General features: G+C 40.4%; 2 protein-coding genes across 3 annotated transcripts; one reads left to right on the forward strand and one right to left on the reverse strand.

Annotated features, from left to right (window-relative positions):
- Positions 1-51,359: 51,359 nt before the first annotated feature.
- On the reverse strand, positions 51,360-95,040 carry NPR3 (natriuretic peptide receptor 3). 2 transcript variants are annotated; one of them, XR_004420728.1, is made up of 9 exons: positions 94,335-95,040; positions 89,704-89,826; positions 85,612-85,778; positions 69,290-69,425; positions 67,120-67,214; positions 63,337-63,472; positions 61,788-61,875; positions 55,553-58,389; positions 51,360-55,497 (listed from the first exon to the last, which is right to left on the reverse strand). XR_004420728.1 is itself a non-coding variant. In XM_033085455.1 (8 exons), the coding sequence occupies exons 1-8, from the start codon at positions 95,038-95,040 to the stop codon at positions 58,278-58,280; spliced, it is 1,563 nt and encodes a 520-aa protein (XP_032941346.1). In that variant the 3' UTR covers positions 51,360-58,277. The 2 variants fall into 2 exon arrangements, 1 of the variants encoding a protein (XP_032941346.1); XM_033085455.1 differs by having other exon boundaries at positions 51,360-58,389.
- A 12,599-nt stretch (positions 95,041-107,639) lies between these two features.
- TARS1 (threonyl-tRNA synthetase 1) lies at positions 107,640-121,407 on the forward strand. The gene is made up of 19 exons (XM_033085456.1): positions 107,640-107,693; positions 107,929-108,009; positions 108,847-109,037; positions 110,062-110,185; positions 111,280-111,401; positions 111,627-111,744; positions 112,585-112,649; positions 112,730-112,808; positions 113,360-113,506; positions 114,359-114,457; positions 115,156-115,322; positions 115,801-115,963; positions 116,052-116,189; positions 116,855-116,932; positions 118,655-118,755; positions 118,866-118,970; positions 119,618-119,690; positions 120,428-120,542; positions 121,174-121,407. Exons 1-19 carry the CDS (start codon positions 107,673-107,675, stop codon positions 121,320-121,322), a joined length of 2,136 nt encoding a protein of 711 aa, XP_032941347.1. The 5' UTR covers positions 107,640-107,672; the 3' UTR covers positions 121,323-121,407.
- The last annotated feature ends 489 nt before the right edge of the window (positions 121,408-121,896 follow it).

Here is a 121,896-nt window from a genome sequence, read left to right on the forward strand (position 1 = left end):
GCTGATGTTCCTCTTGGTCAGCATGACTTCACAGAGGAAAAAGTTTCCCATCTCTGTTCATCTTACCTTCACAAAGAGGGTTCGATATGAATGTATCAACTTAAATATGGTTGATACACATGATATGGAAAGACTAAGACAGATTTATTTTTTAATCTGTTAGTGGCCTGTTTTCATTTTGAGGTATAATCATCTTTCATAAGAGCTGTTTGTCTGTTCCTGAGCTGGATTATGCACAAATATCTGCCTCCTCCTTTACCAATGTGGCCCATATGCAAATGCCAGTGGTTAGCTAGTGTATGAGTCACACTTTAAATTACAAAAATTACCAATTGTCTTAGAGGTTTTCTTCTGCTTTGTGGATGCCAACATGTGGTCTATCCTACTCCCTGATTTCAGTAGCATTGCGTGAGGAGGGACAGATTCTGCATTACAAATGTGGCCAGCCCAGTATTCTGTGACCAAGTTCAATTGTTGTGGGGCAATTGAAGGAATCACAGTAAAATTCAGCTCTGGAGTTGATAAAAAATTTCGTATGATTTTCCAATGTATGTTAAAGAAGAACCTATCATAATTCTGTAAAACAGCCACTCATCTTGTAAGAAAGCTTTTTTTTTTGTCTGCAAGGTATCCAATAATTGTTCCTAGATTTTTATATTTGTGCACAAAGAACTGGTATGTATAAACAACTGCCATATGTTTTCAATTAACATTACTTTGATTTTAGATTAAAATGATAAAATAAGGAATAATGCAAAGTTTCCATGAAAGACCACATTATCTGTATTTATTTGTCTTTAGTATAAACTCTGCAAGAAAGTAGGTGCCCCTGCCTTTTCCTTGCTTAAAAAAGAAAAATAATAGAAACAATCCAAAAGCTTAAATATTTGTTTTAACTTTGCAACTTAAGTAAGAAGTAATTTCAGGCTATGGCTATTCACCTTCCTATACTCATTTATTCTATCTCACTCAAAATCTAGAATGCAAATCTTAAAAACAGTAAAGAAATTCATTTTCTGGAAGTTGTGATAGTTATTTCTTTCAGTTGTTTAAAGGTAAAGAGTCATGTTAGATATGTAAATAGTAATGTTTATACCTTTGTCAGAATGCTAGCAAGAATTTATATCCTTAATTCTGCCTGAATAGGAATGATTGCAATTAGAATGTTTTCACTTTCTGTCTTTGCCAGATGTGGATGCCATAGGAAGAAAATTATATGAGACTAATGGTATATGCCCTGAGCACACCACTTTACAGGACACAGTTTAGAACTCTGTTTACAGGAAGCAAAACTCTTCTTGTCTGAGAGAAAAAACAGCTACAGGAGCCAATTAAGGGATCAAACTGCTTTCTTAAAATATACAAGACTCTTCACAAAGTGCACCAAAACATGATTATCAGAAAGATATGAAGAGTTGTTACTTCAAATAAACCACCTAAAGCTTCTCATCCTGTTGTAACTTTCTTCCAAATTGAAGATGATGATCCACTGGGGTATAATCTTCATTATTTATGAGCAGCAAGATGTGATTAATAGCCACAGTTGTATCCATTTAGGTAGAAAGCTTCTTTGTTTGAATCAATAGGAAACACAAAATAAGTACATGTTTTCTTCAAGAGTTTCTGTACAATTGCACATCTATTGCAGACATTGCGCTGCTACCCTAGCTTGCATTTTATAAAGAATTCCAGTACTCTCACCTACAGAAAAAAATAATAGCTTTGAATTTTAACAGCCAATTTTGGCAATGCAAATATCATACAGCCTTTGCTAATGAGAACATCTTGCAATATCCCAGGATAATTATCTGATCTAGGAAGAAGTTCTGCTTAGTTCTTTTAATCTTTCTTTATTCACTATGCTGTGGTGGATGAAGGACCTCAGCCATGCTTTTAGATGAAGATAGTATCTTTTTAAAGAGCAACTTTTATGAGTAGAAAAAGTATTTAATGCTTTGGGCATATAATTAAGTTTTGACTGACTTCAAGAGTTTTTATGTCCATTAAGGATTTGATCCAATGCCCAGTGAAGTTGAAGGACACTGTTTAAAACCAAATTCATGATTGAGAACTGGATCAAGCTTGATGCGATCTAAATTAAATTCAGTATTTTTGAAAAAAATATTGTACTTACTTGCTGAATTCCTATCAGGAGACCATCTGAATTTGTCTTTGTAATTTGTTTTACCCAGGGATACTTCCATTTATCACTGGGTTTTTAAACTTCCAGAAAACATAGCGATTTTATCCAGTAACAGTGTAAGTTATTTGCTTTCTTTGGTTATTTTTATATGACTGTCCTAACTTTAAGCTCTTTCATAGTTTAAAATTCATAGCTAAAGTTACAAAGCTTCTTTTATCCACTTACTCAATGACCCTGATATTGGACACCCTATTAAAAGCAATAAAACTAATACTGCAGACCTTGAGACTCCATCTTCACTATGCTCTTGCCTGTATTTTCAGTAGTTATGAGCCAATACTTCTCCCAAAACCACTTTAAAAATTACAGCTTATCATATTTAGTTGTACACACTAAACTTGATAGGACTGAATCCTCCCTAAAATAAGCAGGAGGAGTATGCATTATAATTTTTTATGCACACCTAAAAAACTTCTGGATGAACCAGAATGGATTTTTTTCATGTTTGTTGTGAAGGTCTTGTCCATATATGATTCTGCATTATGCAAGGTGAAGCTCTGTCTACTTAATTTCTTTTTTTTAAAAGAATTTGAAAAAACTTTCATATCCCTTTGTACTTCAAGTCTCTTTCCAGATACTAGGAACTTAGGAAATAGGCATTTTGATAGTAATAAGAGCTTAGTTACCTATCTTGCACATAAATGTCTGTGTTTAGATCTAAATACCAACAGGTTACAGTAAATAACTCTTTCTATATGCAAATCCAATCCTATACAGGAAAAGCAATTTCTGTAGGTGTATTCCAAGCAGGAAAAGCAGTGGGATTTCTATTATGGAAGTGATCATATCAGACTATCTCAGCTAACACAGCTTCATCAAAGTTTAAGACAGTATGAGTAACATAGGTAAGAATGTAGAGAATTAGATTGTATTGTTATGAAGGCAGTGTCAGAATGTGATTTAAGGCAGGTTTTCTACAGAGAATTAAGCGCTACTGTGGCCTCCAACCTCCCCTGATAAATAATTAAGCCTAAAAGAAAATGTGTTTTCCTGCATGGCAAGTACTAACTATGGTACTGTTAGTCATGCAGTGCTGTTTATTCTCCCATGAAAGTGGCAAACTGCTGGTCCACCTTCTGTTCTGTGTCTGCTGCTTGACATAATTCAGGCTTGCAAATTTACAGTAATTTCACGAACACAAGCCGCACTGAGTATAAGCCGCATCTCTGGGTGTTGGCAAACATTTCGTTCTTTGTCCATAAATAAGCCGCACCCAATTATAAGCCATTCTGTCGTTCGCAGTAAGGACCCGCGTGCAACAAAGTTGTCAAATAGTAACAGAATAGCGGCATGGCAGGGTCTACTGGCTCAGCTAAGGCTGTGCAGGCTCGGCCCGCTCGGGGCTGCTGACGGGGCCAGGGGGCCCAGCTCGGCGGGTCCGCTCGGGCCTGGCCACCACCTCTGGGCACGCTTGCCCCGGCCCGACGCTGCTCCATGGCGGCAGGCAGGTACGGAGCACCCCTGCTCCCGCCGCAGCGGCGGAGGACGGGGGCGGAGCCTGCCTGCTCCTGCCATGGCAGGTGGGGGTAGGAGCCCCCTGCTTACCCTACGGGCCACAGGGATGGCAGCACAGAGCCCCCGCCTCCTCCCCGAGCCGTGGGGATGTCAGCACAGAGCCCCCCGCCTTCCCCTGCCTGAAGGAGGGAACTCCCCTGCCTCCCTCCCTCCCCCCATGCTGCCGGCGCTGAGCTGGCCCCACCCACCGCGCAACACAGTAACCAATTTGTAAAATCGCGAAATCCTGGGTTTTACTGGCAGGTGCTCCGCTCGGCACCCTGGCTGGCACTTCTGGGGCTGGAAATGTCAGAAAATTATTCACATATTAGCTGCTCCTGGGTATAAGCCGCATTTCTGGTGTGGGAGCAAAATTTTAGTCAAAATGGTGCGGCTTGTATTCGTGAAATTACTGTAAGTCCAATTGGTATCCTTTGAAAATAAAATTACATCATCTACAACATGAAACTTCTGAATAATTTTGCTGTCATACCTCAGACCAAACATAGCTGGAGATAAAGAGAAAATAATATTCAGACACTGTTAGAAAATGTGCATCAAAAGTACAGGGAGCTTTGAAAACTATGGCAAAAATTGACTTGGATATGATATATTTTGTCAGAAATGCCTTTGGATATACATTTTATACCTTCCAGGTGTTCAGTCACACTGGACAAAGGTATGTTTAATATAGAGTTACTGTCTTTTCAGTTATATATGAATTAATATATGAGGGGTTTTTGTTCTTCAATAGATTTGAATCACAAATTAACTAATTAAAAATTATTTTTTAAAATAAAGGAAAATAGAAAGAATTAAGCTATATGATCCCTGGGTCAGCTAGGAAATCAGTAAATTTTCTTTTCTATAAACAAAAGGGTAGAGTTGGTCCATCTGTTTATTAGGGTAAGTACTCTGAGCAAACAATAATTACATGCAGAAGAGGGGGCAATATTTTTCGATTTAGACAAATATAATCCCACAGAGTACAGCTGAGCTCATTCCATAAGGACAATTATGTGTCCAGTAGCAAGTTGGAGTTGTCACATTGCACAGATTTACTGACTCTCAGCAGTTTTAAAGCATGAGGGATACTGGTTTTGATTTGTATAAGACATTATCAGTTCTATAAACACTTCCTAAAGGATTGCTATGTGTAGCAGCATAGTCTCATTTTTCAGTTTTTGTTCTAGATTGCTGTGAATTTGAAGGAATGTCAAGATGGAGAATTTCACCTCATGAGACTGAGACACTTCCAGAGCCATGAAGTTAGAATTGGAGTCAAGCCTGTTCAACCCAAGCATTTTAAAAAATCCATTTGATAATTGGCAGTGGACATTATGAGAGCTGGCAGAAAGGCAGAGGCAGATTTAGGAAGAGTAGTATCTGTGCATAACTTTTGGCGATGAGCCCACATCCAGAGCCAGGCACTGGGGATGCTCCAGTGGGGACAATTATGTGGAAGAGCTGAGAAGCCATGCTAAGGAAAGCATGGCATGGATATCCATGAAAAACACCAGAGCATCCATTTCTGATATCTCAGGCAGGATATCTGTCCAAACATAGCCTTCTGCTGAGCAAGGTACACATCATCCAGTTATCCAGGTTTCCTGGGGAGATGATGGACAGAAAAGGGCAGTTTACTGCCAAAGCCGCCTGCAGAAAGGTGTCCGTGCAAGCTGGACAACCAGCTCTCCTGAGAGCAAGTTTCTGTGTGTTGGATAAGAAGGGAATATAGACAGCCAGCTCAGATCACAGAGCTTTCGCTGGAGACTCCTAAAGCTGGATGTGTTGAAACTTTATTTAGCATCTGATAGAGCTGGGCTGGTGTTTCAAAGGGGCTGCAAATGATGTTCAGGGTATGTTGTGGTCATTGTGTGGGAAGCAGTGGCAGTGCCCAGTATCTGTCCCTGTATACCATGGAACAAGTGCAGAACAGTCCAGACATTGAGGGAATGAGAAAAATTAAATGGCTTTTCTGAAGGAATAATTGCATTTCATTTTTCTCAGATGTCTAGAAATGTCTTAAATTTTCTAGAAAGAGAAACTCTCACTGGTCAATGTGAGCACTCAGTGTTTCTGTTTCCTCTGGCATGCTGGGCAGTCTATGACCTGGTAATGTAATCCCCCTGAGTTTAGAAAGCTGCACACTTTCACTCCATACCATTCACCTTTTCTATTAGTTGCTGAAGGTTGAAAGGGATGAATGATTGCATGCATACTGTTCCTACAGTAATCATCTTAACACTCGTGTGCATAGCACATTGTTATTTTCTTCTCATTTAGCCTTCTAATTCAGAAGATGATGCCTGTTGTTGCAGCATAAATGACTGTAAACTTACACTATTTTCTGAAACCCACTGACAGCCTGTGCTGCACCTAAGGAGTTTGCATCCTTCTACCTGGATGTTTTTGCTCTATCTAGATACACAGTGATCCTACAGAATGAGTACAGCATTTTCTTTTATCTGTGCCCTCTCTACCATGAGAAACTTTCACATCTTTTTGAAAGATTAAACTAACCATTTCATACAGTCCTCATTGCCCTTCCAGTGGGAAGATCTGTCACGTCCACACTCTGCAGTTACTGATAACAGTAACTGTCAGGTTGAACTAGAAAAAGTAGTAAATATTCGCGTTTGTTTGTTTTGGCTGTGTTAACCACTGAAATATCTCTCTAATCCTTAAAGAGTTTTCCCTGACCACAGAAACTCCTTGCTTCTGATACACTGAACAACGTACATCAACTCCCACTGCTCAGTGTAGAGTTACATTTGGAATCTATTGTTGTTTCAACAGTTTTCCTGTCAGATATACATACACTAGAAATTTTCTATAGGGTGTGTGGATAAATAGGCTGGAAATTTTGTTTATAAAGTTTTTTAAGGACTATGCATGAGGTGTTTGGGTTAACATTACTCTTTCTTTTGATCACAGGTCACCCCTGAATAAATCAAAATCTCTACAAATGTATTAGATATTCACAGAATATCTAATTCACAGGGAGGATGAACAGCTTGTCTGTTCTTGTAACAGAGTATTGATTGTTCTTTGTAATTCACAAATTAATGATAAATTAGAGGTGACAAAATATATGTTCAATATTAGAGTGTCCTCTAAAAAGGTCTACAATACCAGAACAGCTTTCTTGGAAAAGCTTGAGAAAAAAAATGTTATTTTTAAATAGAGAAAGCAATTATCACTTCTTTCACAAATCCGTGATATTACAGCTATACTTCTACAGACTACAGAGATACCCAAATTACATTAAAATTAAGCAATCCAGACTGTGCAGTCTATATTTCACAGTATAAAATTCCACAGACTTGGTGCTTTAGAGCTGTCAGTTCTCATTAGATAATTAAAAGCCTCCTCGCAAGGATTAGTTTTTTCTAATACTGTCACACTGCAGCAATTTGATCCCACTGAACACATACTGACTGTTGGAGAAAAGTTGTAGGAACCTTGATCCTTCTTCCTGGTTCCCACTGCAGTGTTCACACCTCCCCAGCTGCACCCAGCATCACAGCTTCCCATACACCTTTTGTACGGATGGCAAATATTTTCCTAATTTCTTTAATTGAAAAATGTAATGTGGAGGTGTCCTTTAATATACAGGCAAAGAAGTTGTTCACAAAATCTTAATGGACATTTCTCCAAATACTGTTATTTGTACCCATCTATGAAGAAAAACCTGTGTTGGACAAAGGGAAAGAGGAGATGATTTACAAATTAATGCAGTATCTCTCATTAGACTACCTTGAGTAGGTGGAAAAAAAGCAGCTTAGTTCATGGGCACAGCAATCATTCTTGAGGGTTTTGGGGAGAAAGATTGTATTTATAATAATTTTAACACTTATTTCTGTGACTCAGGATTCTACTTTCCATTTGTTTTGTATCTAGTCTACAAATCTTGTGTTTGTGAAGACATAAGCACCATGAAACACTTCGACACTCTTGGCTTCCTTCATCTGAAGCAGCAGCATTATCTAAAATAAACGGGCTGCCTGGCCAAGGAAGGAGACACAGCAAGTGCTTCTGCCAGCATTTTTGCCAGGGACTCCAAGGCCAGAGCAAGAGGGGAAGTGAGGCAGGGCCTGCTGTGGATGCTGCTGGAACAGCCAGTGTCCAGCAAGATACTGCTGCGTAAATTTGACAAACATAAAGGAGAGACAAAGGGGTGAGGGCAAAACTATGTTTGTGCCAGTAGAGATTAAAAAAACAAACTGCTTGGCACAACTTGTGTTGAGGCTGCGGGTTATAACTTGTGTGCTGAAGAAGCATGTGCATTCCCACATGCTTTTTGTACTCCTTTGAGATACAGGGTGACTGCATTTAGAAATAAGTACACAATGTACCTTGGATGTTGTCCTTTCCACAAGACAAATGTTTGTGTTCCCCTCTGAAGACCCAGTTTTAGTTCATAGTCACAGATTCTTCCATAATATTGAACTCTTGATTAATATGTTTACTAGATGGTTGTCCTTAAATCTGAATTAGGAAATTCAGTCATCCCCTGGCATAGCCTTCATTCTTACCAAATTTCTGTTTTCAGAGCCTCCAAATAGTGCATTACTATGACCACTTCTCTTCCAGCACTCTTGGGAGAAAGAACAGCAGTAATGACCCACTATAGAAAGAGGGAAACTGAGGCACAGAGTATTGGTTAGATTGCCCAGCACTGTGTCTTTTCACTTCATCCTCATGCAACTCTTCCCTTCCTGTTATTGAGGAATAATAACTTCCCTCCCTCTTCTCCCTAGAAAAGGCAAAACTCTGCTGTCTTTTCTATGAAACTCCATAACAGAGTCCTACCTAAAGGTTACTCTGTCTTCCAGTTGGTTTGCCCTGTATGAGCAGCAAAAACAGGTTCTGGAGCTCTTACACTTCAGTCAGCCTGGAAAATTGAAATGGACCGGTTGTTCTCTATCCTTAGGTTCCTAGAATCACAGAGTTCTTATGTTTTCCTTGTGTTTTCTTCCATTAATACTACTCAATCCCACACAAACACACAAGTTAGTACCTTCTGGGCTTTTCTTTGGTATTTTATGAATGCCTTTCTCCATAAGAATAAATTTTTACTGATTTTTTTCAAACAAGGTAAGTTCAGGAACCTTAGTTATAACCCTGACATTTAAAGCCAGTCTCAACAATAGAAAGTGCATTATGTAAAATAGCTTCCTAGATTTCTTGCAGAAACATCAGTTCAGGTCAGTGCTTTTCAGCAGTTGCTACTGCAGCAAAAACAACAATAACCACCAGCAGCCAAGGTAAAAGTAGTCTCACCTCGTTGTGGCCCTTTGGGAACTTGTTTCCTTGCTCTTCTTGCTGCTGGCCCCATCATTCTCCTCAGGCAGCACTGAGGTTCCATTTAATGCACAGAATCACTGGGCCAGTAAATATCTGCTGGTTTTTCTGGTGCAAAAACATAAATTAAAAAATATTTGTCAGGCCTGTGTAGAGTGATTCCAAATGCTTCTCCTCTATGGTGATCCAAGTGAAACAGATATCTAATTTGTTTCTCCTCCCATGCTTCTGTTCATATGTGAAGCTGGAGCTAAGACACAGAGACACATATTTAGGTCCTTGTATGCACACCGTGATCTTGTAAGAGAGAATTCTCTTTGGTGCTGAATGTTTAGTTTTCCACACTTGCTTTTAAATTCTTTTAGCAGACTGATTTTCAAGAGTGCAAAGAGCAGATTTTTGGGCCAAACAGAATGGACACAGCAAATATTTTAATAACCATCTGTGTGCTTTTTAGCATTTGGGGTCCATCAGCTAATATATATGAGTCCTTTTACTGAGTTGTTGTATTCATTGTACTTACTAATGACAATATTACGGGTTTAAGAAGAGAAAATTTCAAAGTAAAAGCACTAAGATTAGCCATCATCCATCAAAAAGGTAGCTAAATATTTGCTGAATATGGATATTTGAAATGCAAAACTAAAATTAATACAGCATCAGGTTGCAGTGTAATAACCATACAAGAATACTAAAGCCAGAATTTATCAAAAAGAAAAATTATAAACCATGCAACAACACAAGAAAATAAAAAAGGTAAGTACAGTAAATAGTGTAGAAACTACAGCTCTCCTTTATTTTCTTTAGATGTTTCTGTCCTGTCCTACTCCACTGGCAAATCTGTGCTTGGCTTTCTTCTACACAGTATTTTCAAGCCTGCCTTGATGCAGGATAGTCCCTTACAAACTATCACAGAAAATGTGCAAGAGTATTACATCCGTTCTTAAGTCCTCCTCCTTCTCCCTTCCCTGTAGCCTTAAGAACTACAGAAATTAACAGAATGCTGGTAACTGAGTAAACACTGATAAAACAAACCACTACTGCTTCAAGTGGATGGTAGGGGAGTCAGAAATACCTCGCTGAGCAGCTCATCAGTGAGTGGATGCGTGGGTTTGACTGCAGTTCCTCTCCTATTATTTGTTACAGCTTTTCACATCCTATCTTAATAAAGTTTGCACGTTCTCTTATGGGGCAGGGAACATACCTGCCCCTCTGCTGGTAATGGTATGTTGGTTCTGTGCCCTGTTTCATCCCTCCCTTTCTAAGGGGAACTAAAGGCATGAAGATATTTCCTGTACCCAGCTCCATGCCAGTCCTAGCTTGACTTTAAATTGGTAGTAGTTTGTTATTGGCAAACAAATATCAAAACTAAAGGCTAACCTCAAGCAAGTGAAGCATCTGCATTCCACTGGCACACGTGCACACCTTGGTTCTGGAATATTGCAAATCAGATCTGCCTTGGGTTACTGGAGGACAAGGTACACTGATGTCTAGATAAATTAGCTCAGCTGAGCCATGCTCCCTGCAGCTACAGTGCTGCTGCTATCTCTGCAAACAAGTAGAAACTTAGCTAAAGGCCAGAAAGGGTTATCCAGTCAGATCTCCCAGAAAGTTAAAACCATAGAATTAAAGAGTAATTTTGGTTCTAAGGCTGGAAGAAACCTCAGGAGGTCATCTTGTGCAACTCTCTTTTCAAAGTGGGTCCAGTTTAGATAAAGTTGCACGGGGCCTCAAGAATTTATTCCCATATCAGTGGAAATTAATTGACTTTTAAAAAATTCTGGGAATTGAGAATCCACTATGAATCCCCAACTCTTTCTGTAACCAGTTGCCAACAATGATGTTTTTGGTGTTGGTTTTAGTTTGGTTTGTTTTTTTCCCCAAAGACTCATTTTCAGCCTATATTTGACTAGCTTTAGCATCCTCTCTTTTAACTCTGATTTCTTGTTTTGATACTACCTGGCAGAGGCTGTCATCACATAACCATTTGAAACAGACTGAGCTTCATTAATTGTTACTGTATTATGTTTTTCATGTTCCAATTGCTTTTGAAATCCTGCTCTGAGATTTCTCTAATTTATCAACACACAGATTTTAAAAGCAACTGTCCAGATTACAAGATCAACTGTCCAGCCTTGGGCAAGAGAGCCGGACAGAATTTTTGTAGTTGCAGCACCAAATACAGAATGATGGCAGTTCATATCCAAGTTAGTTATCTGCCATGAACCCAAATTTACTCTTCTCCAGGTAGGCCATCCACATGCTGCAAGAACATTTCTAGGTATAAGACTGCCCATTTAGATATATTGATCCAGTGATTCCATGGATTTGTTTGTGACTTCCTTGTGAAATTATTCAGTTATACTAAGGAGTTCATTCATTACATTACTTGCATATTTTTTGTGGCATCTGCAAAACTGGTCAGGAGAGATTTCATTTTTTTCTCAGACCATATATAAAATGTGGTAATTATCTCAGCACCAGAAAAGGGCTTTTGGATTATCACTAAACAGCAGATCATTGATGATTTGCAATTTGCATCTCTATTTCAAGAACAAATATTTGCTGTTATTTTATTTAGTGTATTTATTATTTGTATTTTAATTTTCATCTTTCCTTAATCAAAATGCCAGCAGGTACTAGACGAAATGTTTTAAAACCCCAGAACTGTATTGCATTCATATTAATTTGGAAATAATTTTTGAATGTCAGAATTGGGGCTACATATGTGACAGAACTGTCTCTCCACAAATACCAGTGTGAACTTTCCTTTGAAAACCTGGTTAGAACAGAATTTTGCCCCTGAGAATTTTTCAGTTGCTCAGGATAGAAGTCTTTACAATGATATGTACAATCATTCTCCAGTTATGGCTTTCCACATGGACTGCTTTCTTGCACAAATATTAAAAGCTGCACGTTTGAAATATGCTGAGGGATTTCACTGCTTTTAAAGAAGGAGAGAAGATAATTTATAATTTTTCTTCTCTCTCTCCTTTTTTTATTTTTTGGTTTTTTTTTTGGTGTGTGTGTGTGTTTGCTTGCTGTTTTCCTTAAAAGTTTATCTTAAGTGAAGGAAGGGAAATATTTACAATTGCAATGGAACAATGGCCTGGAACTAAGGAAGGGAAAGTTTAGGTTAGGCTGGAGTAAGAAATTCTTAACCCAAATAGCCTTAGACTCCAAAATAAGTGTTTTGAGACAGGATCATGGAAGATTTCCATTAACAGCGCAGGTGAGACACTCTGGAGAAATATTTTATAAAGAACACAGTCTGGTAAAAGTTGAATACTAGACTATCATCACCTTTTAATATAATCTTTCTTTCTTTGTAATTCTTTATAGTTTTACTAGTGACACAAAGGGGATTTAAATTTGAAGCAAATTTAAAAATCCATACTTAAGAGACATATCCACCAGCACAGATCCTATTAAGAATGACAACTCAGTGAAAAAATCCAGATGCAGTTTTTTATTCATTCTGTTTACAATTAGAGGGGAACATTCAGGTGCTGGATTATTGAAAATCTCACCTGTGCAGTAAAGCCCCTCCAGAGCACCCTGAGGATACATTGACCTTCAGAACTGCCAGCACACCAAAGATTAAACTGAAGTGTGGGGGAAGATTAAGGTGAGACTTTCTGTATCTGAGATTTTTTGAAAGAGACAAGAGGCAGTACCAGACAAGTCAGGAGTTCTCACTTTACTCTTTCTAATTCTCTGCACGAAACCTCTAAGTGAGAAAATGTTTAATTCACTTCGGTACTTAATTATATTTGCCTATCCAAAGAAGTAAGGAAAGTTTATTTAACAAAGTAATCAAGTTTCCTTTTAAACCAGAATTTAAATATGCTCTGTTGCATGAAACTCAATTTTCCTAGTTGTAACATATAAAACAAGCCAGGCGCTGGATAGCACTTGTTCTAAAGCAAATTCATTTTATGTGGTGAAAATGCTGCAGATTTATGCTAGCAGAAAAGTGTTCAATCTGTTCTGCTTAATGATATCTGAAATTATCAATTTCAATATTATGAGTATTCATTTCCTCTTTCCTGTCACATTCATATTTAACAATTGTAGTTCTCTGCCAGAGAAACATCAGTCTGAGCTGAAAGGAAACAACTGTACATTAGACAACTTGAGGTATTAAGTTACTTTCTGATTTTAGAAGACAAAGAGAAATTATCATGTCCTGCTACATGAAGAATCCACTACTAGCAGTGCCAGAAGTACTTACTCCTTGATGCTGCACTGCCTTCTTTGACTGTGACATATGTCCAGGATTGAAGTAAAACTTGTCCCCCTAGTGTACTGTTGTTGTAAAATATTTAGCTCTCTAACCTGCTGGAGTTTGTCTAAAGGTTTATTGTGACCTCTTCAGTATTTTCAGTGTGTTTTTACTGCACTGAGCACAACTCATGGTGAAGGATATTTCTCTTGAATAGTTTTCTTATGACTCTAGGATTCTGGGATGGAATAGATTCCACCTGGTAACGTAATTCTTATACAATGCAAGATAAGAACTAGATAATATTTCACTTCTGTTTATCAAAGCTTATAAGAACTATCTCAGCATTTATTAATGCTATTAACATCTGTGTTTTTGTTATAAAATTTACTTTTAAATCTGTGTATATACAACAATTTTCATTGTATATTTATGAATAGCATTGCCATTGCTTTGGAATACTCTGTTAAAAGAAAGGTCAGAAAGCAAAAGTATTGAAATTATTCATTAATCAATATTTTCTCTGGGAGATGGCTCTAAAACAACTTATAGTCAATATTTATCTGGTATTATTATAGTATTGGAGAGATATAGTTTAAATTATATTTACAGTAAATTATTATGTTGTTCCCAGAGCATCAAAGACAGTTTAGTTGTTTTATGCAAATGCATTAAACACAATGCTGAAAAATATTCTTGACTACTCACTGATGAGCTTCACTAAGCCCCAAAGGGAGGCTGTGAGGAACATGCAAATTAATACCAAATCCGATGCAAATTTGGATTTACAATAGGGTATTTAGCAAAAGAAGTTTGACTAGAATGGCCACATGCAGCATTAGTATTGCAGAAAATATTTAGCATTTATTTGGAATGTAGCCTGTGAGTCTATGTCTGGGAGTTGTTTGTGATGGGGACTATGGAGAAATCTATACTGAGAAACAGATCCATATGAATCTAAAGGGAAAATAGAAGGGTTTTGTTGCCTTTCTGGCTGAGGTTCGCCTAGGAAGGGAGTGGTAAGGGGAAATTGGAGTGTGCAGTGTAAGGCAGCATCGTGGTGCTGCGGCCAGTTCCTCATCCCTTCTGGCAGTCACCTCAGACCACCCTGCTGCACCCACGACTGCTAGTATGCACCTCAGCCATGGGAGTCTTTTCCTGGAAAGTAGGAAGGAAAAGGTTTAAGCCTAGGCCATCAGGTTAAGGGCTGCCAACAGGTCTCTCATACCCCCAAGCAGTCCATCCACTGAGCTTAGGTACAACTGGGTTGGGGAGTCATCACCTTCATGTATATATTTGAAAAAATAAGCTTTTTTGGATAGATATTGGATGAGATCAGTCTTGACAGAATAACCCTTAGAACACCTCAGGCTGGTTCTCCAGTAAGGAGGTTGAAGAACACCTCACTGGTAAATCACAGCAGGTTGAATTCATAAGTTAAACAGGAACTTTTCACAACTGCCATTCACAAGAGGACAAAGATACTTCCAGAAACTTCTTCTGAAAGTCTGAACTTCCTACAGACTTTGCAATCTTCCACATGCTGTAGTAAATTAGAATTCTGTGGTTTGTCATTTAGGCACCTAATGCCGTCACTTAAAGTCCTCTTCAAACGAAATAAATCTTACATATTATAAATTCAGCACAATACTGAAGTACCCCTTGCATGCTGTTGCAGTGAAGAATCTCCACTGCTTTTCACACACTGAGTTGCAATCAATGTATATCCTCATTTGTATTAGGATCAGGTGATGGAATTTAAGAACAGTTTAAAATAAAGAATATGGTGGATCAGAGTGTGTCTTGCCTAGAAAGGACATCTGCAGGGACAACTTTGAAAATAGGTAATTTGCAGCCCTTCACTTATTATCTGTTAATCATAGTTTCATAGCACTATTTATCAAGCACATCTTATGACAAATATTAAAAATATCTAAAAAAACCTGGCCACTTTCAGGATGCTCTCCATGTATTTAGAGCACTGGCATGGGCAAAAATCTACACATGCAGCACTTGATGTTATGGTATATAAAAGATATTTTCTCTGGATCACAGTTATAGAAAGTTTATTAAATAAAGAGCTAGAAAAATTGAATGCTATTTATTTTTGTGTTCTCAAGATTAATTTTTTTCAGATTAAAGGACAATTTATTCCCTGTGATTTATTTATAGATATAGGATATTAGTTCAGTTGTTTTAGAGCATGGTGCTAATAAATACCAGGGTTGTGAATTTTATCTGCATGTGGACCATCCACTTAAGAATTGGACTCAGTGATCCTTTTGGGGCCCTTCCAACTCAGAATATCTTGTTATATCCTGTGAAAATGTCATGGCCTCCCTGGAAGATGGAAAAGATTTGGATTTTGATCTCACAGCAACTCATTCTACCTGCTTGTCTCAGATTATAAACAAGAATTCCAACCACCTCAAAGCCTTATCACATATGCTTGTGCCATGTACCATTTCTACAAGCAGCATTTTTTTTTAAGCCACCTGACATTCCTGTCTTCACACACCGAAAATGGCACAGGAAGGGTTTGGCACAGTCACTCTCAGGATGGAAGGTTCCTGCTCATTTTGCCTTCTAAGTTCTCCCTAAGGAGCACAGCTCAGTTCACTGTGTGTGCATGGACTCTGAACTCCATCTTGGATGTGTTTCAGATGAACTCCCATGAAATCTCAAGCAATCTTCCTGGCAAAAGATTTTCCAGTGAAGAATCATATAGGGGAGAACATTTTCAAAACTGAGGATTCAACAAACAAAGCTGTCAGGCTTGCCCTCAAGGCTGAGCCTTAATTTTTCAGCCTAGTGATAGGGATTGTTTGATTTAAAAGAAACTCTGCATGCCAACTCCTCAGAGAAGAATAACTGAAATTTCCTTGCTTCGTATGTTACCCAACAATCCTTTGCATCAAATTGTGCTACACTGTCTGCTCTGATACTGTACCAAAACCTTGGCTATTATAAATCATTTGTATCAAATTAATCTATTTTTGTCATCTGAGGTTCTGACTCTTCTGACTTATGCTCTCCTCCTATTTAAGGTTAAGAAAATATCTCTCCAAGCTCTACAGCCCTAATTTATGCCTTTTGAAAACAAAGCTGATAAACTCCCCCTGTTAGACCAACAAGGCAATGGATGGAAAAGAAATACAAGCATTTTTAAAGAATTATTAAATGCAAGCCAGGTTAGCTGGTTTATGGGCTTTTCTCTTAACCAGTTTCATGAGTACCTGAATAAAAACTTATTTATACTTCTTAAAGGCAAGCAGGACGTATCTAAAGAAACATTCAACCCGAGTATGGTATAGATCATATCAGGAGAGAGAGAGAGAGCAACAAACTCTTTAGAGAATTCTTGTTCTCAGCTGGTCTTTGTGGCTAAACTGAAATGAATGTGATGCAGAAGTGTAATACAAAGAGTAACTGTGTGAAAATAGAGAAGCATGTGTGACAGATTGCACATAACCCTGTAAAAAACACACAGATTGAATTTGATTTTTAATCACTTCCCTGTGAACCTGCTGAGCCCACTAGGGTTGCCTGGGGATAAGTGAAATACAAACCTGATCCATTTGGTTTGCTCCAGCCTCTGGCAGTCTAAATGTAATTTCAACCAAATCAGAACAGCAGCAGTTTATCCTTAGCCGGCACAGATGCAAGAGATGACTCAAGAAGAAATGAACCGGTAACACATTTTGGAGCAAGAGGATATCTCTGGCTGTTTTGGAATTTCAAAACAAAAAGGAATGTAATTTGCTCCCCGTTTTGTAGCAGCTGAGGGCTGTTTTCCATGTGAAAACAGTAGCTGTAAAAGGGACATCTTGCTGCATTACTCATTTCCCTTCTTTGCTACAGCAACCACTGATATGGCTCTTAAAATTGGAAATTCATGTTCCAGTTTCTTGAGATCTACTGTCCTGTTGGAGCCAAAGAGCAGCCTTGATGCCTATTCACTGGTTATGGAATTCCTTAACTGGGAAACAGGTTCTGCTCTGAAGGAGCAACTGGGACAAACACTGGTTTGTACCCTTGCACATGCTGGGCCTCTGCTCTCTGTGGCCCCAAGAAGAAACACAAGGGATAAGGGATCAAGAGGAAGAATCAAAAAGGGCCTGGATGGGGCCCGAGGAATTCTTTCAGCTAGATCTACCACTCCCACACTTCATTTGCTTCTAATCAGCAATTACACTTTCACATGCTCATTAGAAATTAGGCAATCTGGAATCTATGATGGTTTTAGACCAAAAAGATTGCTGTGGATATGTCAAGAAAAACTGCTGAAATACTGCCAGCTCATATGCCCTATGCTGAATTTACTGGGCAGGCATGTGCAGGAAAAGAAACTTGTTACTGCTTATCAAGAAGGTGAGAGCACTGCTACTGCAGGCATGAAGGTGAGAGGATAGAGAACAGGGTAAGAATTGGAGTGCAGCTGCTGAGCTTTAAGAACAGAAGTGGTTGCCTGAAAGTAACTCAATGGATGAGTTGATCTATTGTTTAAAGTGACAGAAAGTACTGTTCAGGATTCAGAAATATTTCTTCCTGCTTTCTAAGACACAATAATTGCTTTAGTTCTCAGTTTGGAAGAAATGGCTAATTCTTTGGAAGAAGGATACGATGTATGTCATATCTGATTTCTAGTTCAATCCAGTGGAAATAAATCAATTCCAAAATATCAGTACTGGTTCTCCTTCCACACATTTTATTAATAAAATAACTCCAAAATAGACACTCCTTGGAAGATGGGATTTTTTTTTTAGAAAAATAATTTAATGTTAATGGAAATATCTAAGTTTCACCAGAACTTGAAACATCTTTTATAAAGAGTGTAGAAATATCCTTATGACATTTTTCAGAATTTTTCTCTCACTTGGCTCTTTCTCAGACCTCTTATTTTAATTAGCAGGCATTTGACTAGAAATCAAAATAGAAGGGCAGTGCCTAACATGACTACGATTTTTGTTATCACAGATTGTAATGAAAAATTGAATATTACAGAGATGAACAAAGGGTTGAGGCTCAGAAAGAGAAGCTGAAAGATTTTTAGAAGGTGGTAATCAACAAATTTGGTGCTTTCTATTTGCTATTGAATCTAGAAAAGGAAAAGCAAATTTCTTCTCTAAGTTTGTTATGACATCCATGTAGGTTTTGGTTCATTCCTCTGACTTTTGGAGTAATCATAAGATGCCTAAGTTCCCAGCTCATTTGCTCCAGATTCTGTCTGTATTTAACAGACAGACAGATGACTGGAAATTTTCAAAGGTAATTTTGGCTTAAAGGTGGCTGACTTATTTACAGTGCCTTTGCCTCCATTGATCAGAAAATAGAATGAGGAAAAAGGTATCTTTAGTATTGAGCCAGTCAAATAATCACTTACTTATGTTAAGTGGAATCAATCCAGGCCTACAGAGTTTTGTTTTACCACTGAACCTATCTCCCCAACACTTCTTTTCTGTATACAACTCCTGTTTGAGACTAAACTTGGTAAAGATATATGTTTTAGTAGTGCCAGGCTTAAGTTTCACTGCCAATTTATTCAAGCATAGCTTTTCATTTCCTCAGTATTCCTTCAGGTAGAGACACTTAAACTGAAAAAGCACATTTTCAACAGGATGCTTAAAAATTGTACACATTTTATAAGCAAATACATGTAAATAATATTTCCTCAGGTAACTAAATTTCAATGATAATTGAAATTTAAATCTGTCCAAGGTACATATGTAAATCTGAGTTCCCCTTATAAGCCATATTACTTATTCAATCAAATATTTATTACAAAAAAAAAGATGTAAAAGAAATTTTGAAGTAGATTATGTTCATTAATAACCTTTTTTTCTGAACGCATGCCTAATTAATGTAACACATTAAATAATTCTTCCGGTTTGGTCCAGGACAAGAAAGCAGGTTAATGTGTGGAACATAAAAAATAGATCATGATTCTTCTGTTCTGCTCCCTAGTGTCTCATAAAATTTTTGTCATCTGAAGCAAATTACAGTAATTTCACGAATACAAGCCGCACGGACTATAAGCCGCATCTCTGGGTGTTGGCAAACATTTTGTTCTTTGTCCATAAATAAGCCACACCTGATTATAAGCCACTCTGTCGTTCGCAGAGAGGACCCGCGTGCAACAAAGTTGTCAAATAGTAACAGAATCGCGGCATGGCAGGGTTTACTGGCTCGGCTCAAGCTGTGCAGGTTCGGCCCACTTGGGGCTGCTGACGGGGCCAGGCTCGGTGGGGCCGCTCGGCGGGGCCGCTCGGGGCCGGCCGCTGCTGCCACTGGGCTTACTCACCCCGGCCCGGCATGCCCTGTGGTGACAGGCAGGGAAGGAGCATCCCCGCTCCCGCCACAGCGGCAGCAGGCGGGGACGGAGCCCCCCGCTTACCCCACGGGCCGCGAGGATGGCAGCACGGAGCCCCCGCCTCCTCCCCGAGCCGTGGTGGTCAGCACAGAGTCCCCCGCCTCTCCCCGGCCTGAAGGAGGGAGCTCCCCTGCCTCCCTCCTTGCCCCTGCGCTGCCAGTGACACATTAACCAATTTGTAACAATCGCGAAATCCTGGGTTTTACTGGCAGGTGCTCGGTTTGGCACCCTGGCTGGCGCTTCCAGGGTTGTAAATGTCAGAAAATTATTCACATATTGGCTGCTCCTGAGTGTAAGCCGCATTTCCGGTGTGGGAGCAAAATGTTAGTCAAAATGGTGCAGCTTGTATTCGTGAAATTACTGTACTTCAAAATGCATTTGACTTGTAAAGGTGAACTCTATAAATTAAGCTTTTACAATTTTCATAAAAAGAGGCCAAGAAAGAGATGCCATTGCATGTTGGTCAGTGGAGATCTTGAGCTTTACTATATTCCTTCAAACAAACCACCCCATTCCGGTTTCTTTGGACCTAAGCTTTGTCTTAGGTCCCCACCTGTTCTCTCCCCAGTATTTCCACAACTCTATCTTAATACTTCAGCGGATTTCAATGTAAAATTTTTCTTCTTCTTGGGCTATGCCTTCTGCACTGAGCACTAAGTGCTCATGGTTTTGCAGCTCTGGGTGCCTTTGAACAGAACTATAGCCACCAAGCAGCTCTCTAAACAGAAGAGGATTATTCTCTAAATAGAAAGCTGAAATATGGTATCAAGCAAAGTTATTTTTTACCCTAGAACCTTTCTAACCCTTGGAGGGGAGTAGGGCCTGCCTAGTTTAGACAAGTTTTGTAACTGACTGATAATTTGGCCTGACCCATCCCTGATAATTTGGCCTCCCACATCTGAATTTGAGGTGGGGAGAAAGACAAAGACAGAAGTACACATTTAAGTGTTTACCAGGTTCGAATAAAGGCACATTTTGATGCTTTGACTGAAACTACAGTCTTTCACCTTGGCCCAATAGATGGAAACCAAACTCTTTCCACCCATTGGTTCTCCCCTACATAAATATTCGAAATATTTCCTTTTCCAGGAGTCCTTTAATCCAAATTTACAGATCTTGACTTCTATTAATTGAAAATAGGGGGACATCTGGATGCAAAATCATAGAAAGCTAGTAGTTTTAGTATCATTCTCACTCTTAATTATTAGCTGATATTTGGCTCTCTCCTCCCTGTCTGCATGATTCCCACACACCTGAGTAACTGACACATTCCACAATGCCAGGAAAATACAGAAACTTGATATCCATCATAGCCTCAGATTCCTGTTTATCCTTACTCTACACTAGGTCCTTAACAAATAAAAAGGAAAACATCCTGTCTCGAAGAGTTTTGCAACATAAAAACATCAGGAAGGGTTCAAGAGCAGATGGCAGAGGATGCAGAGTACAAAGAAGGAAATCAGAATTCTGGTGCACGCTACAGACGGCAACATTCAGGGTCAGACTGGACAGGGTTCTCAGTAATCTGATCCAGCTAAAGATGTCACTGCTTGTTGCAGGAGGGTTGGACTAGATTACCCTGTAGGTCGCTTCCAACCCAAGCTGCTCTGTGATTCTGTGCCCTTGTGAACCTGTTTGCATGAACACAGACTGGGGCACTACAGCGACACAAGCAAAGAGAAGCAGGGTAAAAAGGTGAAAGCAAACAGCTTTGCTCTGAGCTCAGCTGAGTAAAGCACATTCCTGGGGATTGCACAGCAGGACTCATGAAAGGCTTTTTAAAGTTCCATGCATTTTTCAGCTGGATTTTTTCCTAGCGGTGTGACGCACTTCGAGAAGCACCTGTTGATAGGAGCATATTTTTTTCTTATTGCAAGTATACGAAACAGAAGATTTCTTTGTTACAGAGGGTCTCTGTTGAGAAAACAAATCAGAGTCAAGGGATGGAGTCCAAACCAAAGGTTCCCATCCCTTTGCTCACCATCTGTGCAGTCAAAGATAGCAAAGGCTTCCTTGCCATTGAATAATGCAAACTTGGGGACTTCCTTGACGTCATTGTGAAGGGTGGGTGGTCTGTATGAGACAGCTGGCAGCATGCCAGTGATCAAACACTTTAGAAGATCTTCAGTGGTAAAGTATCAAAAGTAGTAGAAGAAACTGTGCAAGTTTTTAAGCAAACATGTATGGTCCTTACTTTTTAAAAGAATATTTTATTCAGATTTACTATTTTTCTAATAAATTAATTCCCACAGGCTAATCTGTAAAGCTGTGCAGAAAATGTTTTAAACACCAAACAGGTATCCAGGGAATAAGATCTAGAATATCATATAGATAAGTATAAAAAAAGATCTGTTTCTGGGTTTCCTTGAGCTATGAAAACTGCTAAAACAACTATGGAAATGTTGGAAGAATTGCAGCTGTCTTCCTGTTCCAATTCCAGGCACAAATTCTGTGAGGAAGAATGATATTTTATAAATCATTTCCTGCCCCTTTGCAGAAACAATGCAAGTACTTGGAAGTTCAATATTTCCTAAAGCCTGAAGTGACCTCTGAGAATGAGTTTAGAAAAATGACTTCTTTTTTTCTAAGCTAGTAAGCACCAAGATGACACTGAATGCAAAATCAACATCTTTTCAGGGTTATCATGGTTTTATCTGGCATCAGATTCAGCATTTCTAGAAATCAGGGTAAAGGTTTTCCGTAATGTTGGAGTTAAAAGAGATTCTTCCATTAAGTTCACTCACTGACAGAGTCTCCTTTCTTTACTTTCATGCTAGACTGTCCTAAATCAATCCTCATTCACACCAATGGTTTCAAGAAATATATTTATCCTCTCTCTTCCTTCAATTGCTTTTAGATTTTGTGTGATAAAAAACAGGGAGATTAGACAAAAATGGACACAAAGCAAAAGCAAAAATGTTAAGGAGGAAAAGAGAATGAGTTTCCCGTGATCCAGCCCTCTCCTTCACAAAAGGATCCCACCAATTAATGAAATACTGCTTGCAGGGATCTATCATCTTTGGTGTTAACTTGAACCGAGTAATGACTCTAGATCTACAGCCTTTCCCTGTGGAGGAAGATCAAGACTGTAGGCCAGGTTATTCTTACAGGTGATTCTCCACAGCCTGATAATGTGCTCAGAAACACCATGAGGCACCAGCTGTTCCTTGAAGCAGTTTATGATGAAATGGTTCAGGGGCTTTATTGGTAGTGACTAAGGAATTCAGTGATAAAGGAGAATCAATTTTTACCTCACCATAGAAAATGCAGATGTCTATTTACAGTGTTTATAAACATACATGTATATGTATGTCCTAAATGTAACAAATAAGGCAGAATGCCTATAAAGATGATTACCATGTGGTGATTCTGAGTATCTCAAATGCATGCTAAGGATGGTTTCTGAAACCTGTGTAAGTTACTTCCAGCAGCTGGTATCAGCACTAATGTAACCTCTATGCATTTGCAGCTCTCTTTAATGTCAGCTTGTAAGTTCACCTCTGAAAACTTTTAAGCAATGATATCCTTGTCATGCTTCTTCACTGCTCACCTGAAGCTGATCAGAATGTCAGTGCCAGGGCAAAAATAGAACACTCTTGCTGCCCTCACAACTGTTTCCAAATCAGTCTTCAAATCAGGGAAACCTTAAGCCATCCATGAACACATTGCTTCTGAAATCCCCTCAAAGCCCAAATTTGAGATTCAGTAATATCATCTTCACCTTCGCTGCTCTTCAGATGATTTGCATCTTTAAAGGTCAGGTCTTGAGCAGAAGACATTACTGTCTAATACACAGAGTTTACTGAAATTAAAGCAACTCTGGCTAAAATTGTGCAATGGCAAATGTCAGGCCTGAGTGGATTTCAGAAGGAAGATGTTAAGATGCATGAAGAAACAGAAAGGAGGAAAATAATATTCCTTAAATAGTAATGAGTAAGTCAGATATCGGCATCTTTACAGGAATGTGACATACTAAAATCCAAGTATCATTCTAAATAGTTTGCGGTGGGCAGAAATATGTTTAAAACACATCTTAGAAACATACAGTTCAAAGATGTAAAATGATATGTAAATCCTTTGGCATTTTTTAAAATTCATCCCAACCTTACAGCCTCCTGTTTCAGAACAAAAAATCCTACTTTTCATCTTTCAGTGACAATGAGTGTCACCAAAAAGTCATAATTCACTATGCCTTAGGATTTGTCCTCTGCTTTTGCCAGCATTAATGGTAGAAAAAATGGAGAAAAAGGCATTTATGCTCTATCAGACAACAACCTACTTTCCAAGAACTGCTGTGAGACATACATCTCCTTTGACATCACTGCTATATTTATCCTAACAATGAAACAAAATAGCAATGCAGTAATATTTCATACCTCTGTGGTGCCGTTTAGATTTTGAGACCAAATGCTTCACAGTTAGACAGTACTTGCAATAGCAGTAGCTTAAAATAATGAAAACCATGGATTTAATATTGGCAGTGCAAAGAGGTCATGTGTTGGGTGCTAATTGTGATTTATTTGCACTTTGAAACAGCTGCAATGGCAGAACACTTATTTTCACCAGAAGTTATCAGATGTTAAAGTGACTCACTCTGGATAGAAGAGCAGAAGATGGTCCTGAAAAGGCTAGCAACCATGTAAAGACAGATTTTTCTGTAGATTCTGTGGGAGAAAAAAACCCCAAACCTCAAGACATCAAGCAGTGTTTAGTGTGGGAGATATGAAATTATACATGCATATAGCAGAACTGACGGAAAAAAAAGTATTGTATAAATAACCATCAACAACAAGATGATGGGAGAAGGAAAACTACGTTATGTCTTCTTCACATTTAGAAGATTAGAGAGATTAAGGATTTTACCCAACAAACTAAACCCTGGATTCCAGCCAATAGTCTTGAATGAACAACATTATATTCCCTTGTCTCTGATAATGTTCTTGTCTTTGATGTGCCACCAAGAAACTCAGATATTGGTGGGGTTTTTTCACCTGCAGTATTGCACCCTCTGAGCCTCAAGACTGAAGAGCAGAGGTTAAAAAGTTTGTCCTAGATCACATAGAAGACCAGTAAAAAAATGGTTGCATTCCAATTACTCATGTCCTGCACTAACTACGAGCCCTTAGGACACCATGCCTGGCTGCTACATCATGTCATGTCCAGAGCTGCTGCTGGGTCAGGATGGTGAGCAGCCCCTATAACTCAGATGGTTATAGAGTGCAATTCATCATCTCATAAAAGAATACAAAATATTAAAACAAGTCAAATACAAAACCAAAAAGATTTAAAAATCAGTCTAAAAAAAGTAGAGTGAAAACCAGTAAATTTTATGTATGTAAAAATAAACAAACAAAACTTCCAATTTCTTACTGTAAATGCTGTCTGAAAGTCTTAGAGAACTTAATCCTGTCAAAAGTATCTGCTTTGCACATGAAACTGAACACCATTTTGAATGTCAGTATTCCTTTAAATTTCAAGACTTTCTAGTAACCCTCACACTGCTTTCTGCCTGTTTTTTATTATCCTTACACCCCGGAGTAAGTGATGATTTATGGAGCTAAACCTTGTGAAGATAATGACTGCAGTGCAGAGGTGTCCTTCAACAAAACTGTAAGGATGAATTATGCTTTTCTGTTGAATGAATGCTACAACAGTAAAAGACACCAACAGAGAACACAAATGCAGCAAACACAAATAGCAACTCAGTGGAATTGACTACAAACCAATTCGAAAAATTCCTTCAAGAGCACAACACCAAATGTAGCAAGAAACTATACAATCAGGTTTGGGGACTTGGAGGTGGCTAGCATGGGGCTCACTACAGTAAGGAAAGTGTTGTCTCATGTCTCATTCAGGAAAACACTCTTCAAATAAAAACACTTGAATCTATCATCCAATTTTCTTTCTGACTGGAAGAGCTTGCAGGACTCTGCTAAACGTTTGGGGCAGAAAGCAGAAAACAATGCAGAAAGACAAAATTCCTCTTCTGCAAATGGGCCGAGGCAGCAGGGGAGGAGAGTGAGCCCCTGTCATGTTTTAATGTCAGCTGTGCTGAGGAACTGCAGAGCAGGCACTTCTTCACTCAGCAGCTCCTCTTCCATAACTGCTAAGCCTGGTGTCACACAGATTTGCCCACAGGGCCTAGCCTCGGTAAAATAGTAAAGACTCACATAAAGACTCTAGAAATTATTCTAGATATTACTCCAGAAAAGCTACAACAAAAATGGGAATAAGTGCTTTCAGATCTTGTGAGCCAGCTTTTTTATAAAACAGTTTGCATAGTACACCTAATTTCAGCAGAATTCTCAATGTTTTAGTGTACATTAATCACATTAATAATTTTAAATACAATTACATATGTTCATATTAATTCTTACAGATGGTATAGGCTTCAGCAATTCTATAAAAATCATACTATGTATCAAAAGTTATACAATATTAAGGCACACTCAAGAGACATGGAGTCCAGAAGGAAAATGCAAATCCACAGCAAAGTTATAAAGATTGAATGCTATTTTGATTTTTCACTCTGCTAAATCTGAATTTTCTGATTACTCACAAGTCTAACATGTCCCAAGTCAGGCTTTATACTTGAAAATTTCAGTGTTTGGTTTCTTGCTTTTTGTTGTTTTGGGGTTTTTTTTGTTTTGTTTTGTTCTTGGGGTTTTTTGTGTGTTTTTGTTTTTGGTTTGGTTTTTTTTTTTAATTGAAGAATATTTATCACACAGAACTAAATATTACAAGCTCTCTAATATGTAAACATTGTTCCAGGTTTTTGGGAAGAGGTTAAGTCTCCAAACAATTTCTGATTTCTTGGTAATATATGACCCGTGGTCACTCTATCTGTCATGGAAAAGGTAAGGGAAAGAGAGAAAAAACAAAAATCAGGTAAAGTTTTTTCAAGATGAAACAACCACTTACAGTAATTTCATGAACACCAGCCTCACCATTTTGACTAAGATTTTGCTCCCAAACCGGAAATGCGGCTTATACTCGGGGGCAGCTAATATGTGAATAATTTTCTGACATTTCCAGCCCCAGAAGTGCCAGCCAGGGTGCTGAGCTGAGCAGCCTCCAGTAAAAGCTGGCAGTTCGTGATTGTTACAAATTGTTGCTCTGTTGCGCCGCGGGTGGAGCCTGGCTACCTGCAGGCAGCACGGGGGGCGGGGAGAGAGGCGGGAGAGCTCTCTTTCCTCCTCTGCCACAGCCCAGGGGAGAGATGGGGGGGCCCCATGCCGCCATTGCAGCGGCTCAGGGAGGCGGCGGGGGCCCTGTGCCACCATTGCCGCGGCTCAGGGAGGCGGCAGGGGCCCCGTGCCGCCATGGCCACAGCTCGGGGGTAAGGCGGGGGCCCTGTGCCGCCATTGCCGCCGCTTGGGGAGGCGGCGGGGGCCTCCGTCCCCGCCCGCCTCCGCGGGAGCGGGGGTGCTCCGTCCCTGCCTGCCATCACAGGGCAGCACCGGGCCGGGGCGAGTGAGCCCAGAGGCGGCGGCCGGCCCCGAGCAGCCCCGCCGAATGGCACCACTGAGCTGGGCCACCTGGCCCCGTCGGCAGCCCCGAGCAGGCTGAGCCTGCACAGCCCGAGCCGAGCCAGTAAACCCCCCGCCATCCTGCAATTCTGTTACTATTTGGCAACTTTGTTGCATGCGGGTCCTCGCTGCGGCTTATACTCAGGTGTGGCTTATTTATGGACAAAGAACGAAATATTTGCCAACACCCAGAGAAGCGGCTTATAGTCCGTGCGGCTTGTATTCGTGAAATTACTGAACTTTTTCTATTGTTATTTTCTCATGCCTTTCTTAGAAAGTAAGAGTGTCAGATCATGGGATGAATGTCACTGATTTCAGCAAAGTTAATCCTGCTTATACTAAGACTGATTCCATAAATCACATGTTCACTAAAGAATGCAATGTTTTTTACAAAAACAGTTGTTTCCATCCCTGTAAGCGAGGCAGGCAGAGCTTAAGGACAGATGCCTGTGTAGAAGATCTAACATAGCTTACTCTGTGTGTGCTACAGAATGCTTGCACACAGGCAAATTTCCTGAGGGGTTGCAAAAAGTCAGATTATTACACCTAGGGTATGGGGTGTAGGCCAGAAGATTCTCTCTAATGGGCTGAATTCAGTATGGGAGGGTATTGCCTCAGCATCCATTTGTAGATTATGCACTGCATTAGAGAATAATTATCTTTGGGGACAGGACAATTTATGAAGTTCCTGAAATAAAAATATTTGGTATACTTGTAAAATATTTGCCATGCTGACACTCTTCTCTGTTCACTGTTATGACAACAGGAGGTTCGGGTAGACATTAGGGAAGAAGGCTCTTCTGTGCTTTTGGGCAGCTGAAAATGAAAGACCGCTATGAGTTAAGTTACAGTATGTCAGCTCTAAACAAATATTAACCTGTATAGATATCTTTAAACAAAATTTCCATTTCCTTGCCTTATAAAATTTGGGTTATTCTGTCAACTTTGTGTAAGTACTGCAAAATTTGACAAAAATAAAATGTTTGGGTGTATGTGAAGTCCTGACCTCACCCAATTACTCATGAGGCAAACTTAGCATCTCACAAGAAAAAGTCCTAGCCACTTTTCTGTGAGTTCTTCCTTGACTGGAGTTTTCAGCTGGGTTGAAAACTCAGTTTCATGGAAAAAATTAGTTCTGCTATTCATACTGTGGATCTGGCTTCCACTCTGGTTCTTAATTTGTAATCTTTATGAGATGGTGTTTAACAAATATCAAAATGATGTGTGGGAAGTAGATGAAAAGATAAGTTTAAATAGAAATAGTGTGCTAAATGCTAATCTTTCACAATATATGTTCATTCTTGAGTAGATGTCATGAGGAAACACGAACACCTACACTTTTCAGAATAAACTATCAAGAGTGCTTAGGTAACCAACCTGAGTTTAAGCTTGGGTAGTACTCCTCACAAATACAGCACCAACTGGATGATCTTCTGTGGCATTTTTGTATCATAGAGCAATATTTTCATTGGGAGTATGATCACCATTTCTCTCTTATATGCTTAATTTAACTTGTCCAATATTATATGTAGCCCTGGAAAATACTCAGGGATGTTATACTAGAAGCCCAAAACAATTGGGTAGTGAATACAAAGTTCTTTAGAAGATGAAGCTCTAAAATCCTAGTTCTTTTTAAAGGATTAACTCTGTCCAGCATTTCTAAAACCCTATGCATACTACGGAAAGCTTAACTGAGATACAGGTAAAAGATATGAACTCCTGAAACAATTAGTAGTTGTTTATGTCCTGCTCTGGGCAGAATGGCAGAGCCAGCACTCAGGTTTCCCAAGCCAACTGATAACACAACCTTCCCATGGCAGTTCTAAGGCTGAAGATACGTCAGTGTGGAATCGCTGAGGTCACTTCTCTCCTTTGTTATTCCCCTTTTTGGCTCTCTCCTAAATTCAAAATTGTTTTAAAGCTAACAGGATTTACAATCATGTAAATAAAGGACATTATATTAGCTTGCATATCAGATATGCTTGTTTATTCTGTCCAAGGAAGAGCTAGCAATAGCATTTTCATGACATCAGAGGCGAAGCAAAGGAAGCCATTCCAACTAATTAATCTCAGTACTGTTTATAAAGAAATATAGGCAACTGATCTGTGTAATTGTTCTAAGGAGTCACAGTTTGCACACTATGTTTAAACAACCTATGACTATTAAGGGAAACTTTGAGGATGGATTTTTAATTCATCAGAACAAGGAACTTTTCTGAGTTTATTCAAAGTGTGAGGTCCACAGTGGTAGAGATACAGAAAATTTTCTGCTGTCTGTACTTAAAGCCCAGGTGAGTTTGTGGAAGGAATGACAAGCCGTGTCTAACACTAAGTAATTTGTGAACTGCATAGCAAAGAGTTAACAAGGATTAAAATTATTAAGAAACTAGATTTCCACTAGTATTACAAAATTTTGTGCAGAGACAGTAGAAATTAAATAATAATTCTGAAATACTGTTCTCATTTTCTTCTACCTGATTTTCACCTGAATATTTGCAGCTTCTAAAGGGATTTGTTGAAACTGCAATACACCGCATGTACACAAACACTGAAAGCATCACTGTGGTTAAAATGTGACTTAAATATGGGAATTAAATGATGTAACACTGCTTCACGAACACCAAGTGTTGAAAATTCATCTTTTTTCTGTGTGAGATTGAGTTTTATGGTGATTTGGGAGCAGCTTATTTAAGTTAAAATTAATTTAACCAGCCTTCTAAGAAATTGCATGTCAAAGTTTTGTTTTGTTTACTTAACAAATATATTTAGTAATCCTTCATACTTTACTTTAAACTTCATTGAAAATTTCAGGGGGAACTGAGCTATAAATAGAGCAAATTGATACCAGCTAATGTCATTACCATTGCAATTTTTTTCCCTCCTGGATTTCATCAAATAATCACTGCATCTTTTCTCTAGCTTACTTTCTGTCAATACATGTGGATCAGTGATTTTTACATGTGCACTGGGTAGTTAGTAGTATCTAGGTCAATTTGAGTTTAGCTGTAATGTTCATGATGCTACTGAACACAGAACTAAAGTCCAAATTTGCTGGGGAGTCTGTGGTGTGGAAGGAATACCTGGTTGTCCTTTACTGCCTTACATGCTGTTTTGCAAGCAGAAATCCTTTCCAATTAATAATTAAAAAAGAATTAGAATATAGATGTGCCTTTCACCCTCTGTACTCTACAAACTTCTTCCTCCCTGTCTCATTGCAACCCCCCACAGCCTAAGCCACCTGCAAGTGGTTCCTTTTCTCCTCGGTGCCTGCCGGTCAGGAGCTGAGCCCACCTCTCCTTAATGCCCCTTGGCTTTAGTGGGAGCACTCCTACCACTTGCAGCTTCCCATGGTTCCCTCCCCTTGTCTTCAAATCCTCCACCTCCCTCTACCTGACTTTCCTGCAGCAGCTCACTGGGTCCTCAACCTTCCAAATTCCTTCACCAAAACAGTTGTTACTGCCCTGTGGGAAGAGAGGGAATGCCCTATCTGAGACAGGTGATTTCTTTCCCCAGAGACTAGTAAAGAACATACGTCTTTTCATTTCCCAAGGCATGTTTGAATTTTTTTCCATAATATTTGAGATACACCAAAAGTAATTCAGAAGAATCACACTTTGCTTGTCAGCAGCTGCCAACATTTAAAATGGCGCTGCCCAGGGCCATTTTGGCCTTCAACAAGGCCTCAACATGGGCCTCAGCCAGGCCCCCCAACATACAGAAGCACACATCAAAAATCACTGTTGATACATTGAAGTAATCTACTTTTAGGGCTGCTCAGTTGAGCTTAAAGGAGATGGTACTTCCAAAGTGCCCACTGGCTTCTAAGGTTAAAATTTAGCCTTGAACAGCCACCCACCCAGCTCCCGAAGGGGAGCCCTTCCTCCCTACACTGCCAGCCCAGCCAGTGTCCCACTCCCATCCACAGCATCCTCCAGCTCTCACTCTCTGCTGTCTCCTCTCTTGCTCTCCTGTGCTTCATTCCACTTGTTCTCACGCTGTGGGGAGACAGGGCAGTCATTTTTTTGTCTCCCAAACCACTGGCAGTACAGGCATGTGGCAGACATTTTGTGTCTAAGACAATTCAGGTATTGAAAGTTTTCCTCTTAGTCTCCAGGAAAAATTTTAAAAATCACTAGATCCACAGAGGAATAGTAAATTCTGCTAACACTGGCTGTGTTGTGACTTTTCAGAGAATTTCTTTCAGCTGACAGCTGAACTAGATCAGAAACCTGCTGTCAGTGACCTATGGCTACTACAGGGCCACTGGACCTGTCACCCAGCCAGTCTGTCCTTGTAGAACCTGCTGAGGATAAGGAGCGGGATGAGAGTGGAATTCCTGTGTTTACATAGGATCTATTTAATCGAAATAAAGTTTTGCTGTCATACCTTCCTGTTTTCAGAAGTTATCCAGCTGTGAGCTTCCTAATCAAAAGAGATGTGGCAGCATGCCATGAAACAGCCTCCCTTCCAGCATGTAGCCCAAAGTATTTCCAAACCCCAAACTGTGACTAGAAACACATGTCTTGGGTGAAAATTTGGCTTTTATGCTATGTGCATCAGAACATACATTCATTCAAAAGAAAACACAGAAATAGCAGGCACCAAGGCCCACAGGCCACTTCGGAGAAAACCCCAATATGGAGTGAAGCCAACCAAAAAATCCAAGGCTTCGTTTGTTTTTCAACAGATAGACATCTGTCCAAGAGGGACATATCTTATCAAGCTGCACAGTTGAACCTTCATGTATTTAAATTAATGTCTGCATTTGCTTTCAGCACACTATAAATTCAAAGGCCTTATACATATAGCATTATAAATCTCTACTTTACTGTATGCAGTAAAAATGAGGTAACAGGTCCTCTGGGTCCTTTGGTTGGTGGCATGAGCAATCCTCGTCCTTTCATGCTTCACCTGAGAGCAACATGAAACAAAATTCCAAGTACTCTGGAAATCTGACTGCCTGGCATTTCTTCCAAAAGGAATTTTTGTTCCTATAGATTTTAGTTTGGGATTATTAATTACAAGGTCCAGAAGTCCTGTCTAAAGGCATACGTTACTAATTTCAAGAGTCCAAGAGTAATACTCCAGACTTGGGGCTAAGTGGAAGTTTCTTAGCAGCATAGTATTGTTTTTTTCTGCATAGCAGGTGAGTAACATGTTCCTGACTTGGATCAAGCTGCTCACATTGTGGTAGAGGGAAGAAGGCAGAAGGTTCAAGGCTCTTGATATGAAGAGGAGAGGGTACAGAGTAGCTGTCATTGCTTAGAGGTGCAGTGGTTCCCCCAGCCACAGCTGCTGTCCATGAGCTCTGGCACTCACCTCTGGCAGAAGGGATGCTTAAAGGTTCCTACAGCATGGAAAGATAAACTGTGGGGTTATGGTAATTTGTTCACAGCAGCAACCCACTGCCTTGCTTGATGCTGGGGCTGTCCCCAGATTCAGCAAACTATACTTGAAAATCAAGCTCTCTTCATCAGTGAGCATGTTTTCAATGAAAATTTTGCAATAAAAAGCAATAAACTTTTTATTGTAGTTGCTAAAAGTATATCAGCTCATTGAACCTAGTGGTACTTTGGATTTAATGCTCCTGTAAATCAGATGATCATAACCTTACTATCCTCTGTTATCCAGGTGTCAGGGTTGAGGCTCACAGAAATCCTCTCCTTGGCATCTGTGAATCTAAAATTCAAGTCATAATTTGGTATATTTAAATGTTATGCAAGTATGGATTTGACTCAATCTCAGGTAAAATCACTGGATACAACAGAGTTTTATGTGTGTGTGAACTCCATGCCCAGACATACCCTAGAAACTGCAGCTCAGCCGAGTCACAGGCACAGTGCTTAATCCCTTCTGCATTGCATTCAGCATGAGCCTTGGATTCCCATGGTGCACCTCCCAAAAGTCTGCTCAACATGATTCCTAAGGAAATTTCAGGCTGCAAAATTTCCACCCATGTCAACTACTTACAAACCTCAATTTAAAACAATTCTCTGAAATATTTTATTTTGTATAGAGGCAAACTGAAAATGGAAGGAATGGTCATGTGAGCTATTTTACCAAATCACCAAGATATACTTTCTCTGAAGTTCAGCATGATCCTTTTCTCAAAAGCAAGCATGACCTTGATATTGATTATCTGGAAATTGTTCCCACCTTTTGCATGAAAATATTTTCCTCATAGCTAAAGATGAACAGTACATGCTGTTTCTTTCTTTCCTGATGATGCACATCTGGACATTTACATTTGTCAGTCTGGGCAGTGTTGTTTTATAAACATGTAAGTGTGATTTTTGGGGCCTTGTCACATTTTCACTGTATTGAAACAAATCTCCGTAACAGTGGTTGTGGGTTATTATTGCAAGAGACGTCAGTGACATGGAATCTGTGTATGAGACGATCTAACTCATTTTATCTCTGTAGTTGTTTCTGTCCTTGAAGAAAATGATATTAACCTAGACATGAGTGAACTGTTTTTTGAAAAATTTTCCTTAACAATGAACCTCATCTGGACATACCAAAGCTAAGACTACCCACATTTGCTGTGTATCACATCTCTACACAGATAACTGATACAGAACATCAACAACACAACAGTTTTCAAAAATTAAAAGCATATTTGTAAATCTAAACATAGAGAGAAGCAGAATCCTAGATTATTAACTAAACCTTAGCTACTACTCTAACTGTATCAAGGTATAGTCTGTGTTATTTATAGGAGACTTTGAGGTACAAAACCAAGGAAATATTTCTTCTTTCCATGTTAATGAGGAGTCTGTGCCTCCTCTGGGCACTCCCGTGAAATCAAACAGAAAGCCTGGCCTAGCCAACTGAAAAATCAATTACTTCCACAGGGCTATCTGCAAATATCTAAAATTGAATTTTTTACACCTGATTGGTGAGCATAATTGCATGCATTTTTAAAAGCCTATGAACCTGAACTCCAGTTTGTGCAGTGTTTACATACATAAATTGGACAAGTAACTTTATATTAAATGCTGAGAGAAATTTTTGCCTGCTTGACATCTTGGCAGTGGGAAATTTCCACCAGTATCCATGGGCATGCCTGCATCAGACTATTTTCAATGTTTACTCTTTCTGCAGTTTTTCTTTGAGAATTTGCTTGCCAGTTGGTGTGACCTTTTCTGATGACACTGAGAAAGGTTCCAGTTCCTTGTGTTTTGCTGACTATTATTTGCTGACTAATCTTTGCATGTATCTGTCTTCTAGAGTTTTTCCATTCTCTGCTGTCCTCCTGGTTGGTACTCTGTGCAACCCAACGATTCTTCTACTCTTCTGTGTGTGGCTGTTCCATCATCCAGGACTGTGGAGGACAATGATAAAGAGACTAACAAGTTATTAATGTTAAGCAGTTCTTCTTGAAAGCCAGGACTTCTTGCTGACATAGTGACTCTCCCAAATGTTTAGAACATCTGTGTAGAAATCTGAAGAGGATGTATTGTTAGCCTTCTGAAGAACCAGAGGGATGCTGGCTTTCAGTGCACAAGACAGACACCATGACAGAACCAAGGAGACATAAACAGGGATTTCCCTTCCAGCACAATTTTGGAGGAGTTTACTTTGTTCATCATTCTTGCACATTTCTTCAATCTTCCTTGTATTGCAAAGAATTTCTTCTAATTCTAATAATATTAAATCCAAATATTAATACCCAAAACTGTAAGGCTACCTGCAGACATGTAGGTGTAATTACAGACCTGTCTGACCCAATCTAGTCTACCCTTGCCTCACACTCAAGGCTGCTTCATGGTTTGAATGCTAAATGTGTCCCACTTCACACTGTAAAGCCATATGATGTTGCCCATTAATTAGAACATTAATTCACACAACCAGTAACAGTATTTGGTTCATGGTAGGAAGATTCATAATTTGGCCTGGAAAAAAATGCAGCCTAAGCAAGGAAATGTGAACACCCAGAGACAGAGCCTTTCCTTCTTTTAACCATTTTCTACAATCAATATAAACAAACTGCCAAAACACCCAAGGTGAGCTTTGTTATTATCTGCTAACTACTGGACTAGTGAGATGGAAAAAAGATGATACGCCAGAAATCTACCAAAATCACAGAAGAAAGTGAAAACAGATGATATCTCATTCAGGGGGAGAGAAAGAAAGTTAAGAATCTATGTGATGGCTTTGGGCAGCAGAACTCTTTATGGGAGCATTTATGTGTACTAAAATAGTGCCCACAGGGCAGAGGCAAACAGAGGAAGCTCTTGAAGCTGGTGAAGAGGCAAATGATTTCGAACAAGTGCAGTTATTACTGCTGGTTTCTCAGAGACCACAGCAGTCTCAGGTAATGAAATTATCCAGTCATAAACATGAGTTATTGAGAATGCTGCCTGCTCAGACGGGAGATTTTCTATGCATCACCTTCCTCTGTGAACCTCCTGCTCCCTTAATGGCAGACAGATCTTCTGGAATGGTACATGACCTGCTTGAAAGTTAAGTTTTCAATATGCTGCTGAACTCATCAAGAAACTGGTAGAAAGTTGGACCCTCCCCATATCTTTACTCTTTTTCAGTGGTTATAGAGTTTATATGTCCACTGTTGCAATAGTTTATAGATAAAAACTTTGTTAACATCTGATCTGATTCTTGTAAGGCAAAGCACCTGAGGCTGAATGCGCAGTAAGTGGCTGATAAAACCATTGATCCTCACACACATCAGCAAAGTAAAGTATTGAGAAGTATAGGGGTCTCCACTGCCAAAGTAATATATTTAACTTATGCTGTTGTGTGAAAAGTTATTATATTTTCCATAAAAGCGTAATTCCCATGCATATGATACATATGTTAAATAAAGTCACTTTATTTTGATGCTCCATGCAGGAGCCCAAAGGCTCTCTAAATTTGTTGTCATTGCCAGTTGCCATCTGCCTCTTGTTCTTTGACTCCATGAGATTTGGTCTCCTTTTTTCTCATCAATTTGGAGCAAGCAAGCAGGCACTTTCAAGGGAGGTAGTGTTCACAGTCAGCCACTTAAGCACTCTCTTTTCATGCTCCAACTCTAAAATACATGTCTCCACTGTCAATCTGTAGTTTCCCAGGGAAAACTAATACTTCTTTCTGCATAGGACCCTTGCTTAAATTAAGGCAAGGAGAATAGTAGGTCTTTTTTTCCAAAACAGTAGCAACAATTTAAACATTGTGAGTATCCCCCGTGGATTTTGGAGAAATGCTTCTTTTCTGTTCAATGAATGCATGGGTTTGTCGCTGTGGTGTTGGAGAAGCCACCATAGTGAGCAAGCAGTCCATCAAAACCCATAGAGGAACTTCAGTTTAATCACATTTCTTTAGAATGTTTCGTTTTGGTGCAGCAGGCAAAACACAGGCCCATGGATGCTATTAAGACATTGATTCCAAGAACAGAAATCATCACAGCTCTTGTATTGTTATTGTCCCCACTAAGCATTACAGATCTACAGTACAGTGCAGTTCCCCCGCATGTTCAAACTTCCACCTTGCTCAGAAAATGAATTTATTTCAGAAACTATTTATTCCTGCTTAGTACTCCCATCTTCCTCCTGGTGCCACCACTTTATTTGAGCTGCGAAATGACATGTCAGAATCTTGTGTGTTTTCCACACATAAATCCATTCAGTATGGATATCTCAACTCTTTTGTATGAGAGGCTTTTAGGGCCATGGCAGAATGAAGAGTTCCCAGATGGCAACTAGAAAATGCTTTGATTCACCAGAAGAAGATGAATCAGTGCAAATGTGTAGTTTGACCACAAGTCCTACAGTTCTGGCTGATTCCAGCTGGATCTGCAGTGCAGTCCCAACACATTGCAAGAGAGGATCCAGAACACAAACAGCTAGCTCACCATCTGGAAAAAACAGCACAGATTCCTGCCCAGAATAGGCCCCTGCTGTCTTTATGCCATTGCTATAGAAATTAAGTAGGAAACAGCTGGCCATGTGGACAGAGTTATTGCAGAATATCACTTCTGCAATAGGGTAGCAAGAAAGGTCACTGAAAATGTCAATGTGAAATGAGATTTTCATATGCACATGACTTGGTCAGCTTGCAACATCTATTCCAGAGGTGGAGCTTGACTTCTTTCACTGCTGTCCTTTGCCTCCCTACTAGGTTAAACCTCAGCAGTAATGACAAGAAAGAATTTTGCACTCATTACAGGGATAATAATAGAAGATAATGATAATGAAAGTTTTTGCTGATTTTGCATTCAAATAGCATTGCAGAGAACTGTTGCTCAGGACAAACTACTTCACATCTAAAAGCCTTAAGACAGAGAAATTAAACACAGTTAATTACTTTGTCATAGTAAAGTAAGTCTTTAAAAACTCCTGTTTTCATTAGTGGACACTTGGAAAGGTTTAAGGAAGATTTTGTTTCAACTCTATGCTTTGAAGGAAAAGACAAAATACAGTGGGAAGAAGAAAATGCTGAAGTCCTTAGAAGAATAACTTAACCCAAAACACTGCTTAAGCATGAGGAAACTGAAACAGACAAATATATACAGATGGTTTATTGTGTGACTGGGTTTGGAGATCACTTGTGCCACCAGAAGTAAAGATTAATAGATTTGGATCTTTTTCAAGGCCTGTGTCTGTCTGCTTCCACCAGTGTGCGTCCGTGAATACATGAACTCTAAGTCAGATTGTCCATGAAATGGAACTCTGAAAGGTTATGCTCAGGCATGGGGGAGCCTGTGGCTGCTCTATGAATCACAATGTCTGCACTCGGGGACCACGGCCTTCCAACTCTCAGAAATGGATTATTAAGCACCAAAATGAGAGGGAAGAACAGAATAAGCATTTTACTATTCTCAGCAACCTCAGGAATGTGCAAAAGTGGTGGTTTGATGATTTTCTTAAGCACAGTTACTTTGCAGAAGTCCCCTTTTGACACAGCATAAATCTCTTCAATTTTCCTTTTCAGATTTTTTAATTAAAAAGGTTGCTTTAAAATATGCAAATGTGTTGTCAGGTTTGCATTACCTGAGACAGGGAAATTTTGGTTCACAAGAGGGTCATAGCTTTTGATCATTAAATCAAATCCCTGCATGAGAAGGATGTAGGATTTTTTTCAGTTATTTGGTTTAGGGTTGGTTTAGATTAGTGCAACTACAGACAGACAGGTCTGCTTAATTGCTATAGATAGCATTTTAAGTATTCATGGATGAATACACAGCAGGTCTGACAAACAGTTATACATTGAAGTCTGTGAACCATAACTGGTGCCTGGATGATTTGTGTATAGTTCCACTAAATATGAAAGCAACTCATATATACTGCATGCATACGACAAACACTTGAGTATTTATACATGGAGTTAAACTAGCATTACACTCTGCGTAAGAAGAAATCACAGAAGATGAGAAAGAGGAAATACTGAGGAAAATAAATGAAGTGAGATTAGAACGAATGACAAAATGCTTTAAGGTAAATATGAGAGAGCAAAGAGCAATTTTGTGAAAGGGTCAGGGTGTCAGGGTTATTAAAAGGGTAGCATAGCGTAATGCACAGGGTAACCAGCATGTATTAGTTTTTCTATTTATGAAATTTTTTTTTTTTTTTTTTTTTAAGCTGAAAACGACACAGACATGTTTGGATTAACTTCTGTATTCTGTTCTGTCTGATAGCCAATGTTCTGTGTTGCATTTATACAAAGCTAGCCTTCTAGACAACGTAAGGTTTTTCAATTACAGCAATATACCAGCTCTCTATTAGTGCTGTGGGAATACATCCAGCAGACAGGAAATAATTTCTATGAGAAATGATTTGCACTTCAGCTTGATTAAGGGCAGCACCATCAGGCTCAGCTTTCTGTTGCATGGCTTGCTGTCCTGACTATAATTTTCCTTCTACTTGCATGAAAGTGAGAAATATTTAAAAACTGTAAAATTATGTGAGAAGTAATCACTTCCAAAATTCCTCCTGGAATGGCTAGACATATTTTTTTTACAACACAAGGCACTGGCAAAAATCAACATGCATTTCCTCATGTCCATGTGCTCTTGTGAAAGCTCCAAATCTGGCTGAAGACCTGCCCTGGGACAGAGTTACTGTTGTGGCTTCTTACTGTGATTGTTGCATTGTTCAAGTGCCTCTCTCAGGAAAGCTGTAAAAGGTTTGTATAGACTGCAACTTTCCTTTAGTTACTCTTTTTGTTAGGTGTGCACTGTACCATGCAACTTTCACCTAGACCCACTGCGGTGTTTTAGCATAGAAAAAATGCACAGAGAGCCCATTTTTTAATTGTGTCACATCCCATTTTCACAGATTGATTACATAATGGGGCTTAATTTGCTTTTCAAAAATACCCAAGGCACAGGTATATCTGACAGAAGTGTTCTGGAAACCCATCACAGAAAATGCTGTCTTTTCACAGACCGATAACTGTATGAATTCACATAGGAATTGTAGCTTATGTTTATGTATGAATCCTTTGCTTCAGGACAAAAAATAATCACTAACTTATACAGACTGGGAGAAATTCATCCTCTGGGAAGACTTTACATGATGAGATTTTTCTCAGCTGTCTTTAAGCCATCTAACCACTGTAGAATACAGGGTAAATGCAATAAAATTAAAGATCCCTTGGAAAATCTGAGTTCTTTCTCGTTATTATTATTCTCCTGAGTAATGCATACATTTCTTCCTATCAAAAAAGTTATAATGTCCCTCTTCAGGAAGAATCAGCCTCCCCGGTTTCTTTTTCCAGCTACAGCAATAAAACTTCTATATTAATCAACTATCCACATCCAGGCTTAAAAATGAAACCTTGTTTCAAGTCAATTGAGTGTATCAACTTCACTTAATTACTCTACAGTCTTTAAAACGGGAATCACTGAAACCCTCCAAAATTTATGTTCCTTAGTTTTGTCTTTAATGCCGACTCTGAGTGGTCAGAAATTTGGCATGTTTTCTTTACCTTTTAAAATGCTAAGTAACACCCTCTATAAAAGTTTTCCTCCTTCCTCCATCTCAATATTGCCTCTAATTAGCTGCTAGAGTGAATTCTCTTACCATTGCAAAGAAGAAAATAACTAAACAAGAGTCTTTCTGTCCAATGATCAGAAATTATTCAACGGAGAAATCTCATAAGAGACCAGATTCAGCAACTGTCCAGGACAGCTGCAGAAAACTGAGGAAAGAACTGGGTTTTGCAGGCCAGGTTATGTTCTCCACATCAGCGACATAAATCCTAAAAATTGTTTCAAATGGTAATACTTGGAAGTTTCAAAAGCTCTATCCCTTCTAGAACTGATGAGTTCTTTTAGCATGCACTCTTTAGGACCGTGCCCATGGGGCACTAGTTTCTCCTGTAATAGTACTATTTCTGAAACAAAAGATGGGTGATCAAAATCTTTCAAATCTGCAGGTTCTTAGATGTGCCTTGATACATAAATCAAATTAAAGTGATGATTCCTCTCACATGCCATGTTACTCCCACTCACCTCCACCAATTTCATGGAGAGAATGTGGATAAAAATAACATACAGCACTGTGCAAAAATCAGTTTGTAATATGTGTAGGGATTTTTCCCCCTAATAACGGAAGTTAATTTAGTTAACAATACCCCAGAATTTTTGCACCATTAAATTAGTTATTTCAATTCAATTTCAAAAATCTCTATTAGAAACATCAGCTACTATTTCTCAAGAAGAAGAGGCTCTAACTTAACTGCAATTTAACTTGGCTAGGCATTACTAACTTTCCTTGTGCTTGTATACTCCAGAGTATAGTCCTATGGAAAATTCCCTGTTGGGTACCTCTCAAATCTTCTCCTGCATAACTGTATCAGCCCACCTACAATGAAAATGAAGGATTTTATTTGTGAGTTCCATAGAGGTACTTCTCTGCTTCTCCTTTACTTTAACATAGGTTTTGAAACTTTTCAGACCAGAAAAGAAGATCAGAAAAATACCTCTTGTAAACAAGAAGTGGCGAAGTATTTTGCTTGGAGACAGAGTTCCTACGTCTTTGGGAACAATGTTCCTTGAAACATTTGTTATCATTTCCTCTTTTAAACAGTTAAATAGAGACCTTAAACCAAGGGTTCACAGTGATATTGGCAAAAGGTTAAGATAATATTTGTAGATTATTTTTTCATCAATGATTTCAAAGGGGAAAAGCAGCATAATTTGATTTTAATTGCTGCTCCCATTTCCACAGAATGGTGTGTATTGATAACACAGATGTAATCACACTGTCTCTGGACACTCTTACTCACCGTGGACATGGTAAATTAACCAGAACTGAATAGGAGGAAGTATGGGTTACATGAAAACACTTCAAACTAGCATGTAAATACTTTATCAGAACTGTGCTTTGTACAATGCTGTTTGAGCCATTTGGCAGCCAGTCCTCCAGAGGCTAATTCCACAGTTGCTCGTGGTCCCAGTGAGACAGAGCTCCAGGTGTGCTGGAGCTCTGCAAGGCAGAAAAAGGATCAGCTGCATCAGTAAATCACCATCTCCTCTCATCTTGGGCGGGGATAGAGGTGCACTGCAGGGTTTTGCTTTCTAGCAAGCCCAAAGGATTGCTAGAGTGCAGCAAACTTGTATACTAACCATGTCCCTAAACTTTTCCAAAGTGTCCTCTTCCTGCCGTGAAATAGATCTTACACTTAATGCAAGCCCCATCTCTGTGCTGAGGGAACCAGCTGGAATGGTGGGGGAAAACATTCACAATTTACTCCTGGTATTCAGGAATCAATCGAGACTTGATGAGTCTTTCAGAAAAACAATTTGCATCTCTCGCTTTAATAGTACAAAGAAAAGGTCCCACAGGCTGGAGAGAGAGAGAAGAAACATGAAAGAGTAAGAGAGGAAGACTGGAAGCCATTGATGCGGAGAACATATAAAAGATCCAGGCAAGCGATCCAAGAATAGAAAGAAGCTATAATCCTGGGACAAAGTGTAATGTAATTTACTGAGCTAAGTTTTCAGACTACTGGGGCTCCATGTAAAATCTCTAATCAAAAAAAAAAAGCTGTTTCTTTTTCCTCTGAAAAAGCTGGAATATTTTGAAGTTTAGTGAAAGAGTAGGATTAAATGATGTTTTAATATGCAGCCCAGTTCATGCTTTTTCTTCATTAGAGATAAATTAAGTGATCTGAAAATATCTGCAGACAGAGAAACAGATTCAGAGCAGAATTAAATTAAACCAGGTTGTTTTCCCAGCAGAGAACAAATAAAAGCATCAAAATATTTCAGGTTATCTGAGGTCTACTGCTAAATATAAATTGAAGTGTTTCTTCTGATGATTACTTGGTTCACTTTTTTTTGCTCTGTAGAGCTAGAAGTGTTTTGTCCAGCTGCACAGCTGATAGAGGCATTTGACCTAGAGGGCAAGAAGTGCCCTTAGAAATAAATTCAAGTAAAAAGCCAAGAACAAATGCTGCAATATTTTTTTTCCTGTCTGTTTTTCTGCATCCCAGATAACAACCCCAAAGTTTAAGGAATTCCACCTTGATATCCAGGTCTGGTTCAGAAATCTGACGTCTTTTTCCATGTTTCAAACTGCAATGACAAAGAAAAACAATGATTTGAAAATCCCTATTAAAAATCCTGTAATTAAACTGTTCTCATAAGTGAATGAATTAGGTTTAGAATTGGCCTGAAAAATTCCTTATGAGTTTACAAGTTGCAGCAAGTCTCCAGGGATCTAGATTTTGAGCTATAAACCTGCCAAAGTACACAGATCTATGCAGTGTAGACAACATTTGGGAGCTGACAACTTTCCACATGTCTCCTGCATTAAATCACACTTTGCATAGGCTTAAATCTAAGGTAAAACTGATAAAGTTAGGAAGAAGAGAAATTCCAGATAGTAGCAGAAAAACAAAAATAAGAGCAGTTGCTCCCAATCTAACAAACTTAGGAGGGTTTCTTCCTTGTTTCCTTTGATTTGCAAACTCCTGTAGAAATGATTTAATGTTCGTTAGCATTTTAGATGTGTTTGGCAAAAATGTTTATCCTTCCCTTTCCTTCTCTTTTTCCTCTGTTTATTTCTATGCCAAATGAAAAATAATGACTCCAACTTACAGTACCATTCAAAACTGTTATTGTGAAATAAGCCTGGGATGGCTGCTTGACCACTATCTCAGTGCTTGGATTTGGCCTGGCTAGCACCAGGACAACAGAGATAAAAACCCAGTTTTGATTCCTTCCATTAATAGAGACTTTAACTGCTTCTCTCTGTCTCTGACTCTTATCACCTCCTCGTACTTAGCATTTGCATGAAATCTTTGAACGCCAAGTATCTTTAGGACTCAACCGCCCCTCTATCAAGCACTGTTGAAATGAAACAATTGTTTCTAAACTTCCCACTGATGGACAAACTATTGGAGTGCATAATCCCATTCCTTCAGTAAACCAGGCAGGCACAGGAGAAAGCACCGTGATGCCCTTAAACTACAGAAAGCCTTTGCTACAAAATTCTTGCCTGAACTTTGATTCTTTTCCAGTGAATAATGTTGAAGGTGGCATTTCTTATTTACCTTATCTTTTAGTAATTCCTATGCATCCCATGCTTGGAAACAGAGCTGTTTAAAGGAAAAAGTGAAAGGGCTCTTTCTCTTGTAGAAAATACTGATTTTTTTTTAAAATGGGCTGACAGAAATTTTTGTTGTTGTTGTTGTTCAAGAAGTAACAGCCTTTCAAAGATTTTAAAGGAAAGAGTATTATGAGCAGGGCTCAGTAGCGTTTCCTTTTTTCACTGAGTGTATGCACATTTTTCAGGCAAGCTCACATATAAAGCTTTTCATATGTGATCACCAAATCATGAGTAAGAATGGCAATAAATAGAAAATAAAATAAGAAGTTTCATAAGTAAAAACAGGCATTGAAAATTTTTTCATCCTTGCATGTATTTTGGTTTGATAGAATTACATACAAATATTTGTGAGAAATCCTTGTCTTAAGGATGGGACAGTGGAAATAATTATATCAGAATTTATGTATTTTGGTAGATCATGCCTTGAACCATTTCTAAAGTTTGTCTTTTAATCTCAAAAGCTGTGTTTTCCTTTTCTGAACAATTCAAACTCTGAAGAGAGTTGTTCAAAGAAGGATGTTCCAGGAAGAGAAAAGAGCCCTCATTTCCATTAAAAACTGTTGTTTCTCAGCTATTAATTTTCTTCCCAACTATTGGAGAGAAACCTATGTACCTATGAAGAAGGAATGATTTCTATGGCACATGAGGCTTTTAGGCTTGATATTTTTTTAAAAACCACATAGCTACATAACCTAGCTCCATTTCCACTGTGTACTTAATGTATGCTTGTAGTATTTCCAATATTTACGTGGCATGATCAGACAGAAGACAATGTTTTGTGCATGAGAATGTGTCAATATAATTTGCCTACATTTAATAAGTTCCAGTTAAAAATATTAGTTTTAACTAGCAGTGTAGTACAACATGACCACCTTGATTTTTAAGCTGAAACTATTATAGGAAACAATTTTTTGCAACACTGCCCAGCTTCCTGCCTCCCACCTAGGATACTAACCTTTTTGAAAATCATGAAGTAATCCAGTTACCCTTACAGCCACAAGGGAGCCTAAGGAACACATGAAACACAGAGCACTGGAGCAGTGAAAATGTAATGTAAATATGTGGGCATTTAAAATAACCAGAGCTGCAGACCTGAAAGATGATGGTTTTGATTGAAAGCCTTGCTACAGATTGCATTACTAACGCAGGTGTTAGTCAAGCAGTGACTCAGGGTTTGTTACATCCACAGAGCTGGTGGTTCTTCTTTATTTTCCAATGTTTTGAATTTTCCTTGCTATTTCAGTGTTTTCTCCTGTATGCACATTTGTGAAACTACTGCTGAGAAGAAACGTTACCAAAAAAGGCCATACTAACTTCTTTTGTAGCAAGTAAGGATTTGAGGGTTTAAGAAGAAGTGAGAAATTACTTTTTTTTTAAATACTTCTGTTTTCCAAGTGATTAGGTGATTTTGTTTATATGTGATATTGTTTACATGTGGGCCTGTTGAGTCATCTACAGTAGATGTGATTTTCTCAGGCTTTGGCATAGTCAAGTCACATCAAAGTATCTCAAATCAGGCATCCTCTGAATGGAGAGATTTAAAACCACCATTCTTTTTCCAAGCCTTGGCTGCTACATTTGGGAGGAGTTTAACCCAACCACCCTATTCTGATGCAAGTAAATTGTGGCCTTTGCCCCATAGTCAGTTACAATATTTAGCCAAATCAACAACAGACATTAAAGGGCTGCATCAGATACCTGATCTGTCATGGGGTAGATCAACTTATGCAGATTTTCAGCTGAAGAACTTATTTCACGAGGACAACCATGCTGGCATTCAGCCAGAAGATTAAAACATTCCTTGGGAGGCAGCACTGCAGATTGTCAAGGCTGTGTGGGGTGTGCTGGTTGATGTTTCCATAGCCTTTCCTGACCTTGTGAAGCCTTGTGTAAGGCATGGTTACTGCCAGGGTCTGAAGAACTTCTGCAGCACAGCTCTCCCACAGCCCAAACACAGGGCTGTAAGTCGACAGATAACAAAGTCAGCTTCAAATTTTATAGGCCTAGAGGGATAGGAAGGATTGTGCTGGCACCATGGGCTGTGTAGGGGTGTGTCTTTGCCTCCACCCTCTGTGATGGCACTATCCTGTTAACATTAGTCTGCCAAGTTAGGTACATCATGTTCTAGCAGGACACAGCCTCCTAATGATGTTTGACTGACAAACAACAAACTTGATTTCCAACAGGTGGTCTGTATGGGGAAGGCTGCTATACTGCAATTGGATTTTGGTCATCTTTACAAGCTGAGAAACCAGAGCAAAGCCACTTATATCTAGTAAAAATAAATCAAAAAATCAAAATATCCTAAGGAAAGTTGTGCTGGTTTTTATGAGAAACAAAAAATCATGACATTGTCTGATATCCATGAATGGACAGGTGACAGAAGCAATGTCCCCTGATGGAAAGGAATTGTTTGTAGTTAGTTTCACTTCTGCTGTGAGCCAGAAATAAAACCAGAGCCCCAAAGATGTTGAGCCCCTCAGTATTAGCCTCTGCTGCAGTTAATGGGTAGAGCAACACTCACAGCAGGCCAGTGACAAAGGAGTAGGATGCAGCACCCCTCAGCACAGCCTGGGGGGACATAGTGGAATGACCCCTGCGACTGGCATTTGTTGTGTCAGGCTTCCAGCTTCGTCGGCACTTTTCCTCCAGGAGCATACCATCCGGGTGGCTCTTTAAAGTAAGTCAACAAAAAGTTTTAAAATGGTATTAAAAAAGCAAAAGAAAACACTTAGAAAAACTGTCTGGCAGAAGGAAGGATATAGGTTAGGTGTGGAGTAGAGGGATTGGAGAGGATGATCGAGGAAACAAAGGGAAAAAAAGTGAAAATAAGCAATGAAAGGAATGACTATAGAAACAACTGACAATGTAAAGGGGCAAAATAGAACATAATCCCTTAAGCAGACATTCATGATTAAGAAAGGTTATTTCTCTTTCATTTTTATTTCCTTGGCAGAGAAGGGGGAGCTGTAGGGAGGAGGAAATTAAGTGTTTGCTGCTGGTGCTGATGGAAAACTTTGTTTCAGCTGCAGCTCAGGCAGAGAAAGAATTTCCCCTGGTCAGACCCAGGTGAGGGGTTGGAGGGCAGTGGTATATGTGTCCAAGGCAAAAACCCTCAATATCTGAATTAATTTGTCAGGCCTTGACTAAGGAAAGCGATATTAACGAGACTTTAAAATGCTTGCCACAGGCAAGTGACATGTGACATGTGTCTATAAATATTTAAGGAATGATGGGATCACTAAACCACTCTTTCTTCATTTCAGCCTCAGTTCCCATCCCAAACTGAGCTGGAAAATTTTTTATGCACTTTGGCTTGTCTCAGTTAAATTAACACCCCCACCCCTCTTTCTATACCTCCTTTCCTGTCTACTTCTTCTGAATCACTCTCTCGAGCTATGTCCAGGCTGCTTTCAGCTCTGGCGTTGAACTGCAGCTTGTCACTAAAGGCACCTTGGCATGTACATAAAAGAGATTTGAAGGTGGAAATGACCACCCATTAAATCACCTCATCCCTCCAGTCAGTGTGGGATTGTTCCTGCAGCACACTCCCCAGGGCCTGGGGTTTTAATGCTTTGAGCAACAGAAATTCTACCTCCACCCCCTTTGGGAGGAGTGCACGAGGGCTAATAGATCACACTCTTACGCAATTTTTCCTGATACACAGCCTGCACTTTCCTTTGTTTTATGTCTTTACTCCATTATTCATATTTATAACTGGTGCTGGGTGAATCCCAGGTGGTTCTGAAGTTTATTTCTGTTTAAGAAGGCGTGCAAAAAGCCAGAGACTCCGCATTCTTTAAACTTTTTGGTGCCTTCCTGACAGGCTCTGTTATTTCCTCCCTGAAACTGCCCAGGACCCAGTAGAAACCCAATTGCTCTCTATCCCAGAAGGGTAAAAGGTTGGATACTGGCCAGTCCCCTGCTCTGGTAAATCTGTCTTGAAAACAGAGACTAAAACCCTCATCTTCTCAATATGCCTTTTTCTCATCATTACCCAGTAGCCTAAGTCCTCCAGTTTAATTTCCTGTACTCATCAGGCTGTTGCTGTGCTTTTTGTACTCCCTTACCTAATTAAGGGGTTTATCAATCTCTTTTTATTGCACTGCTTCCTCTGATGTCTGAGCACAAGAGTTACTTCTGTAAGTATTTTTTCTTAAGAAAGAAAGGTATTTTTTTAAGCTGTTATTTCAGTTGATATCCCAGGAAACTCTGCAGTAAATCAAACAGGAGCAAGCAGGATCCCTTCATTTGTTCTGAAGAAATCTTGCACAGCAGATTTAGTCAGAGGCTGTGAATTCTTTCTCTAGACGCTCCATCCTGCACATGGAGTCAAATACTGCAGAGGACTCTCTGGGTACTCCATGCTTTAAGGATGCCCAAGCAAAAGTCCAGCTTAATGGTTACTGGCAGTCCTGTTTAGCAGGGACATATTATAATGTGTGCAGTGCCAGTGGCAGACAGTGCTGCCAGGGACTTTCTCAATGTCTAATATTCTTCATTATGGGAGCAGGATCCTCCCTTTTCAGATGTCAGAGACATTATTCCAGTCCTTGATTCAGGCATCTAACTTGGCCAGGACACGTTAAGTCACAGTCAGAGGGACTGCGCCTAGTACTGTCATTATAACAAACACTAGTTACAGGGCTTAGCAAGTGCCAAATCATACCTTTCTCCTGTAAGGCTTGAAGAGTGATTGAAATCCACGTTGCTGTCAAAATGGCCCCTGTGCTACAGTGAAGTCTGTCTTCTCACCCTTCCCCTTTGAAGGTTAAATAACAATAAAATATCGTTCTGCTGCAGCAGAGAAATAAAAAGTGAGAAATGTCTGCTGTAGTCTGGTAGTCTAGGCATTCAGATTACAGGAATATTATTTTTAAATGCCTTTACCTGAGGCATTCTTATTTTTTATGCAAGAGTAAATTGAGTACACACTGTTCTACAAATGGCATGTTTTTTCTCTGAGAAGGCAGGAAGACTGCAGCTCTACACCTCACCCAAATGCAGCATGCTGGTTTTCCTCCAGTCACGCCACTGCTGCTCTAACACCAGGCAAGACAGGAGGAAGAGCCACAAGCACCACTTCCCCTATGTGCTTTATATGGTTTAAGTGTGCTTTTAGCCTGCTAGATCCCAGAGGAGAAGCTTGCTGGCTTACAGGCAGCACAGGGGTGGTTGTTGGCCTTTGGAGGTGCTCATGAAGGGAGCAGCTGGGGACCTGCTCTGTTTTCATACTACAGAAATACAGGTGGGAGAAAACCAGAGCTTACACAGACATGAGCTTTCTATGCCCACTATACTGGACAATTATAAATACGTGGTTATAATTCTTGTCATCAGCTTCTTTCTTAATTATATACACAGGTATAAGAAAACCTGAAAGCAGGGATTTAATTGTCTAAATTAAATGGCAGTGTCAAGAAGTAACTGACACTGAAAATAAACTGCCATGCTGCCAGAACAATTAACTGAGCAGAGTACTTATAGAAAGGGGAGTACAAATTTTTTTTTTTTTCTGAAGCAGAGGAGTAAAGACCATCAAACCAACCCTAAAATGACACAGTAAGACTTACCAAGAGTAGCATATGTACATAGGGAGACCCTTTTTGGCTCACAAAGGCTTTACAGACTGTAAATTATGGTTATTCCTAAGGGGAAAGAAAAGAGGTTCTGTCAGTTGTACAATTACTTTTTATTGGCAGTGCTCTTTCAACTCAAGAAAACATTGGCTGAGGTTCAATACCAAGACTTGGCTCAAACGCCACCACAACTTTTCAGAAATGTGATGAATGCTCCTCAAGAAATAGTTTCCTAAGGAACCACAAAAATGTGTCCAGCTAGGTTTCAGGATATCTAAAATGATATCCAAAAGCTGCTACCACTGAAGATCAATTGCCTTAAGTAATTTTACCAAATGACATTTTTACCTGTCAGAATGGCTGATGCTGACAAAGGGATCCCTGACACATCTGGATGAACAGTTTCATAAACGTTGATATATGTTCATCACACCCATCTCAAGCATTTGTTTTGAAGGATAGCTATTAAAAAAATTATCAGTCTAGTGACAGTGGAAGACAGTCCTGTCACTAGGATAGTGAAGGTAGTGACATGTTGGCCTGAGGGTCACATACTGAACATAAATGCAGTCACTGCTCTCGCATGCCTGAGTGAAAATTTTCCCAAGCCTGAGTGAAAACTTCATTTCAGAGAAGCTGATGAGATTTTTTCAGTTGCTATCAATGAAGGCAAGATGTCAAAAGTGTGTCTTCCTGCTGTCTTCCCTGAAGATATGTCCCTGCGATATAGCAGCGTTAAAGCATCAACCATTACTGCTCTCAGTTCCAGAAAATTTAGAAAATTAGCAAATATTAGTAAATCAATGTTTAGCTTACCTTGACCTGAATCTTAGATTGCTAGAAGAGACTGGAGATGTGTCATGAACATCCACTTTTGCTCCCAAAACTACTGTAATGGTTACTGCAGTCATCAAGAACACAAAAGGCTATTTGTACAATTTTTCTACAATCTTTATACAGAAATAGTGGAAAATTTCTAGGTACTTCCAGAGGATTCCTGTCTGCAATGGGATGACGACATGAAAGCATAACCATCAAGCAAAAGCAGGAGAAATAGTAATTTTTATTTATAAAACATGCATATAAGTGTACCTACAAGGAGGCAGATTTAAAATAAGCTTGTTTCTAACAAATACTGAGAATATCTTCTAGAATTTCATAGGATTATTATCTTTGGACTTCTAATCTGCTGTACAAACTGCTATTTTTTAAAAAATTTCTTTTCAGTATTGAGTTAATTAAATGTAGTGACATATTTAGAGATTGACCAGTGAAAGGCACTGCTGCTAGGATATTAGTTCAGTCCTCCCCTAACTGAATGTGTGTCTTCAAATCTGTATTTTTACTCTGGTGGTTTTTTTATTTTCCTGAGCTGTAGAAAGGTCCATAGTTAACCCAGAGGATGTTTTTATCTCTCTATCAACTCTCCAGTGAATTCTTAATATTTGAAATTGTGATACAAGTGTGATCAGATACTTCTTCCTCACACTCATTTCCACTTATTTCAGATTATAAAGGCCTGGCATAGTCTCAAGCACAGATCTTAAATCTGGCAACATTGCTCCACCAGACACAAGCATACAGAAAGCAGAAAGCTAGACAAAACAGGATAATGTGAAGACTGTATTTAATAACACAGGAAAGAAACAGAATCAAATTCCCCAAATTTGATAAGATTGCTGCTAAGAAATTAACTTGTAGCTCAGTGAAATATTTAAGTTTTGCCCCTCTGCAGGCTCTAAAAATTAATGTTTGCTAGTTAAGGTTTCAATACATTTCAATAGTTTGGTTCATAATTGCTTGCATTTCTAGACAACTGAGAATAAGTACAAAAATACTCAAAGTTCATTTGAAGTTCACTGATTAAAACCTTTCCCAGATCTTAAAATACAACAGGGAGCTTTCTTCCCAAAGAAAGGTTAGACTGATTCCTAATTTAATCAGTTGCTAAGCATTATTAAAATCAGTGGTTCCTACAGTCTCCTAGACCAAGAATAGCCCTCCTGTTGTTAACTCTGTACCATCTGACAGTACCCTCTTATGTGGAACACACCAAGGACGTAGTAAATAGATGATAAAAGACACCATAGAAACAGGTGATAACATATTCCTATGCCTTTAATGGAAGTATTTTGTTACAATTTAGGTTATGTGATATTCTTGCATTCTTAAAAACTGTGAAAGAAAATGCACAGAATAAAAAGTCAGAGGACACCAGTGAATGTAGATATTTTAAATGACTATGTCATAGAAGAAATAAAATACATTACACAAATGAAAAAAGGTTATATCCACAGTCACAAATACACACTCTCCTCTACACAAAAACAACAATAAATAAAATCATACTATATGCAGATAGTTCTACTTACATCAGTACAACATACTGTGCAGCTTTCCATTTGTTTTCTGCTCAACTGGCACTAGGGTTCTTTGTTGTCCAGTGTTTTTCCATTAATAGGGAACAGCATCACAACAAAAAACAGGACAAAGTTCCTGTCCACAGTGTCTATCATGAGTCCTGCTAGTTTTTCATTGTTACACCCCATGCACAAGAAACACAGCAAATCCCACCCACTGCCTTCATCTTGCCTCTCCAAGTTTTCTCAGCACTTTCAGACCTGCACGGTAAAGACTCTCTTTCCTGAGAGAAAGGGAAGTCCAGACCATCCCCAAGTAGAAATAAACGCAGCTGAGCTCCTTGTGCCTGCTGTTAATACACAACATCAGCAAAACCTCTGTTCGTAGTTGGGGCAGAATCCTGTGTTCCCTGTGCATACCAGTTGGCATTACAAAATACACCCCCAACATAAGACTTTATTTTAATACCGATTTTGGTGTATTTTAGTTGCTTGCACAAGTGGCCTGTAGCAACATTCATGTAACAGAAATACCAAGGAACAGTTCACACAGAGTGGATTTTACCCTTTCAAAGATTTTTATCTAATGAATCCACCTAACATTTCTGAATATAGCTTAACATACAAACTGTAGTAGAGTCAGGTTATTCATAGTAATTTGTCTTTGATGCAGAATATAATTCAGCAGTTAGTGAGAGATTTTTATGGGAACTGTAAGCCTCTCCTTTTTGTTGTTTTTTATGCTGTAAATTTGTTTTATGTCAATTAGGACCTTCTAAAAGGTAAATTCTGGGAGAAGTAATGGCATAATAAAAGTCTATATAGTGATACACTGGACACAATTAAACACTAACCCATGAAAGCCTCAGAACTATGGCAGCCTTATCTTCTTGATCAAAACCAGCAGTAACTCCATAAAAAAATCCAACATTAACCTTTTTCCTTTCTTCCTCTATGCATGAGATAAAGGGGGAGCTGCCTTTACAACACATTAAGGCTTCACTGGGGCAAGCCACAGTGCTCAGGCTTTCTGTTGTTATTCCTTAGAAGAGAACAGACACTATCAATGTCTGCTGCACAGCTTGCTGACCCTGCAGACAGCCAGGTCTGAGGTCTCTCACAAACAGCTATTTGTTTTAATTTCAACAATCATTTTTCATCAGTCTGAGAGCTCAGATGTTAAAACGTATCTGAGAATGGAAAACAACTCAGCCCTCGAGCCATCTGAATTAATTTCTGCCTCTAAGCAGGGATATGCACAGTGCAAACTCTCCCATTCTTCCACTTGAAAGGTTTCACACACACACAAATCTTTTTATGCTTTCAACAGCGAGAATGAAAGGGGAGGAGGAGAGGTGACACACACACAACATATCTGAAAGCAAAATTTTTCCCAGCATGTCCTTAAAAATACATTCCAAGAGCAACGCCTGTGTTGCTTTGTTTCTAAAAAGAGCTAAAACTGACTCCTACAAAACATGCACTTTGAAATTTGTCCCTTTACAGCTCACTGTTTCGAGGTGAGTCATTAGGGCATGTTGCTAAACCAACAGAAAAGGTAACGTGCCATTAGAAATGGGTATTTCTGTCTCCATGTGCCCTGCATTGGGGAAGGTGGTCACTAGATTTGACATCATTTTATAGCAATGACAAGGATAAAAAAACCCCAACAGGTAATTCCAGGTTTAGAACTCTGATAGTGACTGGCATGGCCATGGGCCAACATAAGGTGTGTTGAGAGCTGAGCAGTGTTCAGCAATGAACCATGTCTGAAATTACTTAAAAGCCAACACTCAGTGAAGGAGCATTTCTGACTAAATGATGGAAAATGTCTGTCTTCCTTCCAAAGTACTTCTGAACCTAGACAAAAGACAGTGAAAAAAATGGGTAATTAAAGACTCTTCACTCTACTCTTGGAGAAAATGAGGAAAAATAACCTTAACTGCTTCACTGAAAGAACCAGAATGCCCACAAGGCTACACTCTAAAGCACAGAGGAGGGCAGTGAAGGATGTGGAGCTGTCTTGAGCTCCGGAAAAGGTGGACTGAATTGCCAAAGAAATTTATGACCAGGACTATTAGCTTCCTGTCTTTGATGTCTATTCTTGGCTTTCCAGGAGCATTATGGCATTCATGAGGTGAAAACATCACTGGAGCCAAGGTCAGTTAAGGCTGATGCAGCCTGTTCTACTGCAGCACTGAGAAACTCACTCTGAACTGCTTCAAGCCTGAAGACACTCATTGAGGGCCTGAATTTACTTCCACTGAATCAGTAAGAGGCGTGTTTTGTCAGCTTAATGTGTGATTGCATTTCTAAGCCAAAAAATGAATCAGAGATCAACCTCCCAGTAAAATATGTTGTCAGAGAGAACATTCTTTATTTTGTCCAGCACAAATGTTTTCAAAGCATTATCTACACCTTAATAACTCTCCACTGAAAAGCCCCAACGAAATACTTCCAATAATGCAATGGCACATGGCTTAATAACAAATTGGAAAAAGCTTAACATGGTTTATTTTCAGAAAATTATTAATACAACTCTTTAATAAACTGAATTCTAGCCACAGTCTTCCAAGGTGCTCTCAATCACACTCAATCACAAGTTTTAGGAAAGACTGAATCTTTTCAGAGCTCACCTGTGTGTGGTCTTCAATGCAGGACACTAGAGCAGGAACTGGTAATTAACTGGTGATGGTGGTAGTCACAGACAACTCAGAATACACAAAGAGTCTATAAACAAAAGTTTCAGAACTACCAGTGGCACAGGACAAAGCACAAGGGCTCTGAAGCTGTGGGTTTCAGGAAATTACATCACAGACACTTTTGAAAGTTCTGCTTCATCTTTGTATCTTTGTCACTTGCAGTAGAAGCCTGGGTGTCAAAGCTATGAGGGTAAAAAGGCAGGAAAACTGTCCACAGAACCCTCAGGAACAGGACTCTGAGGTGAATCAGATATTAAACTGACCACTGTTTAGTAATTTTAATAAATACTAAATTAGCAGAATTGGTCAAACTTCGACAAGCGGAGTATGAAGTCACTAGTTCAATTTCAATTTAACAGGCACAACTGTAAGATTCAGCAATAAATGTGGCCTACACAGCTAGCCTTTCTTAAATTCAAGCACATGGCAAAGCTCCCTTTGGTTCAGCCATGGCCAGGATCATACCCTTTGGTCCCAAGTGAGCAAAGCACTTAGAAACTGAAGTTGAGCATATTTTAAGTGTGTTCTGAAGTGCTGAGCCGAGTCAAGGGTCTCCTTGTGCTTCTCTGTAATACAGATGTATGTTTGTAATATGGACAATTTGTTGAAGCCAAAAATGTAGGTTTTGAAACCTCTTTTGAGAATCAACTATTATTATTTTGATTAGACATTCCCTTACAGAGTTCAGAGCCTAAACATTGTGGCATTGAGCTAATGCAGATGAACCAGAAAGGAAAAGTGCGTTAAGCCAGTAAAGAATCTCTCTGCTAAATAATCTAAACTCAAGGCAGCTTCTGATCTATGGTCCATGGAAGACTTGGGAACTATTAGCAAGAGGCCTGTGAAAGGCAGCTAAGAAGAGCAAGTTTATTTATGCTATGAAGGAATCTACTTATGTGAAATGTCTTAAATGATCTCCACACTTCCATGGGAAAAACACACACGTTTGTGTGCATCGATTTGCAAACATTAAAGCCCATTGATCTAAAATGCTCTAAGGTGCAAAAAAGGTTCATCTTTCTTGGGAAGTGCTGGGATGCAGAGTTTTGTCTAACTCTAGGTCAGCACCCCACCAACAGACATCTCAGAGAAACACTTCCTGAGGTCATGATTTAAAACCCTACATAGGGTTTTTTAAAAGGATCAGAATTAATATTTTTTAATTAAAAAGTGACCTACATAGGGTTTTTTAAAAGGATCAGAATTAATATTTTTTAATTAAAAAGTGACCTTCCATTATATTTCTTTAATAGGCAACATAAAATGACATAATAAATAAACAGTCATGAGAATTTATTGTTCCAGCAAATCTCCCATCTTCTGGTGTGACTCAGCTGTGCATGGCACAGGAAAAATGCACATCTGTACAATTGTCTTGATTCCAAAGTAGCCCATTTGAGTACTTGTTCATACTGCAAAGCAAGTCACGACAAAAATAATTTCCAAGAAAACTTATGCTTCAAATCATACCCTCCTTTCTGTACATATTTAAAAATTTTCCTTGCCTTTTATTCTGTGGAGGAGTAGTCAAATGGGTAAAAGAAAGTAAAAATAAGAAAGGCCAAGTTGCAAAACCAGAAGTAGATCAAAACCACTTTGGGAAGTATCTAAAAAAATCCCAAACCTTAAGCATGCCCAGGGGCTAGACAAACTCAACTGCTTGGGAAAAAAAAAAAATCCAGAAACTAATCAGGAAGCCTTTTTTCCTCCCCAAGTCCATAGCATCATGAATGCTGCTCAAGCCTACTTCTGGTGCCCTTGATATAAAGAGAATACCATTCTTCTCTGGTGCCATGAAGTAAGGAGAATACTTCAGAAAACTGTCCACTGATCAGCATTGCTTTGGCTAAAGCACCTTTGTACAAGTCACACGGGCCCAGACTGGGAAATGGGATGCTGGAAATCAACTGCCTGTACTGGGGCTGCCCTGACAGTCAGGATGCCTTGCCCTCTGGCTGCCTGGGACATAGGACAGTATATCACAGGGGCAGGTGATGAACTCTGCATAGGCTAAGAATTAAGTTAAATATAAGAAAAAAACCTGTCCAACAACAAATAAAAGGTGGCAGAAAGCAGACACAGCAAGTTTTTGCTCTTCACTCCCAAGTGTCCTAAGTAAACCCAGGCATCTGGTTTCTCAGAATTGGTAGTCTGGCACTTCAGGGCATAGAAGTTTTGTAGAAATCAAGCTTCAGAGCCAGTTTTGAGATTAACTTTCAAGTCTGCTGGGACCAGAAAGCTCTGCTTATGAAATCAGAATAGAATAAACCAAAATATTTCATGGACTCTTAGAACCATAGTCATAGCTCTGTTTCGCCACTGACAATACTTTAATGGGTCTTCTTCATCACACTTACAGTAAGTACTGTTCATTTCCATTTGTTGACTAGAAAGTGCAAAGCCCTCCTTTGTGTAGTACAAAATAACCTGTCAGTAGCTAATTCAACACAGATTCAGTTTTGGTCCTGACAAAACAAATGACAAAATTTCCAGGATACTGATGGCAGCAGGATTAAAGTCCACTTCAAACAGCATTTCAACACACAACTCCTGAATGTAGTTCCTTGGGTGTTTAATTGTACACATATGGATAGTTAAATCTCACTGATTTCTATAAGATTCTAACATATGAAAAATGCATTATTTACAGCATCAGGGTGACCATCACATAGACAATTGAATAAATGCATTTGTGCTGCTTAAGTAACTACTTGAATGTTGCACATGCCTGGAGAAAAAAGTGGGGCAAAAAGTCTATCACCATCCATAAAGTAATTTCTCCTCCCCTAAACACTGGTTCTAAAATGTATTTACAGCTGTTGACTTTCCCTGCATGTTACTCCCATCATAAAAAATATGTCTTCAAAACATCCTCTTCCTTAATTTTCAATCCTACCAAAGCAAAAATAGATACTTTAATAGAAAAATACAAGATTAAAAATATCCTAAAAAATAAAATGGTAGCATGGAATGTCATTTTTACACACACACACAAAAAATCCCCTTTTGAATTGCATCAACTATACAAACACTTTCATATTTACAGTTATGGGTGCAGTCCTGTGCTCACTGAAGTTAATGGGATTTTGCCATTGACTTCACTGGGAACAGGAGCAGGCTTGACATGGACAACATCTGCCCCTCTGAAAAGTCACGGCAGTGGACAGAAAGGAGTGACAAAGCACATATAAGACTGATAAATTAATCAGTCCTCTCCAGAGACCTGATTGTCTTCTCTGTCACTACTTCACATGTGTGAAACTCCTCATCCTTCACTGGAGCTTTTCCTAAGTCCCACCAGCTAAGAGGGGGAAACGGTGCTTTTGTTTGTGTGTGACACCACACAAACAAGGAAATAATGGTTCCTTTGTTTCCACCTGCCGGACTTTCTCAGTGGAATTAATTACAACCAAGTGCCAGTTCCCTCCCAGAACTAAGGCCCGTACACCAAATTTCATATCCCCTGTTATCAGTGTCAGTGATTCAGTGATGCAGGATCGTACCCCAAATGAATCCCTTTTTTCCTTTTGACAGCAACCAGCACCTGTGCCTCTGAAACCATATTTGATACCCATGGGTGAGATGCAAATATGGAAGGAGGTGGTAGAAGCTAAAAAAAAAAGAAAAAAAGGAACAAAACGAGGCATTCCCCATCAACTAAACCAAGATCTGCTAGCCTTAATACATGCCTTAGGAAATACTGTCTTTACATATTAAGTACATCCTATGACACCAAACTGCATAATTTTCTTTTCTCATGAGATGAAAGGCCATGTGGCATAATGTGATTAGTAAATCATTCCTGAGCTTCTGAAAGAAATTAAGACAAAATTACTGCTTAAAAGAGTGAGTTCTTCAAGAGCCTCTTCTTTTTACACTGATGTCTTTGGTTGTGTCCTTTTCTCTAATTCTTTCTTTTCCCTAGGAAGAATGGGATTCTTTTTCATCTTCTTCTTTATGCAGCAGAAAAATGAGATCTAATGGAGTCTTCACGTAACTGCCGATGCTTCCCCATGTTACAGTCCTCCTGTCGAGTTCTTCTCTCAATAGTTATTCTGTATTTCTTTCTGCATGAAAGGAGAGGAACAGAATGAGAAATCCTTCTCCAGCTACAGGCTAACAGACTTCCCTTATGAAGAATGCCTGTAGGGGACAGCTGGGTGCCATTTGAAAAATGAAACGTGGCAGAATGTGAAACCCTGGTCAAAGATTAAAGTAGTTTGCCTCAGAACATTTTACCCAGGCTCAAGAATGCCTGTTAATTTCTACATGGCAGTCTCAAAGCACTAAGGCACGGACATTTACTTCTTTGAAAAATTCTGATCTAAGTGATTAGGAGTTTTTGTGAAGTGTCATGTGAACTGTGTCACATCACTGCTTTATATTGATCAAAGCCAAATTTCTTTTCAGTATGCTGAGTGGGGGAGAACCTTCTGGAGAGTTCAAACAACAGATCTGACTATTCAGCTGTGTTTCTCACTGAAACTATGTATTAACTAACTAATCTTCCCATTTCCCTCCGAGAAAGCTATTATGTTTGTAATGTCAGAGGACGTTAACATGATGAATTAAGAAGAGGGATGTAGAAGACAGATAAGAAATAAACACAAATGCTCATGTATCAGACAGAGCTCTTCCTGTGTGTCTTCCTCTAGGACCTTTTGAAGAATTCTGTGTTACTTTGTATGTCAAACAAACCCTCCAACTGCCTTTTAGCTTCCCCTTTAGTACCCAAATCTCCCCCCCACCATCAAAATCATCATTTACATTACAGTAATTTCACGAATACAAGCCGCACGGACCATAAGCCGCATCTCTGGGTGTTGGCAAATATTTCGCTCTTTGTCCATAAATAAGCCGCACCTGAGTATAAGCCGCTCTGTCGTTCGCAGCGAGGACCCGCGTGCAACAAAGTTGCCAATTAGTTACAGAATAACAGAATTGTGGCAGGGCGGGGTTTACTGGCTCGGCCCTGCTTGGGGCAGCTGCCAGGAAGCAGGAGAGCGGTGTGCCCAGCCGCCACTGCCACCGCGCTTGTCAGGGCTGGGCAGCACCGCTGTGCTTGCGGGGGGTGAGCAGCGCTGCCGCGCTTGTCAGGGGCTGGGCAGTGCCACTGCTGCGCTTGTTGGGGGTGGGCAGCACCGCTGCGCTTGCAGGCTCTCACTTCTGGGTTTGGAAATTTCCTAAATTTGTTAATATATTAGCCGCTCCGGAGTGTATGCTGCACTTCCGGGTTGGGAGCTAAATTTTAGTCAAAATGGTGCAGCTTGTAATCGTGAAATTACTGTATATACATTTACGCTTCTACTCAGTTTCAGGAGAAATTTTTCAGAAGGGCATTAGTCCAGCTCCATGTGCTTGCGCTGCTGGTGGAGATGCATGGCAAAAGCCTTGTAAAAAAGGCAAAAGCCAGGGAAAGCCCTGTTCCACCAGCACAGCTGGCAGGAGTCACAGCTAGGTATGTAGCAATGGAAGAAAGATTTTTACAATATCATGGTTTTGATTCAAGCAACACGGCTGAATAGAAAATGGCAATCTAAAAGTTCTGAAAATATTCCCTCAATACTTGTGGCTGTATCAGTAAGCTCCAAAATACCTTGAAAAACCTGTGTTGTTTACGTTCTTTATGTATTTTCAAGTCAGACCTTTCCATGGGTCAGAGTATGCACAGTAGTAGCTCTTGCACAAGGACAGGTCCGGATTTTAGATATACAGGTGTTTAAATTAAAATCCAGTCAAAGCTACACATCAGAATTACTCCCCAGACCTTTTAACTGTTTGCCTGCACACTCAAAACTGTATTTTCATACTTGTTTGTGACAATTACAGATCCAAATGAAAGGTAATCAGAAGGGTACATTTACAATTTACAAGGTACAGAAGCTGCAAGTACAGATTACTTCCAGGCACACAATTGCTAAGCCTACATTTTCTGAAAATCTGACCCATGCACCCTGATTTGTCAGGCTTCAGGTATTTATTCTAATGGTGGAATAAGGAGGTTGTCCCTGCTCTTGCTTTGAGTAATTGCAATCGGATCTCCAGAGTGAAATTCACCCATAGGTCTTTAGACAACTGCAATGCATAGATCCATCTGACAGCACCTGCAGCTTTCCTCAGTAAACTGAAAAACAGGCACTGCTCAGAGATCTGGTTTAGCTTTTACACGAATATTACATGAACTGCACAGAATAAACCTGCTCATTACTCCTGTATGACCATTCACAAAAAGACTGGGGTTGAGCTCAGGTGCATTACATCCACTTTGACAGACACCTTTGTTCACGTGGATTTCCAAATTTTTGTGTCAGATAACTAGGAGTTCAAGTTCTGTTCTTACAGTGATACTTTCCATAGCTTTATACCAGCTCAGGATATTTGTTGTTTTATTTCTTGTCCTTACATAACAATTCCCTCCCAATATCAGCAATGTTACTACCCACAGCTAAAAACCGTCATCTCTGTTTGTGAATTCATGTAAGATGCAAGAGCCTCTGATGACATAAAATATAAAGACAGATTTTTATTCTCTTTTTCTTCTAAAGATAGTTGAGTCCAAGCCAACTTCATGCTATCTCAAACCCAAACAACATACTACATAAGCAATGACTATATAAGCATGTAAGAATAAAATTACCCTGCAGAATTTCATTTTAAGTACCTAATGAATAAACTTGATTCTTTGAAACCCTGAAAGTGTCCTGGTGAATTGAAGCAGGCTTTACCTGTTTTATTTTGTTAATATTTTTTATAAACAGTTATTTTTTATTGGATAGAATTATTTGATTCTTGTATGCAGAGGTTAATTCTATTCTCCTATCTGGTTTTTCCATAGCAGGACAATAAATTACTGTATACATAAGGTGCTGAACACGTATAACTAATTTATTCCATCAGTATAGTATCAATTATCAAGACTTTAAATTTGCTGACTAGCAGTGGAAGAATTATTTTACTTAAACACGAATCAAACGCTGATCACACTGCACTGACCTCAGCTTATTAAGTTAAATGCACAGCTTTGGAATCCAAATGCTCTCTTACACCAAAACAGAAATCTCTTTCTGTTCTGCAGTACAATTCCATTCAATGCCAGGCAAATGATATAAATCTCTTGCAGATCACAGCCTGCACAACTGTGCTGGCAAGGAGCACCAAACAAAGGCAGCTTTCAAGGCCAGGGCATTTTACTAAAGCAACTGTGAATGTCTGGAACTCACTGGAATTACTTCCATGAGTAACATTACTTAGAGATGTAAGTAGTTACAGGATGAAGACCCAAGTCAATAAAATTATTTGGATAAACACAAAAGGACAATCAAAGTGTGTTCCCTGTCTCTGGTGAAAATGTTACCACATATTATTATGGTGCCTCTCTGTCTCCCACCAAGGATGTTCTGCCAGGAGCTGAGAAGTTTGGATGATGAATAAAAAGTTTACAGAACTTTCAATGAATTGGACTAACCTGAAGAAGTAAAAAGCCATTAGCAATCCTGCTCCAAGCAAGGCGCCGACAACTATTCCTGTAACTGCTGATTCTCCTAGACCACCTGCTTGAAAAGGGGAAAAATAAGCAAACAGGGTTTATATTAAGAACTATCTGCATTCACATATTGGAAAATACACACAATTAAGAAATTAGTGATCAATGTTAGATAATAACTAAAGCCTTTAAAAGTTCAGGATCCCACTGGAACCTGTTCCAGTGTCTGCATGTTTACTTTTTGTCCTTGCTTTCCTTAGGGTTGAAAAATACCCCAGCTCAGTGTCAGATGAAGGCACAATTCTGGAGTTGTGATCCAAGTGCATGTTGTTAGGAAACTGGCCTGGACAGCTTGGTCTGAATCCTAACACTGACTGGGGTTACAGCGACATACATAATGGGAATCAGCACTGAATATGCCTTGAGTCACCGTAACAGAAACAAACTCATCGTACCTGGATTAGAATCATAACCCTCTATCACCCAGGTTCATTAAATTTACTATGATTATCCAACAGTTCCTCCATTTTTTTCTTATTTCCTGAAGATACATTGTTTCAAGTTAAAGACATATGACTTTGGACTTGCTTCAAATCTCAAGAGAGGCAGAACAGGGACAGAGTGGCTGAAGAGGAGCCCAAATAGGGATTGTCTCTGGGAAGTGCAGGGCTCCTGAAGAACAAGGGCATTTTCATGTGCATGTAGTCTACTCCTATTTCCATTCCCACTGGGTTTGTGGAAAGGAACAGAGAAGGAAATTAAACTGCTTGCTTCTATTCCTTCATCCTTGACCCTTCAAGGAGTCTGTACAGAAGGAAGAAGGTGCATAGCTACACCACAGATAGTCTGTGTGCACACAATTTTTTGAATGATTCAAGAATTATTGGGCTGGAGTTACCTTTTCACTGCAGGAGTAGCAATTTGCCTCCTGTGAAAAGTTAAGACCACCCTTTGTCACTGAGGCACCAGTATTCTCCTACCCCAATCTCCTTGCAATGTCCTACTCACTACAACGCAGTCTGCGATGCCAGTGTGCTGAAAAGAATGGACATCTGTCCTTTGGAGGTAGTCCCTGACTTCTGAATTCACAGATGTCACCTCATTCAACTGTTTTCACTTCTCCTCAGCCTACTGAGCCCTTCATAGTGCCTTCTTATAACACTGAAAATCATTCTGCACTGGGAGACTGCTGCTCCCACTGGCACAGCTGCTAATTATCAGTGTGAATATTCTCTGCTGGGGTTTCAGTTACATCTCTCTTTCTGGCTAAAAGGCCCCTGTAAAGACCTAAAGCCTCCAGGGCTCTGGCCTGTGCATGATTACTGTTCCATTTAAGTTCAGGGAAAGGATTCAGACCATGTACTACCATGGGTGCCAGACCCTAACCTCCCAGCAGTCAGAAGAGAGAAACAGGCACCATGTCTCAGCTGGACAGCTGTGCTAAACAATTTAATATGGCCTGTGATGTTTCAGCAACTCATTGATTCTTCTCTTTGAGGCTGGGGCAGAAGAATTAAGTCACTAAACTTACATGATTTACACGGTGTATTGTTTGTGTGCTCTGAAACTCGGCTTTCATCTAGCCGCAGCCTGCCGTGGTTCCACGGGTATTTCACATTCGATCGGATTTCAAATCGCCCCTGCTTCCCGTAGTAGTCTCCGATCACCTATGCAAAACAAGAAAGGGATGAAAATATTTTCCTCTCAACTTAGAGAAGTGGAACAAACAGGAGAGAAGCATCACTCACTTGACTCCTGTGGCATGATGTTGAATCTCAGAGAAGAGGGCTGAAGAGGTCTGAGGGAGGTTATGTAGTGCATGCCCTGCCCTAGAGCAGAATCAGCCGAACAAAAGCATTCCTGACAGATGTTTATCTAATCTGTTCATGAAAGCCTTCAAAGATGGAGACTTGACAATTTCTGCACCAATTATTCTGGAACTTAGCTAGCCTTACTGTCAGTTGTTTTCCCTAGCATGTAACATAAAATTATTTCTTTGTAATTATCCATCACTTGTTATCAAATTGTCCGTGGACACAGAAAATCTTCCTTTCTGAAACACTGCTTCACATGTTCACCTGATTCTGCCCTCAGGCTTCTTTTCTATACAAATCCAGTTTACACAATTCTGAATATTCCTCCTACTCTCCCTGAGTTTTATTCAATAGCTCCATAACGAGTTGAGTGCTCAGGATTGTTACCCAGTAAAGTGAAAGCATCAGTAGCTAGACATGAGTCCAGACTGGGCTTGAAAACAGACCCAGAGCAGCCCTGCCCAGAAGGACTTGGGGGTGCTGTGGGTGAGAGGCTGGACATGCCCCAGCCATGGCACTCACAGCCCAGAGAGCCAAACGTGTCCTGGGCTGCATCCAGAGTCCCGTGGGCAGCAGGGCAGGGAGGGGATTCTGCCCCTCTGCTCTGCTCTGCTGAGACCCACCTGGAGCACTGCACCCAGAGCTGGGGTCCTGCACAGGAGGGACAGGGACCTGCTGGAGTGAGCCCAGAGGGGAGACACAAAGATGATCACAGGGATGGAGCACCTGTGCTGTGAGGAATGGCTGAGAGAGATTGGATTGTTCCTTGAAAAGAAAAGGCTCTGGGGTGATCTCACTGCAGCCTTTCAGTATTTCAAGAGGGCTTATAAAATAGAGGGAGAACAACTTTATCACAGGCAGGTAATGACAGAACAAGGGCAACAGATTTAAACTAAAAGAGGAGAGATTTAGATTAGATGTTAGGTAGAAATTCTTTACTGTGAGGGTGGTGAGGCCACTGGCACACCAGAAAGAAGCTGTGGTATAGCTTCAACATCCCTGGAAATGTTCAAGGTGAGTTTGGATGGAGGTCAGAGCAATCTGATCCAGTGGAAGGAGCCCCCGTCCACGGTGAGCGAGTTGGGACTGGATGATCTTTAAGGTCTCTCCCAAATCTAACCCCTTCTCTGATTCCAGGAATTCAACCACTTTGCATGCTGAAACTCTCAACAACACACTCCAGGCTGGAGTTTTCTCTCTGCGTAGAATTCGGAGGTCCTTTGTCATGTTAAGTTAAAACCTTCAAATCATGTATTTCTGCAGTTGTTGATATTTTGATATTAACATAATATGTTGATATGCTTTATTCTGGTAGTACTGTAATATTTTTCCATACCAATTCATAAAGGCACTTCAGAATTTCAGCCCTGTCTTCAGCAGTTTCAGGCTTTATTCAAAATAACCTATGTTCAATCTACTGCAGCAATATGTCTAAAAATGTCTATGTACAGCAGCAAGACCATGTAGCGTGACACTGAAATGGTCAGAAGCAATGGTAGAAGCACATCAATAGATCTCTTTGTCCTACCACAGATAAAACTCAGATATTAATACACTAGGTTTAGAATTCAAGGGATGGATAGCCTCTTCAAATCTTTCACCTGAATTTCATTTTGAAGCCAATGATGTTAAAGAACATTTGCCCTGGTCAAATACACAAATGTATATTTTACATTAAATTAAATAACTAATTTCTCTCACAGTTTCAGCTATAGAAATCCTTTGAAGAATGAATATGTTCAACATTTGTCCAAAAATTAAGGCAAATTCAGTAAACTAGCATAAATAGAGACCATTCACAGGTATCAGATTATTTATCAAGAGATTGTTTAATTTATCAAACAGGAGTGGGTGAGCCCTCCACCAGTAAGAATTACTAAATAAGAAAATATGCAAAATGGTTTAAGAACAAAAAGCTATAAGCAGGAACCACATGGATTCAGATCAGCAGGATATAGATTTTTGAAGAGCAGGAGTGGTTCATCTGGAACAAACATTGAGGGCACCAGCAAGGCAGTCTGTTCTTTCAGTGTCTCCAAAAATAAATGCCTGTTATAGCATGAGATTTAATCATGTCCGCAAAGATTAGGAAACCTGCCTGTGTCTAATATAGCAGAAATCAAACGAGGTTTTCTTCTAGCTTTAAACTCTGTGAACAGACCTGGGAAAACAGCTATGCCCAAACACCCATCCATCTGGCACAGCTCAGTTGAGAAACATTCTCACATACAGAAAAAAATTATCCAGATGGATAGAACATGTTATCAAAGAAACAATGTTTTAGAGTGAAGCATGAGGGTAGAAATTATGTGGCAGACAAAACTGGTAAGTAATTAGGTGTAAAATGTTAATTACATGTATATTTATGTACCTAATAAGCCAGAGGGAAATTCCACAATAAGTTAAAAGAATAAATGTAACATTTTTTTTAGAAGTAGTTTAAATTGCAAGTGAAAGAACAATGGAAGGAAGGGTAAGAGAGGGAAATTAAATTGATAAACAAGATAAAAAGCTGGGCTTTTTCACCTGGGCTGAACATACAGAAGAAATGCAGGTTATTCGCACCAAAGTTATCCCAACCATTTTGTACTCCTACTGCCCCTGGGAATGTCTGTGGTTTACTGGTAGCAAAATAATTTTTCAGTCACTTTTACTAGGACACACGAGACATCATCACACTTTTGAAACTGCTCTCTGAATTTTTCTCTGCTGCAGCAGTACCAACAACAGTGTAACTTCACTGGATTCAAAACCACACGCTGAAATGTCCAGCTCAGACACTGCTACATTTTCTTCGAACTTGTTGAAATCGAGTAGACCAGCAAAGCTGAGGCTGATGCTGATTCTGCAACCAACAAAAGCATTACACTGCAGCTGGACTTAGGGCACTGCATGTATTAATAACTCAGCCCAGACATGTTATTCTCTGTTTCTCACAGGCTTTTTCACAGTGCATCTCCTCCACTCCTTCTGCGTCCAGTGGAATAACCCATTTGGTATATATGGAGCCATCTGATTAAAATGTTTTTTTAAATGCTGAAAAGAAGGCACTTAGGAATAGCTGCCTGACAAACAAGGCCAGGCAAGGTCTGCACTCCTGCTTGTGGCTGACCACAGGCTGACCATACTGGTACTTGCTGTGTTAACACATCAGGACAACTTGTGCATCACTGGTGCTGTAAGATTAATCTTTCTTACCACCAATAAATAAAAGGCATTTTTAAACAATAATTTCTCATATTCAAAATCAGAAGTGCTTGGCCAGCTTGTAAGAATTCACCCTTTAGTTAAAGGCTAGCATCATGTGAAGTTGTATTGTTGAGGAAAAGAAGAAAGTTTAAAATTCTTATTATAACTACTTCAAGATAGCTATTTTACAGAAAGGATTTGGTCTTTAAGTTGGTAGGATTAAGTCACCAAGTAAAGAGATGATGCCATGTTACTTTACACTGAATTACTAATTCTTTAGTGGGTAATTGCAGTGGCATTTGTTTCCTTACCTCCTGTGTGCCTGTCTCCGGGTCTGTCATTCCAATCACAGAGAAATCCCCATATCTGTCTCCATTGGCATCAATAGACACCTGCCCTGCAATGCCTAAAGAATGGCATGTGAGGAATCAGAAGATTAATTAGTTAAAATACTGAGCCTTTCCAAGCAAAACATGAAAATAGTGGACAGGTTTTTACAGGCTGATATGACAGGAAATCTCATCAGTCTCCCTGCATTTTTGTTGGCATTCCAGAAGAAATTGTAATTTCATCTCTGTGTCTGCATTCCTGAATTCTTAACATTTCTCCTTTTTAAATATTAAACGTGTGAGACTGGAGAATACGTGAGAAAAATCTAATCCAAAAATCAGCATGTAAGACTAAAACACAAATATATTTAACATGAGTTATTTACAGAGAGCCTAATCCTGAAATATTCGATGATGCCTCACTAAAGAGAGCCCAGCTCATGCGCTGCAGAGGACACAGGGACAGAGATCTAGATTCCATACAACCATGCTGCACCCATACAACCAGTCCAGTGTTGTTTCCACTAATGGGATACTGGAGATGGCATGGACAAGGGGCACCATGTGCATTATATATGCATTAAGCCCTGCATTCATCCACATAAGATTAACTACTTAATATGCACAGTTTTGTTTATATTCTTAGAGCCCCATTCCACTTCCCTGTTTTACAATTTCTAGCTTGCTGAGGTTTTAGAAATATGTAGTGGTAATCAAAGGTTATTGTCAAGCATCTGTTTAATTAAAACAACACAGTAATCAAGCCATTGTCAATTCAATTACTGCAGGAACATCAAATGTGTGTAACTACTTGGCTGTGAGACACTGAAAGAAGAGGCCACTCTGAAGAACTGTAATGTCCCTGCTTACACCTCAATTTGGATTTTGGATCGGAGCGGAGGTGCTAATTGGAACAGACGCTTTTGTGACCTAAGAAAACCAAAACTCAGTTTTTGCAAGCAGGTACTGAAATTGAAACTTGGAGTTCCTATGGGATTTTTTTTTTCAGCAGAAGACTAATTTTTCGTCTGAATCAAAACCAGGAATTTGAAAAGTTGACATTTCTTGCAATTTCCTTAAGAAACAGAGGAAGGAAACTATGAAACAACCTTAATGAAGAATTGCTGTTTATGGGATGATTGCAACCAGCATAATTTAAAGCAATTCCTTGCTTTAAAGTGCTTGAGTGTTCACTTAAGCTGTGTTGAGAGTTCTTTTGCCTTGTGTTCACACCACAATTTGAGAACAGAAAATTGGTTTGGAGCTGCTGCCCCTCTTGCCTTCCTACACTGTGTCCAATGTATTCTTAGAGCTGAGAACCTGGCCACGAGGTTTTTCTTACACATTCAGATTAATCATTCGCTTTTATCTAGGGGAAATGTTTTCTTCTCTCAGGCATTTCCACAGGAAATCTTGCCAGTCCTACATCAAATGATTGGACTATTACATGAGATGGATGGAAATACTTTAAAGAGATGGATGGAAATATTTTAAGAGATGACAGATTAAACCAATAATCTCCAGTTTCTTTATTACAATTCTTACCTGGCAGAAGCATCTGCATTGCTTTACATCAGCAAGGTGACATAAAGTGCAGTTGCACTGCAGAACTGCAGCCTCGAGGATTAGGTACAGTGCTGCTCAGCTGCTGCCTCTGAGACAACACACACAGCTCCTGAAAGGAGGCTGGGGGAAATCCTTCTAGGGCCCAAAGGAATCCCATTGAGAAACACAAAATAACCCCAATCCTGGCACCTGCTCGCTTCTATCCATTCCCAGGCTTTCAAGATAAAGTGAAATGGAATAAATGAGGCAATCTCAGAGCTAATAGATGAACATGAGCAAAGCGAGCAGCTGTAATCTTTTCAAAAACAAATAAGGAGCCTGAGAAAATTATGGGTATTTCTTTACAACATCAGTGAGGGTCATTAAATTAAGAGTTTTTTGAACTGAGTCAAGACCTCGACAGTTGGTGCAAAAAAAGACAGACTGACGAGATATGTGAGCCAGCCTTAAAGATGAATATGAAACATGGTTTCATATGGTCACTTTCCTCTCTGAGGAGTGAAATAGGCATGAGTCCTTACTTTGCACAGAACAAAGACCTGAAGTTTTTTGACTCTGAAAGATGTAATTCCATGTTAACTCTTACCTTCGTATGTTCTGTTTCGTGTTTGTTGAACAATTTTTTCTCCATCTTTCTTACTGAAACCAATCTTCAGGACTTCCTGTAAAGCTAGAGCATAAAGAAGGATCGCATCATGGAATCCTTCCACAAACATGTTAACCTATAAAAAGAAAAGAAGAAGAAAAACCAATGGCATTTGACACATAACAAAATTTTTCTTTCCTAGGTAATTGACTGACTAGAGAGAATCTAAAAATTAATCACACTGACTAATTTGGGGAGTTACTTTCTCAGCTGCTGGAACAGAAAGGAATATATCTCAAAAAAACCTCAGGGGGACAACAGCAACTTCTGACCCATTTTTAAAAACAGTTAACCACTATCTGCTATTCTGGACATTCATAATGTTGTGTCTGAATAGCTCTGCAGATAGGGGAGAAATCTGCAGATCCCAGTTCCCATGTCCAGAGCACAAATTCTGCACTTGACCATGTGAGATTCTGTCAGGTGCTGAGCACCCTCATCCCACAGCAGCAAATATAACCCACTCCCTCTGCACAGGGGACTTAGCACCTCTCAGGACTGGGAAGCATTTTCTGTCATGATTTTTTTTGGAGAGCTCAACTGGTGGATTTGCTTGTTTAATGATTACCACTTCCATTTCTGGCTCTTGTTCAGCCAAGCATCTCTCCACTAGCAAATGAGCAATGGAGAAAACTACTTACCCTCTCCAGTAATGTGTTTTCTGGAACTGCCAGGAGAACCTTTTCCTCTCCTTTATAGTTTTCTCAGTAAGTTAAATGAAATGAATTAAATAATCCTAATAACCCTAACCCTGCTTTATAACCCTAACACAAGAGAAGATTGCTGCCAGTGAACCTTCATAGCCAACCTACAATTTTTGGACTGTGAGTCACAAAAACAGTTAACAGCTGAGTGCTGAAAAACATTACAAGTTTGCTCTCAGGAGCCTGACGTGCTTCAATAGTGAAGCAATAATTATTTCAGGTGTGAGACCCATCAGCAGAAGCTGATGCAGAATGACTGGAGCAGCACAGGTACTCCTCTTCTGTAGGCAGCAGCTCATTTCAGCAGTGCAATCTACTCACTCAATGCACAGTAACTCAGAATGAATTATCTTTCCAGCTGCAAGAAAGATGTTCCCATCCACTCAGAATTTCACTACAATAATAAAAACTCCTGACATCATAACAAAGATGTAACCACATTATGGGGTCTCTTACTGCCACTTCCAGTGAACAACTCACCCCTACAAATATTCTCCCTGACAGAAATAACATTTAGTTATCTTCCATTTCAGTGTATCTAAACAATTTAAAATGCCAGTAAATGAAGTACTACTCTAACTCTCATAGGTTTAGAGGGACATTAAAAATGTTACAAAACAAAGCATGTGGCCAGTTAACTACATAACTGTTCCACAGATAAAAAGTATTACATAGTTGATTTGCGAAGCTGAACTAATCAAACCCTGATAATGTAATTACATCCAAGACATTCCTTCACTCTTAAAGCAGTTGCCAACAGTAAGGAGAACTTTGGAATTAATTACTGATAATATAAAAGTTTACATTGTTATGACATTTAAAACTGGATTTTCAGTAACTCCAACCTATGCTGCAGTTGAATGCACCACATTCATCAGGGGAAAGAGCCCTTGGTGCTACAGGAGGTGCAGAACAGCTCAGCTCATTCTGACAGCCACAGAGTAAAGGACAGCTGCAGTTATTCTGAAGTAAAGAGAAAGCCTGAAAGGAGGGGAAAGTCAGGCTTTTGGTGGAATAATAAAAGCTGATGGACAGAGTGCATACTAGGATAGGCTTTGCCAGCAGGGGCTTTAACTTTTCAGAATTTCAAAAAACCCAACCAAACCAAGAAACCACAAATCTCGACAACTGCTTCATGTGCCAGGGTTAGAATCCAAGGGGCCTGTGCATGATCAAACTTCAGCTTTCTTAATGTGACATTCTTTCTCTCAAGAGAGAAATTAGACTCTCCAGTAGCTATACCTCCCTGCTGGCTGATTTACAGTTTGTGGCTGGCATTTGTTTCAAGGAAAGCTATTTGTCACTTCTTTTGTCCATGGCAAAGATCCCTCAGCGTAACACAGCAACCTTCAAAATCCATTTTGTCAGCTAATTTGCTCAACCTGAAGTCTACTCATGCCACCGGCCTGAAAACCCTTCTGTAGACACAGATTTGCCACATAAACCCTGTCAAAACTCACTTGGCAGTTTGGGAGGTTACTGCCACAGCCTCTTGCCAAAGCTCCACTTGGCCAAAACCCCTTGCATTACAAGTGAAAAACCACATTAGAAAATCGTCAGAAAGTCATTTATGCCACTGCTCAGTTGATCACACACAAACCCCAGCATTTTATCTCATATTGTCAAGGAAGCTGAAACTATGGATAATTTATGCCATTTAAAATCTTCTGAAAGAGCTGTAATTACTGTTTGCAGATGGGATTGCACTTACACTCCCCACCCAAACCATATGCTGGGCACACCTGAGACTTTTCACATTAATCCAGGAACACGTTTAAGCAGCAGTTCTTGAAAGGTGATACAGGATCCCACGAAGGGAATAAAGTTTTCCTGCATATCACCTCGTTCAATCATTTGTAAGTTGCCACAATTCCACACAGACCACGGGTTGCATGATGTGTAGGACAGTGGAATATTAAAATGTGAAGTAACAGCTGCAAAAAATTTTGAAAGGTTTGCTCTTTGCTGAAGGAAAAGCATTAAAAAGGGCTTGACTATAAAGTTTATATTCCAGGAATGCTTCAAATAGGAATGAGAGTAGCTGTCTTCACAGGCTGCTTGAAGGTGTCCATGGTAATTAATAATGTGTTAGCTCAACATCAGGATAAAAACTGAACAGAGTATAAAATCTATTAAGGGCCCACTAATTTTAGAGGTAATTCAAAGTTCTTTTAGTTGAACTCTAATACAAAGCAGAGTCTTTTTATTGTTGTGTTTTTCATTTTCACTTATGCTGCCTTTTAATCACAGGTGTGAGCAGAGCTCGAAATGCTGTGATCACAATTTGCGCACCAGACCTACTGAAATGTTGCTGTCCCTGGCCCATACTGCAGGGTCACCCCTCAACGTGGCAGCAATGCCACTGGCAGCAGAGAAGTTGCCAGGTGTGCTGAACATCTTTGGAGGCTGCAGTACAAACACATGGAAACTTCTGAGCTATCTTCTGTACTACTTTCATATCCTATTCTAATATATACACCTAAAAAGCAAGTATGCTAACTGCATAGATGAACAAGATATATACCCCTTTTAACTTCCTGGCTTTCTACCCTAATTAATCATCTTCTATCAGAGAAAAGAAAACAACCAAAACCCAACAACCCCTCTCAGTGGAAATCACATGCATAAATGCTACCCAGTTCAAAGTTATAGTTCCCCAAGCAGCCATATCGTGACCACACTGTTCATATATACCAAGGTGTTAACAGCATACACAGCAATGCAAAACACTACCGATGTGGAAGACAGCCAAGATACAGCTATGCAGGACCCATAATTTTCCATATCCTACCTACTGACTGTAAAGTAAGATTATTCTCCTCCATCTGGAACTGCCCAGCTCTGAATCACAGCAATTGCAGCAATTCGTACCACTTCCATGCTTAGTGGGCAGCAACATCATCATGACTTTTTTTCTGTTGAAAAGGCAAAAAACACCTCCCACACTTGGTCGCTGCATCTACTTTCTATGTTTATAGTGATATCCAAGCTGTCAAGCTACAGTTTCACCCCCAATCAGTGAGGACTCTAGGAAACTGCAGAAGGCTGTACCCAGACATTTCACAAAAATCTTACCAACTCACATATTTGACATAATGCTCCTACTATCTCACACTGTTGCAATGTATCTCAATAGAAGTATTTTTCTAAGCAGTTGCAATTTAACTGTCAGGTCTCCCTTTTTAATCCTCTTTCACCAAGCCAATTATAATTATGGCCTCTTCTTTACCAGCTTTTCTAAGAAGTCATGACATAACCAACTTCTCTCACATGCATTCTTGACACATTTCTTATGTTGTCTTCTGCTGACTCACTACCAGCGCTATTCACTTAACTCTACTGCAGGGATTTCTTTCTTTAATACCATTTGTTGATGTTGCATACTCCCATTCAAAAAATTCTGAGATGGTCAGGGGCCTTCAGCAGTTCTTTGAGGAGTTGCTATAACCTTGCTCTGAGCTGCACAAATCTAGAACAAGGTGCTCATGATTCCCATACAATAGATGATCAACATATAGAAATTATTAATGTTTAATTTTTTAAGATAAAATATCTTTATTACAAATTGATTTTGTGTTAAACTTCTAGTTCACATAATTCCAGTGGGAAACTCTGGGTGGAGCTGACATGTAGATTGAGAACATGAAGCTGACGGAAGAATATTCTTACACCTGATCATTACCTGAGAAAAGGTGAAGTGCATTTCAAACCAGCAATGTGCAGTTCCAGCTTTGTAGTGATGTACTAGTCCTACTGCCATAATACTACCACGTATCATTCTGCATGCTACCACCCTAACAGATTATCAAAGTTTTCACTAACCCACCATCCATCTCCTCAGATCCTCACAGGGTTTCTTCATTCCATTGTGCAACAGAAACTCACAGAGCTCCTGAACATCACCTATGGATAACAGCTGGGTAATGCTGACATGCACTGGGATTGGGATTTCAAGGACTCCCAAGCACAACAAATGCAAAGCCACAGGATAATAGAACTGCCCTAAACAGCATGTCTTGGGGTGCCTACAGACAGGGATGCATCCCTGTGGAACCAAAGCAGGAAGTGGAAAGTAGAATAAAGCTGTAAGTTTAATCAAATCTCTATGTTTAGATGCCTAAGACTAAAAACACAGACTGCTTCCTTGGGCAAGCCTGCTGCTCTCCTACTGGATCAGAGTGCTTCAACCAAACAGCAAGAAAAAGGAAAAAATAATAGAAACATATGCTTTCTTCAGAGAAGGCCATTTTGACCACATTTAATTCAAAACCGAAAAAGAATATATGGCATTACACCAAATTCTGGGTAACACAGCTGTAGCCAAGGACAGCCTCACACTGTATTCACTGATATCCACTCTCTATAAATATATAAATGGGCACCTGTTCAAGAACACATGAGGCCAGGGCTCAGGACTTAGTTTTCTAAAGAATATATCCAAACTCACTTTATTATTTGGGTTTGGAGCTCACATCTCTCCCTAGAGGAAGAGTGTAACAGTAAAATCTTGTGCATATCTAGGAGAGATTTATTCAAGTACTGCTGCATCAATTTCATGTTTCACTGGGAATGGTTTTTATATGGAAACCCATAAGACATTCCTCTTATACGGGAGCATATGACTTTGTCAGTGGGATTCTGCAGACTGACGCTTATACTCCACTCAAAAGTTTAGAGCTTAAAAATTCAGCACCACAGCCGAACAAGACATCACTTCCCTTTAAGAAGGTTTCTTCCAACAAGGCTGCCTGCTTGTGTTCACCTCCGTGTCAGTATTTGCTGGAGCAGCAGAGGAGATGAGGTGCGTGCTCCACCCAAGTACTCTGCACACCAGGCAATGTGTCCCCGCAACTGAAGTCCACGTTTGGAGAGTCCTGGGCACAAGCACTGCTTGCAGCTCATCAGCTGCCCATCTCCACCACAAAAGAGCCTGCAAGCACCATTTGAGAGACAAGATGTAAAGCAGGATTCCCTGCTTTTTTCTGCACTTTCTGTTTGATTTGGACACAAAAATGCTGTGCTGCAGTTAAGCCCATTTCTTTGAGATGAGACCATGCCTCTGCCTGCACTGTTCAGCTGGTACACGAGCTGATGTGCACTCTGGGCATGCCAAACCTCTGCTCCCTTTGCTCCACATACTCCAACAAGGCTGAAGTACCACTAGTTACAAACTCTCATCCACTTTAAAGTCAACTGTGGACCAGAAGCCAGCCTTTCGTTCCAAGAAAAGGTCTGCTGAAATAAAATAAATTAACAAAAAGAAAATAAAAGTAAATTAACAAATTACAGCAGTATCTGTGATTTACTTAAAAAAGGCAGCCAAATTCAGGGAGTTAAGGATATTTGTCAGTGAAGATTGTTTTCTTGCTATGGAAAGAAAACTAACCACAGAGGCAGCTCCTTTGCTCTTGTATCTCATCTCATTCTTCAAACCTTATTCCTTGTTTTTCTTAGTACCCCATTCTTGAACAATTAGTAGATTTATTCACAATCATCTGGCTGGGGCAGCCACAAGTTGCTCTACCGTCTCAATGGTGAACTGAAGCAAAAATCTATTCAGTCCCAGACTACAGGGCAGCTGTGCTATGTCAGCTAAAACACTTCAGGCTACAGTGACAACTGAGATACAAAGGCGTGGAGAAAACCTTCCACCCCACTGCCTGCAAAAGCTGCCCATTCTTTGTTTATTGCTTGCAACACTCTCCTATAGTTAACTAAAAAATGGCTGTGAACCCCTAGTACCTGCTGCTAACAGGCTGGGCAGAAATGTCCAGCTACAGCCAAAATGAGCTCATTCCATTAAACACAAAAAGAGGAACTGTCACCTCAGCAGAGTCAGAACCTTACCCACAGCCAGTTCACATCAAAGGGCCCTCAGACTCTCCCCAGACCTCCACTGGCATGGCCAAAGCAGGGGCAGGCTGAGCTGAGAACTGCCCTGCTCCAGGAACAAGATGCTCTTCTAGACCAGATTTTCCCCCTGAAAACCTGTATGGGATTTATTTCTGGCTCTATCCATTGTGTTCACTGATTCTTTTTGCAAGCTGTGGCTTTTGTTCCTGCATTACCTTTTAATGTTGCCCTCAGAGGTGCAGTTGATTTATCTAAGGAACAGAACAGTTTTCTACCAAAACTCAGCTACCTACAGGATAATCATTTAGAGGAATTTCTCCTTTATGTATGATTTACACACATACTATTCACCTGTATAATTTAGCTCTAAAGAGCTCCATGTCATCTATCAAGGAAAAGGACAGAATCAGAGAATACATTACTGTGCTCCTGCAGTTAAGGTGAAATATCCCATTTTTATATTACATCTCTAAGATCAGATAAACAACTAATACAAAGGATCTCTAGCACACAGCACTATACTGTGACTGCCTGAGTACTGAACAGATCTTAACCACAGAGGGTACAGCTGTCATTTATAAAATTAACCTTCCAACTGTTTCAGGACTTCCTGCCTTCTAACAAACTATGTTGCTATTCACGTGATGAGTTGCAAAACTATGTCCAGAAATTTTACATCTAGTCATAGGGGTGAAACACAAGAGATATTAAAAGAAATTATTCTTTTCAGCTGAAAACACAGACATACAGAAACTAAAATATGCTTGTTTTGAATAGATTTTTCTAAGAATCCCCACTGGTGGTCTGAGAATCTGTTATACAGTTGCAATGAATGCTTACATATTCAGCTGGCATTTAAATTGTGACATTTTAATTGCAGATAAACAGTTAGCAGCAAAAATACCACCACCCTCTTCCTTTCTTTAGATATTAAGTTTTGATGTCAGCAGGCAAGAATGTTTTACAGGCAGGAACACCTCAGTCTTCAGGATGACAGTCACCTCATCTGAAAAAATCAGTTCCACTTGCTAAAATAAGTTAAAGTGGTTTAAATGAATGCAGAGCTAGGACAAACAGGAAGGACTTTTTTTGTTAAATGTTTATCCTTGTACAATGTGCAATTGTTTTGGGTTCTGGATTGCTAACATTATCACCAAACCACAAAAATCACAGAAATATTTTATTTTTTGCATTAAAAACTCTCAAGATCACATCATCTCTATGCAAAGCTCAGAAAAATCACTGTATCACAGTGATTGGAAACAACTCATGTTCAAACTGAATTTACCTGTGCTACTCTAGCTGGTGGGTTGGCAAAATCTTGGATGGGGTAAAAACACATCTCATGAAAAGGACCATTTGATTTCTGCAGATTAGCAAAGACTATCCAGCAGAGCATTTGCTTTACAGTCTTAAGGACTGGATAAACATGAATTATTTAGACACAGACAAAAGGGAAACTTAGCTCAACAGTATGCTTGGAGCTGGGAATAGTCATCTAAGATCCTTACTCAGTATCAGGCAAAAATTAGGCGCCCAAAACCAGAGCTCATAAGAGCAGCATCCCACCTCACCCTTGCCAGCAGAGGAGGTAGAGAATGAGGGATGATGTGACCCTCTTATTCTCACACAGGCAGGTAATAACTCCTCACTGCATGAACTTGCAGTAAAGCCTTTTCAAAACCCCACAGGGCACAAGTCCTTTTGCATTCCCTGCCCCTTCCATCTAAAAGCCCTGGGCCTCCCATTACTGAGTCAGCACGAGAGAACTTCAGGGTTCAATCTCTGCTTTCAGAGAACCTGAATTCCACCTTTCACCTGCCCTGTCTGCAGGGCATCCTGAGGTGGAGGCACTCCTGGAACTGAAATCCAGGTGCTGGGGGAAAGGCATGACCTGCCAAGACCTGGAAGACCTCTGGGCTGGGAGTAAATAATTTGCTAGGAGAGCCCACCTGAGGCTGTGATTGCCATGACAAATGATCCTTTTATTAAATACCAGGGTAAATGGGCATATGAACTTGTAAACTTTAATGGCATGGAACTAATGCAAACCCTCAGGCTGCTTTTAGTCATGCTTCCACTTCAAATAATTTAAAATTTAACTACTTGGTTTTGTTATTTTCTTTCAGACAGTGGATATTGATGAAAGGTGTTCAGCTGGCTGATTAACCATCCCTTTGCTGGCACCCCTGTGAGGATCCCATTAGCACAGCAGAGGTACAGCAGCTATCTCAGCAGGTATTTGTGTGTACCTGTCAGTAGGCAGCAAGGTTCCAGCTGCACACCTGAAACATATCCTCCCACTCCTCAGCAGCAGCATGGTAGTTAATACCTCTAAATCTTAGGATTTACAGCCACTCCAAGAAACTAAAAGCTCACTCTCATAGCTCCTTGCATCCATACTGACTGTCTGATTCCTGAGATTCTCCTTGGTTTTACTCTCTAAGGTATTTAGTAGTCTGCAGGCTGATGGGGTAACTGGACACATTGTACACACACATTTCCCATCAAATGTAAATGTCCTGCTCAGTGAATGTCACCTTGTTCCCAGCCACGGAGCAAAGGGCGTCCTCACCTACCCTCCTCCCATTGTCCCGTGCCCCTTTCTCATGCCCCTCTTATTCATTTGCTCTGGGACAGAGACACTCCTTGTCTTTTCAATACACTTTGACATATTAGTTCTTTTTAGAATGGGCTAGACCTACTCATTTTTGTCCCAGACTTCTCTCCCTAATGAAAAAAGTATCTACTAAAGCGAGAAGGAAAGTTTTGAGTATCCTCCTGTGGGTTCCTATGCCTCCTTGCATGCACAAGAACACCCCTGCCTTTTTCACACAGCCCATTCTCACAGGATGACTACATTACCCCCTCCGCATTAGCAAAATTGCTAAATATCCCCTGAAAAAAGGAAGAAAAAATCAGAGCTGGCACATTGTACACTGACCTTTTCTTACAGCCCAACAGAGTGGAGCACACCCAAACCCTGCTGCCTGTCTTGGCTCTGCGAGCACTCATACACCTGGGTGACCTGACTCACCCATGGGACTGGCCTGCCCTTCTGTTAAAAGACTTTTTCCAGTCCAGAGAATAAGTCTTTCCCAGAGGTACCTTCACCTTGACCTCAGAGGACTCAGCCATAAGAAATGAATGTGCTGACAGAGCACAAGATCTCAGACTTGACATGTTACTGATTGCCACTTACACGGGTTTTTAGAAGACTTGTCACTTGTGAACATCACAAAGTTAGACCCTGCCCGGCTGTCATTCAGAATCACTTACACCATACTAATACCCCAAATAAGTGCAAGAAAGCTTTCCTGGTCCGCCTCAGTGTGGAGGCAACAATTCTTCTGCTCCTATGCTATCAAACGAGGAATTCACATTTCTGGTCTTGAAGAACTGCTCTTCCTTTACATCTATAATGAAAACTAAGCATGGCTCCCTCCCCACACCTCCTGACGCCCTCATAATCAAACTCTGTTTAAACTGCTTGGCTCAGATAGAATCCAAACACTGGACTCTCAACCCAATCTGTGTGACCACAGTGTGAAGGTACCAGCACAGGTGAGGTGAACCCTCCACAGCACCCAAGGTGCTGAGGCTGGAGCATCCCTTCAGCCATCCAGCAAGTCCAAAACAGCTTCCAAGTGCCAGCCCAGGATCCTGCTGCTGGCTGCAACACTTTCCTGATATGGGACAGACTCACCCAAACCTCCTCTTCATGCCTTGATGAGATGAATATTCTCTCAGTAAATAAGGAAACTTCCAACTCAAGTTTTATTTTAATGAGATACCCAGAGAATGAGACTCACAGAAAAAGGCTGTGGCTGCTAGAAAGTCTATTAAGCAAAGATATTTCGTTTTTCAAGTGACATTTTATGCCGAATGAAATAGAGAGTCTACCTTTTCCTTCATTCTAACATCTCAGAGTCCAACCTGAGGTGTCAAAAATCTTACGGACTTACATTAAAACAATACCTCAATGGGACAAATTAGCTTTTTGTTTACTTGCAATGCAAGCGGCATAGAGAAGCACTAAAACAAGAAACAGGCTATGACTTTTGTGGGAGGACATATTTTTCACACTTTATTAGTGGAAAATAAGGCATATTTCTAGCAAGTACTTCAAAGAGGGCCTTACCCATAAATTTCTGAGTGCCTGTTTAGCAAAGTAGAACATGAGTATCTGTGAAATCCAAGTAAAAATATGGGGCTATGGAAAATATACAACATATCCATGAAGATCAGCTCTAAACTTCTACATTCCCAAAAAGTTCAGATGTTGCTATTTCCAGATATACATACAGTTTTACACTATCTCCTCCATGATTTAAGACAGCTTCAAAAATATGCTTAGATAGGCTAGAAAAACTAAACAAATCCACTAGAAGAGAGAAGAATAATTTCTTTCTTTTACTGTCTTTTATGACATCTGTTACTGGCAAATAACTTACTATTACACTGTAGTTTTGCCTAAGACCCTGACGTGGATGACACTGGTTCTTCATACCACTGAGAAAGCATTAACTTCAGGGGAAAAAAAAACAAGTGTCTGCTGTATTCACCAAATTTAGCAGTCCACAGGTCAATACTCCTCTTACAGAAAATAAAGACACTCTCACTAAATTCCAAGGGGTGAAGGGTTGGTCGTGAAAATCCTAAATATGTTTTACTAATAGAATTCATCTTGTTAATAAGCTGGCATGTGAAACCGTTTTTTCCGGCTGCTGAAAAGCAGCTTGTGGTTTGCTTTTATTCTTTCGAACACAATTAGCAAAGCACTCCAGCAGCTGAATAGACCCATTCATTTGAACAAATTATCCCCTGGCAGGGTTTGGGGGTTCTTTCTTTTTTTTTTCCCCTTAAATCTCCTCAAAACTCTCTCCCATCCTTATGCAGTCAGAAGACACAAAAGACTGCCTGACATTAATCTCGCCTGCCTGTGCCTGAAAAAAGACAAGTGAGAAGGACATTGCTGAATAAGTTACATTTTCAGCATCACAGCTACAAGACTGAATTGCTCACTTCTCCCAGCCTTATCTTAGCTGGTGTGCAATCCTAATTAAAAGGCTGACGTCAGGAATACACACAGGGAAGAGTCTGGCACGGATGTTATGGATGAGATGATAAACTTTACGAGCACAGCTACCTCCCATGAAGCTTTTGTAGTTAACTGTTGGAGCTAAAAAGGTTGCTCCTGAGTGCACCGTTTGTCCTTTCAGAGGGCTGAAAATGTTAAATAAAACAGAGTTCCTCTTTCTAATAGGGAGCAGTATCTTGCTGATCTAATTAATTTACATAGCTCATTCTTTCACTGAGATAACTTTACTGGCAAATCAGGGTCCAGTTTTCTCCCGATGCTCATTTTCAGAGTGAAAAAGGTTGTGGGTAGGAAAAAAAACATGTATCCACCTTGTGAACAATGCTGTCATGTAGTTAACACAGCAGAAATATTTGCTTAATTAGTTACATTTTCAGCTTTTAAATGAGAAGAAAAAACAAGCCATGGGTGGTCTGTAACCTCAGAAGAGCAAATATTCCTGGCTGTAAAATCATCTGAGCTCAGAATACTGTGTTGGACATAAAAAAAGCATTTATTGAATCCTAGACCTGAGTCAGAACAGAAGGTGCATTAAGAACTTCCAAACTGCACCCTACCACCAATTCATTAAGTGTTCAGCATTATTTAATAAAAATGGCTTATGCATATACTTTAACTGAAATACTGTTTATTCATAAACATTTTTAACTACAGTATGTGTTGGGAATTATTCACACACCCCGTTAGAGACAGTTTTAAATTCTTCCTTCAAGTAATTGCATTCAATTCCCACTGCTGTCTGTCTCAACTAGGCTATAGGTCTGCAGACAGAGCTTGCCCTGTATTTTGCAATTAAACCAAGGATGTTATGGGTTTACAGAGAACAAGACTCCCTGCTATTAATGTCTTGATAATGTATTAACATTACAAAAGCAAGAAAACTGCCACCATTTGCATAAAAGCATTAAAGTGATACTACTGCATGCCTGAAACCCCAATTTGATTAGACTTTTGAAAACATTTCTCCTTTTTGGCTTATTTTATCAGAGAAGTAGATCTTCAGGTAGACACAGAATACATTGGTCAGGCTTTCTACAAAAAAACCACAAGACACTGGTGAATGCTGAAGTGATAGCTGAGCAGTTTTATTGCTTCAGCCCACAGTTCTTTGGGTTATATTAACGTGACAGTAACTGCTTTCACACTCAGACTGGTGAACAAGCAAACTAGCAATATCTGCTACGGCCTCGGGCAGCTGCTGCTATGGGACTTTGCAACGGGACATTGCAGACAGGGAGCATCACCATTGACCCATGCTGTGCAACACAAATATTTCTAAGATGCTTTCTCAGAATCGTAAGGCACAGGTTCTTCCATCTTCCCCATCCCCAAAGCAAAATACCCATGCAGAAACTTCTGAGCTGGGAAAAACGTACTCAAAACACGTTTTTCTCTTTTCTGTGTGATTTCACAGCTGGAGATGAAGACAGCCAACACTCTTTGACCTGTTACTCCTCCAAGGGCCGTATGTGTTCTGCATCTGGCAGTGGGACAGCTGCTGCTTTAGGACTTTGCCCTTTCTGTCTCCCTTATCTCTCCTTCTGTCATCTGCTTATTTTCCATTTTTATGATATTCTTTTTTGGTAGATAATAATGCCTTTAGGATTAGTGCTGGCAAGAGGCCAGGACAAAATGGCAGCATTAATGAATTTTGTTTGAGTTAGGGTCACTGTAAGATAATTTCAACCATGGGCCTGGGGCCCCATTTTCCCATGACATTGGCAAAATCCACACAGAAAAGCAGACACACTGAATGCTTCAAACCCAAACCTCCCTAAGCGTCTCCTCTTGGGACACAGCTTGCAGAAAAGAATGAGGACTATATTTCAACACCCATGGATACGACTTGAGATGGGCTGTACTATTGATTATCTTTCTACATAGTTTTGCTTTCAGGAGCAGAATCCAGCACAGCAAAATCCATCTCTGTCTCTTCCCACCCACTCAGCTCAACGACTTTTCCCTCCCAGTCTTCCCTGGGAGGACACAGCTTTGCCTAATGCATACCCAGCCCACTTTGTTTCCCATGTTGCCAAAGAAAGCACACTTAATGGGTGCCCACTATTCCCTCAGAAATTTTTCAGAGGAGAAGAATTGGTCTTTAGTCTGGCATTTTTTTTCCCATTAGTTTTCAGAATGGCTTCTTTTCTTAATCCTGAAGGCTGCCCCAAAATGTTTCTCCTCTGAACAGGGCAGGAGGACAATCAGTTAAGGGAATATGATGCTTCTCTTTCCCACTGTCCAAAGTGGGGAAATTTATAATTCATCATAAATGATGCAAAGCAAACCAGAAAGTTTAAGTTCACACACTGTCAATGAAGAAACACAGCTATGGGGGTTTTTTGCTACACTCAAAAACTACCTCTCTTAGGGATATTTTCTTTTACCATCGTTAGAAGGCTGTGGAAAAGCATGTAGGGGATGCTTTGCTGAGATCTATTTTAGTTAAGCATCCAAGTAATGGCAGGATACTCTGCATTTGTAACCAAACCTCCTTTCCCCATAGCCATGACCTGTATCTCCTCTACAGACAGCTCCAGGTCCTAATGGCCTCTACCACGGAGAGTGCCTGTGAGCCAAGGGCTGATGTTTCAGGCGGCAGGAATCTCTGGTAGGTTTACACAGATCACAGAATGCTCTCTGTGTCCCAGCAAGAACAGACTGGGAAGCAAGAAGAAAGCCAAGTGGGAAAAGAAGAACAAGGAGAGGAGTAGGAGAAGTAGCAGCAGGAGGGGGCCTATGCAACTTGCCTGGTCCCAGCAAAGGCTCAAGGTTTTGCACGAAGGAGCTCATAGAACAAGGTGAAGGACTCTGGATCATAGGTGGAAATGGGACACAGGGAGAAGCATCCCCCAGAGACAGGCAGAGGAAGGTCAAGGATGAGATGATGGTAGGGAGCCAGTCCCCATTGCTGCCCCAGAGCAGCCAGGAGCACTGACAACACACACAGCAGCCATGGGCTGAGGAATGACAGCAGAGAACCTGTGGCAGTGGGTGTGCAGCTGTGAGAGAGTCTCCCAAGCAAACAAATTAGCCTGCAAAATCTCCCCCACACTGGCACAGGGGAATTTACTCTCCCCTAGATCAAATTCTGGTTAACCAGAGCAGGGCTTGTATCTGTGCAACCCAATGCACAGGGTCCCACCCTAAAGAAGAGAAAAGCATCCTCTTGCCTGCCCCCAAACTAGACCCTACTCTCCTCATCTGGGGAGGTGTCACACTGCCCAGATTAAAAAAATAAAAATACGCATTTAAAATCACACTTCTCACCAACCACAACCAAAGGCACATAGCAGGTTTTGAAAGGAGATAGCTTGGTAAGTAACATCTGAAAAAGGACACAGAGAGAAAAGGGAGCAACAGCACAAACTTAAGTCTGATGGCCACCTTCAGAGCTCATTTAGCAGGTTCTTCAGAGAGCAGCACCTTGAAATCGTGAGGTGGGGTTTCTCCACCAACCCAAGACAAAACATGCCAACAAAAGACTATAACTAGATTTTGGAAGTATCACAGGAACAATATAAACCACTGTTGTGACTCAAATTTAATATTCTAGGTAAAATATTTAAATTAAATACATTCAAGTTCTAAGAAACATAAGTTTTCTAAGGTTATACAATAAACCACAGGAAGGTTACTCATTTTCTAACACAATGTTCAAGCACAAACTGGTGAATGAAAGATGGACACAATGCTTAAAGCAAAGGGATGAGATGGAAGCCCAAGTGAAAGCTGGAAAACAAAGGGTTTGGGTTACTTTCTTGATTTTCAGGCTCTCATTTCCTACAGCTAAGGACTGATCAAACTCTCTCTTCAAGCATATCTGGAAAGTTGACACTGCACCATGGAGAAGGTTAACTGTCTAGGAAGTACTTGTATCAGCATGTAGAAATCCCTGCAGGTATATGCTATATATTCTTGCTTCCACATATGACTTTTCTGTGAAAATGACTAGTGAACTAGCTTAGCACTAGCTCAAAAACAATTTTCAAAGGCATTTTCCTCCCACATTTTGAAAGATTAGAAAAAGGCATAGTGTCCCATGTCCACCTCTGGAAGACAGTGGCATTCCCCAAGGCTAAAAGCAACTCGCAAGGACTCTGTTGACATTTTAGAGAGGTCAAATAAAAAACACCAACTACTTAAATATGCTTTGTTGATAAATAAGACCACTTTCCTCATTCACATCAAGAATGACTTCATTGCATTCAATCCAGATAATGTAACTTTCTGAGATTGGATTCTAAAAAAAATAATAATCGGGAGAAAACAAAAATGAAGGATGCATTTCTTTGCCTGTTAAGAAGACTTATTGGTGGTAGAGTGAGAGAGACCTGCCTCTGCCCAACCCTTCTGCTGATGAACTAGGAGATGAGCACAGGACAATTGGTCATGGATGTTGGTGCACAGATACAGTGCACCTAGACCAAGCCTATCCTCATAATTTGCATTATCCACCAAAAAAAAATTATATGTGCACCATCACAATTTTGCAACTGAGTCCAGGTGATTCTGTCCTGATAAGGTCTCACTGCCATTTCTGTTTTTATGAGGAGTACATGTTTGAAGATGCTGTAATCTGAAGACTGTCATCAAGTACTTACGTAGTCATCTTCATGAAGACCTTGCTTCTGAACAGAACTTTTCACCTCCAGGGAAAACTTCTCAAACTCAGGCTTCACAGTCCTCAGCAGAGTGACAGTTTGGAGGTATGAGTATGCTTTCTTGGCTTCAAGGTCATGCTTGTCTCCTCTTCTCCAAGAGCCATTTCCTAAAGAGGGAAACAAACATATTTCCAAACAGGTACCATTATGGGATTCCTTTTTGCACTCAAAAGGTTCCCTTTTCTGATCATTGGAGAGATAGTAAAGCACACAGGAGAACAGACCCTTCTTCAAGATGTGCGGAAACCAGGCAGTGAGGAATAACTAAGAAGTAAATGTGCAAACCAAAGGACAATCTTACTCCCACACTGTGTTTGCTTATTTTAAAAGGGTGGAATAAATCCTAAGTGTGAGATGGCATCTTGGAGCCAAACACATATGCCAGGTCTCAAACACAGAGATATTTAAGTTCGAAGAAGTGAGGGAGGATTCAAGCACAAAGTTTTTGTTACACATCACTCCTCTTGGACAGTCAGAAAGGCACCAGCAAAGTCAAGAGCATGATCATCACCCTGAATGGGAGGCAGATGGTGCAGCTCTCCCACTGTGGTCAAGGACAAAACCATGCATGCCATGGCTGCCAGAGCAGCCCTGCTTTTAATGGAAAAGGAATACATAGAAATAAAATGGAATCCTATGCCTACACTGCATTTACACATGTTTTGTGTCACGGCAAGAGAATAATTTAACTCAGACCACCAGTAAAGAAACCACATTTTTAAAAAGCAGGATAGCTGATTGGTTGTTTATTAGCAAAGAAGTCCTTCTGACAAACAGACCGTGGCCTTAGCAGGCCCTGAGATCCTGATCCAAAGCTTCAGGAGGTCAGTGGAAAGGTTCATGCTGCCCTGGAGCAGGTTTTGTGCTATTTGATGTAAATGGTAACTAAAAAAGGCTAGAGGGAACAGTGGTAGCCCCAAGCAGTGAGCCTTTAAATGCTCACAAGTAATTGAAAGCTAGATAGTCTTTATTTTTTGAACAACAGCAATAAACCCCACTATGGCTAAATGAGCCAAGACAAAACTAATGCCAAATTCCCAAGGTGACCTGGAGGGATACAGGAACCTGAAATCACAGAGAATATAGTTATTTTGCCCGGGTTATGGGTTGTATTGGGTTATATGTCAAATGCAAAGTGTCATCTGGACCAAGGGAAGCAAGCTGTAGAAATGTTGAAGGAGATGGAGTAGAAGTAAAAACCCATGGTGCTCCTTGCACAGTGCTTCCCAGCTGCATCAACAGCTGCAAGAACAAACTCTTGGGATTGGAGCAGGTAAACAGAGCTTGCTTTTTGTCCTCCCAGCACTTCTGCTGAGACTTAACTGGAGATTTGATCTGCTTCCTCAGAGCGCACAAGGGAAGGAGTAATGGCCCTGCACCTCTCTGGGGCTAAGCCCTTTCTCCTGCAGCTTTTGGGTCCAGGGCAGGCGACACAGGAGCACCTAAGCTTTTTCACCTCTCTTGTCCACCCCAGGAAAGCCTTATTTACCACAGCTCAGCACCACCTAGGACTGTAATCTTTAGACACACCATGAACTTTGCTATTTTTAAGTGATTTGACTTCTTTAGGAAGGAGCTGTAGATACATATGCCTTGGCTGATAGATTTATTTCCCAATACAAGGTCAAAATCATTTACACAGAATCCTATTCATCACACCCAATGGAGCCACTGGATAGCAACTAACATCCCACTGTCTGGTTTTAACATTCTTCCCTTCAGTGCCTATCCCCTTTACAGTTTTCAAAGAGAAAGAAATGCACATCTGGTAGTTGTAAATAAGCACATCTTGCTACCTTTCCCAGAAGAGAGCAGAGCCTTGCAGAAGCCTCAAAGCTGAACAGCTTCTGCCCCAGCTGGGCACCTGCATTTTGGAGGTGCTGGATTCAAGGAGTACAGCAGAGACCACAGCATGAAGGGTTTTGCTATAGTTTTGCATTTCCAAATAGAAATAGCTAAAAAGCATGAGATTATAGACATTAAAAAAAAGAAATTAAAAAATAGAAGAAGGTAGTGCTAGTAGAATATAACTTTTTGTGCTGGACACTATACATGTTCCTTCTTTAAATCCTGACACTGGGACTGAGGAAGGTTCACTTGCATAACAGCGTTCCTCGAATAATTTACATATTTAAATTCCTTCATGGACTGTTTTGTGGGAGGTCATCCTGTTACAATACTTGTGTACACTTATTGCAGTCTTGGCATTTAATAAGCCTGTTGGTCTGAAAAATTAGAAATATTCAGAACAGAGGGCAACAACAAACTGCAATAAAGTCATCTGAACACAAAGACAGTGCCAATTGCCCAATCACACCCACTCTTAGGTTTTATGAAGTACAAAACCTAATATCCAGGCACTGGGAACAAGGATTTTTGAGGGAATTTATCTACACTTCTCTTGTGTTTGCTTTTCACATGCAATGACCATCTGCGCAAAAGTCAACTCCTGATGCACAGTCATTTCACTCTACATGGGAAACACATGCACAAGCAGAAAAATTGTTTTAAAACAAATGTCAGGAAATGCCACATTCTAGCTACGCTACATCAGAAGTCAGACAGTTTTCATTAATCCCTCAGAAAATCCACAAGAAGACTGGACCACCTGTAATGCAAAGGAGAGTGGCAAAGAGGCAAAGAGGCTCCTACATTGGCTTTGATCTTGATCTACACCTTCATGCTTTAGATATTTGAGTGACTTCCTTTTTATCTAGCAAAATTTAGCATCCTTTAGCTAATCTTGATATATGTAGCAATATCTGTACTTCTGTACATATCTAGATCTCTGAATTTATACAGTTACATACCTTCATTATACAGTGTGTCACACAGCACTGCATACTGTGAAATAATCTTGCAAGTAGCAGACGAGTAACAAAGTTTATGCAAAAGAACTTTCAATTAACAGATTAATTTTTAAAAATTATCCTTTTTTTAAAATTCAGTCATTTCTGTTGGTTAGTCTTTGCAGCTTAAAGAAAGTAAACCCCCACACTCTGCCTTTTTTCCCAACTTCCACTTTGTTTTTAGCTTGAAATGAATTTGTTATTGTAGTGGATTAGTCAGAGAAGTCTGCATGGAGGAAATTATTTTCTTTACAACTGCAAAAGAATCTGCTCCTTTTAAGAGCCATGTCATACTTCAACAAAACCTGCTCAGCTTCAGCCATCTGATGTTTGATCTCAGCAAACACATTGCTCCAACACTATTTTGAATTTAAGTGGGACAGTTGCACCTGCTGAGAGAAGGTATAGTCCTTGCCATGCACTGATGTAACATGTAGTTACAACTATATTTTAGGATACATGTATATTAGATATATTTCCAAAAGAAAATACATTTAATTTACATGTTGAAGTCATATTTTAGTTTTACAAAAATGATCCCTTTTATTTATGGGTATAAACAGCCACTTTTATTCCCTATGCTCTAGAAACTTTGGACTGCCTGTATCCCATCTAGTGCTTTCCTTTCAACACATGGCTGAATATTTTTGCAGACAGAGTCTGTAATAAAAAATAAATAAATTAGACACGTAGATGTCCCAGCACAGAGATGATTTCTGGAGACCCAAACCCTTGCAGTTGCTGGCTGTTGCTAATTACTCCTTCCAGCCATCTGCTCGGCCCGCAGGTCACCAGGCTGCCAGGAGAGCCCCTGCCCTGAGAGGTGGCAGTCACAAGGCTGGGGATGGTGTAAATCACCTAGACCTGAGCACACACCCTGCAGAATGGGGTACCCACACCACAACCAAGGTCTCTGTCTGGTACTGCTTCCCCAAAAAGTAATTAAATAAGTAATCACTGTAGGGTATTTGGCATCTTGTGACCCACCCAGCAGCAACTATAGCCACAAGGTCTGCTTTATTGCCTGCAACACCATATCCCAAGTGGAATATAACTGCAACAACAGGGAGAGACAGTGGTGTTTTCTGGGACTCAGTGCTGCGTGTTTTGAGGCTAACAAATCCAAAAATACTACCAAGCTTACAAAAGACTTTGCAACACACTTGAGCAAGAAAAACATTACCATATGATGAGCTGTTGAAGAGTTCAATATTGAAGAAAGCATAGTCCCCGTTGGTCATTCCTTGCCGATGAGCAGCCAACATGATGTTCCTGATAGTGTCACCGCTGGCACACATGATTACAACTGGAAGAAAATGAGAAACATAGATAAGAAGCAGCTCAAGAACTTCAAAGAACAGCCTGTGAAACAAGAATGCTGCCAGAGACAGTGACCCCAGCTGTCCTCCCAGTTTTGCAACAAACATGGAAACACAGATTGCAAACAAAGCTGATTTCCCAAAGAGCTGACAAGACAGGTAGTGAACACAGAGAGGCATCCTCTTTCATGTCTCCTCTGAAAATAGATAAATAAATACAGCCTCTGTGTGGTCTAGTTTTTTACCCCACAAAATTGTAAGTTCTGGCTCCAAATTTCTTTAGCTGCATGTATTTGTAGACTAGACCGCAATCACAAGCCTCTGTTGTTACTTCTAACAAACATAAGATGAAGATGGAGATACCATGACCTTATCATTTTAATGTTCATTCCATTGAACAGCTTGATGCAGACTGAACTTGCCTACACCTCAGCTACCTAATATTTATGTATCTGGCCTAGATTTTGCTGCGTTTCTGCACTTAAGGGAGAGCAGCACCTGTGCAGCAGGCACAGTGCTATGAGTCTTTCCAGAGTGTGACTTCCTCTCCAGAGACCAATAAGCCTAGGCAACAACCTGTGATGGGATGCTTAAAGCTAATAAATTGCAAAACCAAGCACCATTTTATAAGCATGAAGATTAAAGGTGGGTACAAACACCACAGAGCTCCATTTATCATGGGCCAATAGCTAAGCAGAGGATCTGCTGCTATGATGGGATGCCACAGGTGTGACCCCCACTGTGATAACTGTCGTTGGTGGGTCTCTTCCCAAATCTGCTGGGCAGGGGGATTACTGCCCTTGCTATTCCTTCCTTCTGCAAACGCAAAGGATAATCCCAGCAGGTGAGGTCTTCACAACGGGGAGAGAACTCCTACACAGAGCAAGTTATACTACAAGTTTTTATACAGGTTCACAAGACTACAGGTACGGAGATCCTGACATCAGAGGGAGGAGCGAAGTATTTTATCATTGTGTGCTTCAGGACTGTATCCTACAGCAGAGGCATAAGAGATCCTGTCAGGACTGTGATTCAAAACCAACTGCACGCACATTTCCAAGAACACTGTCACGCATGGCAGGACTCAAAAGCTACAATAATGTACGCAAATATTTCAACCCAACAATAAAAGTGAATCAAAACCGCATTCAGCTCTTCTGGGTGGAAGTGTTTTCTATTATAAGAAATGAAAACGCCAAGCAGGCCAAATCTTTTCGCACACAATGAATCTTCTCCCATCGCCTTTCTGGTTGGATGCCATCACAGGCATAAACCTCCAGATGTGCTGCTGGGGTGAGTCATATTCAGTACAACCCCATGCTTCAGGAGAGTTATACCATGCATAGCTCTGTCCTCCTGATTATGGCAGAGTAATATAATAATTTCCAGAGCAACAGAGCAAGACATATTTCATGACCATTGTGAAGTATATTAGCATGAAGGAAAACGAACAAGAAAAAAATTTTCTTACAATAAAATTTGGACCAAATATTTTCCAGATGCACATCAGGAATGAATTTGTCTCACTGTTCTTAATTTCAGTATAGGTGAGAGATTTCCTTTTGAAATGTTTCCTTGCTGCCCTCCCAATTCTTCCTTGACTTTGCCTTTGTAATTCACTTCTATCGTAAAATTGTAATCTGTAGATGGAATCAAAGGGATTCCCACAACATCAATAAAAGACATTGAGCAAAATGAATAAAAGAAAGAGAGTGTGTGGGGAACTACTTTAACATACATTAAACCGTATTTTGTAAGCCTCTAAAGGAATGTAAGGGAAGTAATATTAACTGTTTGGAAGGGGTTTCTAGCCCAGCAGGAAAGCAGAGATTACATATTTCAAGATTCTGAAGCAAATAAGCTATGGACATGTTTCTTACAATCTTCCAAAAATGTAAATTATGTATTTAATCCGCATCTGTACCTTACCATTGTGTATGTACAAACATGTGCATGCAAACCCATACAAAATGTTCTCCCTCTACCATAATACACACAGACCACAGTAATTCTAAAACTAATATGCTGAATTTAGTGACTAGGATTATTGACTCATCCTGAAAATACTTCAGAGTTTAATTCCAGTTTAAAGGAATAAGTGCTCCCTTTGCTACACACATCCCTTGGACTATGTGCTTATACGTTTAAGCACAGGCCTGCATTACAGTAAACCTGAGCCTACAATATGAACTCTGCAGCAGGCTTACCTGAGCCTATAAGGAAGCTTGAATTACTGACCAAACTAATTGCAGACAAGCAATTTATTATCATATTTTTCACCTTTTTCTTTGTGGCTCCAAGACTTCAGTCATTTCTCATGGCTCCAAGGACTGAACACAGGCCCTGGTACACAGGGTTGAATGGCTGTGTGCCTCTTCCTCCCAGGGAGCTGAGAGCTCAGCGCAAACCCCCAGCCAGCAACAACCTAACCCCTGGGCCAGCCTCTGTCCTGCTTCCCATAGCACAGCTGGTGCGACAGCTTCTGTCCCAACTCTGGCAGAATTTCAGGCAAGAATCCTGTATCTGCTTGAAAGCTCGCTCCCAGTCAGGGCGTTCAGTGAAGGCTGACCACTCAGGTGGGACCCCAAACAGCAGCAGGGTGTGAAAACTAGAGAAGGTGAGGACTTAAAGCCAAGGACATCATCACAGCAGGTGTGACATAGGAGTCATTAAAAACTGGAAACCAACCAAGAAAAACATTTCTAGAAAGTGCTCTGGACAGTGGGCTGTTGCCCACAAGTCCTGCTGTCATGCTGGGGGGATCCCAGAGCCCCCAGAACAAATAAAGACCTTGACTGATCTTCAGACCTCATCTGGTGCACCCTCCACATGGTGTAGAACTCTTAAAATATTGTGGTAACCTGAAAGATTCCATGAACAGCAGGACCAAAGGAATCCACCAGGTGAGTCTTTAAGGTCAGAAAGGCACAAGTGGAAGCTGGAGGACCCCACTTGAGTGGCAGGAGTCAGAGAACAAATGACGAGGTGAGATGGAAGGAGGGACCCCACAGGGCACAATGGGGAGAAAGAAGAGAGCTGCTTCTGTTCAGTCGTTTGCAAGTTGTAAAGAACAATGCAATTGTGAAAGAACAAATGTCTCAGCACAGCAAAGCATTTCAGACCAGGCTTAAAGCAAGCTCTCTCCCCTGACTGTCAGCACGGTGTGAGGAGTGGGGCTGGGTGAACACTTGTCTTTTCCTGCTGTAAGCAAGCTGTAATGCTCTCAGCATCAGGAAACCCACACACACACACTCGACAAGCATCCTTCCCCACACTGTGGTTTCCTCCAGCACTGACACATTTATTTCTCTCCATTCATAATATTTCCCCAAATGGCACTTAAAAGGAAAGCTGTATTTTAAGCACCTGCTTCAATGAATAGGAAATTAAAGAGCCCTGTACTGTTAGATCTCAGTTATTTCACACACTCCAGCACGTTAATGATCTCATAGCAGAGTAACATTCGCAGTGCAAGGCTGCTCATCCACAGCCTACAGAACCCAGCACCAGTTCTGTGTGCCACACAGCATGATCTTTATCTGTCCAATTCTGATAATATTTTAACACTCTACAAAATGTAAGATATGTAAGAATTGTACAAAGGGCTTTGTACATACACGGCTTTCTTGGAAAATACCTAGGGACTTTAACTTCACCCTGAAGTTCACTCCTGGACTACATCTTTTCGCATGACTTACTGGGGAAGCCTCTGGCTGGCAAAACCCACTAACAGAAAAAATATTTCTGATAAGCCTGTATGTTAGGCAAGATCTCACTTTAAAGCACATCTAACTACAAAACTGCATGTTCCAAAGCATCTTGTTTTGCTGCTCCATGATGAAACTCACTTCATCCAACCCAGACGTGACTGGCCCAGATGTTTTACAAGCCATTTAGCTGCACGGTGTCTTGCTAACTGTTGGTAACAATATCACAGCATGCACTCAGGTGTCGCATGCACACATTCCCTGAAATTGCCATTTCCCCTAAACGCATCTCTTATTTACGAGGTACTCGACAGGGCTCCCAATGGAAGAAGTCGCAAAAAGGTCTCCCGCTGCAAGGCACAGCGGGGGAGGAGAAAAACATCTTTGCTTAGTTCCTGAACTTACAGTGCCACTGCAAAAGTCTCAGAGAATAAGCAACAGATTTGCTGTCCTGCAGACACAGATAATTTTGGGTAAACCAGACCGCCAGCAGAAAGCTGACCTCTTACTATGCCACAAAGCCCTCCTGGAGTGGTCCCCGAGGGCAAACGCCGTCGGGAGGCAAAACTTCACCTCTGCGGGCAGAGCTTTCACTCCGGACCGCAGTCCCCATCCGCCGGGGATGCCCGGCGCTGCCGTCCAGTGGGTTTCCCATCGAGGCGCGGGGAGAGCCGCGGCTCTCCACGGGATTCCCACTGCCGCAGGTCATTCCCTCCCCGGGATTCCCACTGCCCCAGCCACCACCCAGCGCCCGGAGGAGCCCGGCCGGGCACTCCGCCGCCACTCACCCCTCTCGCCCGTCTGCAGGGCGCGGACGACGTCGTCGATGTCGAGGTGCCTGCTGGTCTCGTCGAAGCTGTGCACGGCCATGTGGAAGGACTCCTCCTGGAAGACCACATGGACGCCCTCCATGGCGAAGAAGCAGCTGCGCTCGGGGTTGCTGTCGCTGTAGAGCAGCGTGGCCCGGTTCCACTGGTGGTGGCGGAAGAGGGCCAGCAGCATCTCTCCCATCTTGGCGTAGGCGGGCGCCACGCGGGTGAGGTGCGAGTACTCGCCGCCCTTGGCGCCGAAGCCGGCGGCCAGCGCGCCCGCCGACAGCATCGGCACGTCCCAGTGCGCGGCCAGCCGCGCCACCGGCGCCGCCGCGTACTCGCACACCGGCCCCAGCAGCAGGTCGGGCCGGCGGCGCTGCAGGGCCACCATGTCCACCAGGCTGAACAGGGCGCGGTTGCCGCACGCCGAGTCCTCGTAGGTGAGCTGGAAGGCGTAGCCGGGCGGCAGACCCGCGCCGCTCTCCCGCAGGCTCCGCACCGCGTACTCGATGGCCGGCCGCACCCGCCCCAGCGAGAAGAGGTAGGCGTCGTCCTGCGGCAACAGCACCAGCACCCGGATCAGCTTCTCCTCCTCCTCCTCCTCCGCGCCCGCGGGGCCGCCGCCCAGCGCCGCCCGCGCCGCCAGCACGCAGCAGAGGCTGCCGAGCAGCCAGGGCGGCATCGCGCCCGCCCCCCCGGAGACGCCCGAGCTCCGGCAAACTTTTCGCCCCCCCTTTCCCGCCCGCCTCGAAATTGTTCGGTCGTGCTTTATTTCTCAGGTGTTTGGCGGATTCACAACCTGCCCCTCCCCACCCCGCCTGCGGGTCACGGACGGAGCATCTCGGCTCTGCTTTTCTCGTTCTCTTATAGATGGACGGCTATGATCACTATCTATTACTATGACCACTTTCCGCCCCCCACGCCGGATCCCCCCGCGGGGCTGCCGCGCTGCGCCCTCCCCGCTTAAGTAGCGCGGGAGCGGCGTCTCCGCACGCCCGGCGCGGCGCGGCCGGGTTTGTGCGCAGGGAGGAGCCGGCCCGGGCGCTCCCTCCGCCCGCCCCTCCCTGCGGCCCCCCCGCCCCGCACACCTCCGCGGCCCGGCGGGCGGGGGTGTCCTTATCGCATACGTCTAACACTGATGTGTGTGTTCCGCGTACCTTCCTGCTCGGCTGCTGCCCTCCCTTGCCAAGCGGGTCCCCGTAATAGGAGTGAAGGATCCCATTGCACTTATATTTTTTTCTTAGTTATTTTTTGGGGGTTGCTCCAGCCCACTCAAGCTGTCGCTCTCTGCGTTAGGAAGGCTTTTGAGGCACCCCGAGGGCTCAGGGGTTCGGCGCTCGCCAGGGCTGTGTGATCTGGGGAAGGAGGGGTTGCAGCATCAGCAGCAGGGGATGCAGGCGGCAGCCTCAAGGGCGCTGCGGCAGGGCTGCCCCATCTCCTCACCCGGAAAGGTGCCCATCCACAGAATACCCCTTCGGGGAAGTTGACAGTGGGTCTGTGACCCCTGCCTGTGTCCCCTTGGGATCTTTCTGAACCCCCCACCCCCCCCCCCCGTGCCAAGAAGGTCTGGATACCGGGTTTTATCATTTCCCATTGTGTTGAGAGACACAGTTTCATGCCCCAAGCAACAGAGGTTAATCCCAGTGAAGGACAGGTCTGAGATTATTTTACTGGGAAAAAAAGAATTTATGGAATCACTGGGACAACACCGCCTAGTCCTAAGAGCATCCCTGTTCATTTCTCCTCACTATCCTAAAACTGCTATGCTTCAGATTTTGTTAGCTTTTTCTGGAATAAAGTGATGTGAAATGTGCAAGATGTTTTGTGAAAGAGGCTTTGGAACACCTGATGCTTTTTGACTATCCTAAAGGATGATGCTTTGTGGAGGATTGTGAGCCCTGCAGCAGCACAAATCCTGAAAGCCAGAGCAGGGCTGCATGGTTTGATGTCTTGTGGTTGCTAGAGAGTGCCAGGGTTGCATTTGAAAGGTGAGAGAACTCCTGGCTTTGCAGAAGGGGTTTGTTTAGTCCAGCACAGAGGTCGTTGTCAGGGCAGTATGTGTAAACTTTTTTGTTGCTGCCTTCTCTGTGCAGGCTATGAATGGGAAACCTGCACTCCTGTGGTGACCATCTGCTCACCTTTAAGGTGCCGCAATTAAATAAAGAAAGCTCAAAGCGCTTGTGCAATTAGATCCAAGAAGTGGAATGAAAACAGATATGTACAGAAATAATCATCAACATTTATCTAACAAGGCTCGGTAAAATAAAGAAGCTCAGAAATTCAAAGATGGGTAGTGTCTCTGGGAAATGTGCCTCTCGTAGTTTTATTTGATTACTGAATCAAACTTCAGAGTGTTCTTGAACATTACATAAACATCCACCCTGGTGAAGCTGGCTTTGTGTGTTCCTGTGCTGTAAGTTACGTCAAGCATTTTTTGTTGTAAATGACTCCATATACCATAGAGGAGATTAGGCAGAATGTTACAATATACAACACGCCAGCCATCTTTACCACAAAGCTTGCAAAAACATTTTCTTAAGACACGTTTTGAAATGCTGACCTTTGTAGTCATTGCTTTATAGTCACCCTACAGATGTGTTTACAGCACCAAAATCTGTCAGATCTCTCTCAATTTCCTTCTTCCCCCAGCAGAATATCTTTTTCATTTTGCATGAAATGTAAAGCTCCACTAGCTGTCTTATTTGAGTGTAAGCTGTGTAAACATAATAGAAGAGATAGTAAGCCCATGAATCACAGGGCTGCTGCCCCTTCACACGGGCTGCTCATTGTGAGGTAAAGTACTGCTCTGAATGAATAAGAGTGGGAGAAGCAGGGCCAGCATGAGGCAAAACAAGAAACAAAAGGCACCTAGCCAGTACTGTGTAGCAGTAGTAGCGTCAGAGTCAAATTTCAGTGCTTTCATGAAAACATTTGGCCCAGAGTGTGTGGTTCTTGCTCACCTGAGTAACTGCATTCAGTGTTATGGAAGTCAGTGTCTTCGTGGGCCTAAAGTGCTACATACATTTCTGTTCCCCTTTGCCCTAAGTAAGTGTTTTTATAATGAAGAATCCCAGCCTGTGATTGACTTATTTTTCTGAGCCAGGAAGTTATGCATGAGAATTTACTTGTTAATCCCAATTCAAAATGTCACTTAATACACCATCATCAGTTCACTTACAGTATTTTCCATAGCTATAAATTCAACATTTCTCCACAGACATTAATTTTTTTCAGCTATATAAATGCTTTTTAATAGGAACAAATCCTGCAGTTGCAGATTTGTAGCAGGCAGAATGCCCACAGACTGCAGTGAGAACAGAGATTTCAGAATAGCCCGTTAGGACTAAAGTAATTTTGGATACAGGCTATTTTCTCCCCAGAAATAACTCAGACACAAGTCAAGAATCACTTGACTCGCTCCAGCTAGCGTTAGTAGCAGCCTCAGCTGCCTGATGCCAATTCAGAATTTTTTTCACAGATGGGTTTACTGAGAACACAGTCCCACCTACAGGCTGAAAAGATGAAATGCTTGCTGTACTTCAAATATACCCTGCCACTCAGAATTGCAAACTCTTCCCCTGTTTTTCAGGAAATCTATAATCTTCTTATTTTAAGGAATTTGTACTCTTTTGGAATGCACCTAATGGATTTCTAAATGCATCATGTTGTGTCTTGTGTCTCTTTTTGTGTTCTGTGACCTTACCTTCGTATACTTTTGTTATGTAAAAATCAACATGGTTTTCAGGTGAAAATACTGCAGCACAAAACCCCAAGATGAGCCAATCTGATGCTAAAAAATAGATGGAAATGGGACTTTCTTTTTAAGTGACACCAACCTCTGTGGAGATGCAAGAACCCCAAGATCAACTAAGTACACACAAAACATAGATGTACACTCATACAGATATATATACACATGTGCATAGTAGCATATTGCTACTGTTGCTATCTGAACAGCTTCCACTTCACAACAGAAAGGTAGATGTAATTTTTATTTTATTAATGAGATGCTAGCATGAAAAAGACTGGCCCCCACTCTTTTGTTTTCCATAAATAAAAAAGGTTAAACTTCTTGTCATGAATGTTTAAGGAGGAACAATACTTCTGCTACCTGCCACTCCAGACAACGTGCAACATGGGGAAAATGCAGCTTTATACACAGCAAAGACTACTTGAATTTGTCGTTAGGGTTTTGCAGAACACCTGTGGTTCCACTGAAACCTGAGAAACAACATAATGATCAGAAGTTGACATCACAACCTTCCAGATAACTTTTATTTCTAAGAAGAAAGATGTTTTTACAATTATTTTCACTTTAAAAAGTAGCCCTACATTTCCTATTTTTGCAAGTACTTGTAATCAGGAAGTAGCATTAAGGATGCAACTATTGCATTCGTTTTAACAGTGTAACCTTATACATTAGCTTGAGTCATACTGTCTCTCTGCTAAACTCACTGTCCTCACTGGACTATGTTGGAAAATATTCACTTTCTTTAGGCAACCAATTTCTGTATTTAGAGACAACATCTGGATATAGATAATGTCTGGGTATATTCTATATACTCTATATTCTATAGAATATTCTATATTCTATTCTATTTTTGCTAACTAAACTAAGTTAGGAGGATCTAACTAAACTAAATTGGTTTACAAGTTGGATAATTGGATACAAGTTGTTCCGGTGATTTTCACTTTTGTTTTCATTTCCATGTCTTAGGTCTGCACTGGATAGTCACTGGAGTGCACAGGATGGTGACCACCTTGTTCCTCATGTGCATCTGCCTCCATCAAACAAATGTATCATAGTTTGAGACAAAGAGTGAGTGGTGAAATACAAACATCATCTGGGCCTTACCAATATCATGGCCTTTCTGTCCATTTGATTTAAAAGGCTTTGAAGAGCAAAGATCATTTCTGCTTCAGATCTAGTAGCTCTAAAACAGGTACCCATATTGCTTGTAAAAGAAAAGGTAGAAATACTATCACAGTGTCCCTCAAAAAGAGAGCTGGGATCAGACATCCCAGATCAATGATGACTAAAAAACTGCATTACTGTTATGTGTAATCTCAAGACTATTCCAAAGTCTACTTTCACGTGTATTCCCATATAAGAGGAACAGAAGTCTCACAAGATAAAGAAACCAGACAGCTATGCTTTGTCTGAATATTCAGCTCTGCAGGATGTGTCCGTTTAGACAGTAGTATTGTCCCAGGAACAGATGGATCTTTAGGAATATTCTGAGGCAAAATGTGGGTTATTTTTTAAACCAAAGCAGTTAATTGATATGGTTTGTGGTTGTGTTGGCACAGCAGAGAAAGAGATCTGAAACAAGAGCAGCAAGATTCCAGATATGAGAGGCAGGAACTCCTTAGTGGGAATTAGTACTGAGATCTCTATATGTCTTCTCTCTTGCATGTTAGTTAAAGATTAAGTTACAGGGAATGCATGGGGGAAAAATTTTAATACTATTGACAAATCTTAGGCCAATGCGCTGATACAAAAATATTTTAAATATTCAATGAAAGAAAATAAATAAAAATGTGCTTCGGGAGTTCTGTAATTTCCAGTTTATTAAAGCACTATTGAGGATTTTTAAAAATGAATGTTTGGACTTGGTGGAATACAAAGTTGTCATCTGTCATCACATCACAGGAATGGGAACAAATAAGATTAGTGAGTGAGGACAAAAGCTCCAGGAACAGATGAGTGGATGGAGGAAGACAAAGTACAGATCAGAGTGGGCTGCCAATAGTCAATAAAGAGATACAACAAAGCAAATCAAAAAAGGAGATCTTACAATTAATGGCAAACTGGCTATTTCACACATCAGTTAATATAATTGAATTAGACCAAGATAGATAAGGGCTCGAAAAAATAAAGGGAACAGTTCTAGTTCCTGCTAAAAGCAGGAACCCAGCAGTGATCACTTCTGCCAGAAACAGAGCAGGAGGAAATGAAGGTGTTCTCATTCTCTGTGCAAAGACAGAAAGGCCTTTTGGGAGTGTGGCCTCTATTTATAGACTGGTAACAGAGACTTCTGCAAACTGATCTATTCTTTATTTGCAGTTTATCATGTATTTCTTAAGAGCCTGCTTGTTCTTTCCATTAGTTTTATATTTTGCTCTTGCTGACATCATAAGTGCTTTTTTCATAGATACACACAGACAAAAAACCTGCTTGAAAATATGTAACTCATTCTCCTGTATATACACTTGTAAACTAAGGTCAAAAGGACATAACCATCCCTTACATTTGTAAAAAAAAAAAAAAATTCTTCTTCATATCATTTGCTGCCAAAGCAGACAGAAAGAGCAAACATACACAATGGTGGAAATGTTAGCAGGAATTAGACATTTTTCTGAAGAAGTAAGCAATTCTTTTTTCCTCTTAAATTTTCCCAACAGTTTTCACATTAAAGAAGACAGAAAATAATGGGGTTTAATTCTTTTTGTCTTCAACCTCAATTGTTATACTGCTCTTCTTTTAACGCCAGACAGATCTTTTCAGGTAGATGTGTTTGGCCAATTTAATTTCCTCAAAGGCAGTTGGGAGCTGGTCCAACATAGGACAGAGAAGAGCAAGACCCCAATGTAATTTGTAGCTGAAGCAGGCTATTGGGTTATTGTGTACAACTACCAAAATCAATAGGAGTGCCATGAGTAAAAAAAAAAAGAAAGGTAAAAAAAACCACCTTCAGGTCATGCCCATTTTGGCAGTAGCTGGTATGAAAGATAGGACTTTCTGACTAGGTTCTCCTTTCAGACTTTACTGCCCTTCCAGATATGTCAGGACAAGTGCGCGCATAATTGCTATTTACCCTCATTCTGTCAGCCTGATTTGAGAGTAAAAGGTGTTTCAGCTAAACTAGGTCACTTAAACTGGGCTAGGGAGCTGGTCCTTGTGAAGGAATGCCAAGAGGCTGGAGGGGGCGATCTCTGGTGGAGAAAACAGCTCCAGGTGAGCTACAATAAAAAACTTCTTATCCTAAGGCAGCTGTACCCAAGATGGCATATTGGGCTCAGGTGGTCTAGATATTAAAATACACAAATAAATGCAGAAAATATGTGCATTTTACTACATTTCATTCTCTTATGGTTAACCCTTCGTGTCAATATTAAGCCGTTTAAAGGGGTGATTAAGCCTCTTGATGATGACTGTGAAATGAGAGCTTTATGTAGCAGCAGGGTCTGTGTACAATGAATGATGCAGTGCTTTCCTTGTAAGGGAGAATCACATGAACAGAGCCAGAATCACGCCAAACTAATGGAGAGCAATGAAAAGTGCAGCTAGTTGTGATAATAATCCATTTATTGAAACAAGCTCTGTATTAATATAGGCTGTATTCATTACTGAACACTTTCACGATTAAATGAAACTGTATTCAACTAGAAGGCTATTTCAAGCTGGTTCTACCCTGATTTTGGTTCTACTCTGTGTTTGGTTCTTGCCGAAAAAGTCATTAGCTGTCAATGAGGCAGGAAAGAGTACAAGTCAAAAATCTATGACCAATGACCAATGAACTGGAGAGATAGTTTGAAATCAAAGAAACAATTTGCTACTGCCCAGTGTTTTTCTGTTCAGGGAAGTGTACAGAAAAAGAAGGGCACAGTATGGAATGAAATTGCTCATCTGAACCAGCCATCAGCTGAAGGCAAGTGAGTGATACTGTGCTGGTCTGCCAGCTAAGTGCTCTGTCAGGTCTGAGCAACAGTCCTCTCTGCTCTACAGGAGCACTGTGCTTGTTTCAAGCATCATTGTTTTGAGAAAATCACAGACTGGAGAGTAGAGAAGCTAAGAACCAGAGTTGGGAAGCATGTTTCCTGAGACAGATTAAAATATTAAGTCTGCTTAGTCTAGGAAAGAAAAGACCAAAAAGACATGTTGTGCGTGTCTGCATACGGAGCAGATGTTTCAAAGATAGTGATGAGTTGGTTTTTCTGTTCCATGCTACTGCCAAGACATCCCATCCCATTCTTCTAGGTAAACTGAATTAAACTTTGTATGTCCCCTTGGAATATTTTTCCTCTGAGCAGCACCTAACAGTGGAGTCCCCCAGGAAACCACCTTGCGGCAGGTACTGCTAATTAAGGCGTTTTCTGTCCCTGTAGTTATAAAACCTTGAAATAATTTACCAGTTTAGTATTATTTTTAGTAATATTCCAAATACTTCCAAGTGAAAAGGACACAAAGAAAAAAACTTTTATATAACTTGTCACAAGAGGTCTGACAAAATTCACAGTTATGCTGCACCTCTTTTCATAAGTTTTCATGTGTTCCTTTATTTGAAGCAATGTTGCTGGACTGTGTCCACGAAACATCACTAAAAAGGGATGTTAATGAGAACATCACCAGAACATTTGAGTCATAGCTAAAAAGAGAAACCAAGAACAGACTTTTTAAATAAAATAAGTTTCACTGGAAATGTGTGAAATTAGGTCATTACTGCGATGAAAAATATGGTCAAAGAGAACAAAATCCTAGAATGCAATATCTGACTTCCATGTGTTGTCTTCAATGTCCTCCCAAAATTGTCAGATGGAGCATTAGCAGAAGATAATGCAAGCATTTTTTATCCCTTGGTATCTGGAGATAATTTCCAGTGCTGTGGAGTATGCCTGGAATAAGAAATCGAATCTGGAAAATCAAAGGTTATGACCGTACCTGGGATGTTACTGGAAAAAGTATTTCCTGCTTCTAATTGCATTATGTAAAAAAATTCCTCCATGTACCATGTCATGCCATGGCATAGAGGACTTGGCCCACCAAAAAGATGGAGGAACACTTCATTCTCAGTAATGCAAAAATCAGTGTATTTTCTGGTAAGAGTATCAGGAAGGTTTTATGACAAGGCTTTTAAAATTTAATTTAGATTTTTTTTGGTGCTAATTATTTCTTAAATTTTAGAAATTATAAAATTTATCTTCTAATTGTATAGGTATTACATAAATATATCCATGATCTGCCATTACAGAAAATGTTATTCTGAGGAAAAAAAATATCAGTGATATCTATAAGAAAAAAAGAGAATTCCAGTATTACAAACATATCTGTCAAAACCCACATTCTCAGACTTTGAATTCTGAAACACACATTAAATGAACCATAGTAATTTTTGTTGTTGTTGTTGTTAGGAACAAAAGGTTAACAACAAAGTAGCTTATATTCTGTAAAATTCCACATATAAGCAAAAAAAGTTTTGTGTAGCACAATAACTTGGTGATACTCAGTTAAAGTAAAAACTAGTTTTAATTTAGTTACAAAAACAAAGGATGCATCCAAGATCCAGAAATTCGGGAAAAAATGTGTCCAGTTTGTATCAATGTGATTTTAACATAGTGTTTAAAGACAGTCAATGTGATTAAGGACACATGTGATTAAATTTTTTTCTTAGTTTGTCACCCCTCCTCCTCAGTACACAAAATAGCTAACATTTTATTTTCCTTGTAAAATGACCGGTGCCTCACTGTTTGATCTTAACCTACACACAGGAAATGGAAGGCAGAAATTTGGGATCCACATCTCACAGCCCAGTCACGAGACTGAAAGTAGAGACCAGAGTGGGAGTCACAACTGTAGACAGCACATGTTTTTCTGAGACCAGTATCCAAAATACAAGCTTTAAATGAAAAGCAACAATAGTTTTAAGTGCAAATCTTACTAGAAAACAGAATCATAGAAAAGGAGGAATCTGTTATTATACTGTGAAGCAGGGGCAGTTTATCCCAAAAGTAGGAGTTTGGAAAAGTATCTTAATCCTAGATACATCAATGGACTAACAATGCACTCTCCAAAATTACATGCCTGAGCTCTACGAAAAGAACATAGGAAAAAACTGAGTTTGTTTGAATGCATGCACACCTACTACTTTTTATAATGAGACACAAAATATTGTTGGCACACCTAAATGCTAAAACATTTAACCAAGTGAACTAGGGATAAAATTGAGATGCAGGGGAAACAAGACATGAGTTATAATTGGTATGTTTGTTATGAAGAAGCAGAAAGGCAAATCTGGTTTTATTTGAGGGAGAAAAAGCTAGGGAAGGAGGGAAGATCAATCACCCAGCATCTTCCTCCTTTAAAAGGCCCAAGGATTCCAGTAGAAGTCTGATGCTTATCTGATGTCAAGGAGTGAACCCTGGTTTGAAGTTTCACCTGAAATTTGTAACCTCTGATCTCAGCACCTGTAACTATGAGCAATGAAACTGGTTGTCTCCTACGTTTTACCAAATCCACCCTTACTGTGTTTTACTCAAAAAAACTGCCTGGCCCTACAGAACAAACTGATCCTGAGTAATTTCAATGTATTATCTGCACTGCTGCAGGTGTGAAGTGGGTAAGAGGACAAAGTGGGGAGGGCCTGCATCTGGGGGACAGAGGTGGCATAAGGCTGTGTCTGTGAAGTGTGTTTCCAGTTCACAGAAAGTCTGGAATTTCTGCTGTTAGTGAGGATTTTCTCCCTAGTGTGCACAAGAGTGTATCTCCCTAGGAAAAAGCAGAAACAAGCCCAGTATTTGGGCAAACCTCTTGGTGCATGAAGATTACCAGACTACATACCATAGTGGCTGTACACAAAGCCATCATGGATATAGAACCTAACCAAAATTGTCTCCTTTTTTTTTTTTTTTTGCATGAAGTATCAGTTATTTTCCTTGTCCTCCTAAACAGATAAGGATTTCAGTAGTAAGTCACCAGAAGCTGAAGTAATATCAAAAGTCAAGGCTTAGATTTCATTTCCCTAGAATGTACCAGTTTGAATCAGGGCTTCAGTTATTTTCCCAATATTTAAATTTAATGTCAAATTTATTTTTTTATTTATCTTCACACATTTTTCAATTTCTGAACATACATTTCTAAGACTGTTATACTGAGTTGTTATACAACTTCTAAGAAGTTGATTTAGTGCACACAAGTGTAAACAAAACAGACGTTTTACAAAAAGCCTAGTGCTCTATTACAAGTCAAATGTTTTCCCTTGAGCAGCTGGTGGAAGTAAATGGTGTAAATGTGTTACATTCATTGCTCTAAATTTTTATTTTCATTTTGATTTAATTTTGATCTTCAGTTTTCCTAAATGAAACATAAGCCAAGTATTATATAATTAATTATAAGCCTGCAATTCCACTAAAAATTTCTGACCACATTTTTCCCAACAAACGTCTCAAGAACCAGAAACATCTATTCATTGCTGATAATCATTAAAGCACACTGAAATAGGGCTGAATTTAGGTGCACGCCATTAATTACATTGCTTAAGAGCGAAGTCAGTAAAACATTAATTTAATTTTGTGCCTTTTTTTACCCTAAAACTACTTCATAAAGCCAACAGCTGAGTGGAATTTGTGTCTCAGCAGGTCACCGTGTTTCTCTGCTGCCATCTTCTGGCACAAGAGACAGTTCTACATTTTCCCAATTGCTTTTGAAATACTTAATTGATTTTTTTTCTCTTGAACAGCATCAATATATGTTTTTGCTCATTTTGGCCATACATAATTTATCTGTATGTTTTGCAATGTTCTGTCTCTTAGCCACTTGTGATTTGTCCACCTAAAAAAGATTTTAGGAGATTTGCAAATATAAAGATTAGTATTATAAAACAAATATCCTTTGTATTACTAAATTATTGTATTTCTACAAAAGATTATACATACATTATTAAATACAGCTGTTTAATAAATGTTTTTGCCAATATTTATGTTGTTCATATTTTACTTTCAGACACCAAATGAACTATGCAGATCTAGGCCTGATTCTGTCTTCAAGTTCTTATTGACTATACTTTCTCATTTTCACATTTTAACAAATAAGTTAAAATATTTGCATTATTTTTACATTTGTGGTCAAATAGCCCAGTGGCATTCTCTTGACTTTCCTTCCTTCACCACACATAACCAGTGTTTGAAAGCTGTATAAAACGTCCTTTTCTTCCGTGAACCTTTAGCTCGTAGCACTTAAGTCCATGGAGCCTGAGGTGCCCTGACATCCATCTGAGCACATTTTAGACACTCACAGCAGCAGATGAAGAGAAGGCAGCTATCCCAAGAGGCAGAGGTGGCTGAGTGCTCTGCAGGCAGCAGAAGTCCAAGGCAAGATGTGACCCGTGATTTACTCTCCTCAAAGAAAGGATGCTATGCCACGATTTCTTGAAAACATGAAATCTGGTAATGAGAATTTTGCTTAAACTGGGCCACTGGGTGGGTTCACTGGTATACTAGAATGCCTAATGTTCCAAACACACATAAGGCCTTGGGACTGGCCACTCCAAGAGTCCACAGCCACCACGAGATTGTGCTGCAAGATAGTAACCTTCCTAAATGAAATGTATTAGCAGCTGAGAAAAACAGCAGGAAAGGAGGGAAAGATAGTTGCAGAGTAAAAGCCATGTCTGAATATCACATCCCGTCCTTAGTGGTGTCTGTAGCTTCTGAGCCACTGTCCCTTGGGACAACTGCAGGTGCTCCTGTGGTTTAAGTCTCACACAACCACCTCAAAATCTTTTCTACATTTTTTTTTCCCCCACCTCCCCAGGGAAATCAGACTGTGGTCAATCAGTTTATTCTGTTTTAGTCTCTTTTGTAAACAGTACTCCCATTCACTGATCCATCCTTGACTGAACATCTGTGCCGGGGGGAATGGTAGCCAGGTATCCCTGGGTTCTGGAGCGAGTCCCAGAGAAGGGCAGCGGAGCTGGGAAAGGCTCTGGAGCACGATCTGATGAGGAGCAGCTGAGGGAGCTCGGGGTGCTCGGAGAAACGGAGGCTCGGGGGGGCTTTATTATTCTCTGTATCTCCCTGAAAGGAGAGTGTAGCCAGATGGGAATCCGCCTCTTCTCCCAGACAACAACTGATAGCAAGAGGCCAGTCTTCAGCTGTGCCATGGGAGGTTTAGGCCGGACATTAACAGGAATTTCTCCACAGAGAGGGCGATTCGGTACTAGAACAGGCTGTCCAGGCGGTGGTGGAGTCACCGTCCCTGGAGGTGTTCACGCAAAGTCTGGACATAGCGCCGTGGTCTGCGGACAAGGCGGCGGTCGGTCATAGGTCAGACTCGTTGATCTCGGCAATCTTTTCCAAGTTAATTGATTCTGTGATTCTTCCCGCGACAGCGAGCAGAGCGCGGTCTTGAGAGCGCCGGGCCGCGACACAGCCTGGGCCACGTCCATCCCGTCCCGGGCCGCCCTCTCTCGCACCACCCCGGCCGGCCCCGCTCGGCTGTGTTGTCCCCGCTCGGGCTGGGCCCGGTTGCATCAGCCGCGGCCCGGGCGGCGCCTGCGCCGGGCCCGCCCGCCCCTTCCCGGGCGGCTCCGCGCGGCCATGGCGGGCGCAGACGGCCAGGTGGGCCCCGGCACCGCGGGCTGCCCGGGCCGGCTGGGCCTCTGCCCGAGGGGTTCCCCACCTCCGGGGGGCGGCGGGATGTGTCCCGAGGAAAAGGAGCAGGGAGCTGGGGGCGGGCAGGCTTTGCGGGACGAGGCGGTCCGGTTTTTCCCGTGGTGTGTGGGGCAGGGGGGAGTTAAAGCGCCCTAGGTGAAGGACTGCCGGGGCATGACTAAACCGTGCTCACCCTCCGCAGGTGGACGCTAGGGAAGAGAAGAAAGTAGACTGCGGGAAAAAGAAGATGAAGGAAGGCGCTGGCGATGGAGGGCGGTCGGAGGTGAGCAGCGGGGTGGGAGGATGCGGAGATCTCGCTGCTGCCCTGTGCGCTGCTGGCCTTGCTAGTTTGTCCTTCTGAAGTATTTTATCGGATGTCATAATTACACCTCCGACACTGTGCCTTGGAGTGCCGTTATGCTTTTTACATTAAGTTGCATTGGTGTTATAGGAGAAGAGGTCAGATTCCCATAGCTGGGCTAGGCTGTGCTTTTCCCTGTGCCTGTTTGCAGCGGGAAGCAGGCAGCAGGTCTTCGAGGTGAAAAAGGCCTGCTTAAGGTGCTCTCGTCCTTTTCGTCTTCCTGGTGAATAAGCACAGATCCCTGTGACTCCTCGGAGGGCCAGCTGCTGCTCAGCAGCGGTGCTGAGCCGAGTGCATGGCTGTGCAACGTTGGCTGTGCCCAGGCGGATAGTCCTGACGTAATTACACGTGTTTAAACTGCAGTCATTTCCTCTCTGGGTGGCTCAGACGAGAATGTTCCCTCCGTTTTTTAACCTAATAAGAAAAATGTTGTTGTCTGTTGAACTTATAGTCTTTCCTAGTTGGCTTTTTTCCTTGTGTAGTTTATTAGATGGTGTAGTTGTTTGGCAGCTTATGTGGTTTATTGAACAGGTGTACAGTGGTGCTGATTTCATTAAGCTGAAGCCTTGTAGTATCATGACATAATTAATACTACATAATCTGAAATAGCAGTGATTATTGGTTACGTTCAGCACATATATAGATATCATCACATAGCTGCTTATGGAAAGTGTATCCGTTGTGTTGCCATTCTTGACGTGATGTGCCGTCAGATTAATAATCAGATTAATCATTTTCCTTTGTCTTTATTATATACAGCTGAATCCCTGGCCTGCATTTATCAATGAGCGTTTAGAGATGTACAATAAACTCAAGGCTGAACATGATGCACTCCTTGCAGAAAGAGCTGCAAATGACAGTAAACCCATTAAAGTTACGTTACCTGATGGCAAGCAGGTTGATGCTGAATCTTGGAAGACTACTCCTTATCAAATCGCTTGTGGAATTAGGTATGTTTCTATTCTGTGATGCTGCACAATCATTTTCAGACAATGAGTTTAAGGGGATAGGTAATGTGTAATTTTTTTGTGATTTATCTGAAGTCTTCTCAGAGCATCTTGTATGCAATAAACTGAAGGTAACATGTAGGGTTTTGGTTTTGGAGTGCAATTTTCTTTTGACTTATAAAGATACAGTTTCTAAAATTAAATAAGAATAAAAGTGAAGTATTTTAGACACATTTTAATAGCATGTTTTTCCAGTACCACTGTTGCATTAAGAACTGATTTGTTGATCAGTTACCAGAAGGAATGTTAGCACTGCAAACCAGTTAGCAGTGACCTGAGGAAGATAACTGCTGGGTGATGTTTCAATTGCTTACAGAGAAATTTAACAATTGGAGTATTCTTCATTTTTATTTGCATGTTTGCATGGGAAATATCTATTAAAAGAGTGTTGCACATACTCATACCCCTGCTGTGGAGTATTTTTGAATGATACACAGTTAACACCGTGACAGTTAAAATTGCAAAGACTGGTGATTCCTGAAGGTGAAATGTGTAATTTTTTTTCCTTGTCCCTAATAAGGTGCCATGTTGTTGGAATCTTCTTTGCTTCTGTGATTTGGGATCATGAAAAGAGTATTTTGCCTAGTGGATACAAACAGTAAAGCTACTATGTCAAAAATGGTATTTGATAACCTTTAAGAGAGTGGTTCTCTTTTATATTGCAGTAGGATTGCAAAGTCCTACAAGGTTTGTACTTGGAGGATGCTGCCTCTAAGTCAAATGTGTGTGAAGGTTAAGTATAGCACAGTTTCCTTCCCATATCCCTAAAATATGAGTAGGATTTTTCATGAATGTTCAGGACTGGCTAAACTGATCATTTATTTGGAGTTTATTTATGACATTATATCCACTCTGAGCACTCCTAAAGTCTTAATCAAATTGGAGGGCAAATTTGGAGAACAACTGCTTGCCAATTTAAAAATACAATATAATTTCTTATCATTATACTTCTGTGTTTGTTCTGCAGTCAGGGATTAGCTGACAACACGGTTATTGCCAAAGTGAACAAGGTGGTTTGGGATCTAGACCGTCCTTTGGAGGAGGATTGTTCCTTGGAGCTGCTTAAGTTTGAAGATGAAGAGGCTCAAGCAGTGAGTGTCTTTTACCAAAACATTTTTTGTTTCAGGTTTACATTTAACTCAGTCTCTTGCAGTTATTTATATATTTACTGTGTTCAGAAGGTGAAGAGAAGAGGTTTGTGGTTTAGGTACATCTCCATTTGCTCATAATTCCTTACTGGAGGTGTTGTGGTACTACAGATAATGTACCTTCTGCTGTGTACGTGTAGCCAAGTCTACTTGCAGTTACTTGTAGTTCTTGTTAAATATTTGTATTTTCAGCCTTCATGTTAATGTAAACTAGGTCTTTTGAACTGACATCTTCAGCACTGATTTTGGGACCAAAACTGGGTACAAAAATACTTCATATGTAGAATCACAAAAGTGTTGAGTACAGTGCTCTTTTTCTTTGTGTATGTAAAAGTATCTACTTTTTTATTTTGGCTACTCAATCAGATAAACATGTACAGCCAGTAAATTTGTGAACAGGTTCTTTACAAAAAAATCAGTTGGTACGAGAAGCTGTCAGTCAAACTCATTGCAGAAGTCCCACATTCAAGCCTAGGGTTTTCACCTGGCTCATTGACAGCTCCCAGTTTCTGATTTCAATTCGTGCTAACCAAGGCAGGCTAACTCTTAAGAGATTTGGTTTTGTCAGAATGTCAGAACCTCAGGAGTTCTACAAGATGGAATGTGCAGTATTTCCCAGGCATAAGATTGGATGGATTAGAACTGCAGCCTTATGTTGAAAGCATATATTTTGGTCTCTATGCAGATCTGATTTATTAAAGTATATTAAAAAAAGGTTTCTGAATTAGTTTCTTGTCTTCTTGACATTTATTGCATAATGTCAGCAATAGCTGAAGGTAAGAATTATTTGCTACCATAATGCAAGTTTTCCATTTCCACAGTTTTCTAGTGGAAATGCTGCCTTTTGGAAACATTGATGCTGAGGATGAGAGGGCTGCTGGGCAGGTCACTTCTGTTTTGCAAACTCTAATGTGGAATGTGCCTCAAGTATCCTTGAAAGCAAGCATTTCAGGAAAGGTTTTAAATAAAATAATTGGGAATATGGAAATGCATTGTGTGTATTCATACTGATCCCTTCCTTTTTTTCCTTCTGTTAGGTGTACTGGCACTCAAGTGCGCACATAATGGGTGAAGCTATGGAACGAATCTATGGTGGCTGTTTGTGCTATGGCCCACCGATAGAAAATGGATTTTATTATGACATGTTTCTTGAGGAAGGGTAGGTTTTGTATGGTTCTTTTTTTAGGAGCTGGGGGTGGGTGGCAGTCACAGCAGAATTTCTGCTGTGTGCTTGTTCCTGGAACAAAGTCACATGTACTGCTGCAGATGGCTTTGGATCTTTGCTGGACGTCCCAGCCACTGATTGGTGGATTGACTGCACCTGGATCACAAATTGCTGATGAAAGCAAAAATTGCTCACTTCTCTGTATGTATTTTATTTTAGGGGTGTATCAAGTAATGACTTCTCTGCTTTGGAAACATTATGCAAAAAGATAATGAAGGAAAAACAAGCCTTTGAAAGACTGGAAGTTAAGAAGGAAACACTGCTTGAAATGTTTAAGGTGGGCTATTATAATGGGTTGTTTCTAACCTCATGCAGTTAGTCTTTTAAGTATTTATAACTTCAGGACATGTTTTAGTAGTGGTAGAAGACAGTATATCAAATTAACTTTTTAATGAGATATATTCTTAGAAACTCATTTGTGATATGTAACAAAAAAAAAATAAAAAGGAAGTAATTTTTAGGTTCTTGAAAACAGGCATTCTGATTTTCTAAAGCTGTGAGAATTCTCATTCTTCCCTGGATTGATCCAGCTAAATTCTGTGAAGCCACATTCTTTATTTACTTCCCAGAAATGTAAATTTGCTGCATACTATGTATGCAGTTATGTTACCATGTCTGTGGTGATACTGTGACTGCTGCTGCATTCAGGAAACTTCATAGAACATTTTTAGAATAAGGACTTTAAAAGTCTAAGCAGCACTAAAACCTGACCCTTTCTCTCTAGTATCTAGCTGAAATAATTTTTTGGCATTCCTGTGGTAGATATTAATGAGCTTTCACTGTTGGGGCATCAGGAGAATCATAGCATCATTCAGGTTGGAAGGTACCTCTGTGAGTGTCCAGTCCAGTCTCATGCACAGGACATGGGGTCAGACATGGGGACACTGAGGTCAGACCAGGTTTTCAGGGCTTGTCCAGTTGGGTTTCAAAACCTCCAAAGACACAGATTGCACAGCCTGCAGTCTGGGCACCTTGCTCCACTAGTGTCTGTCCTCCTCCTGTGTCTTTACAGGCCTTTTCTGATGCATAGCATCAGATTTACAAATAATTAGACTGTTGGTCACTTCTCTTTCTTTAACAAGGAATTAACAAGTATGTGTGCTGCTTTTCTTCTCAGTATAATAAATTCAAGTGTCGCATCCTGAATGAGAAGGTCACTACCCCAACTACTACAGTATACAGGTAATTATGCATGGATCATAATAGTAATGGATTTATGGTTCTAGGATTAAATATACAAATAAATGCTTTCATTTTCTTAGATGTGGTCCCCTGATAGATTTATGCAGAGGCCCTCATGTCAGACATACTGGCAAGATAAAGACCATAAAAATTCATAAGGTAAGTGCTGGAACTGCCTTACACAAATGTTTTCACTGCAACACTTCATACGTATTGCTGTCTTTGGGCTTAGCCAGGAATGTACTGTGAAAGGGGTGACCTGGTCAAAAACTCTGTGTTAGAGATTGTGAAAGGGTTGTATGCTAGAATAATATTCAAATGATGTGAAGGCCAGCTAGTGTCCAGGGCCTGCACTTCCAGCACAGGAGTGTGAGTTTGGTTTAAGGCTTTTTTTGAGGCTGAACTGAGCCAATTGGAGTTTATTGTTTTTGCTCAGCTGATGATTATAGCTATTTGTGAATAAACAGTTGAAATAGGATAGCTACAAAGCAGATAGTCTTTTTAAAAATACAAAAGCCTGAAACCATTTTTACTTAGTGTATTTTAAGAATTCTCCCAATCAGGGCTTTGAATTTCGCATTAAAATTCTCCTTATGCCTTAGTTGTTCCACAGTAATGATTTATTAATGATTGCATGCCTTTTCATAGCAGGCAGAAGTGGTAAAACATGGAGGTTTCTCCCTTTCTTCAATGTTTAATTTCTTTTTCAGAATTCTTCTACCTATTGGGAAGGCAAGGCCGATATGGAATCCCTCCAGAGGATCTACGGAATTTCATTCCCAGATACAAAAATGCTGAAGGAGTGGGAGAAATTCCAGGAGGAGGCTAAAAGCAGAGATCACAGAAAAATTGGACGGGTGAGACAGCTTTTCTAGTAATGTATTTCAAAAGCACTGTGTGGCTATAACCCCTTACCTGAAACATCTTGAAGACAGCTGATACTTGCTGCCACAACCAAGGTGTGAAAATTTTATTTTCAGTTGGCTTGTGAGGTCAACTGCTTTTCTCACAAGCATCAAAGTCCTAAAATAAATAACTTCTTTATGCTGTCAACACAATGACATCCTTATTGCACACATTGATCAGAACAGAATATAAACGCTTCAGTCATGCAGTTATTTCCTTCTGCATGATTACAGAATCTGAAGTATACAGCTGTGTTTTCTAGTTGTCTGGTTTTTGGGTTTGTTTTTTCAGATTGAAACTCCTGTCACATAACTGATAGTTCTGGACAGGGTTAACATGTCTGCTGCTAGTACATAATGACAGAATACTGAAGAATTCCCCATAGGCAGACCTCAGGTTGCGTGCAGTTTGTAACAACATTAACCAGCTGTAGTCCACACATTCAGTTCATCTGCAGATAATTAGAGAGCTGCAGAAGCAGAACTAAACATGTACTTGTCAATGTGCAGAGGGAACTCTGGGGGCACAGTTGGGAGTTAAGTGTAAAGTTTTGGTGCATCAGTAATGAGTGAATGAGTGAAACAGGAAACTGAAAAATTTCTTTCCCCTGTAATTGCTGACAGACATAAAAATACTAGTGAAAATGCATCTGGTGTATTGGATATTGCTTTTTTCCCCGTTTTTCTTTTTGAAACTCTTGGTAGTGATGTCCAGTCAGTAGTAATTAATTTGTGAATGTTAAGTGAAAAAGGTAGGGTGGAAATACTGAGTTTTTAGAGTATTGTTTTCCTGCTTTCCTGCAGGACCAAGAACTGTTTTTCTTCCACGAGCTCAGCCCCGGTAGCTGTTTTTTCTTGCCAAAAGGAGCTTACATTTATAACACATTAATTGAATTTATACGGGTAAGTAATATTTTTTGGCAATCTAGTAGGAGAAATTGCATAATTTAGAAAAAAATACATAACAGCATGCTACATTTAATGGTATTAGTGTAAGCCATGGAACTAAAGAAACCTTGTTTCTTTGAACTGGTCATGGCACAGTCTCTGCAAAGTTACATTTTATCAGTACCTTACACCTGCAGTTAAAGCTGTGGTAAAGGTGCTTTGTCACAGGAATTCTTCAACATCTAATAGTAGAGCTAAGCTCACACTACTGCTGTTCCATTGATGCACTTTGATTTGTTTTAATAAACATACCTAATTTGGTCTTGTAGACCTATTTGTTTTAAAAATATATGTAGGAGAATAATTCTGATCTTGCTGCTGTAATATTTGAAGTCTGTGTTATTACTGTATGTTTGAGCTGCAGTGTAATATATCAAGGGTCATTGAGTAATGAGAGACTGCTGCATTGCTTGCAGGAAGGAAACTTGTTCTTCTTGCTGACTTTCTACTGGAGAAATTGTCTGGAGGATGGGTGGTGGAAGGGATGTTTCCTGGCATGCCCAACTTGAAGTTTTGTCTTCCTTTCTCCCTTCCCTTCCTAAGTTATGGGACTTTTGTATGGCATCATTTTTATATTTTTATGGCTGCAGATTGAAGTCTGTACTTACCTTCGTTTTCTTTTTTACTTATTTTATGTACTATGCCTATTTTAGAGTGAGTATCGAAAACGTGGATTTCAGGAGGTTGTCACTCCAAATGTTTTCAACAGCAAACTGTGGATGACTTCAGGGCACTGGCAGCATTACAGTGACAATATGTTTTCCTTTGAAGTGGAGAAAGAAATCTTTGCTCTGAAGCCTATGAACTGTCCAGGACACTGGTAAATACATAGCAAATTCTGTTTACCAGGGATTGTGCTGATTGAAAAAAAAATCCAAATGAAACCCACTCTCCTTCCTTTGCTTGTGTAATTATAAAGATGGCTACCTCCAGTTACTCATTCTGTCAGGAATGATGTAATTACATGTCTTGCTGTCTACATGCTCTCTTCACTTGAGACACTGAGAAATGTCATGTCATTTTACCATCATTGGAGTGACCCCATGATTACTGGGGCACTGGCAGTTTTGTGGCAGTTCAGGCATTCAGCTTTTAATGCTTGGTTTTAGGAGCTGTTTTACCTCCTCTCTCTGAGGAGAGAAAGGCCTACCAGCTGTAAAAGGAGATTATCTAGATAAGACTGATGGCTCTGTCCAGATTGCACCAATGTCCTTATGGGCATGTGCTTCATCACTGGCTGCTTCTCCCTGGCTGTTCTTTGTAGAATTTTGGTTCTCAATGAGCTTCTTTTCCTTCAGCCTTATGTTTGACCATCGGCCGCGGTCGTGGCGTGAGCTGCCATTGCGGTTGGCAGATTTTGGTGTCCTGCATCGCAACGAGCTGTCAGGAGCTCTCACGGGACTCACCCGAGTGCGCCGTTTCCAGCAGGACGATGCTCACATCTTCTGTGCTATGGAGCAGGTGGGGCCTGCTGCTAAATGAAACCGGGTGGTAAAATCAGGTTAACTGAGATTTCCTTGTTCGTGACATGATTTCTGTTATCGTGTAGATTGAAGAGGAGATAAAAAGCTGTCTGGAATTCTTGCGTACTGTGTATGATGTCTTTGGATTTTCATTTAAATTGAATCTCTCCACTCGTCCTGAAAAGTACCTGGGAGATATTGAAGTGTGGAATCAAGCTGAAAAGGTAAAACAGTAGTCTTATTCTTTTCAGTGAAGTAAGGCTGCATCTTCTGTAAGAACTTAATTGCCTTCTGGGAAGCTGAGCTGAGCATCAGCAATATAACCTTGCCTTCAGTTCAGTCTGGCTGCTGTAAAATGTTTACTTCAGTATAGAAGCAGTCTCCATGTATGCATCATATTAACTCTTTGCCCTTGTCTTTTATTGATAATTAAAAAGGAGGAAGAGAATCAATTTCTGCAGCCCCTGTAATAAGACTTAAAACCATCTCCCAAGAGTGCGGCTGAAAGGGATGGGGTTGGCCGCTGCAGGTGCAATGCTGGGGAGAAGATGGTGCAGGAGTAGATATTCATTGTACCAGGGCAGATTTCATTTCAGCATTAACTACAAACTTTGAATTCAGTATAAAAAGTTCTTGTATCTTTCCTAATGCTTGTTTGGCCTCTTCCAAAATGAATGCATTGATTTTGTGTTTTTAAATTTGGATATATATATATATATTTAAGCTGGTGCTCTTCTAAAACTTTCCTTTGTCAGAAAATAAATGCGTTTCAACAGTAACTGAGAAGCAGTGAGAATTTGGTAGGGTCACCTATTTGTAATGGCAGGCTGACCCGAAACTGTAGTGTGCGAAGAAACGCTGAGTGTGTGTATGTGTCCTTTATCTCCAGCAACTTGAAAGCAGCCTCAATGCCTTTGGTGAGAAGTGGGAGTTAAACCCCGGTGATGGAGCTTTCTATGGACCTAAGGTTGGTGTGTTGCTAACCCCTAGCTGGATTTGGCTTTTAATTCTGTTTGGATAAGGCAGAAGGCTGCAATGAGGAAGAAGGGATTTTTTTTGTTACCCCATTTTAAGATGCTGTCTGACTGAAATTGTCTGTTTTTCCAGATACATAAAATCTAGCATACTTGAGAGAAAGATAATCTTCTGTGATTCTGGTTTTCACATAGTTTTAACTGCTTTAACACTCATTTAATTAATTTAACCTGAAGAAACTATTTGTCTGCTGCTTAAACAGCTGAGTGGTTTAGTGGGTGACATAAACACAAGGTGGCACTGTAAGACCTGTTTTAGCAGAGCAAATTCTACACTGGAAATAATCCTCCCAGCAATAAGTGAATCCTAAGTCAGGCGAAAATCAAAAGTAAACCTACTGGTTAAACAAATTTTTATTCCTTTAACTGCACAGTTTTGAAGTTGCATTGAGTTACTGGTGGGTTTTGGTAGTTTAAAAATCCCCATGCACTGATCACGTAGATTTGTTGGGTTTATTAAGAAAAGTCTCCTCAACTTGGACAGATTAAGTTGGGCTTTTTAGAAATTGTAATTTTTGCATGTAAGGACACAGAATTATGATATGGCTTTTAAATCTTTTGCTAATATGCCTGCACTGCATTTATTTTTGCATTTATTCTCATGTAGTAAGCTGGTTCTGATTTCTCTATTTGTATGCCAGTTGAATCAGTTTTGGTTTGTGTCTTGTAGGTAAAATGTGTTATAGGAGCTAATATGTAGTAGTAGTAGTTTCCATATTTGATTGAAGGAATGCAAATATACAGGAACCTTTGTTAACATTAATTAATTTTACACTTACTCTTTATATAGTCTGGATTTGAAATTAAATCAGGTTGTAAATAATTTATTTTGATTAGAAACTCTATGTTGACTAGCTGAATTCCGGTAAACTGAATTCTGGAAGAAAAATTGAAAGACATTTAGGTCTTGAATTGTTAAAACACTGATCTGTTTGTTTATTACATAAATTAAAATAAGGCCTCAATATATAGCCTAATATATACTGGTAAAAAGATGAGTAAGTGAGCAATGTAATACATAAATAAGGTCAGGACACTCTAAGTCCACTCTTTTCTCTAAGTCTCCTCTGTCTAAGTTGTATCTTAAGTGTACTCAGGATTTAAGTGTTAGATACAAAGGAAAGAACAGGCTTGACTCCTAGGTCAGAACAAGTGTTACTGATTGATAGGAGTTCCTGCTGGTAAGTGGACTATCTAACAGATTCTTGTCCTGTGTGTGCCATGACTTTGTAATACCAGCTACAAAGTCTTCAAATACTGCATAATAAAGAAGTGTAAATTTGCCACATGAGGCTGAAGAAATCTTATTTATGGGAAGATGTTCTGCACATCTGTAATCTCTAAATGCAGTTCTGCATTTAGTTCCACTGTATTCACTCATTGAAAAGGCCCATGAAAGTTCCAGACTGAAATTCACAAAATATAGTCTGAGACATTAAATGTTTCTCTCTCACCCTGTTTTAGCTCTAACATCTTTTGCATCAGAACCTGCAAATCACTTAAAGGCTAATGAAGGCTGAAGTAAAACTAGACTGTTTAAAACTACGTAGCATTCCTCTGCATTGAGTGAAACTTTCCATCTCAAAACAATGAACTTGCTTTCCGAGGGGAATGCGTGTCTCTTAACTGGGAAAGTTTGTCTTTTTGTTCTTCAGATCGACATTCAGATTAAGGATGCCATTGGCCGCTACCACCAATGTGCTACAATTCAGCTTGACTTCCAGTTGCCAGTCAGATTTAACCTCACCTTTGTCAGGTAAGAGCAAAGGCTGGTGGTTTTAATTTCTGTGTAATGTAACTTTAGTGACACTTACAGGTATAAGGTTGCATCAAGGAAAAAAACCTTACAAAAGCTTTTCTTTACAGCCATGATGGCAATGACAAGACGAGACCAGTTATCATTCACCGGGCGATCTTGGGATCTGTGGAGAGAATGATTGCCATTCTAACTGAGAACTATGGAGGCAAATGGTAACCTTGAAAAGTTATTATTCCAGTTCAAGCAAACTCTTCATGTAGGAGGGAAATTAGCCCCTAGTACTGGGGGGTCAAGAGGGTCTGTTTGTTCTACTTGCTTGCTAAGGTGACATGCCTAGGAATACCACAGGGCAATTTCTTCTGAACCACCTTCCTTAGATATGAAATTATTCAAGATACGGTAAATTCTACATGATACTGCCAATGCAGGTGCAGAATACAGCTAGTCTGCCCACAGCATCCCAAACTGCTTTTGCAGCAGAACTGTCTTGTAAAGTGATCTATTTTACCTGTGTTAATACGCCCTGGGAGTGACCCCTCTGATTATGACAACTCAAAAGTAAATGTTTCCCTGTGCTTAGTTAGTAATGAGCTCAATCAGTTAGGCTTTATCTGTCATAAAACGCAACAGCAGTCTTCCAGTCGGCAAGTGCTCATCCCCATGCTGCAGTCCTTTTAGACACTCAGTTATTTTGGGGAAATAATTGTAATTAATATAGGGCTCTCATCACCTCTGAACCAATCTGTGCAGCTGGCTTTAAGAGTCTCTTGTGTAGATTTTATTCCTTTCTGTAAATAGTATTTTTTGTACTGAAAAAACACTGAAAGTGATATAAATTTGTTTTGTTTGTTTATTGAAGGCCACTCTGGCTGTCCCCACAGCAAGTAATGGTGGTACCAGTGGGACCAGCGTGTGATGAGTATGCTCAAAAGGTGATGTATATGGTTTCAGGGCTTTGTTTTCAGTATACTGTATTTATCTGAAATACTTAGCTGTTAATGATTAATACTGTTAATTTCAGAGACTTACTCCAAGTCTTTGCATATTACATTCAGTCATTTTTTTATATCACAGTGACAATTAGCTGCTGAAGTTGTAGTTCTTTTAAAGATAACTTGAGTTAGATTTTGGATATGTGAATAACAAATGTTGATCTTCGTGAGACTTTTTTTTTTTCCTAAATTTAGTTTTTCTCTCACTCAAAAATATCTTACCCTTCAGGTTCTAGTCCCTTATGGTCATGTGCCTCTTGAAGAGCAGTAAGAAAGATGAAAATGAATCTTTGTGTATTTAGCATCCAGCACACCTTTGCTTGTAGCTCTTTCAACCGCATTACATATAATAAAATAGTCTGCAAATTAAAAAAAAAAAATCTCTTCTAATCAGTAAGCTCCACCATCCTGTTGCCTTTTACAATATCAAACTCGAATCACTACTCAGCCCAAATATCATATATTTACATCACTGCTTACTTACTTATAGTCTGTATAGTTGTGTGATAGCTGATGTATTTTAATTTCTTGAACTAGGCTTATCTCCAAAGCCTGAATCCATGACAGTGCCTGTGTTTTAGGGTTCAGATAATCTTAAATGGTTTAAATCTACAAGTCTTGAATAGTTCATGGTCATGAATATCCAGTAGTGACAGTTTAAGTATCTTTTTCCTTAGGTCAGGCAGCACTTCCATGATGCTGGATTTATGGCAGATGTTGATGTAGATCCTGGCTGCACACTGAACAAGAAGATCAGAAACGCTCAGCTTGCGCAGTATAACTTTATTCTGGGTAATGTATTAGTTACCTTGTACTGGCTGACCCTTTTGTTACAGGGTTGGGTTGTTCTATGAGCAAGGCAGAGAGTTGTAACCAGTGTTTTTGCTCAGTTTGTTCCTAAGAGTCTCCACTGCAGAGAACCTCTTGTGCTGACATCCTAGGCATTCCTTGCTTGGATAGCAGTCCCTGAAGGGAGATCGCTTGGGTGACCCAAGGCATTATTGATACTTTTTGCTGTATTCTGGTCAGCAGTGTGGGGGTAGATATGAAGTCTCCTGTCAGATTCCCTTTATCAATCAAATTTTAAATGATTTTCTATCCTCCCAATAATTTATGCTCTTCAGCAAAAGAAATAGGTTTTCATTGCATTCAGATGTGGTACACTCCTAAACTAGGAATGCATGCATAAGAGAAGCCTCTTTCAGAGAGAGTGATGTAGGAAAAATTAGAAACTCATCCTGAAGTACATGATTTTAGCAGCATATTAGTCCTGTTGTGTGAATTAGGGATCTAACATTGGCCTTAAAACCATCTGGAATCCTTTAGGAGTAGAAGGAACCTTTGACAGAGAAACTCTACCCTCTAAGTAATTGACAGAATGATGAAAAAAGAGTTAATTCCTCTTCCTCTTGATTGTTTCTAGTTGTTGGTGAAAAGGAGAAGGCAAGTGGAACAGTGAACATCCGCACCCGAGACAACAAGGTGCATGGGGAAAGAACCATTGCAGACACCGTGGAGAGGCTGCTGCAGCTGAAATGCTCTCGTTCCAGACAAGCTGAAGAAGAATTTTAACACCATCTGCTCTACCTGGCGTATAAAGAATTTGTAGTTTTCCTAATTTAGTTAACCAGAGTTTTTGTTCTGAGCCAGATTTAAAGTACAGTAATTTCATGATTATAAGCCGCACTGAATATAAGCCGCACTTCTGGGTTTCAGCAACTTTTTGGTTTTTTGTCCATATATAAGCCGCACCTGATTATAAGCCATACGTTACAATACAGAGTGTGATAAAAGGTATCTGTTCTATCACCATCTGTTGAGGGTGGGGGCAGTGATCCTTATCTCAACGGCAGATATTCTGCTAATGGGCCATCCATTGAAACCAGGTAGGGCATTGTTCTTTATCTTTTCACACCCCATCCTTCCTCCAGGGAGTCATTTTCTGCTAATGGCCATTGAGTCCCACTGTGGGACTGATAAAATTACTGCATCTCATTGGAAGTTGCTCCAGCCAGGGGGAAGAGCCCAACATTTCTTACCAAGATAAAAACAGAGGTTTTGGGACACTAAGGGAACCCCTTTCTCCACTGGACTCCAGAGGAAAACCGGATTTCTCCACATCACCACTGGACCTCTGGAGGGAAAC

Source organism: Catharus ustulatus, chromosome Z (assembly GCF_009819885.2).
Source record: "Catharus ustulatus isolate bCatUst1 chromosome Z, bCatUst1.pri.v2, whole genome shotgun sequence".
NCBI lineage: Eukaryota > Metazoa > Chordata > Aves > Passeriformes > Turdidae > Catharus > Catharus ustulatus.

What these genes read in the sequence shown, in the direction of transcription:
- TARS1 (XM_033085456.1), top strand. Translation starts at nt 107,673, where the DNA reads ATGGCGGGCGCAGACGGCCAG. An exon ending in GCGATGGAGGGCGGTCGGAG is followed by an intron (nt 108,010 to 108,846) that starts GTGAGCAGCGGG and finishes TATTATATACAG; the next exon opens with CTGAATCCCTGGCCTGCATT. An exon ending in CATTAATTGAATTTATACGG is followed by an intron (nt 114,458 to 115,155) that starts GTAAGTAATATT and finishes TGCCTATTTTAG; the next exon opens with AGTGAGTATCGAAAACGTGG.
- NPR3 (XM_033085455.1), bottom strand. Translation starts at nt 95,040, where the DNA reads ATGCCGCCCTGGCTGCTCGGCAGCCTCTGCTGCGTGCTGGCGGCGCGG. An exon ending in CCTGCAGACGGGCGAGAGGG is followed by an intron (nt 89,827 to 94,334) that starts GTGAGTGGCGGC and finishes ATTTTCTTCCAG; the next exon opens with TTGTAATCATGTGTGCCAGC. An exon ending in ACGAAACAGAACATACGAAG is followed by an intron (nt 67,215 to 69,289) that starts GTAAGAGTTAAC and finishes GCCATTCTTTAG; the next exon opens with GCATTGCAGGGCAGGTGTCT.